At 37.9% G+C, this 134,131-nt stretch overlaps 3 protein-coding genes across 5 annotated transcripts; 2 read left to right on the forward strand and 1 right to left on the reverse strand.

Moving 5' to 3' along the window:
- Window positions 1-2,656: 2,656 nt before the first annotated feature.
- rasgrf2b (Ras protein-specific guanine nucleotide-releasing factor 2b) lies at window positions 2,657-69,909 on the forward strand. Of its 2 annotated transcripts, XM_053481685.1 has the most exons (28): window positions 2,657-2,962; window positions 21,420-21,526; window positions 24,096-24,243; window positions 34,603-34,692; window positions 35,310-35,563; window positions 35,722-35,801; window positions 38,645-38,838; window positions 39,761-39,870; window positions 40,030-40,148; window positions 43,017-43,177; window positions 44,441-44,507; window positions 45,159-45,295; window positions 45,719-45,801; window positions 46,119-46,367; window positions 48,893-48,985; window positions 49,942-50,339; window positions 52,365-52,490; window positions 53,675-53,764; window positions 54,538-54,644; window positions 61,932-62,044; window positions 62,685-62,745; window positions 64,709-64,812; window positions 65,130-65,214; window positions 65,320-65,517; window positions 65,645-65,724; window positions 67,722-67,839; window positions 67,926-67,994; window positions 68,273-69,909. In XM_053481685.1, exons 1-28 carry the CDS (start codon window positions 2,687-2,689, stop codon window positions 68,363-68,365), a joined length of 3,810 nt encoding a protein of 1,269 aa, XP_053337660.1. In that variant the 5' UTR covers window positions 2,657-2,686; the 3' UTR covers window positions 68,366-69,909. The 2 variants fall into 2 exon arrangements, with proteins under 2 accessions (XP_053337660.1, XP_053337661.1); XM_053481686.1 differs by lacking the exon at window positions 48,893-48,985.
- A 5,939-nt stretch (window positions 69,910-75,848) lies between these two features.
- ckmt2b (creatine kinase, mitochondrial 2b (sarcomeric)) lies at window positions 75,849-85,374 on the forward strand. Its single transcript, XM_053481292.1, has 10 exons — window positions 75,849-75,952; window positions 79,428-79,605; window positions 80,282-80,480; window positions 80,679-80,774; window positions 80,885-81,106; window positions 83,626-83,711; window positions 84,143-84,266; window positions 84,349-84,483; window positions 84,686-84,811; window positions 85,125-85,374. Exons 2-10 carry the CDS (start codon window positions 79,460-79,462, stop codon window positions 85,239-85,241), a joined length of 1,251 nt encoding a protein of 416 aa, XP_053337267.1. The 5' UTR covers window positions 75,849-75,952; window positions 79,428-79,459; the 3' UTR covers window positions 85,242-85,374.
- Window positions 85,375-91,140: 5,766 nt separating this feature from the next.
- On the reverse strand, window positions 91,141-95,395 carry otpb (orthopedia homeobox b). Of its 2 annotated transcripts, none has more exons than XM_053481390.1 (3): window positions 95,272-95,395; window positions 94,527-94,921; window positions 91,141-92,460 (listed from the first exon to the last, which is right to left on the reverse strand). In XM_053481390.1, exons 1-3 carry the CDS (start codon window positions 95,306-95,308, stop codon window positions 91,954-91,956), a joined length of 939 nt encoding a protein of 312 aa, XP_053337365.1. In that variant the 5' UTR covers window positions 95,309-95,395; the 3' UTR covers window positions 91,141-91,953. The 2 variants fall into 2 exon arrangements, with proteins under 2 accessions (XP_053337365.1, XP_053337364.1); XM_053481389.1 differs by having other exon boundaries at window positions 95,233-95,395.
- Between the last annotated feature and the right edge of the window lie 38,736 nt (window positions 95,396-134,131).

Genomic DNA, 134,131 nt, shown 5'->3' on the forward strand with positions numbered 1-134,131 from the left:
GTGTGATCCTGACCTGGCTGTCTGAACATTCATGTCTTTGTAAGGTTTTGCTTGTTCTCCTTGTGGGTTGTCTGGTTTCCTCTTAAAGAATGCATGTAGCTGAATTGACTACTCTAAATTTCTCCTAAATTTACCCATGCAGATTACCGTTTCCAAATTGCTCATAGTGTGTGAATGCGTGTGTGAATGTTAAATGGTGGTCCTACCACAGTCATAACAATGGGAATAAATACAATGGTCACTATTGGCCTCCATGGTCCCTAGGTGGATTACAGAGGTTCTTATATGAATGGAGATTTAATCCTATAATGTAATGTATCATTATGTAACTCCTACCGTGCCACTCACATGACCTGCGTGCTTAGAATAAAATAATAAACAAAATATTATAGTATTTAATCAAATGTTTATTTTTTATTTAATTATTTATTTTCAACTGTAACTTTACAAATACCATTTAAGAACGGCCAAACTGGATTCCAATGCGCTAAAAAGATTACAGCCCTAATTTATGTACAACAAAAAGTTTTAATTGTATCTATTTTAGACTGGGTGTACTGCTATTTTTAGCTGCATATTTTTTCCTGGCTTCCACAAAATCCATCTATCCAGGTAAAATAGATATATTGAGGGACTGAGGAACTATGTAATGTAAAACTTGGGCACATGTGGAACTATTCATAACGTCAGCTATTTTTACACTTGAGGCTAAAAGTGAGCCATATTTGAATACATTTTTCTGAACAGATCATGCTATGACCGTGAAGGCCAATTGTGACTACCATTGTATTTTTCCCCCTTTTTCCAGTCAACATTCATACACTAGAGGCAGTTTGGGGACGGCAGTTAGCTAAATCTGCATGTCTTTGGACTGTGGAAGGAAACCGGAGCGCCTGGAGGAAATCCACCAAGCACGGGGTGAACATGCAAATTCCACACACAGACCCCAAGGTCAGAATCGAACCCTTGATCCTTTGGGTGGAAGGTGACAGTGCTAGCCATTATGCCACCCTGCGGCCATTCTTACTTTTATCTTTCCTTATTTGCTGCAATCAGCTTATCATTTGCTGGTGTTCAGACATTTCTTTTTGAGATATATTTGAACACAGATTGAGTGCAATATCAGCCTTTTGATTTTGCTTGTACAGCAACATCGCCCCAAAATGTGTGAGGTCTGTTAGCTCACTATCCTGCTACAGAAATCCTCCTTCACTCTCATGACCCATCATTTCCAGTGCTAAAGCGTGATCAGCTCGAATAAGGTAAATGTCACATAAATCCTGATTTAATAGTCTTAAGTTGTACAAAAAAAACAGATCTTCATGTAATTTAGGGGCGGCACGGTTATTGGTTAATGGCGGTATTGGTTAATGGTTAGCACTGTCGCCTTCCACGTTTGGTGAGTTTCCTCTGGGTACACCGGTTTTCTCCCAGAGCCCAAAGACATGCAAATTAGACTAATTGGCATTCCCAAGTCATCCACATTGTGTGACTGATCCTTTGATTGGCGTTCCTACCATGGTCGTAAAATGGGAATAAATAAAATGGTAATCACCACTGGCCTCCACGGTCCCTAGTTGGACTACAGATGTTCCTAGATCAACCACTTATTGGCTTAGAGCGCCGTCACTCACTGCTTGATCTGCAAAAGGGAATCACAGTTCTGCGATTTTCAAAACAGAGGAGAGATGTTTATGGTGTGTATACAGTCAATTATTATATATTTTTTTTATATTGCCCTGGTAGCATGATTTTCTGATTATTTTCACAAGACTGCTGAATAGAGATGATTTAGCAGCATTGCTCATCAGCACATAAATAGAAAATAGATAAATATTACTTTATCAGCTGCTTTAAGCAATACATGTACAAAAATCTTTTCCCAAAAATACTAAATTATTTCTAGGCTCTTCTGGCAGTGCCACATTTAACCTAATACTATTGGTATTAGGGCACAGGGCAATTTTCAAAATTTTGGAAATCATGTTTTCTAAGCCATTCTATATTGCTAATTGAGTCTGATTTGCCATGGGCCCCCCTTTGTGCCCCCCTTGGGCCCCCCTTGGGCCCGCCCACTTCCAATATCCTAGAATCTTCGCTGATGGATGACTGGATTTAAATTAAATGGCAGAATTATAAGGATCAGGTGCGACGTTATGTTCTCAACAGTAATAATAAAAAATAACACATCAGCTTTAGGCTGCTGTTACCTCCAGCGCGAACGTAACTAAAGTCACAAGTGCGTTATCCCTGCGCGTCCCGAAGCTTACGCAAGGTCCCGCCCTCTGGTCTCTCAGCCAATCAGCGACGTCGCGCGTTCTCACAACCAGAGCGCGGATACAAGCTGTCTCTTTACTGAGCTGTCAAATCAGATTTAATCCGATCCTAAGCGCTGCGCTGTCTCTGCGTCTCTCCGCGCTGTAGCCTGCGTTTCTCACTCGATCTCTAAACACCTCCCAAAGTTGGGACATGGATCAGACGGCAAACTCCTTTGGATAAAGTCGCTTAACTTCGGATCAGAGAGAGAGAGAGAGAGACGCGCTCGGGCTTCTGCAAAGTTCTCCAGCGTGTGTCTGCAACGCACGCGCGCGCACACTTTAATAATAGTAATAGTAATAATAATAATAATAAACGACGGGTATGGTGCTGAAGAGCAGGTGAGATCGGAGCAGAACCGAGCCGGAAAATGCAGAAGAGCGTTCGCTACAATGAGGGACACGCTCTGTATCTCTCCGTGGTGGCGCGCAAAGAGGGCATCAAGCGCGGCTACCTCAGCAAGAAGACCACGGAGAACAGCAAATGGCACGAGAAGTTTTTCGCACTTCACCAGAATGTGCTCTTCTACTTCGACTCCGAGCAAAGCGCGCGACCCTCAGGCATTTACCTCCTGGAGGGCTGCACCTGTGAGCGAGTCCCGGCGCCGAAAGTGTCCACAGGGAGCAAGGAGACACTGGACAAACAGGTGAGCTTCCGAGGATCAGCGCTCAGCAATAGACGGCTTTCCATTTCCATCAGCTTTGCTGCTTCATTTCAATAAGAACAAGGCTGATTCTTGAAAGGTTGCTGCAAAACTTTTGTCTAGAACACAATGATGCTTTCCTATTGGGTGTTGCTGTAGCGTAGCCATTGGATACACAGTATTAGCTAAATAATGGATTTTATAGTATATTATTGCAATGCATTAACAACCATGTTTTTAAAAAAAATGTCTGCGCAAAGACAACTGCAATTATTCTCTACTTTGTGCAATACCTTATATGCACATACAAACACCCACTTACACATATACTGTACACTCACTGTTTACTCAGATATACACATATACAGTACAAGTTGACCGGGTCTTCTCGTTTAAAGCTTATAATTGTACTGTTGGCCCTACGTTAACATGCATATGACAATAAACTAAGCTAAACTAAAGTAAGGTTTAGGCCCTGGTAATCATAATCAGCTGGTGAGTTTGTTAGATCAGGGATACACTAAACTCCAAATAAACTCCAAGACTAAGGTTAGAAACCCATACACATTACCATTTTAGATCTAAATAGATCTGTATGCCAATGAGGCAGAACCGGTGTCCTGCTGGATAATAGATTCTCCCATAAAAGCGTTTGGATTCAGTGCCATCCTGTCAGCTCAGATCCATGGCCTCAGTGTGAACAGCAGCCTGTTGCATGGTGTCTTTCTATAGAATCATGCTTTACTAATGTATGCACATTTCTGTAGGCTGCAGTGTATACCATATAATGCTCACCCATTAGACTTATTCAGAAGATATGAAAAAATGTATTTAAACAATATCTGAACTATGTTATGCACATACAAATAATACAGAATTGTTTCTCCAGTCATCTATTATTTCAAGTGATTTCATTTAAAAGGGGCATTAAGGTCAAACTGGGACTTTTTGATTGTGCAGCATAACAGAACACAGTTATAAGAATAAAAACTTACTTATATATTCCCTTGCTAGACTAATACACTGTTTTACTAGTACTTTGATACCAACAAGGTATCCAAAGAAAGGTTTCTCAGTAAACCAGAGCCATGATTAGCTTACCTGCGTCGCATCTAAAAAAAACTCTGGCCTCCCAGGAACTCCTTAAATGTCCCAAGCTTGTGGAAATCATTTGGAGAAAAGCCATGGGATGTGGCAATAACAGATCCAACAGAGCGATGTGTCCTTCCGCAAGTTGCCGACAAGTTGTCTGTCGATGTTCAAGGATGAGGCGTTGAAGTCTTCTGTTAATGTCAATCAGTTTTATGCCTTTATTCATCAGAAATTTCATCCTAAGCCACAGTTTGACTTGAACGTCTTCATGATGTATAAAGATAAAGATAAGATGCTGATGAAGAAGCTTAAGTTTTGGCTTAGTTGTACATTCATTGGATAAAACCTGGACAAGGCCATGTCTGTATTACATGCTGAATACCCTGAGATGTATAGGCAACATCTTTTGATATCAAAGTTTGTATACCTCAGTGTATCAGTCTGTTGTCTAAGAGAGGCATCAGAGATGGAATATTCTTGAATCAAATCAGCCTCGTTTGTCTTTTATTATTTTCTGACTGTGCATCCTTTATGAAATGACAAACAGTATAATGACATAATGAGTGATGAGTCAGAGCAGCTTTTAGCATTGCGAGTATTGCGCAGAGAATTATAGAAATATAGTTGGCTTCTTGTTTTGAAATTTGTGCCTCTGCAGCTGCCTTCCTGTGCCAATTAGATGTGTTCATTGACGAGCCCTGGACGCGAGTGTGCCTGTTGAATAGTCTACCTGTGATCATTCAGAAATTTTAAAGGCATCGTCGTTAGTCCTATTTACACTGCAGATTTAGATTTGTTGAGATGCACTCCCTTTGATCTAACACAAAATGCATAAAAATGTTGCAATAAAAAAACGCCTAATATAAATATGTGAGAAATATGTGATCCTAACATCTGATCTGTTTCATGTAAAAAGGTTTTCCTTTCTGTAAAGTTTGGGCTTGCAAAGAAAATGAATCCAACTCCATGTAAACTGATATCATGTGGCCTAAAGGATATGAGAATGGCACCATGTTCAGTTCATAGAGTCTTGCAGTCGGGTCTGACTTCTCTCTACTGCATGAACACAGTTGCTCGTCGACTAGAATCCTCCACTTAATCACACACCCACGGACGCCTCCACTGCGTCGACACACACACACACACACACACACCAAAATAAATCTAGACTAGCCGATAGAGGATGCACACTGTTATCCGCACTGTTAGGGTGCTGCAGCTCTTGAGGAGATTACACAAGGGGAAGATAGTAAAAAAAATCATTAGCACAGTTGGTTACAGATAAACAGTTTGTGGAGTATAAGTGGTCTCAAGAAATGCTTTCTCAATGAAGGCACAAAAAAACAAAAACAAAAACATTCCGGTTGTGGTTCTGTTTGTGTGTCTTTTCTGAATTATAGCTATTGGTGTCTCTTTGCTCTTACTCAGTATTATAGATGATTAATTAATGACAAACACATTAGATGAGGAAATACTACAGATTTAGACACTCACATGTATAAAACTGCTAAAGTAGTTACAGATGGAAGTAATTAGGCACTGTGTATTGTTTAACAAATAGCTGTTGTGGGTCACCATTAGTTTGGGTTTGATGATTCACTGTAGCCTACACACACATAATCAGTTTTAATCACAGTTAATCAGTGTTTTAATCACCCAAACAGAACACTTCATGTCTGAGCCCATATAAAACACATTTCGTATGACTATAGATTTTATGATTATAAGAAAAATAGCTGTGAAAAAAACAACTATGAGTATATGCAGTGGGCATCTGCTACTCAGGCCCCCCTCACACTGTGACACAGACCATGAAGTTCCCACTGCATCCTAAAAATATCGAAGAACGTGGTGGGAACGGGGTCAAAGTGGAAAAATGTCCAACTTTCTAGTCACGTCCCTGTCAGGTTCTTAATGCTAAACCGAGTTATTATTATTACTTTAATAATAGTATTGTTATCAGATCTCACCCAATCAGGTGCTTATCATATGCTTACTATGTTGTCATGAAGTGGTGGCATGAGGAATCGGATCCAGTATTAATACAAAACGTGACATAGACACGCTGATCACCTGTATATGAACTTGATGTGATCCTCTACAATGTTGCATGGACCTACTGTACTATGGTCATAGCACAAGCCTGAAGAGGTCGTTGTGGGAACTCCATTGATGACGTAGTGACAGCTCAGCCAGAAACCCAGACACCTCTATGAGTTGTTAGTTATGCCATTAACTGCTTAATGCCATCGTTACTACAGTACGTCCTTGTTAAGTTCCTCCTGCATCTTGCTTCGACCATGTCCTCACCAGGCAAAAAAATAAATAAAAATGTGGCAGCTTCCTGTCAAGGGAGACAATGCAACATCTTTACTGGTTTCTACTGCATTCCTGTCAAGATGTACACATTTTATGGCATTCACCCAATTTTTTGCAGATGTAGTGGGAATGTAGCTTAGTGTGACTGGGGGTTAGACATGCAGCATAAAAATATACTAGAATTTTTAGCATAGCTTTTTTTTTCTCTCCAACATTTCATGTTATAAATGGACTTATTTGCAATTTGCAATAACATTCCTTTTTTAAAATTTTTGTTTTGTTTACTTTCTGAGATAGCAGAGAAGTAAGCCTGAAGGTCTATCATATTCATACAGTAATATTAATAGTGTTCTGGGGCAAAACAAGAAATATTAAGCTGAACTACCAAATGGGATTTGTAGAATAATAGCACCCCAGGCTGATAAAGGGGAAAAAACTAACTGAAAAACAATTATAGGAAATAGAGGAATTTATAGGAAATTATATAAAAGTGGAACCTACTGTATATTATGATTATAATGTAGATTTAATGCACATTTTTAAATGTATCATTTTTAAGTTCTCTTAATCCTTAACCAGGGCGGCACGGTGGCTAGCACTGTCCTCTCGCACCTCCAGGGTCTGGGTTCGATTCCTGTCTCGGGTCTGTGTGCATGTGCATGTTCTCCCCATGCTTTGTCAGTTTCCCCCCACAGTCCGAAGACATATTAGGAAGATTAGGACAATTAGCATTCCTAAATTGCCTGTACTGTGAGTGTGTGTGTGCCCTCTGATGTATTGGCACCCCATCCATTGGCACCGCTTCTCATCGTGTCCTAGGCTTCAAGCCTCCCGCCACCCTGTACAGGATAAAGCAGTATAGGTGATGAGTGAGTAAGTACTGTAAATATTAACCTGTTGAATTTAATAAAATGTACAAAGTTTCAAAGAATAATTGAGTAAAAAAGTGCTCGACTGTCCTTGTACATTTAAATGTTCAGTAAACAGAGAAAATGCACTGATCAGCTATAACATTCAGCATTAAATCCGGGGCAGCTCTAGCACCTCAGGGCATGACTACTCTGGGGTGTTCAGTGATGCCTGGCACCAGGACATGCTGTGGAAGGTGGGATGGGGTCTTTGTGGATCAGAGTTATTTGTCCAACACATCCCAAAGGTGTTTAATTGGATCAGGATCTAGGGACTTTAAAGGCAGGGTTAGTGGCTTTGGGCTCTTTGCCTGCAGGGCAGACTGTGATGGGTATTCTGGTGCCTTTCTATTGTGGCCAGTATTGACATATTTTGTGCTGCATTGGCTTTTCTGTAGGATTGGATGGCCTGTGGTGCCCATAGGCATGGGGGATCCTTGGGTGCCCATGATCCTGTCACCAGTTTACTGGTATATAGATGGTGGTCAATTGTGCTCATTTCACCTGCCAGCGGTGTTCATGTATATGTCATTATACATGTATAATCATTATAAACTAAACCAGTGCAAGGTTCATAATCCTTACTGAACAGGAAAAAATCAGAAAGTAATAAAAGAAATCCATGCCCTTTACTCAGTTTCAGTATTTCCATGTATAAAAAGTATGAAGTCAGGAATAAACCTCTTGACTACAAGTGCAATTTTTTAAATCACACTACCTGTAGAGTCCTTAATGCTCAGTAGACGTATCAGAGATAATTAAGGAACCAGGTTAGCTGGCAAGCCATCATCTTGATAAATGAGCAAATAAGCTGTGTATTAGAGGGGACTAAATGCTTCATAATCCATAAGAGGCTCAAATAATGAGTTAGGTAGAGAGACAGGACAAGAGGGGGATGGTACCATGATAGAATGTGTTTATTATGAAGCGAGCATGCTGATCATCACTGTGCGTTTTACTATCTTTAGCACCAAGGCTTAGTATCCTGTCATACAGTGAGCTGTAGTGCTCAGAACGAGAAAACAATACATATCAAGGCCATTTTTTTACTACATTAAGAGCTTCAAATGCTATAGCTTGTGCATGAGAAACAATTTGTTCTCACATTTTGGTCAGTTTTCATTTACAGTATAGTGATGCAATGATGCATCTTTGTCATGATTTATTGTCACTGTCATAATTTTTAAAGATAGCTGTGTAAGAAAGATTTCAGGACATACATTAATGTCTGTGTGCATGTCTTACATTTTTCCCAGCATATTTTAAGCAACTCCAGAGCACGATTTACTTATTTAGTTTTCTTATTTTAAGTACAGTGTGCACGTTTTAAGTATTTCATATGCATGTTTTTTGTATTTCAAGCACATGAACAAAAAAAAATAAATGATTTGACGATTTTGGGGTTCTGTGCTGTAGGACTATAGACCTCAATTCCGATACATTGGGATGTTAATCTAACTGTTGGTTTAAAAAAAAAAAAAGCCATTTGTACTTTATATTTAAAACTGGTTTTTCCATCACACTTCCTCTGGTGATGCTGAATCCTGAGTGGCTAGAATGGATAAGAGGGGAAATGTATGTTTTTAAATTGTTTCTTTGGGCACTTTCAGCCTATCACGGTAAAGCATTTATTCCAATTTCTTCACTTTAATCTACCTTATTTAATTTAATTTAGTTTAATATAAAAAAATGAGGGGGGGCTCAAGACTTATCACAGTACTCACTCACTCGCGGGCACCTGGAGCCTATCCCAGGATGCATAGGGCACGAGGCAGGGTACACCCTGGACAGGGTGCCAATCCATCGCAGGGGATGTTTTTCTGCAAAGGGACCAGGACGAGTGATCCGTGTAAAAGAAAGAATGTTATTGCATCTAGAGATTGTTGTGAATGAACATTTCAGAAGCTCAGTAGTTTCTGAAATACTCAAACGATGTCATCGTCATACAGTATATCTCCCTCATTATAATGTTTGATGATAACATTAATGTAAGACTGCACCGCTGCCACCTGCTTGTCCTCTGGATAAATTCCTGATAGCACAAGTGTTCCTAATAAACTGGCAAACAAGTGTGTATTTGCTTTTTACTCCATCACCCCACTGTGCATTTACATGATGATGGTTATTGCATTTCTGAGCACACAGCTGTTAAAGTGTGATGCATGTTTACATTTAAATATCTCTATATAATAAATAATATAATACTGAACCTGCAGTGTACCATGTTATTGCATTCTGAAAGCTCCAGCTAAAATGTTCTTGATGCCTACACTTTGCACTGTGGTGTATTAAAAACATTAGTAAGTCCACCCATCAAAATGGTTTATAAATATTCCAAGGCACACAGAATCCCTTTGGGTTAACTCTTGCATTTACAGCACATTTACAACATTTGGCAGTGATTTTTGGTCTTGGTCCAAAATATATTTTTATATTAGGTCAATATGAGTACTACTGTACTTAGCCAAAAAAAACAAAAATTACAGTATGTTAGAGAGGAGTTATAAGTTGTTTCTATAGCTTATATCATTTATGTACTCATTTAAGTGTGAAGATGTAGGATGGACAAATATTGACTTAGATGTGAGGACAGCCAGGAGGGGTTCATACCACCACCTGAGTACCAGGACAGTCTTCATACATGACTTGATAAAGTGGATCAAATCGAGGCCTGCAAGTGGCTCAAAGAGGTTGTGGTGCACAGTGGGGCTCGATAAGTGCTTTCAGGCAGGGTGCAAGGCTGTTTTTGGCTTTGCAGGCAACCTTAAGTAGAACTGTAGGACTTGATTGTGGTCTTAACACTTCTTCTGAATTATTGCTATTTGTGCTTGGGCTTATTTTAGTGTTGACTCTGCTTTTGGTCTAAATATGGTCTTGATCTAGCCAGAAAGACTGTAAAAATATTGTTGGTCTTTTCTTTATGCATGCATATTTTATAAAAAGTGATTCATTTTTCTAGAAGAGGGGTTGATCATTGGTCCCATGCACAAGTGAAATGAACTAATGTAGAAGAATTACAGTAACAACTCGCCTGGGAAAGGATTTGATTGTTTATTTTTTACTTAGTGTCACTTTCATTTGGACTCAAACCTCTAAACATTCCTAATGTCTTGATTTAATCTCGGCTATTCCTGGTTGTGGACATGTCTTGGATTTGACAATGACGAGCTTGACTACAGCCCTAAGCAGAACTGTTTTAAACCTGATGCAGGCAGCTGCAGGAAGACAGTGCATATAACACAGCAGTGGGGGCGATAAGGATCACTGGCATCATGACAGTGATGAGGTCATTTTGCTATTTAGTCATTTATACACCTGTTTTATGTTTGTTTCATTTGCTAATTCATGTCATGGAGAGTTACTGTATAGTCAGGGAGAGAGAGAGAGAGAGAGTAGAGTGTCCATAACACTGGTGTAATCTTAGTGAGAGATTAGTCCGGTCATGTGACAAGCCTAATCTCTTAGCATTAGTGCACTATACCTAGTGGTGTTGGGGCTTTATTTTGTGACACCTAGCTCATAATATAAAGCTTTACATGGGTTTAAAATAGACAAATATAATGAAGGCTGCTTTAGAGACAAACAAGACGTGCTTACTTATTTCATTCCATAAACATAGCTGTACACTATTCTGAGGAAATAATTCTGTGATATGATTGAATCAGTGATATGCTTCATTGGAATACATGATGCTGTTACCAAAAAACAAACGAACAAACTAACATACATTGATTGTTTGATTTTTTGATTGATTGATTTTTTGATTGTACCTTGAAATGTAACACAATATATATTTTTTTCTTAATCTCTTTTGTATGGGTGTGACCTGGATTTTCTCTCAGGCGTATCCATTCTTTCTCTATATCACCAGATATACTTTGACAAACAGTAAAATCCAATATTTGGCTGATTGAATTCATGTTCTAGACCTAGTTTAGACAAAGTGTAAAAAATTACAAATAGAGAAAAAACTATGGAGCGACACGGCAGTTTCACAGTGAGAGGGAAGGTCTAATCCTGGGTCTATTCCTAAACCGCAGCCATGACCAGTATAAGGTGCTTGAACAAACATACAGTATACAGTATATATATATATTATACCATATGGGTGATGATATCAAACCATTTTAATGTCTTTTAAAATAAAAAACAGAGAACAGAATTCTCACAGGCTTCTATAATAAATAACTTGCATTGCTATTAATGTGTTATCCCACATCAGCCTTTAAGTAAAAAGGAAGACCAATGATATACCATAACCGGTCGGATTTAGGACTTTTCATACTGTTCCACTAATGCTCTAAAGTTTAAACAGGACAGGAAGTCATGCATATTAGCGGAGAAAATTTAAAGTGTGCCGTGGTCATTTATGAAATTAAATAAATGAATTTCCAGCCTTTATTCATCACATATACATTACTGCATAGTGAATTCTTTTAATCCTTGCATATCCCAGCTTTTTTTTGTTATGAATGGTCAGCCATGATATAGCGCTCCTGGAGCAGACAGGGTTAAGGGCCTTGCTCAAGGGCCCAACAGCAGCAATCTGGAGCTTTTTAATATATATATATATATATATATATATATATATATATATATATATATATTTCACTTCATTGAGTCCTGAGATTTGTCTCTGTTTGGCATAATTTCCCTTTCAGAGTTTACGAAGCTGATTTCCTAACTGGTAGAAACTTGAATGGCATCAATTAACCTTTATTATTACAAAAACATTTACAAGGAACAAACCAGCATCCAGTTCTTACATTGAGAGAAAAAAATGTCACCAATAAATGCTAGAACAATAGTGTTTATAGTGTTTAATATTAAATAAACCTGAAACAAATTTGTTTTCCCTGTAATAAAAAGGCAGGTGAGGAAAACCCCAGTAACACTTGGGACCTTGTTGTTTTGATGGATGCAGTTTGGAAAACTTCCCAGCCATAATCTGACCTTTTTATCTGTACTACATTTCTTGCTATGGTCTGTTTTATTATTATTTTAATGACTTTGTTTCTATGGTAGATCGTGTTTTAAATAACTACAGTACGACTACAGGGCGGAAATAATGTGGATGAAAACTGTAGGGTTAGCAAGAGCCTAGTCCACTGGCATTGAAACTGTTATTGATTGCTTTCAATCTACAGTACGTGCAGTGTCTATAATAAAACAGTAACCTTTTCCTTGTTATCTTACCTTCGCTTGGTGAAGATCATAAACTCTGTACTGTAATGTAAAGCCTGAAATCAAATGTGTTGCATCATTCATCATTACGGGTGAACCTCTTAGTGAAATGGAGCGCATGCTACTAAATCCTTCTAAGCAACAATAGCCAAACATCTGGCACACTAAAGCTAACCGATCTCTCAATTTACTCACCCTAATACCCAGCTGCATTTATTCTCAGAGTGAAATCTGCACTGCTGCGGGCTTCCTTGTTACCTTCCTCATCTCAGCATGTTGTCAATTTGCACTACAGCTGGCACTCAGGCTGCAGTTGAGTTGCTCCATAGCTGTAGTGTTTATTGCTGTACCAATTGTCTTGATTAGAAACAGACATTGTTGTTCCTGGGAATAAAAGAGTGTATGAGTAAATGAACCCAAAGGCTCATGCTCAACTCTCACTGGTGCCATGATAGCTCTTCTGAGACATCTGCTAAAACTGAATATCATCTGCTTTTAAGTATTGATTATTTCAGATCATTTCTAGAGACCTCATCATGTTTTGGGCACTAGCTTTATAATGAGAAGTTTTTTTTCTAACTTTTAAAAATAATAAAGATTATAGTTGTAAACTGTAAAGGAAATGAATAAAAGGCAAAATGGTATCTTAGCAAATTAATAAAAGAAATGGTGTGCAATATATTGCATGTAAGACTATTTTAAAAATTTCTATAATGGTAGAAATTTATAGGTATTTATTCATTTTAAACTTAAATTGTCTTATTTTATTAGCAGACTGAACGGCTGTCAGGAAATAATGTGTTGAATGCGGCGTTTCTCATGAATGAACTGCGATTTCTCATGAATGAACGTGTGAAACTGATTGCCATTAACATACTTTAAACTTTTAGCCTCAGTAAGACTTTTAAATGGTACAAACATTGTAAAGAAGGCTGTACGTCTATGAACGGCACACTGCAGTCATTTCTTTGAACATTTAGCGAGTGAAATGCCTTACCCTTGAAAATGAACACATGATTTGTCGCCAACATGGACACCACTTGCATATTACAGGAACTTGACTGGCCATTACTGCCATATCTCTGGACTGTCCTGACTTTGCTTTAAACCATTACCTCTTGTTTGGGCCATTAAAGGAATTCCCCTGAAGCCAGCGAGGTTCAGTCGTAAAGCAGGCAGCGGATCATGCTTCTGGTGTGCTGAGAAAACTTTCTACCTTGATGGTATCCAAGCACTAGTGAAACCCTGTGATAAGTGCATTAGTGTAGCAGGGGATTCTATAGAGAAATAAAGAGTAATAACCGAGTTCAGTTATTCTACACAATCAAAAGTCCCTGTTTGACATGAACGCCTCCAGTATTTCTGATTTGCGCTATGTCAAGATAGATTTAATCCCAAACCGCACCATCTATGTGTATTTATCATCATCTTTCATAACTATACAGTACCCAGAATTTACATTTAGTCTTGTGTTTACGTCTGTCAGCATTGAGAATGTGCCGCATATAAAATTAGTGCAAATCCTTCAGACCATGAAACTCAATTCCCGATCATTGGCGTTATGTAAGTGCCCCTCTTTATCAGTGTTCACCGAGAAGAAAAACCAAGAGGAAAAGGGTCTTAAACGAAAAATGATGAGAACGTAAATTACAAAAGAAGCCAAGTAAAAGGGTGTTATTAAACACAGTCTGCGCTCTCAAGACCATGTTACCATGGAAATGGGTTTTGCTGACGGAGTTTGAAAATACATTCAACGTTTGTTAAGAAACATTATGCAAGAATTGCTCTCTCTCTTTCTCTCTCTCTCTCTCTCTCTCTCTCTTTCTCTCTCTCTCTAACTCTCTCACATAGACTTGGCAAATCTACAACTCTGATTACACGCTTGAATATGTGGAAGTGCGAGTAGTAGTGAGGTGGAACCCAGCAGGGACGGAAGGCATTGTTGATAAGGCGGTGTAATGATCGCCTGGTTAGTCTCTGAATTTGCTAAACATATAACGAAGATATGCATTAATCATTTCTGTGCGATTAGAGAATAAGAAAGCATTTATAAGTTAGGCCCATTGTCTGGTTCATCTTTCTATATAAAAAACAATATTTGACATTATTTGTATCACTTTAGAATCTTACATTAATAGAATTATTCTACAAATTGAAAAGCTGTTAAAACAACAACACCAACGCTATTTATCAGGTTGAGAATGATTCAATATGAAATCTGTTTACTGGGTACGGCGCACTGGCATATTGTTGCGACGTCAAGTGTGTTTATGTCTGAGAAATCAGGCTTGGTGGCTGTGGAAGAGAGCTGGATTTCCGAATGGAGTGAACATTCCATGGCATTTTTCCAGTTCAGGATTTTATGAGTTATAATGCAGTGGATTGCAGCACAAGCACACAGCATGAGTTGAAATGCAGCTGTCTGTCTGTCTGTAAGTTGGGGTTAGGTTAGGTAATATTTTTCCCACATTATTCTTATGCCGCTGATAAGACATTGGGATTATATTGGTTAAACATAATCATTTCATTTTTAAGCAATAGACATTCGTGATATATTGTAGATATTAAAGTTTAGCTCTCCCGTCTAATCTCACAAGGAGCCATCATGATATATTACTGTATGTAGCCGTTAAGAGTTTTTCGCCAATTCCAAAAACGTTTAAATGGTTTAAAGCAGCCAATCTGCTTATTCCATTATTTTTATTAAACTCCACCATTAGCACTTTTATTTAGCTGTGATTATTCAGGTCTAGTGTGCTATTCGTGTTATTACAGAATATGCTAGAAGAGTACGGATCTCCCCCCCACTCCTCCCCTACGCCGCCCTCACACACCATGATAGAAATGCTATCATCATGTCAGCAAGTAGTGACCAATACTTTGAGGATTTTATGTTCAAACCATCACAAACACAAAATTATTGGCACCTTTCAAGAAAAATTTACAAAGATTGAATGCAGTGAGAGTTTTCTTTTTCTTTTTTTTTGGTGAAGGGTAATTTTTGTTATTTTTATCATTTAAAGTATATCATATAAATCTCTGGTGCTCTGAATTCTTGATATCATAAATTATTACAAGAGCTTCTGGACCACTTGCAGCAAAACAGCCCCACAGCATAATTAATTTACAAGCACAGTGGCAACAGTAGCGTCATGCCTTCTGTGTTCTGGCTTGGCTTAATTTTATGATTATTATTATCATCATTATTATTATTTTTATTATAATTATTTGTTTTAAATGCAATATTAACTGCTTTTGTTGAGTGCAGTCTCATATTTGTAAAGCAGAGAAACTCTCTAGTATGTTTTAGTATATAGTCAGCAATTAAAAATGTTAATAATGAAATACTATTTATTCTTATTAATTAATAAGTTTCATTGTATATAATTATCTTTTGCCCATTAATATAAACTTTGCACATTATTTTGGGTGTTTGGGTATATATATATATATAAATTTGTAATATATCTGGGGCAATTCAGGGGAAAAATATGCATAGTCAAAAGCTCCATTTTAAATACCTTTCTAGCCAAAACTTTTCCAGTATTCGACATAAAGTCAATACTTGAATTCTTTTAAAACGTCTCAGTGTGATACAGTGTATAAAGTGTGGAGCAATATAAGAAATATAAAATAACTTTTATGTTCACAAAAAGCATTAATATGTCTGAAGAAAAATCAGTAAGAAGTGCTGTGTTGCCTTTCTGCAAGTTTCTGTAAATAACCGGCGTGATGGCCGTGCACCGAGGTGAATTTCAGCAAATGATGTAGAGAATCTGGTCAAAATCAATAAGATGATGCACAACATATTATAAGTAATGCTGTGTAGGATGGTCGACTAGCAAAAAAAAAAAAAAAAAGTTGTCAAAAATCTATGACTGCACAGTTTTCAGTGTGTATGCTAAGAGCGGTGACATAAAGCATTTTTAAATCTATTTGTTCCAGTGATGTATGTTTATTCCCTCCAGATATTTACTGTAGCTGCTACAAAGATCATTCGCTTTAAATCTAAATTTCCCAGGTGACAAGCCTCACTGTATCAGTATACATGTGTGTTACTGTTTATTACCAGCTCTTTTTTTTTTTTTTTTGAATAAAGTACTGTAGGCTGGGACAGTGAAGACAGTATTCATATTGTTAATAAAGAAAGAGCAGCTTTGTGTATGCAAAACAGCAACCCAGCAGGTTCAAGGTGCAGTATACAGAAAAGTCAACTGTATGTGTCCTCTTCCATAGAAACCGCTTTTGTTTTAGCTACACAAACTGGAAGTGAAAGTTGACTGATACATGACGCCAGTTACGTAGTACGCATGGCACCTGTTAACATTCATACTCTCAGGTCATGTGGTCATCATTAACTACAGATTGATAGAGCTACAGTGAATCAGCTAATAAAGTTTCATTAGGAATTATATTTCCTTTTTTAAAAAAAAAATATATATATACTGTATAATACAGACTCAAATGAGTCATATCCTGTTTTAGACACTTGAGGCTTGCAACACATTACCCTGTAGTAAGCTCCGATATGTAATGAGAGCAGTCTTGTCTTGACAGTTAAACCTACTGCGGCATTTAAACGGCACTTAAACACCATCTCTGCGCAGCCATCACATCCTTCTCTGGCCTCAAACAAACAGAAATGATCTAACTTGACAGAGATTAAAAGCCAAAACAGAGTATGCACGGAGGGAAATCCTGATGAGACAACAGATCAGAAGTCAGACACAAGAGGCACGAAGGCGTAGACATGGAGGCTGAATGGATTGAACAAAATGGGTTTATGATTACAACATATTCATTTAGGCTTATTTTTATTCACACTGTATGGATGTACTGTACACTATGATGTTGATCATATTCTATAGCAGGCTTGTAAAAACACATTCTCCATGGTGGAGATTCCCTAATAATAGACGGCGTATATTATCAGTCTTTCTTCGGGGCTGGTTGTTTCCAGGCAGCTGACCAGGATTTAGGAACCATCCAGCATGAGAGATTCCAAATAGATCTGTTGATGGTTATGTAAGATCTCTTATTCAGGTTTTGACTGTAGGGCAGCCTCTCTTTAATCGCCTGAATGTAAGGTCAAACACATTTCTGTAAACGAGTGTGAAGTATACTGTAAACTAGCAAATGCCTGCATACTGTATTTGCCATCCGTGTTATCCTTATATGGTAATACCCCTATATAAACATGGAATAGGTCACAGCTTGTTTTTATGCTTCAAGGTATTATTTAAGATCTAAAACCGTTTAAACCGTTACAAGTTTAAATACCACAGGACCACTGGGTTTACATACCGTCACTTGTACATAATAGAAAAAGAGAGGTATGGCTGTTATGGATTGGACCTGTCATGGATCAGAGCTGCTTTTTGACAAAAAAAAATTCTGGAAACTGTGTTTTTTTCTCTCTCTGTATCATTAGATAACATGGATATGTAATCCCACACAAGAGCATGCGTAATCTGGGCTCGCGTACAAATACTAGCCCTGACCTGTTTCCCACAGTGCTGAATATATTTTAGTCTAGAGAACAAAAGCACACAGTCACTCATACAGTTCCCTTGTGCTCTTTTTTGTTCCTGCTGAGCAAGTTGTGCACTTGTGGAAAAGATTTTGCTTATCTGAATTATACGAAGGATGTTACTACGGCAGAAAAGCTGAAAGATGGAGTGACTAACGGGTCATTTTTTCACTGAATACTTCAGCTGAACATAATTCAGGACAAGTGTATAACGGCAGAACTGCATGACACTACAAATGTGCATAAACTATTTTTTTATTTTAAATAAAAGTGTCATGTATTTATAATGGGGCTCATGCTGTAAAGTGGTGTCATCCGAAAATGCTGTAACCTCTCGCAGCCGGAGGTCTAGAGAGAGCTGATTGGCCAAGCTCTCTCAGAGGGGAGGGATGAGAGGTACTTAGTGCTCCCACATTAATCACGGCTCTACAGCCAATCAGGGTCGTCTTTAAACTCACGCACGCACGCGGAAGGAGCGGATAGTGCTGTCCTCTGAGTGTGGAAAAAGATGTCGTCGGCTGGCATCACATGGTTTGGAGGAAACACGTGATAGTCTTCGGCCCTCCCAACTGAGTGGTAGTAGTAGCTTAAATGTGGGAGCCCCCTAGTGACGGGGGAGGAATTGGACACGACTACATTAGGAAGAAAATCTGGAAAAAATCCCCCCCAAGAAAGGAATGTGTAAATGTACAGTGGGCTGGAAACACAAAATGATTTCTACACAGTGAAAGAAAAGCACATATGCAGAAGTGGATGGTATTTTGACTCACTTCTTTCATGGAGACAAGAAGGACAAGGACATCACACAGAGAAACTTCTGTTTTTAAATCTCAGCTGACATAATGCTATTTTTTTTTTTATCAACTAAAAAATCTTCCCAGAATAACATTAGAACACCTAGTGCACCATAGCCTGCTGTGCATGGGGCCCAGGAGGTAAAGAGGTAAAGAGCCCAAGGCTAAAAAACCTACTCCCCAGATCCCATCCTGATTAAGCACTCATGGGAATTTTCCCTAAAAAACAAGTCTGATCTCCAGAGGCCTCACCCTGCAACCCACAGCACCCAAAGGATCTGCTGCAAACATTCTAGTTCCAGACACACCCCCAGAGGGCCAGTAGAGCCACGCCTTCATGGGCCAGAGCCACCACACAAGAACCCAAAAGATGTTTTAATGTTAATGGATAAGTTACTCTGGGTGTCTGCTAAATGCTGAAAAACAAAACATTAAAGTATTTAATGGAAAAAAAAAATACGACTCGCTAACCGAAGATACCTGCCATATGTCTTGTTGGAGGGAGTTCTACAGTTTGGCAGCGTACACACTAAAACATCTTCACTACTTCGATTGTTTTTTTGTTCCTGGAACAGAAAGTCCTTTGTTTGATCATCTTAAACGCCGCTCTGGAGCATATTCAGCCAGGCACCCTAATATATAACAAGGTGCTAGTCCATTTATAGCTTAAGGAACAAATAAAAGCATTTTAAATATTAAACATGAAACTCTCTGTGCTTCATACCATTGGAAATTAGGTGAATGCATGCAAGAGATTTGCATATCCTTTATTTGTCTTAATGTTGAGGATTCTGAATTGAATGTGGACTACAATATGTCTTTGCAGGTTGTTAGTGCAAACACAACAGGTACTGTAGGCTTACACCATTCTCTCCCTCAGACCAGCATGACAATGGCTGATTCAGCTTTCGCTCTGTCATCCATCCACCTGCCTCTCAGCATCTCTATATATTTGCCTTGCAGATTGCGCTGATGATTGTCTTCGGATCTGTTATATAATGCACCACAGGCTCATTTGAATGAAAGAATTCAATATGAAATGCCCACTGTTGTGATATTTTGCACCTCAATTTTAATAATTACTTCAAGTCGGCAAGTTGTGAGTCCACGTTAATGTTTCTCATTAGGCTGAACCCATGCTTGACCTAATGTCTATGCGAAGTGGCGATTATTTTTAAAGCAATTTAACATTTAAAGTGAAATTAATAATGGCTACATGCTGGTTTACTTCTGCTTGGAGTTTTTACACTTGTGACTCATTTTCTGTTGCTGGAGATGGTGGTCCACATGAAAAGCCTAAATATTTCCTTTTCCTAAAAAACAGTTTATGCACAAATCTCACACTTGCTGCAGTGTATAATCTCACATGGATACGTAGATGTGTGAACTAAAATTTTGCAAAAAATTGCTTCGCCATACAAAGCATTTTCGAATTTCAAATCGAAACGAGCGAACTGAATGGCAGTTAAGTTGTGTGTTCGTTCGGGAGCTGTTCGAAACTCGTTTGCATCAGTGAAAAGCCTAGACAAGAGAGTTTAAATTTTTTTTTGCATTTTGTGTAAGATTTAGTGAAAATATAGCATCATAAGTCCCTAGAGTGTTAGCAAGGATGGCAGCAAGAAGAAAATGGAGCTGCTTTCAGTTTAGTTTTTAAAGTAGCCAGTGCCAAGAGGCATCATGAATTAAGGTTTAATGTCTATTTATTTCACAACGGTTTAATTGAAGCAAAAATTTGGAAATCGGTAATATTGCTAATATTTTCGGTTCCTGCAACGGATTATCTGCATTTACATTATTTCGTATGGGACAGTGCGTTTCACAATGCAATGTTTAGACATAAGAACCTGCCTACGAAACGGATTCAATTTGTTTGCCGAGGTACGACTGTAAATGTTTGTAACTGATGAAATCACGTATGTACTGTAAGTAGCGTGTGAAAAAATGTACTGTTAAATGATTTTTGTTCTTCTAACAGTAAAAAAGTTTGTCTAGGATTGCTGACCCTATGCATAATTTCTCCTACAACGTTTGCTAATGAATGAATCAGAAATCAAATATCATGTAATCAAGCAATATAAACCACTTGAAGAATTTATTTACTGCTGACCCAATTTTTTTGGGCAACTGGAATGGATGCTGGAAAAAAAAATGGCTTGCATTGATACTGCAGTCATGTAAGATTTGTGTACTGTATGTAGCATGGGAAGATCAAAGCAGATTCGTCAAGATGTTTATTAGCTTATATTATTTTATGCTGAGGTACCAGGGTGAAACTGAGTCATTGGTTGGGTGATAAACAGACTTTCAAGATTTGTAACATTTTTTTAAAATTGAAATTTAATTAAGATATTAAATCAAATATTTAATGCCCAAGTACAAATATGCCAAAAAATCTTAGGCATGATAATGAAATACACCACTAAAATCAGCTGCTACTGTAAGCTGCCATGATAATGTTAATAGAACAATGCTTCTACATCTGGCTTTGATTTGATTTTTGTTGAAGGTACTCCTCAATCTTCTAATAAAAGCAATATCAGCTCCTAATAGCAAAAAAAGTGCTATTGTTCCATTTGTTGTTTCAACTGCCAACTTTAATGGCACCCGCGTTGTGGTTGTGTGTCCTTTCACAGCACTATTTCCTCATTGTCTTCGGTCATGATGGCCAGAAACCTCTGGAGCTCCGTGCTGAAGAGGAAACTGAGTGCGACGAATGGGTGGAGACCATCCAACAAGCCAGGTATGTTAGTGCTATTGTGTGTTCTTAGATAAAACGTGGTTTGAATGACTGATGTTCACTGAGAGAAGTTTAGCAGGACAGCTCAAAGATGGGACAGCCAACCATGCTAGAGTAAGGATTGTAGCAGTGTAAATCATCTAGCAGCCATAGCTAGAACCCAATAATAAAAAGCACTGAGCTTGTCAGCCCTGTTTTTGCTTTTTTTCCTCTTAGACTCTTGAGAAAGTATTACTGCCAAAGTCATTAACTATAGAGAGTACATACTTTGTTATTGCAGGTGTCCCCCTTGGGCTGCTTGTGCATCATAGGGGGATATTTTTGTCGCTATGTTTTTTTTTTTTTTTTTTTTATTTGATCAGTCCCAAAGTGAAAGACAGGAGGCATGATTTGATGATGTCTACAAAGGAAACAAACACCATCTGCAATCTGAGGCACTCAGTCTTTGGCAGTCGACACTTCAAGCAGGCACTTTATATACAACTGAGGCTGTGGCATTTAGATTTGGCTTGCATCACTAGTGCGATCTGCTGGAATGAGACAGATTAATGGGTTACTTGAGAGCAGATGTGTCTTTGAGTATTGGGACTACGTATCTCTTGTGTTCTTCTGTCCCAGGAGCTTACAGTACTCAGTTTGCTCTGTTGAGCATTTTCCCTTTCAGTGCAGCTCCTATAATACACTGATCAGTCAAAACTTCAAACCCATTAACTTTAAATCTTCTACTGTAGGTTTTGGTTCCACTTGCTTCACCAAATGGGGCATGGTCTCTCAGTCTGCTATGGTGTCTGTCGCAGGCTGGCCTTTGCTCCACATGGGTATAGATGGGCCTGGGGTGACCATGATCATATCACCTGTTTCCTGGTATATATTGGATAATCAGTATTATTTAGTTTACCTACTGTAGCAGTGGTGTTAATTGTATGGCTGATGAGTGTACGTATGCAGTTGTCAAGTTAATGCACATGCACTAAAAAAAATTATTCGTTTTTATTGAGTTTTATTTATTTAATTATTTTGTTTATTCTAAGATGCTACAAAAAGAACTGGTTTACACCGTGACCATGCTGTGGATATCGCTAGGTTTTTGACTTCAGGCTGTTCAAATATTTCTGTCCAAGAAACAATCTCCACTTCCAGCTTCAGATTTTAAAGAACAACTCCTTCTTTTATTTATCACTTATCACTCCCATTTTCAAACACTGCAGTAGAAAGATGCATGACATTATTTATTGTCCAGTACAACCTATTTTATATTGCAATGTGTATTTTGGTCAGTTTTACAAGTCAACAATACATGACGGAGAAAGTGAGTGAGTGCTTTAGTGCCTGGATGCTAATGATGCCTGTATAAAGTGTGTTGCATTTGTCAGCAAAGTCTTTTGCTGTTCTTGGCCTCTTACACATCTTTGTATTCACTCTTTATGTGGTTAAATGTGATGTGATTATGAGCTGTACTCATGGGATGTGGTCATGGCTTTGTGTCTGTTTTATCATATAGAGTACGGTGTTATAATAATCTATCCAATACAGATAGATTGTAGTTATATTTATTTACTAATAGCTCTGGGTTTCAGTGAATGAATGAGTCAGGGGCAGTGTGAATTGAAAAAAAAAAACTGCACAGTAGGCTAAATAAAGATCACAGCTCTATTTCTCCATTTGGTGGCAGACTTCAGTTGATGATAAACGGGATGAAGGTGTTTACTCGACACTCAGTCTATAAGCACATTCAGGTTAACATAGTAAACCAGTAAGAAAACGATTTTAAAAAATGCAACCAAAAAAATGAATGAAGTTTGGAAACCATATGAGTAGATTTGAATATACAGTGTACTGTATATTAAACAAATGTATAGTTTTTTTCTGCTGAATTGAGATATACTGTAAAAATCCACATACTGTTCCATTAGTCCTTTCATTAGTGTGGGTTTGACATGACAGTGTGTTCTGACTGTGTGGGAATTAACTAAGCCCCACCCCCAGGTCGATACCACATCATGGTGGGGCACTTGTGCCAGCCAGATTTGGACTGTGTGACGACGATGGTCTTTTAAAATTCCTTCCTGTCAACGTGCATGGGATGATGCCAAAATAATCATAAGTTTATAACTTTAACATGTTCAATATGTCAGCTTATATGATTATAAGTTTTTGTCTGCAACAATGTAATTGGGTTGCACAATTGGATTGTATAACTGGCTTAAGGCCATCCTCCAGTGTTTATGTAAAAATATGCTAGTAACGGAACATGTTACTGTATAGTGATCCAAGTAATACAACTATACCAAATAATAATATGGATTAAATGCTGTTTTAAAACGAGTATTTAAAAAAAATTTAAATTCACTGCACTTGCTCATTAAAACCCAGTTTGTATGTTAGTTTAACAGAAACAACAGAATGAGTGGCATCATTACAGGTTAAAGATTCTACATAGACATTATAACTGTACAGTACAAGGCTCTGCCAAATACAAAATGTTTCTTTAAGGGACTTCAGTTGGATAATTGTAATAGTAACTCATCTAAATGATTAATACTGAGTAGCACTCTCTTTCTTGGCTTCCCAGTTATTCAGACATTATCATCGAGCGTGAAGTGCTCATGCAGAAATACATCCACCTGGTGCAGATTGTGGAAACGGAGAAGGTGGCAGCCAATCAGCTGCGTACCCAGCTGGAAGACCAGGACACAGAGATTGAGAGACTCAAAGCAGAGGTAGATATATTCTCAGTGACTCATTATAACATATGTTTTACATTCAGTGTGTGTTAATTTACAACTGGTATCATATGTTTTTACAGTTATGTTCTTGTTGTCTTCTTATTTTTTAAATTATTATTACACTTAATAGGATTAATGAGTTACTTAATTGGGACTTAGTGTTTTTGTGGACATAAAAAGGCGGTAAAAGATGTGGACAGAATATGCACAATTATTATTCTTATTATTCTTATTATTATTTTATTATTTATTTATTTTTAATAATGGTCCAGACCAATATTAATCCCATGATTTGTTTAATTATAGTCAGTCTGCTTCTCCTGGTAAAGGTTTTGTTATCAGTATAATTAAAGCCTCCATGAATTAATGAATGAAACAAATGGGACATGCTATGAGAATAAAACAATCCATGCTTGGGTGAAGTGTGTTATATTGTTAAATGTGATAGTTAATAAGTTACTGTATACTGTTGCTAACCACTACGCCCCCGTCCACTACCGCCCCCACGCTAACAATATTTAATATTTTATATACTGTATATACCAACATTATAAAAAGTGTAAAATTACTCACCCACTGCTCTTGAATTCATTTACACAAAAAAACAAGAAACTTTAAATCTCTCTGATGGAAAAGTAAAAGATATAGATTTACTGTATTTTGATTGACGACTTCTTTCAAAATATTAAAACAATCATCTCCTCTACCTCTTTCTACAGAGTAGATATTAAAAGCATGGTGCAATCACACAATGTAGCTATATATACAGTACATTGTAATCTACAGTAATATTTTGTCCAAATATGCAGTGCTATAAAAAAAAAAAAAACAGTCTTTTTTTCTTATTTTTTTTATTTGCTTGAATATGTTTAGAATACACATTATGGAAACCAGCTATTTGACTTTTTATTATTTACACATCCAAAAGTTGAATTTTGGCTTTGGGAACTAGGAACTCAACAGGTTGTGTGATTTTAGCTTAGAAGCGTGTAAATAATTTTCTCTTCTGCTGGAAATCTTGCTGAGATGTTGCAACTCCCATTATATTTAACAGGGAATTACTGTAGCCTTCCCAGTAAATTCGTTTAGTCACCATGGGGACAGAAATCTAGTGTCATTATTTGTATAGAACTAGTAACCTATTATTGCTCACTGCTGAGCAAATGTCAGTGCACAACTCTATATGCTACATCATGGAGTCAGTGTGTCTGTGTGAAATCATTCATCAGTTTTAAGCTGGTTGGTTAAATAAAACAAAAAAAAATTGTTCTACCTACATAAAATGTGTTCTATGCTCTAAAAACCTTTGTTACTATATGTATATTTGTAATGTTATTATTGCTACTGCGAGAGAATAAATAGCTAAGTGGCATGCACTTCATTTGTCACTCAGTTAGTACCTAGTTGGTACATATCTCTCCAGTGGAAAAGGAACAGTGTAGATGTTTTATTTAGGAGTCTATTGTGTTTCTAACCTCAGCCTGGATTTGAGCATCATTTCTGCCGCTGCCGCAGTGATTATCAGAGCCAGTTATGTCCCTGTGTGGCCTTCAAGGAATAGTAAAGAACTAGAATGACCACAAAGTACATTTTTTTAACACAGTGTTCAGAAAAACTGTGGAGAAAGAAAAGTAAGCCTGGAGCTCTGCTAAAAATTACACCTGCCTCCAGAGTTTTCCTCCGCACCAGTACACAGTGGGTTGTACTGTGGTTCCAAAATCAAGGATCAGGGAGGTCGCAGATGCTGCCAGGGAAGCCTTCCATCTCAGCAAGATCCTAAAGTCTCTTGATAGCCTCCAGTTCAACACACCTAACACCAATTGCTCCTGGACCTGCTGTGTCCCTTGCTTCCACCCCACATTGGATGCTCAACTATCTGGAGAGCTTCAAGCTTTTCAAGCCAGCTGCATGGGTATGGCTCAAGGATGAATGGGCTGTCTGACTCCTCCCCTTGCTATCAGGAGAACCTCAGCTTGGAACCCAGCAGCTGCTGCCAAGGACACAGCTGGAGTATCAAGAAGGTGGTCCTGCAGCACGTTGGTGAAGGCTTACCTGGCTTCTCTCTCTTTTCTCCTCTTCCCTAGTTCCTAATTGCTATTATAGAGGTTCCAGGGCTGTGAAACTGCACCATTATTCACACCGCTCCCTCCGTTTTCCCACCTCTCCCCTTGTGGCATGTCTCTCCACAAGTGGGAAGATTCTTTACCCATCAGAACTGGGGAAAAGTCTGGGCAGGTTTGTTTCCTACTGCAGACACTGCAAATAGGCTTTTATTTCTTTGCAGCGTTTCTGCACACCTTCAAAAAACTAACTACCAGAAATGCAACCCAAAAGGTGCCATTATTAGCTGGCTTGTTCAAGATTAAGATCATGCTTAGCGTAAAGGTGTGAGAGTGTGTGTATTTAAAGCTTTGCCTGCTATGCCACTTTCTTGCTCTGGCACATGGAAGTGCAGAAAATCACAGATAAGTCGACTTGTGGTGATAAGACACAGATGACAATCATGATGCATTACCTGCAAATTCAACCTTCCTCCTTAAACTTTACAGCTGTCGCCTACTCGTGTCCCTGTGCCCCACCTGTTTACTTAAAACTGGCGTAATGTTAGGTCTAAGGGCAGTAGTGAATTTTCATTAATAAATGAATGTATGACTTTAATAAATGAACCTGGAACGCAAATTTTACCCTCTTACAACAAAGATCTTGGGATGAGTCAGATATCAAAGACTAGCCAAAAGGTTTCTATACAGTTTTACTGAAATTCTCAATCCTAGCACAAGACCAGGTAAAGGATTTTATGTGTGAAAACTTTCCTTTTAAAAAAGTAACTTCAACAAAAATATACACCGTTTTCTTTTAAAGAATTTATAATAATAATAATGTGCAGAATGTGCCCTTAATCTTCTGTTGTACGTGTGTGAAACGTGACATTTTTTTCAAAGCTGGAACCAAAATGATGCATTATAGATGCTGTAGATATAGCAGATCAGACAGAAAATCTCCTTCATTCATGCGTAAAATAATTCTCTCTCTCTGGCTGTGAGGAGTGAAAAGTAGAAAAGACTTTTAAAGCCGATTGGTGACGAAGCTTTTTTATCATAAGTCAGCATGCAGTACATACTGTTTGTGTTTGTGGACGAGATATCAAGTGGTTTCTATACTTTAATACACATATACGTATCTGTTTATAGTGTGTAAAGCAATTACAGTTTTACTCTGCATCGTGGTAAACAACTTGTGTTCACTACAGTGTACATATTGTGGTTCAGTTCACTTAAAGCAACATAATGCTTAATGCATAATGCATCATTTGAACTAATGGAGTGTTTAGCGTCCTACTGCTGTGCACTGCTGGGCTTTTCCACAGTGCTGCATGCTGTGCTGGAGGATTTCTCTCAGAGGAAGGTGATCCAGGCATCTCATCGGAATTACACCTTTAGTTGCCCTCTAAAATGTGAGAATGTATTAACGGGCGTTGTACAGTACATTTTGACTCGAAAAAGTCAAACATTCTAACATTTCATTCTGTCACCTTTAGCTTTGATTACTGTACAAGTGAAGGCCAGTTTGTGTGTGAAAATGATTCCTCATGCTCCTAGTACCTCTTTTTTTCAAAATTTAAATCATATGCTGATGTGATACTCTGGCCATTCAGTACATTCAGGTCACGACCGGACTTCATATATATTGCCATATAATGTTGCTGACGTGACCATCTGAAGCAACCCCAGATCATAACACTGTCTCCAGAGGCTATGCATTGCTTCATGTGCTTTCTTTCTTTCCTGATGTACCCATCGCTCTGGAATAGGGCCAATCTAATAATAATATTATAATAGGTAGTGAAAATAGCTGGTAGCAGTAATGTGCAGAAGGAGTTTGTAGGAAGCATGGTGGTGCTTTTACATGATATACAGTACCAGATGTTTAATTAGAGTAAATTATGGCAAGGGTGTAAGAATTTAGTAAAAAGCATGTTGGTACTGTTTACAGCAGATTGCATATAGTCCTCTTCAACTGCTTATAAGGGTGATTGCCTGCGGAAAGAAACCTGTTCCTGTACCTGGCAGTTTTTCTGTATACAGTTCTATAGCGCCTGCCAGAAGGGAGAGAGTGAAAAAGGTTGTGTCCTGGGTGTAAGGGCTGTAAAAGATGATTAAGAAATGGGTTGATAGAAATGAATCATTAGAAATGTCAAATGGTGATTTATTAATCTACAAATGAATGCTATAAGAGATAAGATAAATATGTATCAATCCCGCTCAGACAAAAGCACAGACTAAAACATACACAATTACTCAGGGGAAAAAATACAATAAAATATAATAGACCAAGTGCACAAAATAACTATTTATATTTCGTTGTTTAAGAATACACGGCGAGATTTTCTTATGTCTGTGTTTAAGTTATTCTATTTTAGATTTATCTTCTACAGGTAAACTAGTTTGAGAGTTTGAGCTGGCAACACTGTTAGAGCTAGCCTTATGACTTTAGTATTTTTGTTCTGTGGTGTTGTTTGGAAGTGTCTGGTGGTTTATCTTAATTAGCTCTCTCGGGTGTCTAATCGAGAGCATCAAGGTGTGAATTGTGGTTAGGATATAAGATATATTGATGGTGTCTATAAATGTCTGTAACAGAATTTAGTTAGAAATGATTTAATGAGTTAGGTTTAGGAGAAGCAGACCCCCTGAACTCCAAACTACGTAGACTGCTTACATGTGTCTCATCATCAGAGGGACAACCCACGTTAGATGTTTGGAGATAAAGTCAGAGTGGTCAGATTGAGATGGTTTGAACATGTTCAGAGGAGAGATTGTGAATATATCGGTAGAAGGATGCTGAGGTTGGAACTACCAGGCAGGAGGTCTAGAGGAAGACCAAAGAGGAGATTTATGGATGCAGTGAGAGAGGACATGAAGTTAGTTGGTGTGAGAGAAGAGGATGCGGAGGGTTAGATGGAGGCAAATGATTCACTGTGGTGACCCCTGAAAGGGAACAGCCGAAAGACAAAGAAGAAGAAGACAGTTCAGTTACTGTTACCTCTTCAATCACCTTTCTCATCCTTGTTTTTACACATTTGGTCCCTTTCAGCCCCTAAAATGAAATTGAGTGATTGATGTGAATGAGTGATTGATCAGCATTTTTGTGCATATTTGGACAAACTTATACCCCTCTGAAATGATCAGAATGGAGGCTACCACATGAGTTGGTCTCAGTTCAGTCCAGTCTTTGTCGCTGTTTGCTTAAACCTGTGCATTGTGAATATAAAGCACTCCAGGTTTGCTTCGCCTCTTGCCATGTTATTTTAACCCTCTAGGCCTGGTGTGACATGCTGACAGATGACATGCTGTTGCACTGTAACACTTGGGGAAAAAACATGGACATCAATAGACACCGTGTTTGCCTGCTTTGACCCATTACTGCAATACATCAGTGCATCTGTTATATTGCCCCTGGCAAGCCTATAGTGTAAACAACTACAAGTAAATGGAGGAGCATTTGTTTCTGGATAAGATAAACAATGCATCAACAACGTGTTCAGTTTCACCTGCTTTTAATGAGCTGTTTTATACAGTATTTAATTCAGGCACCAATGCTTAAAGATGAATTGTGTATCAGATGTTACATTTAAGTCACCTGTATTACAGTGTTGGAAACTGATTAATTTAAGGAATTCTACAACCGTATATTTTTAAGCATGGAGTTATGGGTTGTCCTGGGTTAAGACTTGTTGAGATGTCCCTATATAATGTCATGCAATTTAACGTGCATAAAGTTTTTTATATTATGGAAATACCTTTTTCTGACCATATACCAATAATTACAGCTTTTTTATGCTCCAGTTTATAATACAGATATTTCACTCATAACAAAAAATAAATCTTGAAGTATTAATAACATCATGTGAAACATTATTTTTATGTTTGGCTCGTTTAAAAAGGACCATGTGTGAAACCCCCCAAAGAAATGAATATGCTGCTCAGTAATCGTCCCTACTGATGGCACCCCACTCATTCTCCTCCAAAACACCAACCTCCTCTCCAACAAGCTTCAGTCCTCCTGCCATCTCTTTTTCTCGCATTCATTTTCCATGATATGTAAAAGTTGTCCTCCCACACAGACAAGGGTGGAAATGTCCTGGACCTGGTCTTCACCTGCCAGCTCTTCACCTCAATGCTACCCCATACCACATCACTAATCATAACTTGGCATTCTTTACTATCACCTTCCCTTTCCTGCCTAACACCAATGATTTAGTACCTCCATCCCATTTGGTGAAATTGCTGCCCCTCACACCTTAGCCACAAACATCTTCCTGTTAGCCACCAACACCTACCTTCACCACCTTTATTTTCCTTACCCAGCTTCTCCACAAGTTTCTCACAAGCTACAGATCATCTTTTCTTCACCACCACTGCTGTTGACTTTGCCAACTTTTTTGATAGAAAGACTGAGAAAAATCTGCCAGAGCTCTACTCCTAACCCAACTCCTACTGTACCCCCTACACTACAGTACATGTTAAGGACGACTGCAATCCTATTATAATTCTATCATACTTCCTATCACAAAATTAACTCTGGGTATCTTAGTCATCAGTACTGACCAGTATCAGTTCACCCTTCTTGTTCTTATATCCATAAATGCACCATCTGCAATCAACATTGTCTCAAAAGAAACTGTCTATCACACTAAATAGCCATTACTGCAAGCTTAATGTTACCTGGTCAGTTAAACTTGTCATCAGTCCTTATTGTTCTTAACCTTTCAGCAGCATTCAACATTTACAGCGCTTTACCCTTTCCACATTGTGTTATGTTGCAGCTTTATTAAAAATTTTAATAAGTTCGTTATTTTCTTAAAATTCGACAAACAATACCCCATAATAACAACATGAAAGAACCTTTACCATGACCATCAAAATTGAGCTCAGATCCATCCTGTTTCCCCTGATCATACTTGAGATGCTTCTACAGCTTGATTGGAGTCCACCTGTGGTGAAATCAGTTGATTGGACTTAATTTAGAAAGGCACACACATGTCTATACAGTATAAGGTCCCACAGTTAACAGTGCAGGTCAGAGCACAAACCAAGTCATGAAGTCCAAGGAATTGTCTGTAGACCTCCGAGACAGGATTGTATTGAGACACAAATCTGGGGAAGGCTATAGAAACATTTCTGCAGCATTGAAGGTCCAGATGAGCACAGTGGCCTCCATCATCCATAAGTGGAAGAAGTTTGGAACCACCAGGACTCTTCTTAGAGTGGGCTGTCTGGCCAAACTGAGCGATCGGGGACAAAGGCCTTAGTCAGGGAGGTGACCAAGAACCTGATGTTCACTTTGAAAGAGGTCAAGCGTTTCTCTGTGAAGAGAGGAGGTATAGACAGGTGTGTGTCTTTTCAAATCATGTCCAATCAACTTCTTTCACGTGGTCATAATCAGGTGTTGTTTGTGGAATTTTGGGGAAAATAATGAATTTAATCTATTTTGGAATAAAGCTGTAACATAACAAAGTCTGGAAAAAGTGAAACGCTATGAATACTTTCCGGATGCACTGTAGTTTGCTTACTACCTTAAGATTCAGCCGACATTGAGGGGATGCTCTATGCAGTTTGGGCATTAGTGTCCTACAAAGCTCAGTGCCTTCTCAATCTCTTTTATTCTCTTTGTATACCCAGTCTCTTTGGGAGGTGATATCCGTACATGGTTTATTTACAGTATACTGCTGCTGTCCGGATGACACTCAGTTTCTTCTCTCCTTTCCTTCCTCAACCACATGTTTCTGCTCATATCTCAGCATGTCTGGGAGACATACAGTAGACTATCATAATGTATTACATCTAATTAACTGTAGGGTAATCCCAAAAACACTGCGATGCTGTTTATCCCAAAAGACTCATATCAGAGTCTTTTGATATCCAGAGACAACTCTGAGATCTCCTGATTGGTCACTGAACGTGACTTTGCAGTGTGAGAAAGGGACAAACAACTGTCCTTCTTGTCTCAAACTGTCACATTTATGCCAGTTTCTTCTTTACAAGATCATAAATATTTCTTCACACATCTAGACTGGGCTCATCCAACTTGCTCCTAGCAGATCTGCCTCTTCAAGCCATTCGACCAATCCAACTTATCCAGAAAACAGCTGCACCGCTTGTTTTCAACTTTTTGAAGTTCTCCCATTGCTGTGTTTCCTCCACTGGCTTCCTGTTGCTGCCCACATCAGATTTAAAATACCAGTAGTGCTTAACTACACAACCCAAAATGGACCAGCAACCACCTACCTTAAATCACTTATCACACTTGTGCATTGTGCATTACACTCCTCCGTTCCTCTAGCATTCTTTGGTTAGACCCGTCAGCTTTCAGGGTAAAAGAAAAGCATGAATCAACAGCATATATATAATATGCATGAGTTTTTTTTTTTTTTTGTCTAGCAATAATTATTATAAAAAAAAACAGGCAAAGCAAAGAGAAAAAAAGATATATATTAGATATTATATATTAGAGCTATATTATATATTAGAGATATACAAATTTCTACACAGAAATTACCATTTGTCACCTTCTGATAATACATGCTATTAAACACAATTTGCTTGATTAATTTCCCGAACATATATCTACTGTTCTTTATTCAGACGAGTTCATTCACTTTACCTCCTGCTTTAGCTACAAGCCATTATCTATAGGCGTGTTTGGCTAATATCCATGTAACACACTCATTGATGAAGACCTAAAGGGCATTTAAACCATAATTTGCATACAGATTATAGAGGTGGTAAAGGCACAGTGAGGTGGTGTTTCATACATGCTGCTGAGTGAAGAATGGAAATGAGAGGAAGTGAGATAGTTATCTATGGTGAGAGGATCCACACATCCTCTTTGTGACCCATATTTCTGACTGAACTAACTGAATATGTATTGGAATCCTTTGTGTTATCTGACTTTAAACCACTCTGAACAGACCATTATCAATAATAAAAATAGCATGATTAAAGGAACACTCCATTATTCTAGATATGTAGTGTTTCTGCAGCTGGATGATGACAAACACTCTCTTGAAATAAGTAATGCTAGAAGTCTAGGGTCTGTTATTGGTAAAGTGATTACATTGTAAATAGATTATTTATAATAATCATTATGTCTTCAAAATCTGTACAATATAAAATGGTTGTTTAAAATTTTACACTCTATAGTCATTAGGAGTGTGGATTTAATACTACTGTAAGCTTTCGATTCAACGTGTCTGCATTTTAAACACTACATTCATAATAAAAAAAGTATGTGCATAAGAACAGATTATATTATATATTATTATTATATTATAAAATACCTTTTCAAGTCCATATTTTCTACTCTGAAATCGTAACTTTAAAAAAAAAAAAAAAATCGCAACTCGGGAGAGGGCACAGGGGTTTAAAAACACAGTTTTACCAAGCCAAAATACTGCCTAATCATTTATATCATAAATCTAAAACACATTTTCAGGCACTTCTTGTCTTTGCGGCATCAAAAATCTTGCATCATATCATGATATCCTGAATTAGAATTTGAGCTGCATATAATATTACAGTTCAAAAGCTTGGGTCAAAAAACAAACAAACAGGTTTTCTGTTTTCCTTCACCGAAACTGATATAATGTTTTTTTTTTTGTAGTAATTGATCAGTGATAGTACTATGGCACAGGAAATAGCATTGCTGCTTCTATATAGTGGGGGAAATTAATTTTGAAACTTGTTTGTAATAGACACGAATGTATATCAAAGAGAAAATGATAGCATTTGTGAAAAGCCTGACAGACTGAAACTTGAACTTCTAAAACTTTTACTACACACACAGATCAGCTATAGCATTAAAATACAGAACATTACGATTGCCCTCCCATCCTTAAGGCACGACTCCACATGATCACTGGGGTATACTCTGGCGTCTGGCTCCAGGATCCATTAGTAGTGCATCCTTCGAGCGCTGTGGGTTCAAGGGTGGGGCCTCCATGGATCGAACTTGTTTGTCCGGTGCATTTTATGGACGCTCGGTCAGACTGAAACCTGGGGAATTTAGAGGCTGGGTAAACAACCTTAAACTCTATGCCTGCAAAAACTCTATGTCTGTTATTTTAAGTTCTGGAATAGTTCTTGCAAGAACAGTATTGTCAAGTGCATTTGCAAAACTCATCATTTGAAGTTATCAGCCTTAAATATCATCAATTAACATCAAATCTCAAAATTAACTGTTCAAAGGGGGTTATAGCATATTTTGGATGCCTTTATCAGCTGTGTGTGTGTGTGTGTTACTGGTTGTGACATTTACACAAAAACCTAATACTTGTTTGTCTGAATTTTCTTAAAGATTGTAGCCCTGAACAAAACCAAGGAGAGGATGCGTCCTTACCAAGTAACCCAAGAAGAAGATGATCCAGACATTAAAAAGATTAAAAAGGTATATGTATATATTTTTAAATAAATTATAAACTATTATAAACTATAAATGAATGCATAATTATAAAACAGTGATGCTATTTAATACAAAATTTACAAAAACAGCATAACTTTTGCCAACATTGATTTTAGCCTGACAATTTTAGCCTGTTTTGAGTGGCACTTAATTTGGAAAACAATATTGCAACATCACAGAATATAGGTAGCTCTTTATTAATATGTGTCCAGGGTATTGAAGGGTGCAACAGAAAAGTGTTTCCCCTTTCATCCATAGATTATGTGTTCAAATCCTGACAACGGCACAATCAGTCCATGGCCAGGAGTCCAACATACTGTAGCACAATGCTCTCTGGATAGAAGTAATGGCATACTTTTCCCCCTGTGTCACTCATACAGTAGTAACACTAGTCCATGTGCACATTTCTGAGCTTGGCTCATTGGGCAAGACCAAAACTAAAGGGCAAATTGGAGGAAAAACTTTTAACTTGACCACTGACTATTTAAATCTGGTCTGGTTCCTTCTAAATAGCATTTAACATGATGCTCATAATGCTGTTGGGGTTTTTGAGGTTTTATTTCCATTTTAATTGACCCATATTTACCCCTCCTCTACTGTAGGTCCAGAGTTTCATGCGAGGCTGGCTGTGTCGGAGGAAGTGGAAGATCATCGTTCAGGACTACATCTGCTCTCCTCATGCTGAGAGCATGAGGAAAAGAAACCAGATTGTTTTTAACATGGTGGAGGCTGAGACTGAGTATGTCCACCAGCTGTCCATCCTGGTAAACTGCTTCCTCAGGCCGCTCCGCATGGCTGCTAGCTCTAAAAAACCTCCTATTAGCCATGATGATGTCAGCAGCATCTTCCTCAACAGGTGTGTGAGAGGATGATGCTCTCAAGTGTCTCACATTTTCACATCTTTTTTGTTAGAAGAGGGATAATATAATGATCATTCACTGATCAGTTTTGTCCAAAACAATATACTTTAAATCAAAACTATATATTCTTTAAATATACTTTTTTTGTCTTTAGTGAAACCATTATGTTTTTGCACGAGATATTCCACCAAGGCTTGAAGGCGAGGATAGCAAATTGGCCCACCCTGGTTTTAGGTAAGCAACCTCCATTCAGCTTCTCTATTCAAAGCTTGATTGCTGCATTTTTTTTCTGTTATCCTCAGCAAAAGACGCATAGCGAGCTGTCAGGCAAGACGTCAAGGACGAGCCATCTCTATTGATGCACGGTGCCTTAGTTAAACACAGTCAGTGACGTCTGACTTCCCACTATCTCACCGTGTGCAGACACACGCACTCAAACAACAATGAAATCCTCACAAAAACGTTGTCTCATCATTCCAGCTCTGAAGGCCAAGATAAGCATTCTCCAAAACTGCCAATAAAACCTTGACTTGTTTTATGGCTTTCACATTCGGGTCCAGTCCTTTTTCGGTGAGGTGCATTCGGCATAAAAATCCTTTGTGAGGTTTGCGAAACAATTTTAGGTTGGTAAAGTGTTGCAGGAACTGCTTAAATAATGCTTGAGCAGTTAAGTTTTGTAAATGTTCTGACAATACATCTCTTGCAGCATTTTCAGTTTTGTAAAATGTAAAAAATGTTGGAACTGGCAAACTTTATTGAAGCTTCTATTTATTTCCTGATAGCTGGATAATGTGTTTTGCTTTACGTTTTTAAAACACATCCATTGTAGTCCTCCAGTCAACATTTACACAGTACTGGCAATTTTGGAACGCCAGTTAGGCTAATCTACATGTCGTTGGCCTGTGGGAGGAAACCGAAAAACCTGGAGGAAACCTCAGCATGCAAACTCAGACCCGAAGCAGGAATCGAACCCAGAAACTGGAGGTGCAAGGCGACAGTGCTAACCACGAAGCCACCATGCCACCATATATAAAAGCCTAACACACTATCCTGTTAGCAGGTCACCACAGCAATATACAGGATATATATATATATATATATATATATATATATATATATATATATATATATATACAGTGGTGTGAAAAACTATTTGCCCCCTTCCTGATTTCTTATTCTTTTGCATGTTTGTCTCACAAAATGTTTCCGATCATCAAACACATTTAACTAATAGTCAAAGATAACACAAGTAAACACAAAATGCAGTTTTTAAATGATGGTTTTTATTATTTAGGGAGAAAAAAAAATCCAAACCTACATGGCCCTGTGTGAAAACGTAATTGCCCCCTGAACCTAATAACTGGTTGGGCCACCCTTAGCAGCAATAACTGCAATCAAGTGTTTGCGATAACTTGCAACGAGTCTTTTACAGCGCTCTGGAGGAATTTTGGCCCACTCATCTTTGCAGAATTGTTGTAATTCAGCTTTATTTGAGGGTTTTCCAGCATGAACCGCCTTTTTAAGGTCATGCCACAACATCTTAATAGGATTCAGGTCAGGACTTTGACTAGGCCACTCCAAAGTCTTCATTTTGTTTTTCTTCAGCCATTCAGAGGTGGACTTGCTGGTGTGTTTTGGGTCATTGTCCTGCTGCAGCACCCAAGATCGCTTCAGCTTGAGTTGACGAACAGATGGCCGGACATTCTCCTTCAGGATTTTTTGGTAGACAGTAGAATTCATGGTTCCATCTATCACAGCAAGCCTTCCAGGTCCTGAAGCAGCAAGACAACCCCAGACCATCACGCTACCACCACCATATTTTACTGTTGGTATGATGTTCTTTTTCTGAAATGCTGTGTTACTTTTACGCCAGATGTAACGGGACAATCATTGGCAATCATTGAGATGTTTTTTTAGCAAAATTGAGACGAGCCTTAATGTTCTTTTGCTTAAAAGTGGTTTGCGCCTTGGAAATCTGCCATGCAGGCCGTTTTTGCCCAGTCTCTTTCTTATGGTGGAGTCGTAAACACTGACCTTAATTGAGGCAAGTGAGGCCTGCAGTTCTTTAGATGTTGTCCTGGGGTCTTTTGTGGCCTCTCGCATGGAGTTGTCTCTGCGCTCTTGGGGTAATTTTGGTCGGCCGGCCACTCCTGGGAAGGTTCACCACTGTTCCATGTTTTTGCCTATTGTGGATAATGGCTCTCACTGTGGTTCCCTGGAGTCCCAAAGCTTTAGAAATGGCTTTATAATCTTTACCAGACTGATAGATCTCAATTACTTTTGTTCTCATTTGTTCCTGATTTTTTTTTTGGATCTTGGCATGATGTCTAGCTTTTGAGGTGCTTTTGGTCTACTTCTCTGTGTCAGGTAGCTCCTATTTAAGTGATTTCTTGATTGAAACAGGTGTGGCAGTAATCAGGCCTGGGGGTGACTACAGAAATTGAACTCAGGTCTGATAAATCACAGTTAAGTTATTTTTTTAATAAGGGGGGCAATCACTTTTTCACACAGGGCCATGTAGATTTGGAGTTTTTTGTGTTCAATTATGTTATCTTTGACTAATAGTAAACGGTTTTTGATGAGCAGAAACATTTACGTGTGACAAACATGCAGGAAGGGGGCAAATAGTTTTTCACACCACTGTATATATATATATATATAATGTCCACTAGCTATTTCATTTTGTAATAAATATTTTTTTAAAATGTGTGTTAAGGAGAAAAGGTTTTACCATGATACATCTACTGTAGGGCATGGTATGATTGCTAAAGTATGTAGTGTTTGTATAGATGATGTTTAATACTGTAGATATGCACTAGCTATTTTATTGTGGCCAATGCTTGCAGGGGGAAAGTAGACACATAGGGATTAGTATAAAATGATCAAACACTTCTATGTCATCATCATGTGTCATGCCACAATCAGTGGACAGGCCGCACACGCCGTCCTTGGAGGAATCCGGATTTTTTTATTCAGTGCATATGATTGAGAAATATATAAAACATTTTAATCTAAGTGAGCCTGTCTCAGCGTTAAAGTGACTGACACTGTTCATCTTTTTTTTCTTTTTTGAATAGCTGATCTCTTCGACATTTTGCTGCCTATGCTGAACATCTACCAGGAGTTTGTACGGAACCACCAGTACAGCCTGCAGGTTTTGGCGAACTGTAAACAGAACAGGGATTTTGACAAGCTGCTAAAACAATACGAATCCAATGCTGCATGTGAAGGAAGGATGCTAGAAACCTTCCTCACATACCCTATGTTCCAGGTATGACCAACACTGACCGCATGCCATTTTATTTTCTATTTTAATGTATTTACATTTCTTTAATGTATTAACATATACAGACTGCTTGGAATCTCACCGCATGAGCATTGTTTTCAACATCTTATTCATGTGTCATAATGTTTAACATAACATCTGTTCAGTTAATTTTTGGCCGAGGTCATGCTAATGGGGGAGATGAATCACTCTGTAAAGTCTAACACATCCCAAATATTTTAAATTGAGTGAAAGTTGGGCCCCCACACCCTGTCTTACACAGTCGGAGCTGGTTATTCCCATGCTTAAAGATAACTATGTTACATAGGGGCCAGCTGACTTCATGTTATTGCCATATAACATTGCCGAGACTGGAGTAGTCCTGACCGACTGAGACAACTCCGGACATTTCGGATCCAGATTTGTGATGTGGATTTTTTTTATGATGTAACTTCCCCAGGTGTTTAAGTAATCTCTAATGAAGGTCATTCCTGATTTTTTTTTTAAACTGCATTTCTTGTGCGAAGTTGATGGGTCACCACTATCCTTCCGGTTTTTAATAATGCATTATACATTTCCTCCAGTAATAGTCATCAGTCCTTTGTTTGCTGGATTCATGCCCATAATTTGACCTTTTTTAAAACACCATAACATCTTTTACTTAAGATGCGTCTTGCGACACGGTTGTTTAATAAAATGAGAAGCTACAGCACTCACTGCATAAGCCACATTTAAAATAATTATTACCAGCTGAAACATATTAATCACTGCAGGCTCTTAAGTACTTCTTTATTTAATTCCAAACAGTGACTTCTTTTTTTTTTTTTTTTTTTTTTTTTGGACAGGCAGTGTATTAGTCATCCTTGTTGCTCTTTACAGCAACACTCATTTAAAACTGACTTATTCTTTTCAAATTGTTGTTCTACAGATTCCGCGCTATATTATAACTCTACATGAACTCTTGGCTCATACACCGCATGAGCATGTAGAGCGGAAGAGTCTGGAGTTTGCCAAGTCCAAGCTTGAAGAACTTTCCAGGTAATGTCTTACAGACATTGAAAATTCCCCATCCAGTCACTGGCATGAATGCCGAGGAGAAGCTGAGTTTTGAATCTTTTTATTGATAAGCTGTCTGTGTGAATCATGTTCACGGTCCGAAAGAATTTGGAATGGTAACACCTTTGTGTCTGTGTTCAGAGTGATGCATGATGAGGTGAGTGACACAGAGAACATCCGCAAGAACCTGGCTATCGAGCGCATGATTGTGGAAGGTTGCGACATCCTCCTCGACACGAGTCAGACGTTTGTGAGGCAAGGTGAGGACCGTTCACCACCGATACCCCACTGTAACCCAGCCTGACATACTTCACAGGCTCAGATAAATGCTAGTCCTGTACGGTATGTGTAAAGGTCCTGTGCAAGCTCGAAAAAATCTTCTGAAAATCTGGGAGTAAACATAAGCTTAAAAAGGTTCTCTGAACAGCTGTGTGTGATGAGTAGGAGTTACTCCTAGAAGTAAATCTTAAACATGAAATACATCAGATGCGTAGTTGCACAGTAAATCGATCAACCACACCCCGTTTGCAAAAACAGTAATAACAATGTAATTTACCGAAGATGTAAGCAAAAATGTAAGTTATTTTCACTTTCATCTACAACATTATAATTTAGCAACAAGAAAGCACCTGGGAGGATCAAAATCTGGTGATGCCAATTAATCAGGGTTTACGTATTGAATTTTTTTATACTGTATGTATTTATACAGAGTTCCTATGTACACATTCTGATCTTTAATGAATGTACCATTTATTTTTTGACTAATGAACAACTAATATGATTTTAATGAATATCACATATGAATGTTTTACAAATAAATGGTATAATATAGGCAGGATGGTGCTGAAGTGGTTAGCACTGTCGCCTTGCGCCTTCAGGGTCCGGGTTCGATTCCCGGCCAGGCTCGATTCCCGTCTCTGTGTGCATGGAGTTTGCATGCTCTCCCCGTGCTTGGTGGGTTTCCTCTGGCTTCTCCGGTTTCCTCCCACAGTCCAAAGACTGCTAATTGGTGTTCCCAAATTGCCTGTAGTGCGTGTGTGCTCTGCGATGGAACTGGCACCCTGTCCAGGGTGTATCCCGCCTCGTGCCCTAAGCCTCCTGGGATAGGCTCCAGGCCCCTCGCTTCCCTGAATACAGAATAAAGTGGTATAGATGATGAGTGAGTGAGTGAGTAAGTGAGTGGTATAATATACACTACTCACCCATTCAAGAGTAGCCTGAAGAACTGTTACACATTGGCCCCAATTTTACAGGTTCAGTTTATATTTTCTTATTATAATTAAAAAAAAATTCTCTCTTTTACTGTGAGTGCTCTGAAATAAATACTGACCATGATCACTCACCAGAACAGAACATTGTTTTGCAGGATTTCTCAAAGGTGGATGCAGTATTTTGAAATATGAGTTTGCATAATTCACACCAGAAGCCTGTCACGAAAGGGGCCTTTCAGGACAACCAATCACAACAACTCATCTCGCGCATCTCCATGGCTCCAAATATGCACTCGCTGGCTCTCTCACAAGCATATGGTCATGGTCCATCACCATTAGGATCATCCTCATCCATAAATCATTCTACAGCACATAATCACAGTCAGAGCAGACATGTTACTAATTATAAGTCAGATTCAGAACCAAGCCTGTGCTCGGGTAATGGTCGGTGCATGCTCTCAGAGCATGGCAAGCTTTTTCAGACCTTGTGAACTCATTTCATCTTCCTTTATCGTAACTCACTTACTGTGAGAGGACCACTGATCTGTTACCTTCCTGACCATTATTTTAGCAAGTGACAGTCTAAAGGCTCCACCATCACCCACAGCTGAGACCTCATCGACACAGTGACCTCTACTCCTCTTCAAACAAGGTCAAAAGACTGACAGATTATAATGACCGGCAAAGTAGTTTTTACTAGTATTTTGTTTTGTTTAAAATATAGTCATATAAATGTCATGCCTTGACACAGATCAGAGCATGCGGTCAAGGCCAGAGAGTGGCACACTCTCAGAGTGCTCTGTGGTGAGGGTAATCCACAAATTAAGGTCATTAAGGTTTATAGAGGGATTCAAAACATCCACAGTCGATATTAAGACATGATATTCCTGAAAGAGTTTTTGGAAATCAGGAACCCAGAATTAGAAACACATAAATATGCATAATTAATAACAGGTGCACTCATTATGAAAATAAGGATTGGGAGTCATGTCAAGCCCTGAGGTGGACTAGATGGGTGACAGGTACTGTTCATTGTAGTCAGAGTGGAATGTTTACACGCTATTTTCTTTTTTTTTTTTTTTTTTTCACTTTTGGTAATACCCAGACTTTAACATGCTTCATTGTTATGTCTGATTGAAAGACATCCAAAAGAGAAACATATTTTATGTCAGAAAGACCTGCAGGTTTCTGCACTATATAATGGAAACTGTCAAAATTTCACCAAGCGATCCCAAGCTGCCACACGATTGTGCTGTTGGAAAATATCATGGTTTTACTATTAGGTGTTATGTGTACTGTTCAGTGTTATGAGCTTGGTGTGAATTTCAAGGGATAGACAGGATTTTCCTGTTTCTGCTTTTAATACACCCACCCTTTAATTCATTCATTTTCAGCATATGTATGTATGTGACAGTTTAAAAACGATGACTTGGACGTTGACTGACGAGATGAATCCAGTTCCGTAGTTTGTCGCCGTCACGTAAACATTTCAGGCGAAAAGAAAGCGTAATGCTTGCTAGGTAAGGGATGTTAAGCTGAAACAGATGTGACAAAGTATTCTGAAAATTTTGCAGCAGCAAAAAAAAAAAAGCCTGAAAAGAAATCAAGGCAAGTCTGTCTAACATTATTACTTTGGATGATGAAACTAACTAGCCATCACTCATGATCACAGGTCCAACAAGCAGAGGTCCGAGCCTGGTCTGAGCCAGAGTGTTTTACGGATTGGAAAGGTTGATGTAAATCACTAAGGTTCCCTGATTAATAAAATACAACTTCATAGTAAAACAATTTGTTCTTTATAGGGCTTACACTCAAATGCAGAGGTCAGATTGTTTTCTCTGCTTTGTGTTTGACTGAGCATCCATTTTTCTTTATTTCCTCATCCTCTCTAACTCTCTCTCTCCTATTCTGTCTCAGGTTCTTTGATCCAGCTACCCTCGGTGGAGAGGGGGAAGCTCAGCAAGGTGCGACTAGGCTCTCTCTCCCTGAAGAAAGAAGGAGACAGGCAGTGCTTCCTGTTCACCAAGCATTTCCTCATCTGTACCCGTAGCTCAGGGGGCAAGCTGCACCTGCTCAAAGTGAGTCGAGCACACACGCATACTGTACACACACACACACACACACGCGCTCAGTGGGGCTCTCCTCTTTCATGTACAGGATCAATAGTTATGTAAACTTAAACAGCTGTCCAGATGGAAATGTGAAAGCATTCTGTCTGTCTGTTTGGGTTTATGTGAATGAAGGGTCAGTTATGAGATTATAAACCTTACTTAAGCGTTAAACAAGTCTGTCTAAAATGTAGCAGCATACTCGACTATTCTGATTCCCCTGTCAGTGATGGAAAACACATATGACAAGCCTCGCCATACATGTTTTTTTCTTTCTCCAGCCCACACTCTGTCTTTCTCTCTCTTTGAACAGCACACACAGCCTCTGCACACAGCACACTCCTTTTCTCCATTTCCAATTTAAATACCACGCAACTGGCAATTCTGCTGTTTCAGCTTAAGTCGTGAATTCTAAGATGTGATTATTACGACTGGAGGGAAAAGAGATGGCAGTTACAGTGTAGAAAAGAAATGTCTTCGGGCCTTTTTGGGGCAAAGCTCTTTTTAAATTGCTGGAACATTTACAATGATAAGCCCCGCTGACCTCTGAAGCAGTGATCGCACACAAGAGGTTGTTATTTGTTATGTTAGTTGTTCTGTAATTGTGCTTTTATGTGTTTCCCTGGTTTACATCCTGGAAACAAATGGTGGTTACACAGTCGGTTTTCATTGTGTTTTTCTTCACAGGACATTTTTAGATCTGTCAGAGTGTCAGTTTCACGTGATGTTGTAACAGCATAGAATTTGTTATTATATGTTTGTTTATTGTACATAGGAGCTAAGTTTAAACTATTTTCATTTTTGTTTACAAGAAAATAACAAAGTCATAAAAAACACATGATTGGGAAATTATATATATATATATGCCATATTTTTACGGTGTGGAGAAGCCCCAAAAAAGCGTACCACCCAGATTGTCTGCAAGAAGAATGGCTCTGACAATCCCTCTGACAATTGTGCAGGACTTGTATCTGTCATTCCCAGGATGAATTGATGCTGTACTGGCCGCAAAAGGAGGCCCTACACCTTACTAATGAATTATGTGGTCTAAAACCGGCGTTTCAGTTTCATTGTCCAACCCCAGTATATGCCATATATAAAAATTAAGAAATATTTTTACTAGTACGACTTTTTACCTGGAATACTGATTCTTACTGATCTAGCTCTACTGACAGCTGCATACATACATGTTGATAATAATACTATGTATATTTAATGCTGTAATCATTTCAGCAAGGTGGTGTGCTGTCGCTGATCGAGTGCACCCTCATTGAGGAGCCTGACGCCAATGATGAAGACTGTGAGTCCTCCTCTCGGTCCATTACCTCTGGTCCTCCTCAGACCCACATGCCTTGATGACACAAAGCTGCTAATGCATTCCATATTTTGTCACAGGTTAATTAACTGCCAAAAGCAGGTCTAAAGATGGAGCCCGAACTAGCTCTTGTAAATGTCATATGGATCAATGCCATCATCATGCAGATCCATTAGCTCATCTGAAGGTCGGGCTGGGATGCCCATCTGAATGCTTCATGCCCATCCAGTGATCCTCTTGTCATAGTTAATGAGAATAATCCCATAGGCTCCATTAGGTGGATGCCATAATTTGTCCAGTACGTTGGCAAAGATATGCAGATGGTTTTCATTTGGAGATTCATAAAGTAAAAGTTACTGAAATATAGATAAGATAAAGAGACTTTATTGTTATTGTATGACTACAAATAACAGTAAAATAAATCTTGATGCCTGAGTAGAGCATAAGCTTATGCTCTATGCCACAATGGCTTATTTGACCTAAATTAGTATACAAGCTTCAAATATGTATTAGTATAACATCTGCCTATATGAGAGATTCATGCAATTTATGTAATAAAGAATTTACACAAATGGCTTTAAAATGCAAAAATTCTTTGTTTGACTGAATGACTGATGTTGTGTTTTTGACTCCCAGCTAAGACCTCAGGCCAGGTGTTTGGCCATCTGGACTTTAAGATAGTGGTGGAACCTGCAGACGCCCCAGCATTTACAGTGGTGCTTCTGGCTCCATCACGGCAGGAGAAAGCAGCCTGGACCAGCGACATCAGCCAGGTAGAAAAGCTGATTGGAAAATTTGATACTTAACCAGTTATATTTGCTGGTCTGTTCAGCGCTTATGAACTTATATAAGGGTTAGACAATGTTTTAAAAGATATATTTTAAATAATCTATTTGTAAGATTTTAACAAAGTAACCTTTAGCTTTAGAAAGCCATAATGTCGATCAGTAAACTACTGTTTTCCCTGTGGACAAACCTGATCCTCAGAATAAAACGTAAAAGTATTATGTTCATTTGAACTGTAGAGAGATGACTTCTTAGAGAGATTTGATGAGCCCATCGGGTTCCACTATGTTGTTCTCTGCCACTGCGTAAATTTTATTAAACATCAAGTTATTTTTCCATGTCATGACTTCAATCCAGTGTAGTACAAAGTATAAAGTTTTAATTTTTTCTACATTTTGTTTGATGTGCAGTGTATTGATAACATTCGCTGTAATGGCCTGATGACCAGTGTGTTTGAAGAGAACTCCAAAGTCACTGTGCCGCACATGATAAAGTAAGGCACAATGTACACTTTCATTCCTGTACATGCTATATGTCTCTGTATTTGTGTATATGTCCGTACAGTACACGCTGCCTGCTTTTAGGCACCTGGCCTTTGTCGTGTTTCTGTATACTTACGTTTCGCCCATCATTATTTGTTGTGTGTGTGTTTTATGAATGTTGGTTGTTGGTAAAAATGTTTTTTGGGTGCCCCGCCCCCCCTGCTCATAAAAATTGTTTCCAGTCCAACACCACATTTCCCCCATTTCATTGCCTTTCCTAGTAGTGGCTTTGGCTCATAAGGCTGCTTTGCTGTATGATCCTCATCAGATCTGATGCGCGTCTCCATAAAGACGATGTTGACATTTGCTTCAGCAAGACGCTCAACTCCTGCAAGGTTCCCCAGATCCGATACGCCAGCGTGGAACGGCTGCTGGAGAGGCTGACAGACCTGCGCTTCCTTTCCATCGACTTCCTTAATACCTTCCTGCACACGTACCGCATCTTTACCTCTGCCGCTGTGGTCATGGACAAGCTGGCTGACATCTATAAGAAGCCCTTCACCTCCATCCCAGTCAGGTGATTTAGACTGACAGCAGCCTGGCTTGTGTAAGCAGAAGATCCAGACTGCTTTTGTAACTGGAGTTTAATTATAATTAAGAATAGGAAGTAAAAACATACTGATTGATTCAGATCAGTTATGGATCGAATGTATATTGTGATGTTGAAAACCTGAAACGCTAGGCTGGTACAGCTGGTATATCATATTAATAATATTGTACTGAATGTCAGGATGTTTGTTATTTGGCCATAGGCGTGATGTTCAAAAAACTTAGTTGGATAAAGCGATGTGTGTTGCCATGCAACGTACAGACTGACTGATAGCCTGTAGTAAGTGTAGTAACACATTTAATCTTTCAAACTACTGCTAGGATCAGACAGGCAGAATAATACACACAGTGAAATGTACCAATACTCTTACAGTGCAGTGAAAACAAGCATTTTTTTCTTTTTGCATATTAAGCACATCTTTGGTTCAGATCATCAAACTAATTTTAATACTGCACAAAGATAACCCAAGTAAATACAAAATGACGTTTTATAAGTGAGGTTTATTCATTTATTAGGGGAAAGTTGTCCAAACCTACAGTACTGGTTGCCCTAGGTTAGAAAAACTAATTGCCCATCCTAAAGAATATAAAGAAAGAAGCAATTGACAAGTATCAGAAAAGGTTACAAAGCCATTTCCAAGGCTTTGGGAGTCCATCAAACCACTGTGAAAGCCATTATCCACAAATGGAGAAAACTTGGAACAGTGGTGAACCTTCCCAGGAGTGGCCGGCCTATCAAAATCACTTCAAGAGCACAACGACGGCTCATCCAGGAGCTTATTAAAGAACCCAGAACAACATCTAAAGAATTTTAGGCCTCACTTGCCTCAGTTAAGGTCAGTGTTCATGATTCAACAATAACTACAAGACTGGGCTAAAATAGCATCCATGAAAGAGTTCCAAGATACAGTAAGAGCCAGTGCTGACCAAAAAGAACAAAAAGACTCGTTTCACATTGGCTAACAAACATCTTGAATATCCCTCAGACTTTTGGGCAAATATTCTGTGGATGGTGAGACAAAAGTTGAACTTTTTGAATGGTGCGGTCCCCTTTACATCTGGAGTAAAACTAATAACCAGTGTGATGTTCTGGGGTTGCTTTGCAACTTTAGGACCTGGATCAACATAATTGATGGAACCATGAATTCTGCACTCTACCAGAAAATCCTAAAGGAGAATGTCTGGCCATCAGTTCATGAGTTCAAGCTGAAATGCACTTGGGTTATGCAGCAGGACAAAAAACCCTTCAGTGTGGCTGAAATAAAACAATTCTGCAAAGAAGAGTGGGACAAAATTCCTCCACAGCAATGGAGAAAGACTGATTGGCAGAAAGTTCTCTTAATTATAATTATGAACTGTATTAGGTGATAGGACATTGTGGGCTGAGTAGTAGATTTCTAGTAGTATTTTAGTAGTAGATCTACAAATTTTTATATAAAAATGTGTTTCACATTAAAAAGATTTGCCTTAAGAAGTCACCTCCTGCACGAAATTAATTTAAATGCTGAGGTACCGCTGTAGGATAAGAGGTTACGTCAGGAAGGAAAAAACTGCCGTATAACCTGTGCCAAGTTGTGTGCGAATGGGATTGTCTGCTGTGGTGACGACGGCAACCAAAAGACAGACAGACAATAGACAATAAAAACTGTACTAGTTTAAAAAAAAAAAACCTTGAACCCCAAAGTGGATAAATAATTATATGTGAATTAATGCATTAAATTATAATACATTATATAAATATACAGTAATGTATTTAAATTGAGTGACAAATTGATCAAATTGAAACGTAAAAATAACTTAATAAAAGTTAAACAATGTTAATTAAGTGAATATTAAATTAAATTGCTACCAAAAAGTCAGTATATTATAATATTTTATTTGCTAAAACCCTAGAGGCTGAGACTTTTTTGTCAGTAATCTTATTAACAAAAGACTTAAAATTCTAAACTGACTTGAACTAAACAAAGAACTGAATCATTACTTTGTCTATGGTGTGCGATATAGTAGCACATAATTTGTACTACTGGCCTGACAGTTTCGATTATCATTTAAAGTCAAGTTCATGACATAAATAGATATAATCTCGCATAAATATAAGTATGATATTTTACACTATTTCTACGCCAACTTACATATTTAATCACTAACAAATATGAATAAATAAATCACTTGTGGCCTATAAATCAATTTACACATCATTACACATAGACCCATATATACATCTTTAAATTCTCAGAACCTTTGCCAGTCTTAACAATTTCTTATCATTACAAAGATGAGTAATTATGCAATATAAAATTCTTAGTTTATGATTTTTGCATGGTTGTACGGAGAACCAATAAAGGATATATAATTCTGCTAATTGCTGTAATTTGTATAAAATTATACTTGCATACTTTAAAGATGAATTGTTGGTATGCTATTGTCATCTGTTCAGTATTTGTTGCTATGTTTCATGTTCCTCATTGTGCTCCATAATCTGATGTCACACAGGATCCAGTATCCTTCATTTGATCGGTTGTCCATCACATCATTCTCTTCTGATTACAGCATCAAGATGAGGAAGCTAGTCATGGACCAATCAAAGTAACATATCATATAGCACCTCTTTCTCTCTCTCTCTCTCTCTCTCTCTCTCTCTCTCTCTCTCTCTCTCTATTATGGCTAAGGAAATTTCAGGATAGGAACAACAATCACTATTGGCCTCCATGATTCCCAAATGTATTCCCCTGTAGCTTACTCTTAATATTACAATATCCTATAACTTACAATACCAAATATAGATAGAAAAATGCTTATGATGATTCCAGCTGTAATCAAGTTAATAAGTTAATGTTTTTGATATTTGTGCACTTTAAACCTGGTACAGTGGTAATTGCGAAAGTTTGCGAGAACACTGATTGAGAAAGTTGTAAGGGCACAGCTGGAGATCAAAGCATACACGGACTCTCATGAAAGTTGCACAATATCATCATGTTTCACTTGAAACAAGAAATGTGCTCTGAAGACTATTAACAAATCAGCAATTGTCAATTATTGCTTCATATGCTAATTTACTCATCTTAGATAATCTTTTTCATATGGCCACTGGTTGCTTTTTCTCTCTAATCTGAAGCCTGCGCTTAGCATCATCTTATGGCCTATACTGTAACTCCAATCATGTGTGCTTGATTGCGATTTTATTACTTTCATAAAATAACCCCCAAAGTAAACTCCTTAGCAAGGGCATTTTTCTAACCAAAGCTAAATCACACAATCGATGATCATTTTTCACTAAAAGTGTTTTCACTTAATCTATCTCTGGAAGACAGTCTTCTTGTTTTTCACCCCCATAATCCTTATTTATTTAGTTTTACCCAGTCCTATTGTTTTTTGTTTTTTTTTAAATAACACATTGTGTCAACTCAACCGCACCTCATCCATCTTTCATCTTTGTTCTCTCTGTTCTCTAGTCGAAAGTGCATAAATGTTTCCCCTCTACTGGAAAATTTGTCAGGAAGTATACTCACATTCTCACATACAGTATGTTCTCCCAAACTCAGGTCCCTGGAGCTTTTCTTCGCCACCAACCAGAATAACCGCTCCAGCAGTACGGGCAGTGAGCATCCCAACGAGAGATCTCCACGCCTGTGCAGGAAGTTCTCTTCGCCTCCTCCTCTGTCCATCCCCTCACGCACCACCTCTCCTGTACGGGCCCGTAAGCTCTCCCTCAACTCTCCACTCAGCTCCAGGGTGGTCGCACTTGACCTGTCCAACCATATGTCCTCCTCGGCTGCCAGCAGCCCCACTTCGTCGAACCCCTGCACTTCGCCTCCTCCCTCTTGTATCAAGTCTCCTCAGGATCCTTCACCTGAGCAGAGTCCTGGCGCCAATGATGAGAGCACAGACACACCACGCATTGACGCACTGTCTGGAAAACTGCGTCGCAGCATCCGGAGGGGTACGATTGCCTCTTTGTTACTTGTTCAGTGGAAAGGATATGGTCAGATGATAGAAGGTCTGTATTTTAGGATAACCTCAAGTGAATAACACGCCTTATCAGATATTTACGAGAACCATCAGAATCGTTAATGGGTTCACCAGAAATATTGCTATAATAAACAAGTATTAGCTTCTATAAACTGGACGTTTCAATCCATAAAAGCACACAAGACGACGAAATGCATTTCTTGTAAATTACTGTATGTCAGCCAGTTGGTTATTTCTACTGATAAAGGATCTGTGTGAAATATACAGTATAACAGGAAGCTTATCATGCATTATATCATAATGTGTCTGGGATTTATTAAAGATCCCCAACCGCACCTCATTCTAGTGTACTTAATCTAATCTCACCTATGTTTCCAAGTAATTTCCTCCCATAAATGTGGAAACAATTTGTGGAAGCACTTCAGTAGTGGAAAATGATTATTATGTTTGTTGTTGCAGCACCATTAAATGGGTAAAGTACTATGGACTGGAAAGTTCTTGATGGAACCAAAACGGCCCCTTAGGGAACCAAGAATGATTTTTCTAAGAACCTTTTCTGGCACCTTTCTTTTCTTTAAAAGCGAAGGGTCCTCCCTTTAGCTAAAATATGATCTAAACATCTTCTCATCAGAGAAAGCGAAGCACTTTTGAAGCTACGAGTGATGCCAAGTTGCTAATTTAATGTTTTTCTTTTCCCTGAAGCTTGGTTCCTTTTATGTGATACGGAATCCTGCATCATTAATAGCTTTTTCTAAATGAACGTGTTCAGTCTTAAGGCCAAATCCTTAAAACAACATTTTCCTTTAGATATATCAACAGCTCCTTGTAAACCACAGGAGCGAGTAATGTCTAAGCGCTCTGCTTTCCTAATGCAAAACAGAATTTCCTGAGCTGTTTGGTTAACAAAGTACGCAGCATTAAGGCTTTTCTGTTGCCCGCTGGTTATAAAAGTTCAGTATGGTGTATCAGCCATTTGTCCTTTATTACACAAGTGGAAATTTCATGTCCTCTAGTTCTCAGCTTTTTCAGCATATTGATATGGCGTGGAGGCTGATAATTGTTCCCTGAGTTTGTTTTTCCTGACAGACGGGACCATTTCAACTCCTCATGCAGCCTCCCGTGGAGTTCCCAAACTCAGCCCAGCTTACAGCTTTCAATTTTTGCTTTACAAATCGCAATAATAGGCCTGTGATTCTGCTGTATCCTTTGTTTCTACTCGCCTACGAAAGGATGGCGGGTGTTATTGCACACCATTAGCACTAAGGCAAGGGTTTTGCACAACATCTGAGAATTCACAGGTGGTCTGGCTGATCTACAGTACAGTACCATCCTCATTTCCCGGTTCATGGAGTTTTTCTTAGCTGCCGAGAAACCATGCAATAATCTGTAGTTTCCTGTCAACTGTGTTCTGATTGTGTGTTTTGTTACCTGTGGAAATGGAAGTGGGAAAATTGGTTTTGTGCGTATCAGGGTGTGGAAAAGGATCCTGATGAACCAGTTTAGCGCAGTAAATGTCTTGAGTAAATCTTTAGTAGAGCTGGTTCAGTTTTTCCGGAAAAAAAAAAAGACTTTTCATACTTGATGTCTAGCTTTTTGTAGTGTGTGGTGAGATGTCACTGTAACAGCTTTATTTAAACACACTGAAGTATAAATGGTAGAGGGGCAATATCAAAAGAACTTCACATGGTCACACGCAGTACACAAGCCACAGGAGGCTCCTGTTTTAAGAGATTTTCATGAAAATTGTGCTATTGCAGTTTTAAACCATGATCTTCATTTCACATTGTTTTATTGTAAAAATCCAATTAACCTACAATTAACTCTGCGACTGTCACAAAGACAGTATGTTGACAAATTTATTACACAATGTAATTGGTTTGCAGTACTCTCTGTGTGTGTGTGTGTGTGTGTGTGTGTGTGTGTGTGTGTGTGTGTGTGTGTGTGTGTGTGTGTCATGCTATTATGAGAGTTTACAGAGGTTTCCTTTTGCCACCAGCTGTCCTGGAATCAGCATCAATGGATAAGTTCATCCCAGAGTCTCCACAAGGCAGTGAAGCTGGTGATCTCTCCCCCTGCAGATCCCCATCTACACCACGACACATGCGCTTCAGAGGTCCTGGAGGTACTCTAGCACTGCATTTTCTTTGTGTGTGGTCAAATATGTGAAGAAGTGCAGTCATTTGTCTAAAATACCATGAGTTTATAACAGGACGTGAGACAGTTTACAGTACAGTATGTGCAAGTGTCTATGGGACAACAGCAAGCTTGACATGTTGAAACTTTTTTGAGATTTTCTTGATTCTACAAAAATTTGTTATGATATATTACAGTGACAGGTCCAATTAGCTAACCCTTCTTCTATATCTCTCAGCCTATACTGTACCTGCATTTAGTTTTTGTTTGCCATGCAGGGATCTATGTTTCTTCTTGGTATTACCTGGGTCTTTAGCTTGTCTGGTTTCATTGGCCATTTTTCTGGAGCACTAAAATTACTTTTAAAAATTAAAAGCACTTTTTTATTTCAGTCACACTAAAATTACTGCTCAAAGTGACCCATCATTAATAAGTTCCGTTTAGTTACCAAGTACTGTATCAGGAACAGAATTACTGACCTTTCTGATATTAACTCATACCCTAGAAGGCCTGGCCCCTTCCTCATATCTACCAATATTGTTTATTATCTGGATTTTTGATGTTCAGTAGACAAAAAAATCATTAGTTTATGTTTTATTAAATGTATTTTAGATATTTATTCAATGTTTAATTTTTTTTTGCTATATGTATAGTAATATATTAATACAGTATTTATGATAATATAATGATAATGTTATTAATATTATATTAATATAATATACATCATACTATTTTTCTTTTCCTAAAGTGTCTGTACATTTTTTGTCTGACTCTGTATGAGTAACTCTGTTACTTCACTTATGCTTATCTAATAAAGCGTGATATTTTGCATGCACTTAATTTCCCCATTTGGCCTATAATATATTACATCATATGATGAAATGTTCACATCAAGCCATTTCCATAGGGTCACTTAGCTGTACAGAACACCTGCTAAACCTAGAGAAGAGAATTTCCCAAGATACCATTGATTCCGTAATTATGTACACAGTTGGCAATTACAACTGTGTTCATGACATAACTGAACAATGACAGTCTGATAAATTTTGCCACAGTCAAAGAGACTTTGTGTTGGTGTATTACCCCACTGACCTATTCCTCCAACATGTACCTTGTCTTCATTATGGCACTGGCATTTTTTTCTGTACCTATATGTATGTTTTCTCTCCATAGTGCCAGCAGCAGAGAACTCCCGTTGTTCAGTGTCTCCAGCCTCAGCTTTCGCTATCGCAACAGCCGCAGCTGGCCACAGCAGCCCTCCAGGTACACACACATCACCAGCAACAGCACAACAGCACAACAATACGTTATTTTTAAAACATGAAAGAGACCATAGGGGTAATTTTTATGTTGTTAAAAAAACTGTACATTTATTCACATAACAGTTTAAACTTTTAAGATTATTACTTGTCCAACTGACCAAAGATGATCCCAGTGGCACATATAAGGTCAATATGTTCAATGTGTTATTACATAATGTCATATTACATAACAAGGAAAAGAACAATAACAAGAAACACGAAACTATTGCTCTGTGCTGATTCTGCATTCTATAGTCTCTTGTATACTGAAGCAGCATGGGTTTGTTCCCCTTCAGCTGGGATGCTTAAAATAGTTTTACTATGCTATAATGGTGAATCAATTTTTGCAATTTTCAATAGAGAGCGGCAGCACAGTTGCTTAGTGGTTAGTGCTGTTGCTTTGTACCTCGAGGGTCTGGATTCGGTTCCAGCCTCTGGGTGTGTGTGTGCATAGAGTTTGCATGTTCTGATGGATGTACCCTGTCTCGTGCCCTATGGAGGATTCAAATCAGGATAAATCTGTATAAACGATAAGGTCACAAATCTTAACTTCCAAAAAATTCTTTCTTTAATGATGTGCACTTTTTATCTTGTGATGGAGCAAACAGTGGACTTGTACACTTAATTCTGTCCAGCTTAGTCCAGATTAATTCTACAGTTCAACATTTGAGCCTTCAAACTTGCAACTTATTAAACCTACAGTTTTAAAAAGTAACTAGTAACCTTTTTTTTCAGTCTTCAACAACTCGGAGAGAATGTGCGATAAAGATTTTATCATCCGAAGAGCAGCCACTAACCGTGTTCTGAACGTCCTGCGTCACTGGGTCTCCAAACACTCCCAGGTTTGCTTATTGTGATCAGTACACACACCTCTCTCTCTTTACCTCTCTCTAGTCCACACCTAAGAGAGCACTGTAATGATATCTGAGCTTTGTAGGGTAAAATCACAGTCTGATATCCAGGTTGCAACCTTTATGTCTACTGTATATGAAGCAGTAGGGACACTACAGCAACAGTGGAAGCAATTGTTTCACAACTTATCCTTATTATGAAAAGTTTTTGTAAACAAGACAAGATCAAGGGTTTTTAACTCTTTGATGATTTCTGTGTCACTAAAATCAACTGACATGGATTTAGAAAAATGGGAACATTGACAGCATAAAAATTTGACAGCACAGCATTCTTATGTAGTGTAGATAACATTTTTAATGTAACACCCAATTAAAATGTAGAATTAAGTCAGCTAAACCTAATACTATGCCTATGCTGATATTTTTGGTAAAGTGGATCTTAGGTGGAGTTCCAGCAGGGGTTTCAACTTTAAAAGGTTGTAAAAGTCCATTTGCATTAAAGGTTCCATATTTCACTTTTTATTTAATAAGTTAACACTGGTCTTCGGGGTCCCACAATGTGTGTATATTTATGCTTCAGCTAAATTACCTCTCAGAAATCCTTTTTTTTTCCAAACCTCAAGATCCTTTTATTTCATTCTTCTTCCAAATGTGCCGTTCTAAAGTCTGTGTAAATGAGCTACTGCTGAGCCACCATCTCTCCCATAAGAGAACAGCAGACAAGCCGGGGGAGGGGATCTTCTTATATGATGTCACAATAAAACAAACTAATTGGCTTGTTTAAACCCTGGCTAATGCAAAGAAATGGATTGTTATTATTGTTTTTCTCATGTTGTTTGTGTGTAAACGCACAATGGAGACCCATCCGAATGTCTAAAAATGATTTAACTGTGAATCTTGCATAATAGGCCCCCGATACAAGGGTCTATATAAGCGCCTATTGTGACTGAATGTTGGCAACATTAAATTTTTAACGCTTAACCACTAGTGATTAGTTCATGGCAATAATTAAGACACCAGGGATGGATTAGCATGTCCTGGACCCCCTGGGCAGCATCCTAATGACAAAGCCTTGCAAAATAAAATATGATGTGCTACTAGATTACACATCCATTATGAGTTTTTGAGTAATCTTGGCGATACAATGAAGGCAGTCTTGCCTTAGGCTTTTCTTCTCACAAATTAAGTACAGCTCTTCATCAGGCTTGGATTTAATGACCAGCAGTGACAGCATGTTAAATCCTCTTTGGCCCCTCTTAGTGCAGTGTTCATTTTTAATTTGCCCCTAATTTTCGTTAAATCAACTGAATTGAATTGAATTCAATGAAGTTTTATTTATATAGCAGATTTAACAATGCACATGGTCACAAAGCGGGTTTACAGAAAAAGCTAATTATTGATATAAATTAGAAAAAAAGTCATCGGGTTTGTTCTTGATGAGAAAACTGAGAGTGAGGGTGGCAAGGAAAAACTCCCTGAGATGATATTAGGTAGAAACATGAAGAGGAACCAGACTTGAAAGGGAACCCATCCTCATTTGGGTAATACTACATAATGTAACCATGAATCAATCCCTGCTATATATGTGTGCGATAAGGTTAAATATAATAGATTGAATATTATAATATATATTATAATATATAATGGAAAAGTTTTTTAAGGTCCACTTTCACTGATGGAGGCTCGGGTACAAAACTGGACGTGGTAATTTGAGTTCTACAACTATTATATGACTAGAGTCGCAAGAAAACACAGAAAAACTGCCAGCCCAGTCCAAGTCCATCTTTATGGTCACCAAACACCTTCCCAAACAGATAACATTGGTCCTCCTCAGCAGCAGCAGCCATGTAAAAGAACTCTAACCTGAAGTGGGGCACCAGGATGAGTCAGACAGGTCCAGAGGGTAGAGGGGGTCAGGATCACTCGTAGCATGGGAGTTTTTCTAACACCATTTAAAAACAGTAAGACCCCAAATGACTGCTTAGTGGTTACAAGTTTCCGCATACCAATAACATCTTACAGATTCATTTCAGATTTTGTGATTTCACATTCATTATATCATCTTCCAGTTAAACCTTGCAATCCTTTCTATCAGATCTATTGGCCATGGTTCCTGTACAGTATGCATGGCTGGTAATCCGTGTCTGATCCATCTCTGACTCTGAACAGTTCAGACATCAGTTTTCAATTTTAAAGACATATGCAAAGTAGGACGGTGGTCGGTGATGTCCCAGAAGTCCTCAGTTTCCCATTATCATGAAAAAAATTGCTTTGCAGTCAGCCATGTAATTTCATCCAGGCATGTCCAAGTCATACAGAATGTTACACTTTGACATTTGAAGTATGTTTATTCCCTCAAGTCCCTCTATCTTTCAGATTAATATAGATATTGGTGCTATTTTGCTCTCTTTAAAATAGTTTTGCTTTGCTATAAACACACGGACATACCCCAGGCTTTAAGCTGAGCTCAATTCCTTTAGTTTCTATACTACAGTATTATCGCAAACAAAACCAATCACCCTGTACAGTGCTTAATTAAACACCAGCAGGAAAGCATTTATTTCTTGATATTGTAGCTATGACAAAAGGACCAACATTCTAAGGATGAGCACATGACGTGTCAACGTGTAAATCAGTATTCAGTGCACTTCACCTCTGATAAGTACATATTCAATAAAAGCAGTAAAGGTCATTGTTTTATTGACTAAGCCACAAAAATCTAGCTATCTAAACTCTATTTTCCCCTGCGGACAAGTGATCATGCCTGTCTGTCTTTATTGGGTCTGTCCTTTGCTTTCTCGCTGAGGATATTATCTCATCACGTGTGTGCAGTCAGCGTGCTACCAAGTGATGAATGTGGATTGTCAATCTGTGCTCTTAAGCTTCCATACAGCTTACATGTAGAGAGAGTTGCAGTGTGGGTAAAAAAAAAAAAAGTCATTTTGCTTTCTTTTTAAACGAAAACAGAGAATTGTATCTGAGATTAAATCTTTGCTTTAACATTAAGTGTTTCTCGAATGCGACAATAAATTCCCTGCATTGCAATTGAATGGACTGTTAGCTAATGCTGTTTATCTTATTTTAAATCTTCTGAGTGGTTAATAGACTGAATAGGAAATTAGCCTTTTTGGATGGCACGAGTGCTTTATTTTGGGTTAGTTTTTTTTTTTTTTTTTGTGTATGTGTAGGGGTGTGTGTGTGTTGTTATCCTGGAGCCAGTCATCACCATCCAATTGATCTGTAATCTTCTTGGGCATTGCTTCCTCATAAACTTTGCGCTGCCTGCCACCCTGTCTCACATGTCTCCATCTGTGGGATATTAAAGCGCTAATGTTCACAGCTTTTACCGAGCCAAATCGCCCTTATGATCCTCTTTGGTAATTAGTGCCACACAAACGAGTAAACAGTCTCTTTTTGGTCAATTTGTTTTTTTTTTTTTCAAGCCCTCCAATCATTTTGGAGACACACTGCAGACTAATTGCATTGATCTGTTGTACCCTTTTGTTGAATTATGCCAAGGCGGGTGTGGTGAACTGATCTGGAGAACCCTTGTTAAAACTGACCTTTCCAGTGGAGTAGGTGAACGGTGCGGCTCAGAGTGAAGAGAGGGGGAGGAAAGAGACGTTTAAAGTGAGCGGGGCTTTAAAGAGCGTGTTGAAAGGTCTCCTCTAGATGGACTTGCAATTTTCTGAGCAAAAGCTCAGGTCAATTTAGTCTATTTCCCTGACACACATAAATTTGTCTTGGAAAGAGACAAAGCAGGCTTTTAATACTACCCACAAACCTATTAATCTAAAACCCTAGAAGGGAACCTCTTATGAGATAGCAGCAGTGGCCACACTGAGTAGTATCAGTCGTGCCTGTGCAGAGCTGTAATAAGGATAATTGTAGACCTGCAGTGGCAGAAAGTGACACAAGAGGCGAAGAGATCCACGCTATTAATTATCAACCGAGCCCATTTGCTGCTGATCGTGGCTGTCTTTCTGCGCAGTCGTCCCTTCAGTGCAGCTAAAGAGAGAGCGCTATAGTGTCATATAGGAGCCCGGTGAAATGAGACTTTTTTTTTTTTTTTAAACTGGATGTTTCTGTTGCTGAAGTTCGAATCAGTAGGGATTAACGTGGCAGGCAACCACTTATTGGTTTTCAAACTTAATGAATGACTGGATAATGCTGTGATTTTCTGGCTTACACCTCATCTCTCAGCCAGAGAAGGGGGATGCTGCATAGATGGCTTTACTTGGTAGTGAGTCCTCAAATCCTCATATACACCAGTCTATACACCAATCAGTTTTCCTTTAGGGTCCTGGGGTCTCGTGCCTTTCTGTCATGGTCAGGATTGCCTGTTTATCAGGATTTGCGCTTCATTGGCTTTTCTATGGGATCAGACTGGAGAGACAGGCCTTGAGTCCCCTATGGCATGCGTGTGTCTTGGGTACCCATGATCATGTTAAGAGTTTGCCAGTGTATAGTTGGTGTTCGTAGTGTTTTTAGGTTTAGGTGATATTGATGTTATGGCTGATCAGTGTACAGTTTTGCTTTGTTTATTTGTGATAATGTACACAGTCATGTTGATTTGACATTAGCCTCTAAAATGGGGGAAAGAACTCGGGAGTATTTGGGGATATGTAAGATGGAAGGTTCACTGAGTTGTGCAATAATAGTACCAGTGCCAAATAGTACCAGTACCAAATAGTCCAATAATGGCTAACTACATAGCACTTAATTACATAAACATATTATAAATATTTTTTTCCCTGTTTACTAGTTTGTTTAAAAGTTAAATTAATATTGAAAAGACATTTCATGTATTTTTTCACTTCACTGTACCAAAAACATAGCGAGACATGACTTCAAAACTGAGCTATGCATAGAACCGTGAATTTTGCATATTATAGACAGAAAAGCAGAGCAGTTCCCAGGAACAATGGAAATGAGGTGGGACTACACAGTGGATGGGTGCCAGTCTATGACAGGGCACCATGCACAACCACTTCCATATACTCAAACACAAAGCATAGAACAAAAACTCATAGACAACTCCTTCAGACACAAGGGAAAAACAAGTGAAACTCTGTATGGAACACACCGCTCAGCTCAGGATCGAACTTTAAGGGTGAATTCTTGTGTTGTTCACTGTGTTGTGTTTACACACTGTTCAGTTATTTAAAAAATATATACAGTTTATATTCAGTTTTCTCAGCACACAGTGGCCTTCATACATTGGAATGCACATGTTCCTAAACAGCTTCAAAGCTTTTTTTAGAGAACAAACAGCATCCCAAAGACCAAGAAGCTTCAGTGTCTTCACTGTAGATACCAAAATAGTGACAAATTATGACAATTACAGTTTGATTTTGTTGTTAGGCAGTATGGGCGATATGAAGTGCCAGTGACCCCTCAATAAGCCCCAAAATATATCACTAACAAATAGCAAATTATGGCAGTCCTCTGCTGCACACTCCAAACACTGATCTGTTCATAAAAGACTCTTGCATTGTTTATTTGTCATACCAAGCACGCAGGAACGCAATGCATAGAGTCTGCATCCAAGTGTGAACTGATTTATGGTTGCAATTCGAGTGACCTTTTGGTCAGGTCCTGGTCAATTATTTTGTGGATGTAAAAGTTGTCCCAGTGTAATTCATGTGACCATTCTGGCCAACTGGTGTACATCAATAATTTAACCGTAGAGCCATACGGCTGGGGGGTGTAATCTCTGATGACCATTTCCACAAACATAGAGAAGGATGGAAAGGCTTTAAAAAGGTTCATGTGACTCCACTCTGACGTTTCCACTTGAGGAAGGAAAGAGATGAATCCTAATTTTTTTGCACGTATAACTTGATGAGCAAGCTTAAAATATATTAGTGTCAATATTTTACATTTTTGCTATTGTCATCTGGCTATTTAACTGGAAAACATAAAAGAAAAACTGCTGTAGAGGCTCATGAGCATAGATTATGGTGGGGGTAGGAGGACTATAATAATAATGTTCACACTGCCAGCCAATGTGGTCCAAATCCAATCTTTTTGCTCATACAGCCGTGTGCAGAAGTTAGTAGAGCAAGGATGCCTTAAAAATAGGTATAAAGCACAGTAAACAAAAAAAATAATTAAACAAAGTCAGTATTCGGTATGACAATGCTTCTAGGACCCTTTAACGTCAGGTTACAATTTGTGCAGTTTTATAAGAAAAAAACCTACTTTTTATTGAGCATCCTGCAGAACCACGCACAGTTTTTCTGAGGACTTTGTATGCAAAATCCATTAGCTTCTATTTTTTCTCTCTAAAAAGTCACTTATATAATGTGCTGCTTTTTTAATTGTAATGACTCAATTATGATCCATTATAATTGAAAAAAAAATACACACATGGTGTCTGATCTTTTTAATTTTTACTTACATATGTAAACTAAGAAAAATGAGGCAACAAAACATCTTTTTATTCTATTTGGAATGGATTATTAGGTAACAACAATGAAAAATTATGTAGGTGTTATGGGTGTTCTAGTAACAGTGCATGTGCGAACGTGCAAATATTGCATCATATTGTGCACCGGTGTTTAAACAAATATTACACCTCTGCTTGACTGAAAGGAACTAAAAACCTGATGTTTTTTTTTTTTTTTTTTTTACGTTTCTTTTGAACACATCACATGACACAGTGCATATGGGTTGCATTAGATGCAATCTGGACTTATCAGATTTCAGTTCTTTAGTTTATTTAATCTTTAGTTTAGTTCTCATCACATTGTGGGTGTGGAAATGCTCTTACTATCACTATTACCTGTATCTGTGCAATGCTTCTTCACCAAGCATTTAAGTGTTTTCCAATCGTCATTCCAACCAGATTTTCCTCTACAAAGATGACGATGCTATCCTTCCAGATTTTTAATATTAAGTTGGACCTTATTCCACTCGCTCACTCATCCTCTATACCGCTTTATCCTGTACAGGGATGCAGGGGCCTGGAGCCTATTCCAGGAGACTTACAGTAGGCCACATGGTGAGAAACACCCTGGACAGGGTTTCACTCTATCGCAGGGCACACATACACCCTCACACACACACACACACTGCAGGCAGTTTGGGAACACCAATTAGTGTAATGTGCATGTCTGGACTGTGGGAGGAAACCGGAATATCCTGAGGAAACCCACCAAGCACAGGTGGAACATAAAAACTTCATGCACACATGGGCAGGCAGTGTGTTTTAACATTTTTATCTAGTAGGGTTTCTCTGAACAACGGTGAACAATCATCCTTGTGGTCATACAGGACTTTGAGCTGAACAGAGAGTTGAAGATGGGTGTGATGAGCCTTCTGGAAGAGGTGCTGAGAGATCCTGATCTGCTCCCTCAAGAGAGGAAAGCCACTGCAAACATATTGAAGTGGGTGCCTATGTGCTTGTCTATATAGTGTCTTTTGCATATTTTATTTTACAGATTATTAGTCACATTTTATTATGTTTATGTTTTGTTGTCTTTTAATCCATGCTTACACTTGTTGTATCACCTCTTTCTCTCTTTCTATCTGTCTAGACGACCATTATGCTATAAGTCACTTCAATCCGAAACTGTTTATGGGGTTTTCATTCAAACTTAAGGGTTAAGCCATTGTTCGGTCAGTGCTGTTTCCATCACCTGTGTCTTTTTTCTCTCTCACTGATACAGTAGTGCGCTGATCAATTCAAACACATGATACAGCTTGGTTACTTAATGCCTTAAGCCTACAGCATGTGAGTGTGGTTACCAAGCAACCACACCAGTCTGAATATAGTGCAGACTGACCCTTCTAACTCATATGTATATTGGATTGTGACACTGATCACTCCGCATGACGTCCAATTCGATTTTTTGACGGTCTTCGTGACCTTGGACACGCTGATCAAGCTCATTCATCAGGCATTGTTTAACCGTTCACACTGTATGAGTCATACACCATTGATACCACCACTATTAGTTGGAGCGGTTTAGTTAGGAGCGGTATTATCATACTGATAATAAACTGATTTTTTTTTTCTTTCCATAGTGCTCTTTCGCAAGATGATCAGGACGACGCTCAGCTGAAGATAGAAGACATTCTGCAAATGGTGAGCATTTATCTGCATTATTTAATGTGTTTTTGTTTTTAATTGGCTGTTAAAAATTAAATCCTATGAAAGTCAAAATAGCTTAACTCTCTAATTCTGAGAGAGAAGAACTGATGGAATAACCAAGCTTTTATTCATCCTGTGGTACACACTATGAAACAACATCAGGCTCGAGGACTGATTTAGAACCTGCAACAGCGTGTCTCACCAGGCAACAGGGCTGTACTTATGGCTGTAAACAGCGACACACAGCCTGTTGCTCTTGCTTTCTTCTGTCCTCAGAGCAAACACTGAGCTCTCCTTTGGGAAAGCTTACAGAAGCACTGTGCACTTATTCCCTCACTGTTCTATCATTTTGAAAGCAGTTTATTCACTACCACATTTCCCTGCCTTCTAGCTAAGCTCCCTTGTACATCTTAATAGCTGTGACTCTGTATATGTGGTACATGTGTGTTATGTAATCACATCAGTTACCACTACATGTTTATATTTTCCCAGAATTATGCAACAGTTTCCTTTTCTTACTCGTCCCAGAGTTATCAAAACAAAATGATTATCATTCATCATTCATATGGCATTAATGCAACACTGCGAAACACAGTGCACTTCTTAAAGCATTTATACGTGCTCACTGTGTCCTGGCTTTGGCAAACAAGGCTGGCTAATTACAAACCCAGAATGTATTGTTAAGACTGTGTGTGTGTGTGTGTGTGTGTGTGTGTGTGTGTGTGTGTGTGTGTGTGTGTGTGCGCGCATGCTTATGTGTTGCTTGCATTATATTCATCTGTTAATAAGAATTCTGTTATGCATAGCTTAGGAGAAACCCAGAGATGGATTATTATAGAAATGAAGATCTCCCAAAATTACCGTTAATTAAAAAAAAAAACATTAATATGTAAAAAAACTTTAAAAAGTCTTAATTTGTGCGAAATTGCATTTTACTAATCAAAAGCCCTTTAAAATAAATTGTCTAAAATTTTAATTGACATGGTCTTTCATACAGGTTATACTTTATGTTAATTTTAATTACATTCTTTTTTAAATAATTAAAGATAAATTTTATTCTGAATACACGTGTCATGTCACAGAAATTAGATAATACAGAATCACAAGCTGAGACAGGGGCATTTTTTTTTTTTTTACATGATGTCATTTGATAATTTATTGTTTTTTTTTCTGCTAAAATGTAAAATGTATTTCTCTATGTAATTCCCTGCTAGATTACTGCACTTAACCCAGCATTTTACTAGTGCTTGGATACCATCAATGCAAAAGGTTTTCCCAGTATGCCATGATTAGACTGCCTGCTTTACTGTACTTCTGAAACACTGGCCTTCCAGGAACTCCTTTAATGGCAAAAATGTAGAAATTTCTTGTAGCGAGGTCGGGACTATATGTGGGATGCGGCAGTAACTCCCAGCTGAGTTCCTGTATTCGGCAGTTCTTGTTCATGAATTGTTGTGTGAGTGGTGGCTCAGGCGGCTAAGGCTTCAAGGATTGTTGGATTAGTGATCTGAGGATCCAGGTTTGAGCCACGCTGTTGTTGGGTTGCCAGAGCCATCTCACCTGGGATCATCAGTCATGGATGTACAGCCTTCTTTAAAATGTTTTCACCATTCATATGTTTTACTTTGGCTAAGAGTCTTCTGTATATAACAATAGGTGTAGCACCTTCATTCACAACACATTTCATGATACATGCAGTATGGTTAACCTTAATCTTCATAAGGTTAAAGTTCACATGACTGGTACCTACCTGGTAGCCGATACGATATACATACTCTATACATATACATCAATTTGGTAGAAGGTAAATGTAACCAAGAAATGGTTTAAACTAGATTTGACATTCCATTAAAAAAAATTTTGGGACATGTACTTGGAACTCCGTACCTTAGGAAGGGCACGGGCCTTTTTTTAAGTAGATTTTGAAGTGTGTGTTTTGTTTTTTTTTCTTTTCCAGGCTGAATGCCCAAAGGCAGAGTGCTTTGAATCCCTGTCAGCGATGGAGATAGCTGAACAGATTACACTTCTCGACCACATAATTTTTCGAAGCATCCCTTATGAGTACGTATTATATAGTGTACATTTGGGCTGTCAGACATTTTGTATTAAGTTTAGGTGGGCAGCAATAGATAACTCTATCATTACTGGCAATGCACTATAAAATCAGCAACTTGGTTTGCAAGTCCCGAATTTCGGGTTGCCAGTTTGACCATTTTCATGCTCAAATGTATGTTAAGTAGAATAAACTGTACTGTACTTCCTCATTTAATGATGTAACAAATGACTAAATCAATACAGCTTAAAAGCATTCCTCTATAGACTTCTGTTTGTTCTGCTGTCTTTATTGCTGCCTACGACTTTCTTGTGCCTTCACTCAGGGAGTTTCTTGGTCAAGGCTGGATGAAGATGGACAAGAATGAAAGAACTCCTTACATCATGAAGACCAGTCAACATTTCAATGATGTGGGGCAATAAAACATTGGATTTTTAGTAAACATTTAATAAGCATTATTGTGTGTATTCTTATGCCATGTTGCTTTTTCTCACTGTGTGTGTGTGTGTGTATAGATGAGTAACCTGGTAGCCTCACAGATTATGAGCCACACGGATGTAGGCTCCAGGTCGAGCTCCATAGAGAAGTGGGTGGCCGTAGCTGATATTTGCCGCTGTCTCAACAATTACAACGGTGTCCTGGAGATCACCTCTGCCCTGAACCGTAGTGCCATCTACAGGCTGAAAAAAACCTGGGCTAAAATCAGCAAACAGGTCAGGGGCTGCTGGCGTTTCAACATTTTCAGTTTACAGATTACAGATTAAGTGTCGTTAATCCTGTGTCTGGCTGAGACGAGCTGGATTTACTTTGTGACTCCTTTTTTTTTGTCTCTGTGGACAGACGAGAGCACTCATGGAGAAACTCCAGAAGACGGTGTCATCAGAGGGACGATTTAAAAACCTGAGGGAAACCTTGAAAAAGTGAGATTCTGATAACATCCTCTGACGGATTGGACGGTGTCGATTTATTTTTAATAATAGCAGCTCTGATTATAGTGCCAGATGTAATTCTATCCCACGATTATGTTAATGCGCTTGTAGGAATATGTTAGCTGTTTCTATAGTAACAGTTTAAAAAGAGACTTGGATGGCAAATACTCCACATAATCTGATTACTATTACTAATACTACTATTACTACTGCCACAAAATAATAATAATAATAATAATAATAATAATAATAATAAAAAGGGTTACACTTTTTAGGCCTAATTTTCTCATTTTTATTTACCTATTATGTGTGTGTGTGTGTGTGTGTGTGTGTGTGTGTGTGTGTTTGTGTGTGTGCATGCAGTAAGGGGGTGTGGTTTATTCCAGTTGTTGTAGCAATGGCTGTGGCTGCATGGCTTTTATATCTCGCATATACATTAAGAGAAAAGTCACTGTCCTGCTTCTTATGTGTTTTTCTTGGGAGTCGTTAGTGCTAGCCCTATTTTATTAAAATTCTTTAGCTCTAAGGAGACCTGGCTGAAGGTTTTGATATAGATTTTGATATACAGTGGGGGGGGGGTTGCAAAGTTGAGGGAGTATTTGCCAGAGAGACTGAGATAGTGCTGATTCACTGCCTCTGCACTGTAGCATCCCAATTATTTTTTTAATGAAAATAATTCAGAGTGAGTTTGAGAAGGGAGTTAGAAGGGGTTACTAATTTTTGATCAACAATTTTTCAAAGCAGTAGAAATTTTTTTGCCATTCGACGTGACGTGACTTGTTTTCTGACCAATCCAAAAGTCTGGAGAGCAAGGGGGGTTCAGTGCAGGTCCCAGACGAATACTCATAAATTAAAAATGTTGCATTTTGTGCCAAGGTTCCATAGTGCTCCAGAGACTCAGCTGAACATTTTGATATAGGTTTTGTGGGGGTAAAAAACAGGAATTTTGGGGAAACCGTCGTTACGATTTTTTAGAAAGGTAATACAGTAGTACACGATTCCCAGTGGGGAAGCAGCCCAATCATTCCACCAGTATGACATGCATTAAATGCATGTGCTAAAAACATGCACGTGATCTGGGGGCTCCCGTTATATTACATTCTATTAATGTGCACGTTTCTGTTTCTTTGCAACCTGACCAGCTCCTTGTTTTTTTTGTTTTTTTCTCCAAGAGAATATGACTAAGGTTAAATTGCTAACTACTGCTTACTTGACTAGCTGGTATTACGCAACATAAAATACTGTATATTAAAAATGTGACAAATTTTTTTTTACTAATAAATGTACAGTACCAGTCAACAGTTTGGATTTATTTTCCACATTTTATAACACTACCGGATTTTTTCAAAACTAATAACACATATGCCATTGGGTAATTAAGTAGCGACAGCAGTCTGTTGTTATTTTAAGACGTGAAGGTCAGCTGTTCTGGAATAGTTCTTGCAAGAACAGTATTGTCAAGTCCATTAGCGAAACCCATCAAGCACCATGATGAAACTGGCTTGCAGCAATTCCAGAAGATCTTTCTAGTTAAGCAAGACCAAAACGTACCTCTGCTGCAGAGAAGTTAATTCAGAGTCACAAGCCTCAGAAGTCACCAATTAACAAGCAGCACCTTAGGGTAGAGCTAGTTATGAAGACTTTATAGAGCATAAGTAGCAGACACATCTCAATCTCAACTGTTCAAATAAGATTATTGCATATTTTGGATTCTTTCAGCATTATTTTACAATGTAGAAAAAAATAAAAATCAGAGGGTCCATGGGATTAGAAGGCGTGTCCATACTTTTGACTGGTAGCGTAATCACTATAAAATTGCAAAAGCATAAGGGAAATACAACACTTGAAAAGTAATGCACTTTATGGTGATCCCTCCGTCATCAGACTACCAGGTTGTTGATTCTTTTCTATAACCAGCATGCCTCATTGTGTTTGATTCCTTACATGTTTTTGCTACTCATTTTGCTATCTGTTATGTCGACCCACAGCGGTAATCCACCATGCGTCCCGTACCTGGGCATGTACCTTACAGACCTGGCGTTTATTGAAGAAGGAACTCCGAACTTTACTGAAGAGGGTCTGGTTAACTTCTCAAAGATGAGAATGGTAAACTAAAACCAGACTTTTCGTGTTAATACACTGGCTTCAGGGTTGTTTGTGGTTCCATAAATATTTGTACGATTTACCAACAGATATCTCATATTATCCGTGAGATCCGACAATTCCAGCAAACACCTTACAGAATCGAGCACCAGCCGAAGGTAAGTCAAGTCATGAGTAGATATTTGATCTGTTTTCATGCGCGATAAGGAACAGGTTTCACGGATTTGATTTGAGGCTTGACCGAATGCTCAAATACAGAACACTGGAATTTGGCTTGACTTTTTTAATTCAGCAATAAGTATGGAATAAATGTTTAGAATTCTGCCACAAATACACTCAATATTTCTGATATTCATGTATCATAGCGGTTTTTAAAAATCTCATGCTTAATATTGTTGTTCAGGCCAGTTTTATTTAAGGTTCTTTTTCTCATCAGGTCACACAGTACCTGCTGGATAAAGCCTTGATTATGGATGAAGACACACTGTACGACTTGTCTCTAAAGATAGAACCCAGGCTTCCTGCTTGAACCGCAGACTTGACATGAGACCTCCGACTATCAAACATGCTTCACGTTCGCAGGCTTTACTGATGCCATGATGCTTGCTATGGTCAAGCGTTCCCAGTGTGGAGAATCAGGAGTGAATAAAGAGCAGAAAGTCATAGTTTGAAGTTCGCTGAAGATAAATAAGGCATGAGCTAATTCCACTGCTACTAAGTTGGAAATCAAAGACCGAGAGGGTTCAGGTGAAAGCAGTGACCATGTGGTAAAGAGAACAGCGAAGAAATGGAAATGTAGCATGTACAGCAGCAGAACTCTATCGCGGTAGAGAGTGGTTCCAGTACTGTTCTCTCATAGCTCATGCTGGTAACTTTGTCCGTCTTTCGCCCTCGTCTCTCCAAGTCTGATGTCTCTGAGCCGCAGAGCAAATGAGGATCTGCTTGGTACTTCATTTGTTCGTCATTTTCCCCATCCCAGTACATTTATATCTATTTTGCCACAGGAGAGTTTAATGTCTGGGTTTGTCAGGGGAAGAAAGTGAAAATGTACAGTAGCTCTTTACAGGTTTCAGCAGGTCACAGATCACAGTCTATAGAGATGGTGCTTCAAAAAATTATATATGCTTTGTTTTGGATCCTCTTAAACAATATGCTGTAAAGATACATAAGTAGAATGTTTTACAAAATAAATGATTTACAAATCATGCGCATAACAATATATTTTATATATAAAACACAGTGTGTCTATAGATATATATTATAATATGTACTGTATATAAACACACATGTGAGTTAAAAATGATCTGCACATACATACATACATAATCTCCTTGCTTTGCAATTCGTATTCCCAAACAAGTGAAAGTCTGATGGATCAGGGTTATTAGGAGGATTCTTTAACACCTCAAAACAAAGTTTTTACAGAGTGTTGATAGCATAGGCAGAGGGGTTCAGACGTGCATCGTCAAGCAAGATCACACCCTTGGATATTAGTCATCAGCGTTTCATTCAAAGTTTAGGCTTCAGCTCTTCAATGCTCTAAGCATCTCTCTCTGTAACAAGCACTGTTGATTGTTGAACCTTTTTTCCTAATAATGTTCCAGTACTGGCCCTTGAGGATCCCTTGAGAAGCTGATGGTTGACTTTTGAACTTTTTTCTCAGTCGGTGATTGAGGATGTTTCCATTCCGTACTCTCCCATTTGCTCTCAGGCTCGTAGTGATAAATCCATGTCTTGTCACCAGGAATGATTCTCTTTAAGAAACTTTCACCTTCCTTAGAGTATTAGTCCAAATTTAGTTTTACACCCTCAGACCACAAAACATTATGCTCTTTTTTTTATGCAAATCATAAGTGCAAATCAATTTTTGCTTGCACTGCAATTACAAATAAACTGATATAATACATTCACGCCTGCACAGCAGTGATTTGGGAGCCAACAGTATAACTAACACATGTTCTAATATAACCAGTGCAGATAACTTTTGACTCAGCCTTGTGTGTGTATATATAAAATGTTTCTATAATATAAATAATATATAATAATTATTATTATTGAGTATGTATAAGGTGCCTTTTTGACATAGGTCATAAATGTTGATGTTTTCAAAACAGGTATTAAATGAGAGTACTTTTTAGTCACTATAGCAAATGGATATCAAGCATTGCTAACTGATGTCAGATTATGATTTTAGAATTTAGCTTTAAAGACTATTCATATCATAGAGTAAATTAAAAGGCTCAAAAAAATCCTAATAGGCATTTAATATGCTATGAGCCAGTCGATTATAGTCAATATAATCTGTTAGTCTACACAGTTCCCCCCAACCCCCAAACAATTGTAAAACCTCCTCTATCCTGTGCACCCAACTATAAGACTATAGCTGAGATGATATTATTTGGCCAGTGGGCAATTCATTTATAGTTCAGGAGTAGTAGTGTTAGTATCTACTACTACTACTACTAAAAAATTATAATATTAATAATCATGATAATAATAATAATAATAATAATAATAATAATAATAATATCTTGCCAGCAGAATTGAGGGGGCTGAGAAAAAGACGGTTATACTCAGTAATTGTACAAATACAAAAATCATCTTTATGGTTGGTGAACTTAGGATGATATTCAGTGAATACTTTTTTAAAATATCTTTGGGAGGGGCGAGATTGTAGCATTTTATTAAGCACAGGAATAATGCATAGGACATTTTGCACTCTGTTATAATTAGGGCTGAGTACATAATAAATGCAAACCTAAGGATAGCTGAGTCTGAAAATATTACAGTTCTAAATACAGAATGAACCCAGACCGGTTTTGTTAACGCCACCAGTTTTGGGGCAGCTGCTTGATTTCTTTCACTACATTACACTAAAAATGGTTGTGTCAGTCTTTTAATTGTTCTGCATGCAACAGATCTTGTTTGCATGCTTAAAAACTACATGAAATATGTTCTGTGTTGATGTTTCACAGGTGTATAGTCTTTCTTCAAACCTCAGAAGTTCAGTAGATGACTTTCCAGTGGACTGCACTTTTTTCACCCTTTATGCTCATGAAAGCTGGAAATTTCATATGCATATGCTGGCAGAGAGCTGTCAATCTGGCCATAAATATATTATCTACCACTGTGCTATACAAAGACAATATTATTTTTGTCTGACGCAATTTTATTCAGATTGATTTCTCTTGATTGAGCGTGTGGGTGTATACATTACAGACAAACAAGGCAGGTTATAGTAGTGTATGGGTTGCACATTCAGCAATGTAGCGTTGCTTAACTGAGTGGGTTATAGTAATATTTATTTCTTGACCTATTTATTTGACCTTTTCTGTATATACTATGTTGCACATGGGATAATGTCATGGTGGTTTTTATTCTACATATTATGTAATACTTGATTTGCAATTATTTTTCAAGCACTTATTGTGTGTTGTTCTACTTTGAAAAACCAGACAAAAGAAATGTAGCATATCTGATTAGATTTCAGTTATTTATCTTGCTTTTTGCTTTTTTCCCCCATTCCAACAAATGTCTGTAATGTGCATTTTGGCATTGCATAGTTGTGTGCTGCATGTTGGTGCATGTCTAAGCTGGACATGTATGTATAGCTTCAGCACTCCAGCTTCAGGCTTTCATTTGAAATAAAACTTCATGCTTGGAAGTCCTGTCTTGTCGTTGTCCTTGACTATAGGTAGCTACTGCCACCTAGCGGTTCAGTCCAACACAGCTGTATGCTGAAATAACACTTTCATTCATGCAACCTATACTGTACTATACTATACTATACTATACTATACTATACTATACTGTACTGTGCTTTACTATACTATACTGTACTATACTGTACTGTACTACACATATATAAAAATGGGCAAACATAATGATACCCAGTTTAAAGCAGGGTGTGTGCGAAGGTGCATGACTAAATAATTAACATGCTCCAGGTTAAGGTGAGATAGTCTTTCATTCACATTGCAATTTGAAGATTGCCATAAATCATAATGTTCCTTTTAATATAAACTATCCTGACCCAAATTCACCACTTTAAACATTTATAGGTTTAAAGGTTTATAAATTGTAAAGGTAATGTATCAAAATAAATCAAATAAAACCTAATTGACAACAGCTAAAAAAACAACAAGCAGAAGTCATTATCCCAATTTTCTAAAGTTTATGAGGTCACTCACTTACTCACTCGTCTATACCGCACTATCCTGTACAGGGTCACAAGGGGCCTGGAGCCTATCCCAGGAGAGGGGGGTCAGTCCATCACAGGGCACACACATATATACTGTACTCACATGCTCATTCACACATTACTGGCAATATAGGAACATCAATTAGCCTAATCTACAGGTCTTTGGACTGTGGGAGCAAAATGGAAATCACAAAAAAAAAACATCAAGCATTGGGGAGAACATGCAAACTCCACACACACAAGGCGGGAATCAAACCTTTGACCCTGGACGTAAAAACATTTGCCAAATCAATGATGCGAATCACAAATATTATTTCCAGACCGGATCGGTCGCGGCCCGTGTTAACAACGACCGCCACTGGTGCTGTTGACCTACAGGGTGGCGGTGGAAATTGGGCTACTGTTGGTCGAAAAAGGAGAGGAGGAAGGCATGTTCGAAAGCAGAGAGAGAAAAGGAAAGGCAAGAGTTTAGGAGTGATAGTAGGAACTTTGTATGTTGGGACTATGACAGGGAAGGCAAAAGAGTTGGTTGATATGATGCAGAGAAGGAAGGTGGATATACTGTGCATCCAGGAGACCAGGTGGAAAGGTGGCAAGGCTAGAAGCTTAGGATCAGGGTTTAAATTTTTTACCGTGGATAGGAAAAGATAGATAGGAGACAGGAGCTGTGGTGTTGTATGAGGAAGTCTGGAGTGGCAGAGAAGTATGTTAGAGTGGTGCAGGACATGTATGAGAGCTGTAAGACAGTGGTGAGATGTGCTGTAGGTGTGACAGAAGAGTTCAAGGTGGAGATGGATCTGCATCAAGGATCGGCTCTAAGCCCCTTTTTTCTTTTTGCTCTGGTGTTGGACAGGATGACAGATGAGGTTAGACAGGAGTCTCCATGGACTATGATGTTTGCAGATGACATTGTGCTTTGTAGCGAGAGCAGGGAACAGGTGGAAGAAAATTTGGAGAGGTGGAGGTATGCTCTGAAAAGCAGAGGAATGAAGGTTAGCTGCTGTAAGACGGAATACATGTGTGTAAAATGTGAGGAACCCAAGAGGAACGGTGAGGATACAGGGAGCAGAGGTAAAGAAGGTGCAGGACTTTAAGTACTTGGGGTCAACGGTCCAGAGCAACGGAGAGTGTGGAAAGGAGGTGAAGAGACGGGAACAGGCAGGTTGGAATGGGTGGAGAAACGTTTCAGGTGTGTTGTGCGATAAAAGAGTATCAGCAAGAATAAAAGGAAAGGTGTACAGTACAGCGGTGAGACCAGCGATGCTCTACGGCTTAGAGACAGTGGCGCTGAAGAAAAGACAGGAGGCAGAGTTGGAGGTAGCAGAGCTGAAGATGTTGAGGTTCTCCTCGGAAGTGACAATGATGGATAGGATCAAGAATGAGTTCATCAGAGGGACAACCCACGTTAGATGTTTTGGAGATGAAGTCAGAGAGGCCAGATTGAGGTGGTTTGGACATGTTCAGAGGAGAGATTGTGAATATATCGGTAGAAGGATGCTGAGGTTGGAACTGCCAGGCAGGAGGTCTAGGGGAAGACCAAAAAGGAGATTTATGGATGCAGTGAGGACATGAAGTTAGTTGGTGTGAGAGAAGAGAATGCAGAGGATAGGGTTAGATGGAGGCAGATGATTCGCTGTGGCAACCCCTGAAAGGGAACAGCCGAAAGACAAAGAAGAAGATGGCTTGCCATTTTTATTTTCAATTAAACCTGATTTTGAATTGACCTGATAAGGGTGGTCACAATAGAAGTACAGGCATATTAATTAAATTATTGATTAGAAACAGTTATTAAGTAAAAATATAATTATTCTATGAGTGAATCATTAGAAGATCCTTAATGCCGTAATATCCGTAATATTAAAATTTTATGGGAAAGAAAAAACAAGAAGTACAGTAAACATGTCAACAACTTCAAGCTTCATTCAAAATTCAGTCACCATTAAAGCATGTCAGTTAAATTTCCTGAACAGTGACAGTGTGATAAGAAATACTGTCTGGGTGTACACAGGTAGCAGCTACATGTAACTTGTATAGCTTAAAATATGGCCAGACAATATGGCCAGTTATTTGCGATTGTCTCTAACAGACCCCTGAGATTGCAGTATGTTAGTGGAGAGGTTAGCGCTGTTAGGACATTGTGTTCTTATCCTGTGTCAGTGACGTGGCATGTCCTGGACACTCTGAAACATTTTTTTCAGCTTTCCTTTTTTTTTTTTTTTATCTTTTTGTGCTCTGATATGATCCCAATGACCGCTATCAACCCTCTGCCGGCTATGCTAGTTTTAATGTAGGCCATAATTCACTGACAGGTTGACCTTTTTCTCTCTCACCCAGTCTCACTAATTTTCTCTTTCTCCAACTCATTTTGTTCATGTCTTTGTTTTGTACTGAAGGCGAAAGGAATTTGGAGGTTTTCTGGAGCTAGAAGCTTTTACACATTTATTATGTAGAACCTACAGTATGTTCCCAAGTTTCTATGTTACCAATCAGGTAACATACTGGCAAACTAACAAACATGAACACGGCAATTCCAACCAGCATTAAGAGTGAAAATAACACATTTGTGTACTGTGCTAATTGCTTGAGGTAGTAGACTATAAAATTCATGCTACAAATCATTCTTGATGTCCTCTCTGGGAACTAAAATTGGATTCCAGAGTAAAAACGATTTGGACGGAAATCAGCAAGATGACTGCCAAGGATCAATCATTTATTCATCTTCTGCAACTGCTTTATCCTGGTCAACGATGCGGTTGATCCAAAGCCTGTCTCTGCAAAACAGGTCTTGAGGTGGGAATACACCCAGAATGGGATGCCAGTCCATCTCAGGGCACCATGCACAGACACACACTCACACACTCATTCACAGCAGGATTTAATTAGGCATAGCCGATCTATCTACTAGCATGTTTTTAGGAGGTGCTAGTACCACCAAGAGTCAAGAATTGAAAACTTAATATGTGCAATATGATGCAAAGGTCAACAAAGAAAGCGAGGCCAAGAACGTACCTCCCTTTATTAATCAGGTGGCTGTAAAGTGCGATGCATGCCAGAAGGTTGTACTATCATCAATAGTGTTCCGTGTGGGCCTTACATTTCCTCAGCTATATCATCAGTAAGAGTGTGAGTAGTCCCAACTTATTATTAGTTTTTTCATCCTAAAACCTATTATGTGTAGCACAGTAATGTGATGGAGTTATGTAGTAAGCAGTGTGAAATAACTGGAATATGTTAAGTAGTTAGAAAAATTTTATATTTGAGCAAAAGGAACAATGATGATAAAAAGTTCCAAAAAAGAAGAAGCCCTGAACTTAATGCAGATTTGTAAACCATGCTGTACCTTATATGTACTCTTTCTCCAAATGAGTCCATGGCTATATTTAAACATTAAACCTGATCACATAGTGAGAGCTTTTTCTTTTTCTTAAATGAAATAATGTTCATTTAAAGATGAATTGAACTGTTTGATCTAGCTGTCGATATTATTGTTCCTCAAGACCTTTAGACCTTTTGGTTATGGAGACCTGTTGAAGAATATCTCAATATATCAGACTGTACTGGAAGCAGCAGCATGATATATGAGAGAGAGACAGACAGGGAAGATTTTCAGAGGCTGGAAAATAACCTTGTGAAGAGCTCCCTGTGTGTGTACGTGACTACGTGTATTTCCAGTATGTGTGAAAAACCATGAGGTTGTGACCGAGCTGAGAAGCAGAAAGCTCAAGGGCAGAGTGTCCTGACAGTAGGGAGGTCCGTAGGCCCTCACATGCTGTCAGTAGAAATAGGATTGGCTGCTGGGATGAGCTCTTATTGCCAGAGTGGCCCAGTGTAAGCTCACTAGCTGCCTGCTGGAGCTACCTACTGGACTGTGTGTGTGTGTGTGTGTGTGTGGGACCTTTCACCTCCTATCTAAAGGTGAGTAAAAAGAGAAAAATCAAACAACTTTCATAGCAGGCGAATGGATAGTGAATTTATTTCACTTTTTCTTTTTTTTTTGGTGAAATTTAGTATGACTTAAACTGTTACTGGGATTGGTAGGTTAAGGAGAATACACATATGTTCATGGTTCTTATTTTAATATTATTATGCATTTACATTAATTCAAAGATTAAATCTACTGATTCCTAACTGATGTCAAACAAACCTTACATTATTAAGGAAATAAAGTCTTTTAATGATTTTATTTATATATTATTTGAATTTTTATGGGTTTTTACTCTGCTTAAAATGTTTAAAGTAGAACACATTCTCTTTTAGAATTTATGATGCTCCTGATTTTTTACCCACAAAGTATCACATTTTTCTCAGAGCTGATTTCTTGTTCTGATTCAGCCGTAAACGTCGTAATGCTTTTGGGTAACATTACAGCTCATGCTCACACCAAAGCCTCTCTCTCCCTCTCGTGTCTGTTTGTAAGTCCCTCTGACCGATCTGGAATGTCACTGTAGATCATGTGGTCAGTTGAATTAAAGCCAGCAGGGACTTGGCAGTAATTCTAATTCTACACCTGTTGCTATAATACCGCCTTCCCTGCTCAGCTCAAATATAGGACACTACTTGTATTTAACCAGGATTGTTACCTATATTTCCTGCAGCAGATATAATAAATAATGTAATAATACATAGACATGACGGGATATCCTCACTTTAAAATTTTTTATTCTAAACTTTTGTAGTTAAATGTAAGTATACCTTGACTTTAATGACAAATCAAGGCTGTGTGAATGTCTTATGCAAGCTAAATGGTACAAGACACCCAGGCCTAGGATATTTATGGCCCTGGAGAATTTGCAACAGCATACAGTACTGTGCAAATGTTTTAAGGCACCCCTCATCTCTTTATATTTTGCCTCCAAAGAGCCAGACTTACTTGTATTTTTAAGGTAGTCTTGTGAAATAGTTTTTGGCTTTTACTTTCAGTCCAGTCCCTATACCTGACCAGTTTCAGAGGAATGTTTTATGTTCATTAGGCCACACAGTGAATTATGTATAATATAATTTAGTATAATATAATTATATTTAAAAAAATCTAATGCTAAACATAAACCAAAGAGAAACAGATGCAGATGATTGAAACAGATGGGAGGGGAAACAAGGTTGCTGCTGAGGTTGTTACATAAACAACCAAAAATTTTTAAGGCACTTTGCAGCATGTTACAGCAAAACATTTGTTCCCATTTATTTAATTTCATCTACATCATATGATTGAATTTATTTTAAAATGAAAAGTGACTTTTGAACAAAACTGTACATTATGATGACATGAAGTTAAAAGTAAGTTATGATACAGGAGTAGTTGATGCCCCAAAAATAACATAGAAAAAATGCCATTGTTTAAATAAAAAAATGGCTTGGCCTGTTTCCTCTGGGTACTCCGGTTTCCTCCCACAGTCCAAAGACATGTAGATTAGACTAATTGCCTTTCACAAATTGCCCATAGTGTGTGAATGAGTGTCTGTGTATGTGTGCGCCCTGTGATAGATTGGCACCTGTCCAGGGTGTACCCCACCTTGTGCTATAAGCCTTCTGTCATAGGCTCCAGGCCCCTTGCAACCCTGAATACAGGATAAAGCGGTAAAGACCCTGAGTGAGTGAGAGTGAATGAGTAAGTAAAAAAAGAAAGACGTAGGAAAGATGTAGGTTCCCCTTGTGCCACCAAAACAGCTCTGATCCTTTAAGGAATGGACTTCACAAGACCTCTAAAGGTGTGCTATTAGATTTGGCACCAAGACATTAGCAAAAGGTTCTTTTAAGTCCTTAAGTTGCAATTTGCAACATCTCACAGATGCTTGATTGGATTGAGACCGGATTATTTGGAGTTAACACCTTAACCTCTTTGCCATATTCCTTTAACATGTTCCTTAGTACTTGACTTGACCAATGGCAGTGTGTCAGGATAATTTTCAGGAATCCTTAAGGAATACTATCGCTATGAAGGTGTGTACTTGGTGTGCAACAATGCTGAGGTAGGTAGTACATGTCAGAGTAACAATCACATGAATGCCAGGGCTGACGGTTTCCCAGTAGAACCTTCCATTCATCCATTTCATGCAACCTACATGCATCAGTGAACCTTGTTATCAGCTTACTGGTTATTATTCTTTAGACCACTTTTGGTAGAGACTAACTACTGCAAACATGGAACATCCCACTAGACCTATTGTTTTGATGATGCTCTGACCCAGTCATCACAATTTGGCATTTGAAGCCAATTTTTTTCTTGCTTCCGATGCATCAACTTCTGTCCAATAATCCCCAGCCTTTCACAGGTGTCATAACAATAGAGTTTATTTTATTCATATGTTAGTTGTTACTATGACTGGTGGATATGGCAGTTGATACACTACCTAGCTTTGTAAAATGCCATTTTATGTAAGGTTTTTCTTTATCAATTTGCAAAAATCCTAACTAGGTTTACTGTATGAAAAAAATATATCAAACCAAGGCTTCTCAAATTTTGTGTAGTCAAGAACCCCTTTAAATTTCACAAGTTATTTTATGCACATAATCTATTTATTTAAAATAACATGTTCATTATTCAAACATATAAAATATTGTTCTGGCTTTTTATTGCAGCATAAAGCTTTTCATTCCTTAATGTTACCAAGATAAGATTAATATGGACTCTATTCTGTTGAGTGATTTGCATTTGAGAACATTCACTTAAACTGATCAGTCAAACAGATTAGCAATCTCATTAGGAAATGTAATAACTTGATGTACATAATGATGGATTGTGATTTCCATCAAACAAATGACCAACAAAAAGTTATCCCATCTGCCCTTGCTCCATAGTTCACTTTGAAAACCTCTGGTTTAAGCTGTACATTTCATTTAAAAAGCAACCCTCAGCAATCAGGTGCTTCACAACGATCCTCTGCTACATCTCGTGCTGACCTTTCCACAGGTTTGCGGATCTGGTTGGACACCTCTCTTAAACATTTCGATCCAATTACTCCCAGAGCAGCTCCGCTGGGTTAAGGTTGGCTGACTTGGCTGCCCATTTCATTACAGACAGCACTATCACCTTCCTCTCCAAAAATCTCTTGCACAGCTTTAAAAAAAAGACAATATGGCTTGGAATCATTGGCAGACAGTGTATATTACAGTTGCCATTCCAATTATCTAGCTACACTCCACAAAAAAGGTTAAATCTACTGTAGCATCCTAAAGGCTTTCTCAGTTTGTCCCTCTGTTTGGAAGGCTAAGACTAAGGAAGGCTAAGTTAAGACTGTTCCTGTATTAAGGAAATTAAACAGAAGCTTTAGGTAGCTTAAACACCTTCATTATTTGATGATTGATTTTGTTTAAAAGGAAAGGTCCATAAGAATGCTAAAGATTTTAAAAGATGGCTCTAGTACAAGGCATATATTTCTTAACATTCCCCCAGGTTAGAATTTACCAGACATCTGGGCAGTAAAGATGGCCAGCACCTTCACTCGAATGCTGTCCGGCCGTACCAAGGCTATGCTCATGGCTAGCGTGGGTGCTGGCACCCTGGCATCCGTCTATCTGATGAATGAATTTGGTGTCTCTGCTGCTGAGAGGACAAAGCTTTATCCACCCAGGTAAACAGTTTATACCTTGCATCTTTATTTATATATAAATATAAACTTTTTTTTTTTTTAATTAAGGGGGATGAAAAATCAAACTAAATCACTAAGATGCTAGAAATTTACACGATAACCCTTGGCGTATGATATTTCAGCTACTCCAAACCACATCTCACAAAGCTTAAAGTAAGATTAAAGGGGCTAGATTAAAATAGTTAAAGTAGTTTTATTGATGAATGCAATTGACATCTAATTATTTCATACAATTTCATTAAGGCTTCCTAAGACCACTGTGTGAAATGTTCAGCCTATATATGCATGGTGAACTTTGAAACACTTGGATTATGATGCAGTTATGGAAGTTATAGGTCAGGACAGTCACACTATGCTCCACTGTTCCTGCCAAACGTTCCACGCAGGGAAATATGATCTTAGTTCATAAGGCCTGAACCTACATGTGCTGTACTGCTCCACACACATGCTGTAGGCTACTAGAAAGAAACAGATACAAACTGTTTGTTTTTGGTTTGGGTGTTCTATTTAGACTACTGCTATGTAATTTAAATATTATGTGGGGGAAAAAAAAGGAAAAAATATTGTTTTGTATACAGCCGGTTGCTTTAAGATCCCTGTCATAAGCATGAATTAAAGTTATGAATTTCACTGTTAAATTTTGCACTATATTACATAGCGCTGATTACCCAGATCTGCGCAAGCACAACAACTGCATGGCATCTGCACTGACTCCTGCCATCTATGCACGACTGAGGGACAAGGTCACTCCCAGCAATTGGACGCTGGACCAGTGCATTCAGACTGGGGTGGACAATCCTGGGCATCCCTTTATCAAAACTGTAGGCATGGTGGCAGGTGACGAGGAGAGCTATGAGGTGTGTTATCTGTGAACTGCACGTTTGGTGTATTAGGTTTTGATGCTAGTTTTTTGGGGAAACAAGATTTTAAAAAATATACAATATTATAATTACTGTATTATTATAATTACATAAACTTACAGTATACAGTATAAGCTTAGCTGCTTGTTGTAAGCCTATTTTTGACCTATGTTAATAGATGGTGTCCCCCCTTAGGTATTTGCTGATATTTTTAACCCGGTTATCAAGGATAGGCACAATGGCTATGACCCCAAGACCATGAAGCACCCAACGGATCTTGATTGTTCAAAGGTAGAAGATACTCTTCTCTCAGTTTATAGGCTAAAAGGAACATTACTTCTATTCAACAATGTTCCAAACTGAATTCTGACTTTGATACACAATGTCATTGTCTGGTGCAGATCACCTCTGGGAAATTTGATGATAAATATGTGCTGTCATCCCGTGTGCGTACTGGCCGCAGTATCCGTGGCCTCAGTCTGCCCCCGGCGTGCACACGCTCTGAGAGACGTGAGGTGGAGCGAGTGGCTGTCCAAGCTTTGGCTGGACTAAAAGGAGATCTTGCAGGCAAATACTACAGTCTGACTGAGATGTCTGAAAAGGACCAGCAACAACTTATCGACGTAAGCTTGTTACAAGAGCCGTTGGATGTAGTATATACAGACATCCTTCCACATACTTCAACGACATAATAATAATAAGAAAAGCTTTCTGAACATGTCTGTTTATATTAATACAACCAGCAAGTTAATTGAAACGATGAACCCAAAGCCATTTTTTCTTTTAAATATTAATGTCTTTGATGAAGTTTTGCCTACTCCCTAACACAAACATTACTGCTCTTGTCACATGCTGGTTCATCTCAGGGGCACTTTCTTTTTGATAAGCCAGTGTCTCCTCTCCTCACTGCAGCTGGTATGGCCAGAGACTGGCCTGACGCTCGAGGCATTTGGTAAGGTGTAGGAATAGTGCTTAGTGGTTATTGTAGTCCGTAGAACATTTGCTAAAGAATTACAAGGTTATGATGAGAGATCAGAGAGCAGCTGGATATGAAATATTAATTAAGGAAAAACATGATGATATGTTTTATGGAATTAAATCAGTCAAAGAGTGGGGAGATGTGACCTGAGAAGATGAGGAGTTCCTGTTACCACCCTGAAGTTGAATACATTTGTGTAACAGTTTATCCCAAAATGCATTATTCCTTTTATCCAACAGCAATTTGCCAATGATTACGTTTTAATTTATTAAGGAATGATGTGTCATATTTATTCTTTATTTACAGTTGCAGAGTTACCTCCTCTGAGTTTTTGTGTAAAAACAAAATAAACATCATCTGATCATAGCGGGTCTCAGTATTAGGTAAAAAACTTTGGCCTTTTTTTATTTTACAAAAATGCATCCAAAATGTAAAAAAAAAAAAACACGAGCTTGTAGATCCACCTTTAGCAGCAATAACTTAAAGTAATTGTTTCCTGTATGTCTTTATCAGTCTTTCACATCATTGTGGAGAAATTATGGCCCATTTTTCTTTTTCGATGGCTTCATTTAATTGAGGTTTTTTCACTAATGCACAGCTCTATTAAGGTCCCACCACAGCATTTCAATTGAGTTGAGGTCTGGACTTTGACTAGACCATTTTAAAATATACAGTATATCCTTGATTTGTTCTTTCTTTTTCAGCCATGTTGAATTTTTGATGTGCTTTGGATTATTGTCATGTTGTTTTCCCATGACCCAATTTTGGCTATGGGTTTAGTTTAGGTTTTAGGACAGAAGGCCTTACATTTGTCTCTAGAATACTCTGATAATCAGAGAGTTCATGGTTGATTTTTATAACTTCAGTGTGCTCAGATCCTGCAAGGTGCTGGAGGTGTCTCTGCTGAAATACTGTTTGGTTTTAGCGAACATGGTGTTGGGCATCAAGGCCAAACAACTCCATTATGGTCTCATCTGTTCATAATACACTGTTCCAGAAGCATTGTGCTTTATTTGGATGCAGTTTTACAAACCCCAGTTGTGCATCCATGTTTTTTTTTTTTTTAGATCAAGAGGCTTTCTCCTAGCAACCCTTGCAAATAACCCGTACTTGTTCTAATTGTCTTTTTCTAATTGTGCTGTCATAAGCTTTCACATTTAACATTAAGGCCTGTAGGGTCTCATTTGCAGCTCTTGTTTTTGTGTGTGTGTGTGTGCTTGTTTTTCTTTGAGCATTGCACGGCTGACCTTGGGGGTGAATGTGCTGGGACGTCCAGTCCTGGGTGAGATTGCCAACTGTCTTAAATACTTTCCACTAGTGAATAATCTTTCTCACTGTAAAACATTGAACTACGTTTCCACATTTGCGGCAAAAATTGCTTATCTAAGACAATTGCTTATGTCTTTCCCTTTTGACATTGTGCTAATGCTCCAGACCAGCGAACTGCCAAAACTTCTGCTTTTATAGAGGTCTCCACACCTGCTGATGATCGATTAATCAAGAGCTGATGATTAGCAGCACCTGGCTGCAACTTCTCTTAAACGTCTCTTAAACTTCTCTTAAATTCTGTGAAAGCACTAAAGGTTACTTAGCCCACTTTTTTTTTTTTTGTCCTTCATTTTGGTCAAATATAAAAAAAAATTATACAATATGTTATATATTGTTAATACTAAGACTTGCTATGATCAGATGATTTTATTATTTTATTATGCTTTCAGATTTTTACACAAAACACATAGTATTAAAGGCTAAAAACTAACTTTATGTCCTCACTGTCTCTCTTTCGACATTAATTAAACAAAACAAATGCAGTTCCGTGTTACCAAAAGTCCTCTGTCCTGAAACTCAAATTCATAGTTTTACCTCTGACTGTCACACTGGAGACTCCTTTAAACGCTTACAGGAAACTATGTTTTATTTAAATATAAAACATCCACCATGCATACACCCTTGTCAGAAATTACATCAGATTAGGAAGAAAAAAAAAACATGTAAATACACACCATGAAGTTGGAACTAATGACTTAGATGCCTTTATAAGAAATTCATCAACTGTAGCTGTGCTACAATTGGGAAATGTTTAGCAGTTTCTTATAGCCTGCCTTTTTTTTTTTAGTTCAACCTCTTCCTCACCTTTGTTCCTAATCGGTCTGTTCATCCCAGGATCACTTCCTGTTTGACAAGCCTGTCTCACCCTTGCTGACTTGTGCAGGGATGGCTCGTGATTGGCCTGATGGCAGAGGAATCTGGTATGGTGCATGAGACTTGCACCACCAGACAGCATGCCAGTGTGTGTTATATTCTAGAAATGTACTGGTTCACTATCAGTATCATGGTTGGTATTGACCTTGACTCTGGATTGATCTTTGGAGTATCATTCAGTACTCAAAGCTCTGATATTAGTATCAGTAATGAAAATGGAGAAAATTATATTGAGCATGACTTTAAAATTACACTGTTGTGGTCCTGACAGATACGTAATAATACTTTATCAAACTCAATACGTAATAATTCTTTAGACATGTTTGACTAATATATAAATCTGATATATGGCACCCTAATAAGACAGTTTATGAACACTTTAAATGCATTTTGTTGCTAGACGAAACTCTAGGCTTGGAGTTTATACTAAGGTTTGGTTATTTGAAATTTTAAATCTGATAGATACATTATCTCCCAGGCACAACCATGAAAAAACTTTCTTAATCTGGATCAATGAAGAGGACCATACTCGTGTCATCTCCATGGAGAAGGGTGGCAACATGAAGAGAGTCTTTGAGAGATTCTGCAGAGGACTGAAAGAGGTATCTTTGAGCACAAAATAATCATGGTCATAGTTTTTAGTTGGAAGGTTATACGATTTTGCTTCGGATTATTGCCTTGTAGGTTGAGAGGCTGATTCAGGAAAGAGGCTGGGAATTCATGTGGAATGAGCACTTGGGCTACATCCTGACTTGCCCCTCCAACCTGGGCACTGGACTAAGAGCAGGAGTCCATGTGCGCCTCCCTCTTCTTAGCAAGGTACTGTGAGATGAATCATGCATGAATGGTTGCTAATGGAATTCAATGAAATGCATTGTTTGGATGGATGTGATTGTTAATTATTATAATCTGATTTTAAAATGAAAATAATCTCAACCTGACCATTATTAAAATAAATATTAGAATCAGTCAGTTGTGATTCTTTGACAATGTCATTCACTTTATGTCTTTTCCATCTCAGGACTCACGCTTCTCTAAGATTCTGGAAAACCTCAGGCTTCAGAAGCGCGGCACAGGCGGGGTTGACACTGCTGCCGTCGGTGATGTTTTTGACATATCTAACCTTGACCGTCTGGGCAAGTCTGAGGTAAATATCCTGTCTTAACAAGAAATCTTCACCCAACACCTTAATAAGATTGATCAGTTGGAATGGTAAATCCTCCGACTGGAAAACAGACTAAGTCTATTATACTGAGAGATGAGGGATAATCAGAGGACACACAGAGACAAACCCATTACGGTATAATGTGGTTGGATTCGTACCTCAGGATTCCTTGTGGAATTTAGTATTAGATGTAATCTTTGTGTGAAAAATCATCATATAACCACTGTGGTGTTTTCACGGCAGATACGCACATAAGAGGAGCTCATCTAATGCCTGAAGCTTTCCTTCTTTTCAGGTCGAGCTTGTTCAGTGTGTGATCGATGGGGTCAACTTTCTGATTGAATGTGAGAAGAGACTGGAGAAAGGCCAGGACATCAAAATCCCAGCACCCATTGCTCAGTTCAGGAAATGAGCATCTTCCATCTGAGTATGTCCAGTTGGGAGCTAGGCTGATGAGAAACCCACAGGCCGTGCCCTCTGCAATCTCCACTACTACTGCAGGTCTTACTGGAAATCTCGTTCCAATAAATCCTCCTAATAAAACAGCTCTGTGGGTTTGGTGGATTTTGTCTCGAGCCTTCGAACGGTAATGCAATGGGTAAAATGCTTTCAATGTGTAGTGGTCAAGTCCACAGGTTAAACATATCTGCGACATTACTATATATTTTTTGACACAATAGCACAAAATGCACAGGAAGAAAGAACACATGTTAATATATTACAGGAGTGAGTTATGCCTAACACTATTTTCTTTTGAGTATTTTTTCTCTGCTACACATCAAAGCTGCAATCTAATTCTGTCCTGCAGTACTTACATAAGATAAGTGCATTTTGGCTAGACAGCCAAAGAAGATTGAAATAGTGTCTACATCCTTACAAAAAAAGCTTCTTTAAAAGGAGTATGTGATACCCTGATAGTACCCTAATAGCAAAATAAATGATAATAACAAGTTAACTTATTGGTGGTTTAAAAGGTTCGGTCTGAGATCAAATGTGCAATACACTATGCTGTATACACATGGGCAATAGATTCTTTCCTTGCTATTTAATTCATCTGGATTCGATTACCCTATTTCCTATCATTTACACTGCACATTGTATCTAATACAGTGTGTTAATGAACAGTTATACCGGTCCACACACCATGACCTAGCCTGTCTTGTCTAATCAGCACAAAGCTAAGACTTTCTACTGGGCTGATTTCCTTTCCTGCAAGTGGATTAATGACGTGTGCCTCATAATACCATTACAACCCATGGCGGAGGGCGCATACTGTGGCATGGGGTGGAGGAAGAGTAGTATGTGTGTCCAAGCAGAAATCATTTCGCATTGAACTATGACCAGCCGTCCTTCTCTAATGCAACGCTAATCACAAATCAGTGCATTGTGGGGACTTCTCAACTAAGTGGTTACGACACTGTGTGCCATTTAGAGTGAGTATTAGCACACAGCCCAGAGACTTAATGTGAATCCAGAAGTATTTATAGGAGGCTATTTTGTGCCACTGTAGGGAGTGAATGAGGTTTTAGTAATCGTCACCAATTGACACTGTAAGTGAAGTAAATTTTCTTTTAATAATTCCAGGTTTGTATAAATATTTTAATACTAAATGTATTGCTTAATGTGATATATTCATATATGTGACAATAATATGTGTTAATTATCATATAAATAATAATATTTATATGATCATATCTTGGTGCATGGCAGAGTTATGCCCCGATATGATAATAGTATTATTAATATTATATTAATATAATGTACTTCATACTATTTTTCTTTTCCTGAAGCGTGCATACATTCTTTTGCCTGGCACAGACATGTATATAATGACCAAATCTAGGCTGCCCAAGGCTCACCCATACCTGCATGGACCAAATGCCAGCCCATCCAGTTGGTCCCACAGAAAAGCTAATGCAGCACAAATCAACCAAAAAAGCCCAGTGCACCACAGCCTGTCAATCACAGGGCCTGCTACTTTGGCCTACTAAGTCCAATAGGAAGTGAAGAACGAGATGCGCCAGACAAACAAGTTTGTCCAGTACCAGACACCACACACACCCTGCGGAGCCATGCCCCAATGGGCCAGAGACAAAACCCAGGTGGTTTAATGTTAACGTTTTTAATGTAATGACTATGAAATGTATTTAGAACACATGATTAGCAAGTGAACAAAAATGATTCAGACATCAAACATTAAACAAAACTGATATACTCCATTCCACACACAATTCCAGGGTGTGTATTAAATTATTCAGTTTTTTAAAAGATATTATAAACGACATTTCATTTAATGACCTCAATTATCAACAAGTCTTCATATTTCCTTACAGAATTGCATGTGAAAATCATATGTGAACAATTCCCACATTTCTGTATGTAGTTATGCCATGTTATTAAAATTATATTTTATTATTTCATCAATTTATCCCAAGTAGAACATTTTAATGTCCTCCCCCATATAATTACCTTTTTATCACTGCATTAATCAAATAATTTTCATTACATTTGCAAGCAATAATATATGCCTACCTGTTTTCCCACATTTTTTCCCAGATTTTATGTAGTAGATGGGGTTTTTTTATGTGATTTCCCACGACTGATTTGTTTTCTCTTTCAGGTTAGAGATGTAGGCCATGTGGTTTCAGTTTTCACATATGGTTTTCTCACATGATACACATACTGTACTGTATTATTCACATGTGTTTATCAATTAACTCATGTGCAATTTCTGTTTTTAAAATGCACCTTTATATATATATATATGTTTTGCACATGTGATCACATATGACTTAATCACATGTGAAATGTATGTTTTATTCTATGCAGATTATTAGGAATTAGTGAAAGTATAAGAAAGATTATGGAGAAGAGACTATACCATGCTACCTTTTTTTTACTCGGAAAAGTGGCATTATTTTGAAATTAATTAATAATACAGTATTAATATTAATATTTAATGTTATCATTCACACATTATTAGACTTTAAAAAGTTGAATCCACGAGAAAGTAAAACGCTGGTCTGTATACATAATGTAAAAGTAAGTGATAGTTTCCACACAAATAAATAATGAAATAAATCAGGTTGATGAGGATGCTTAATCAAACTTGCTGCAGCATGAAAGCCAACCAGCAGGTGGCAGTAAGTAAACATGAGTAAAACACTAATTCTCGATACACTTGCCATAGACAAACACACTTTCAAATATATTCAGTCTTAACAGGCGGGATTATTACCTAGATTTGATGTATATTATTCAGATTAACACACTGTGAAAAATCCATCATAAAATCCTGAAATACTACTTGACTGTGATTTCAATAACGAAATACAAGAACAGATAGAGTTTTTACTTTCAGGGTTTTATATTCTTCTGTGTGTTATTTTATATCTGTTTCATCGCAGGTGCAATTAAATGTAATGCATTTGTGCAGGATAATTGGGTATCAAAAACACCAGGGGATTACCAGATTATGATAGACAACCCACTCAGGTCCCAGACAGGGCCATCCTGCTGGTCACGGATGTGTGCACTGTTTGGATAGACATGAGATGGCACGCTTGTGGCTGTGACCTTCATGGTGGCTTGCTCCCCTCTCCGGCACTGATTTCTGATTTACCGCCGAGCTGTCGCTCCTGTCAGGGCCTGTGGGGTGCTTTCCATGCTCTGACAGTGGAAATCAAGGGCAAGTATAGGTGGCGAAGCAGGAAGGCTACAGCAAAGGGCATGGAAACATGTTTCAAAAGCAATGTCAGCTTTATCTGTTAAAAAAAAATGCTGTATTTTTTTTTTTTTTTTTTTTAGGATAGCTGCAGCAGGACTGTGTTGTGTATAGCTCTTCGTCAGTATCATCTAGTTTATGACTGGGACTGGGTTAACACCACAGCTACTTAGAATGCAAAGTTGCAGCCATAGAGTCATTTCTGCTTTAATTAGAGCACCAAAGGAAGGGACATTTTAGTACACTGCATGTTCTGACACTTGATTCAACTCATAATAGCCTTGGTAATTAGCTGATACACTGAATTATGTCTTAGAGCCAGAACAAAATCACATATGCCTGACTCAAAAGCGTATGTTTTTCTCCAACCCAATGCATCACTCAACAACCCCTATCTACTGACATCTAGCAATCATCTGATTATCATATGATGTTTACCATAAATTTAGCACAGTGCTGGAAATAAGGAATGTGCCTCTGTAGGGAACAGGCAAGCACAGGAGGTTGAGGGAGTCTGGGCCTCTCAGAGCAGATGCTGAGGCTGATGATGATCGATGTGTACGCGAAGCTTGTTCAGGGACCGGGGGAGCTTTCCACACACTCTGCCCATTCTGTTGTTTCAATGAGATCTTCTCCACTAATTCTCTGAGACAATTAACTGTATATGGAAAGTGAAAGACCATACCGAAACTGGCTACGTTTGATCTGTCTGTGTTTTTCCCTCCTGTAATTTTTAGTTAGTAACTACAGATTTTGAAGGCAAGAGATACTGCACATACCTAAAGATGACATATTCAAATAAACACCGATATAAAGTGTTTGGACCATCCCAAGTCACCAGAACTGCTTCCATGTGCATTGGCGTAGATTTTACAACTGTGCTAGAAGTAGGAACATGATTTTCCTAAACGTTACTCCACCAGCTGGTGCTTTGATGGTGGAGCGCAATAACGCATCAGTTTAGAATATGTGTCTATTTGGGTTGAAATATGGTGACTGGGATGTCCAGAGAAAAGAATTTACATTATTTTCATCTTCATCAAACCATTCAGTGGTCATCGAACCCTGTGGTTGGGGGCGGGGTCATCCTAAAAGAGACCACTCCCATCAGGATAGAAATGTTTCATATAGGATAAAGGTGATCAGTCAGAATAACTTTGTATTGATTTGCGGTGACCCTTTATTCTAAGAGGACAAGTGAACCCAAACCATGCCAGCAAAATGCTTCCTATTGTATAACAGAGCCACCAGATTTCCCATTAATTTGTCACCAGTCTGTATGTTTGTGTCACTGTGCATTATGTAGTATCTTCGTTCTATGCAAAAATATTTATATATGCATACATGCTTCCAAATACATATTATATATAAATACAAGCTTTATGTAATTTGTATATTAAATTTCGTTTGCCTATTTTACACAGGTTCCTAATTAAACTTTCATTGAGCTTTGTCATGTATACCGTTATAAAATAACACAACGCATTAAATTGCTTTTCATATTAAATCTTTTTTTCTCCACAAACTGTTATTACTACACTTGACCTAGCATGAACACATTGATTTGTCGATTTGTCAGTGAATGACAAGTCTCTTCTGACTGCCTGACTCTTTTTGTAAGTGCATTTACACACAAGCTGACCATTTATTGTGTCAGGTTGGTCAAAGCAGATATTTGTGGCCTGTAAGGCATCCCCAATGGCAACTGCTTCAAAGCACACAAAGGATGCAGGAGCAAAACATGTCTCTGATTACTCGCTAATTGGTTCCAATCCTACTCCATCCCATGTGGACAAAAAGGCATCTCTGTCAGTTGTCAATCACTAGATCTCAGGGTTCTCAGATTTTCCTATCTCACCCTCTGAGAGATGAGTGAGTGTGTGTACGTTTTTGTGTGTGTTTGTGTGTGTGTGTGTGTGAGAGAGAGAGAGAGAAAGAGAGAGAGAGAGAGATTCAGTAGATGCCTTTACACACAGCAATGTCTCCTGGTGCATCTTTTTTAATCCCAAAAATCTTTTTTTTTTTTTTTTTTTACAATCGGTATTAAATTTAATTATTTTATTTGTATTTTTATTTATTTAAAGCACTGAAAGCAGACTGTTTTATACAGATATTTAGATGCTAAATTTAAAGGATTTAAAGGATGAAAATTACCAGAGAATCGAATGATCTACTATATAGATTTAAGTCTCAGCCTTACAACGCAGCTAACAAGAACAATAATACGGTTCTTATTGGTAAAATTTAGATTAATTTTGGTTTTATTTTGGTTCCTGTCATGGTATTTCATGTATGATCTAATATTATAGTATTATATAGCACATGCCAACACATTTCCTGACAGCAAATATGAAAAGAAAGGACATCCTCCTATAGTCAGATTTAATGGTAAACCATTATAAACCTTCAACCAGCAAATAAGCGAAATATAATGTTATTTCTGTAGTGATTTGTGTTGGTTATGTTTGGTACCAATCATAACAGCATTTTTTTTAAATCGCTCAATCTTCGCATAGTTACATTTTCTTGGAATTCGCCCATATGCTCTTATATGCAAAGACGGACCATTCTCAATTTTGACGTTACTGAAAATGATTTTATTCACCCATTTACAATAAATTGATATAAACCTGCCCAGGTATGTTGCATTTGGTAGGATTAACGTTTAAGAAAAAACACATTTCAGTAATAAGCACATACAGTAAGTCAAAACATATCACAAACAGACCAGCAGGTAACAAGAATTAGTTTTATCTACACAAGTATCCTATTCAAGATCATTTTGCGTTAAGTAAATTTGCCTTGCTCTTTCTTGCCAATACATGCAGCTGAATCGGATTATTTGAGAATTTGCTCATTATACATCTTATTCGTTGCCTGTACAAAATTGAAAAGAAAAAAATCCACACGTGACCCATGCTTAAACCCAATCATGGCATGCAGTACACGTGGCTGCCTTGAACATATAGAAAAAAAATAACATTAATAAATTTTTCTCATCAGTGAAGTAAGCAAACAGCTCGCGCTGCTGTTCTTAGATAAATGATCAACAACAAGCATGATTCAAATAAATAAATAAATAAATAAATCATTGTCAATAAATAGGTTAGCAAATTGGATATTAATTGTTAAGGACATAAAATAAAAAAATATATAAACAAGTTAATAAATAAGAAATCATATCCAACACGTGAATTAAAGAATACCGTTTAAAATATGGACGCTATTACTACTGCGCATGTGCGACAAACATCGTCCGGGTGTTGTTGAGATTCCGCTTTTTTTCCTTTAAGGCTGCCAATTTGTAATTTCACAGTTACGAGCTCGGATCCTGAGTGGCTCTTGACCGTCCGTGAAAATACTCTTTTCTCTTTTAACGAGGACGCAAACGACGTTGTGATTAAGTGAAGCTCATGGAGACGGTGTGCTCGAGCGCTTTGCGGCGCAGGGAGGCGATGCTGCTGCCTCTCCACACGTCACTGTCCGGGGAGCTGCACAGCTGCGGCGAGCCGCTCGCGCTAGTCGGGCCGGAAAGCGAGGCGGGCACCATGCCGGGAAACGCGGGCTGGTACAGGTGCGACTGCAGACCCGAGCCGTTCGACGATAGACCGTTGGAAAGGCCCATGGAGTTGGGCGGCGGCGCACCTCCCAGGCTGCACTGCGACAACGACTGCGCCATGGACGGCTGGCGACCGAGCGACGGCGGCAGCTGCAGCTGAGAAACGCCGGCCATTCCCGCCGCGGCCCAGCGCCCGTCGTTGGCGTGGAAAGAGCACAACCCGTCGCCCATAGCGGCCGCTGGAAACTGCGGCAGACTGTGTGTGGGCAACAGCGTGCCAGGAGCGCGGAACACATTCGTCGTCTTCTTACGTTTCTTCCACTTGGCACGACGGTTCTGAAACCAAACCTGCACAGGAAAACCAAAAACAATGAATATAGCGGACCTTCAATACAGAAAAAACACCCTATATTAAAACAACATATCTTTTTATGAGTTAACCCGGACACCGGTAAACACGGTAATAATACAGTAGAACCAGTAAAGACTGAAATAATGAATTTAATACTGCAATATACTATTAGAACACGATGCAGGCTTTTTCAGTGTAACCATGTAAACCCCAACAGAACTTTTTATTTATCAGAACCGATTAGAGCTCTTTGGAAGCTTACAAATCCATAATGATCAAACAAACTCTTAAAGTAGGCTTTTTGGGTGTAATTTATATTGAGAATTAATTCAACACATTTAATTCGGTAAGTGCATTATAACAAATGGTTACATAGCTACTGTATATTTTATATCACACATTGCGCTCAATTGTAAGAAAACATTTTGGTAAAAAAAATATATAAATAATAATTGACTACAATACCTCGACTGAGAAAATTTGAAATTAAAAGATTATAGGCACACTTACAAGGAATTCATACTATTACATTTATTCCCATTATTTCACTTATTATTATTATTATTAATATTATTATTATTATTGGGTTTATTTCTGTGAACTTTAACTAAGCACTGGCTTAGGGGCGTTTTGCCTAAATGTCTTCAGTGTTTTTTTTTTTGGTTTTTTTAAATAACATAGTACCGAATCGCTGACAAATAATTAATTAGGGGTCACCAGCGATTTCAAAGCTTAGGTTTGTCACTGACAGAACGAAATCCTATTTCTTATACCATCATAAAGTGGCGAAGAATATTTTGCTGGTTGACTGGAATGAAGACGTTGTGCCTGATAGAGCAATTCCAGAGACAAATGGTTGGTTGGCCTAGGTGCTTTATCACCTGCGCCGAAAATAAATTCAGAAAATAGGCCTGCAATGTTTGGGCGTCTGAGCTTTTCTTCTTTTCTCTTTTGTGAAAAATAACCTTTGATGTTTGAACGAGGGAGCGATTCGGTTTGACTGATGATGATTATCGCGTTCAGTATAATTAATCGCAAGTAACATCATTTCGCGACTAATTAGCATCATTCTGACATTTCTTCAAACGGCCCACATCGTTATGGCTAATGTAAGATTTGTTATGATGCGCTATATTATGAAAATGTTTTTAAAGTCACTAAATATATTAAGAAATTATTGCGGAGATGTTAGAAGGTTAATCAGCTAAGAACAGAAAATATATGTACTCACACGACAGAAATTCACGCAGTAAACATTTTACAAAACTATAGAAATATTTATATTTATAATACGTTAAACTATATAAAAAATAACGACATAGAAAGTGGTCATTTGAACCCAAAGTGCATCATAATTCTCCTAAATAAAATTTCTCAGTCGATTTGCATTACTAACAATGCACACACACACACACACACACACACACACACACACACACAATAATAATAATAATTATAATAATAATAAATTCACGCAGACACGACCTGCACAACTGTGTTTTTAAAAAAAGGAAACCTCACTGAAAACTTACTAAAGGCTACGTCACTATTTGCTTTAACCCAGCATTAAAACAAACAATGACGTAGGTATAGGTGAGATGTTTTGTTTCATAAATACTTCTATATTCGTTTAAGATTTCATTTGAAATGAACGAAAATTAAAAAAATATATATAAAAAAGAACGTTTATAATACGTATTGTACAGTATTATTGATAGTGTTAAACATTCTAATAATTATACACATTGTTTTCTCTTTATAAAACGTCTACTGCCGGCGAAAAAAAAAAATTAAATATGAAGGCTAAAAAGGTAACTATGAACTCTCACAATGTTCTGTAGTTTCTTTTCATATAAGTCACGCATAATCATATTCAATTCAATTTGTCATATGAGAGTTGTTGTGTTACCTTATAATAATAATAATAATAATAATATCCCAATATTTATTATTATTATTATTATTATTATTATTATTATTATCTGGGGTTTTTTGTTGGTTAAAACGTGAAATTATTAGATTGCATTGGATCCATCAATGAGGCATTGTGGTTTTGTCTCACCTGAACCCGGGACTCTGTTAATCCGATTCTCAGCGCCAGTTCCTCTCTCATGAAGATATCAGGGTAGTGGGTTTTTGCGAAACTTCTCTCCAGCTCGTTAAGCTGCGCCGGTGTGAAGCGGGTCCTGTGGCGTTTCTGTTTCTGTTGATTCTGTTGTCCACCCGACTGACTCGAACCTTGTTGCTGTTGCTGTTTGTCTTGCTCCTTTGCGCCGACCTGCTGCATGCCGCTGGGGTTTGATCCACCATTGCTTATATCTTCCCCGGGGAGCAGCGTGGCGCCCTCGACCGCATCCGGGCCGGAACTCAGATCGCCCGGGTGTCCGCTGTCCGCCCCGAGTCTGCACTTTAAAGCCTCCCTGTGGCCCAGCAGCTCAGCAGCTGCATCCTTCATCCCTGCAATATCATCGCTTAAAATGAAGTTTTTCCATTGCACGAAAAACACAGTAAAACATTTAGGCATTTTTATCATCTATTATAAAAAACTATGGTCAGCACCGAAAATATTCCAAGCTGCATATCACACAAGACTAAGATGCGCCCTCAGTGCGCTCTATCAATATTTAGACAAGGTTGATCAAATAGGTTAGATGTAATTAATTCACTAGATAATGAATTAGCCTACAATATCGAGTTCAAAATTAGATTAAGCATTAAGGCTAAATCCGATCATAATTGTATAAATGGAAAGTTCCTCCATAGCTTACAGTGGAGCTGGAGACCGGAGTTGGGTGTCGGTAACTCACCGAGGCGAGTGTCCAAGAGGTCGGCGTGAGAGAGCATCGCGCACCGGTGCCGAAACTAGCCCTAAAACTTTTAACTTCCTTAAACAGCATAGAGTGGCCAAATGAAGAAAAATTCTCGGCGCGTTTAAAAAAAGGTGGCTGCGAGCATTATAATGTTCTTTAGAGAGACAGGGAGGCGCTTAATAGGTGCATGAGCGCGTGAGCTTCCACAGATGAGAGCCAATCAGAATTGAAGGCTGGAAATGTCGCCTCTGCGAGCGCACGCGCCCAACCAGCAGCATCCATAAAACAGCAGCGTCTGCAATTACTGTCTCCTTAATATCAGCCCTGATTTATAGTATCAGCCCCTTATTGTAGGCTAAAAATGAGCTCATAATCATGGCGCACAAACAGTTTGTAATAAATCTAGTTTTATTAGTGAAAAAATGCTAAATGCTAAATGTGCAAACGGCAAAATCAATGAAAGGCACCGAACGGAGAGGAATGGACGTTTGATGGAGTTACGAATAGTAGTCTAAGCTATTTTCGGAAAGGGGGTGAATCGCGTGCGTGAAAAGTGTACCCATATTTCCATTCGAAGAGACAAAAAAAACACAAGTGGTTTCTTTATGTTTTGTCAGTGTGGTGCTGCGTGTGTGTAAGCAGTTGCAGAGTGCAGCTTTATTTGAGGAGAATCCATCCATCACATGCGATTAATTCTCTGAGGCAGCTAACCACACATCCAAAGTACATTTCCAACTAGTCATTTTCAAGGCCATTAAGCACTTGAGGCATTTAGCGCCAAATTCGATATTTACTGTGGGATTAGTAGGTTATTAGGCTATGAATTGCTATAATACACTACCGTGTAGTTAAATACAATCCACATCTTGTGTAAACTATAAATGCGTTTCATTTTACAGCAGTTGCTTTGCAAGGTGTTGCATTATTTCGTAGCTATCATAATGTAGATGCGCTTTATGTCATCTATTTATTTCTAACTGAACGACACAATTTGAAAAATAATAAACCATTGCCAATATTATATATTCACAGTTCATAGTGCACGGTGGAAAGCTAGCATGAATTTTCACTTTAGCCACTTTTTTTTTTTTTACAGAAGGCCGTCTCCCGAATGATTACGGAGGGAAAAAAACTAAACGAGTCCAAAAGATTTCAGTTGTTATAACATGTATATATAAAGTCTGTCTCTCTGTATAAATATAGCGTTTGTGTTGCGGTATTATATTTACATACTATTGAGAAATTCAAAACGCAATTTGAGGTTTAGCAATAGCGATGGCAATTTTTGTACTTATTGCATGGTATCCTGCAGTGTGCAGATTTGTATATAGCCGACAATGTACATCATGTCTCCCCCTGCACGTGAGCCTGCAGGTTCTGAACGCGGGGCTCAGCCGTGGCTCTGTGCGCGCGCACTCAGTGCGTTTTAAGCTCCGGTTCCGGTGGACTCCACACAGCAAACAGCCGTGTCGTGTCGGGCAGGGATATTTTACAGCATGTAGCCCACAGGAGACGATCTATAGGTTAGTTTTTCCTTCTCTTTATTTCTGTTAGATTTTTTTTCTTCCTCACGCGTTTAACCTTACATCCAGTCAGAATTAAGAGACGCACGACACATGATTTTGACAATATTTAAGTTAAGATTAAATAAAAAATGAAAAAGGAAAACTAAATTTTAATTATATTAATATAAATACAATTCAAATACACATTTCTAAAGCATGCGTGTATTAATAGTGTGGAAGACCATCGAAAATTAAGCCATAATAATAATAATAATAATAATAATAATAATAATAATAAAAATAATAATAATAATAATAATTATTATTATTATTATTATTATTATTATACATGAAACACTGCGCTGTTCATTGCAAAAAATAAATAAACAGGAGAAATATATAACAATAAGGTCCCATGATTTAAAAATAAAGAACCCGGCAATAATAATAATAATAATAATAATACTAATAATGATAATAATACAATCACGCATATATTATTATTATTATTATTATTATTATTATTATTATTATCTACATTTCCAAGTGGTTAGGCTGTCGTTTGGACAATAGCTGTCCCAAAAAAAGGGTAACTTCCCCAAGCTCAAACGGATGTCTTCTCCTTCGTCCAGACAAGGTGCTGACCCCAGTCGCATTTCAAACCGTGATTAGACTCCGTGTGGACCCGATTACAACGTGAGTTATCCGGAAAGAATACAATTAAGGGTCTAAATAAAATAATCAGCATTGGACGGCGATTACCGTAATGAACCCGAGCTCTGGTGTGTCACGGAGCAACTCGCCTCCATTACGCTGGGTAATGAGACTTTAGGGGATGAACACGACAACTGTCCAAACGCACTCTATTAACGTCCGGTTTGATGGACACATGTTTATCATATTGTCCACTACACTTTATATCCATATATCTACTCCTTGATATCCTAGAAGCGTTTTACAAACGCCTAATTTCATCTAGGACTTGCACCAGTTTACCTTGGTGTTCATTTCTAATCACTGCTGGCAAGGCTGGGAAATGTGAATAGGGTTTATAGTATTTTTTTTCTTCATTTTTTCATGTCAATTTTTTATAGAGCCTTCTTCCAGACTTGATAATAAAACTTGAAATGATAAAATATAATGATGTACTAATAACACACATTATGAAAAGACATTAGCCCAAATTGGGCAAAGTTAAATAAAAAAAACACACACATTATATATAGTACTTTGCAAAATTGCCAATAGTATATTAAGATCTACCTTAATTTTATTATATTACAGAACGAACGAATAGTAGTGAACACAAACGCAGAACAGGCTACATCCTATATCTTTCATTCAAAAGAGGTGGATCAATGGCTTGAAAGAAAGGAGGACTTGGGTCAGTGGTCATTCTGAGTTGCGCTAAATTAAGAACATGTGCTGGGAATTATTAAATTCCAGCTTAATCACACCGCTAATGCAATTTAATGCATCAGCAAATTAGTACTGAAAATAATTAGTTTCACTGACCTTGTACATTGGAAAGCTACAGTGAACCAGAATGCATTTGAGTCAGACCAATCCTCTCGCGCAACCAAAATTGTTGTTCATTCAGCCATATCTTTCATGGGATAATAATAGGGTGGCAATAAAAGTAGTTTAACAATTGTTTGTTTACATCTTTTACTCTTTGGAAGTGAAACCCTAAAAAAAAACTCTAGGTCATTTCAGTTTCCTCCATATGGCGAGAAATATCAATATAGCAACAAAAATGACTTCTTCAGCTAAAACCAGAAAAGAAAGAAAACACTGTACATCGTCGTGCAAAATCATCATTCTAATTTAAACGCAAAAGCATTTAATGACTCGTTTATGATTTTTTAGTTTTAAACAACTATGCTGATTTAACTCTGTGACATTTCAGGAGGCGACTACCAGAAGCAAAAGTGCTCTATTTCAATGGTAAGTCATCCGCAATGATCTACAATAGCATCGTTTAGAAGTCATATGTGTAGTCCCGCGCGGTGATGAACAGCACATGGGTTGCACTGCTCAGTGATAGCACGATCAGTGTGTTTTCTCAAACCGTTAACTGATGCCATAAATCTAGCCATTTACGACTATTAAATGGACAGGCCGCGACATTTCAACTCCTTTCTGCTCCTTTCTGTCTATTTCTCTGCTGCTTGTCCACAAAATACACCGCTGGCCCTCCCAAGATTAATTGATCGTCAATTTAGCTCTAATTCGTACCAAGTCAGGTGGTAAATTGGCTGCTTTTACTTGATTGTTAGTGAAATTTGTGCAAGTTGCATTGACACATTTTGATTATTTATCAATTATGCCCAAACGAGCTAAATCTACTGAATAAATTCCAGCCTGATTGCTATAATAGAGTTTGAAAATATCGCTATTGATAATGATTCCGTGCTAATAGTCTCTTTCCGGCTTTGCTAGCTTGTCGGAATGACAGCAGAGAATTCATTTTTCATGGAGTCGGCTGGTGTGCGCGCGCGAGGCGGCATTAATCAGTTGCATTATGGGGGCTCATCCATAGCAATGTGTGTTCTTTGCTCAGAGAGCCTGAAATAGTTTGTCATATTTTGTGTCAATTACTTGGGATTTCAATGCGTTTCCATCAAGGCATCCTGTCACTGTTAGGTTATGCTAAGTTAAGTTCTCCAAATGGATGATGTCAAAGTTATGCTAGCTTCAAGCGCAGAGGAACTGATTAGGGCAGAATAACTTGGCGGTTAGAGACGTTGTTGTTGTTCAATCTTCAGTTTCTTATAATAAATCTCTGAAGGTAGGGGATAATGACCAAGCAAGGTGGACTAATTGTTTAATAAAAAGGAAGTGTGATGTAATCACAACAACAACAACAACAACAATAATAATAATAATAATAATAATAATTAGTTTAGCTTATTAGGTCAAACAACTTATAAGGAATGTAATTATATACAAAAGGAAGCATTTTATGCGCTAGTTTACATATAACGAGTAAAAATTTTTAAATAAATTTGAATCTCTCATCACACGTGGAATCTTGCTCTTTGCTTTATTGGATTTGAGATGCACTATAATGTGATGATAATGTAAATTATAGCAGAGAAAATGACAATAATAATATAGAATATGCTGAATAATACAATTTACCAATGCTGTCAAATGAAATGCTTTTAAGGCAGCTTCTGTTCTTATGCTTTATTTAATCATGTATTAATATTGTTCGATTAAATATATCTTATGTCAGATGTTTTAATATTATTCAAATTCCAAAAAACTATTAAAAACACACACATAAACAATCAAGGTCAAAATTAAAAAGTTTACCGATCTGATCAATTGAGTAATAAATCTTTCAATCCATCTATCCATATATCTATCGAAATATCCACTTGCCACTACCAAAAAGCTCCAATGTAAACCCTTTTTGCCCATGGATTAACACCTACAGTGTTAATATGCATCCAGCTGTGAGCAAGTAAATACTTTTACATTTGCTCTGTAGGTGTTAATTTAACATTGATGATGTTGCTTGGCTTCAGGACTATGCGAGTAATTTTAATTCGTAAGTTTTTGCGATATATTGAAAATATAAATAATGAAGGCCTTTACATGAATTACGAAAAACATCTTATCAGGTATCTGTTTATGTAAATCTACATCTAATACAACTCATTTTGTGTTTATTTGAAGAGACATATGTAGGCCTGTACACTGTAAGATTTATTGTCGTATTACAACATGATGCAAGGTCTTAAAATGTTCGACTGTAAAATACTTATTTCTTAACATGTTGCCACACATCACCTGTAGTGCATTGGAATTAATTTAAGATAGATTAACTCCAGGGAAGTCATTATACAGGTACACGTAGAGTCATTTTTAACTGAGCCAATTAAATAAAATCAGTATTGCACCAAAGAGATCCAACAGCAGTATATGTAAACTCCTGATTTATGCAATGAATAGGAGTTACATTTAAAACAAAATGACAAGTTAAAAATCATTCTTTGTGTAAATGCATGTCGGCAAATATACTTCTTCACCTATACGAGATGATGATAAATTACTATTGGCTTGGTGCTGTTTTTTGTGGTAACAATTCCACCGTTCTTGTTAGTGAAGCAATAATTTATGTAAAAAAATAAGATGATGAGACCTTGACATATTAGCAGGGTCTCATCACCTTAAACAATTTGAACTGAAACATGTTTCTGCAATATATTATAAGTAAATTATAAAATGATGTAATTTAATAATAAAATTGTAATAACTGAATAATGCAATGATAACAAAGAGGTTATGCGTTGCTATCATGATTGCCAGTTTAACTACTATTACTAGGTGGTATACAGTACTGGTCAGGTGGGATAATGACATATAAAGCTGAGGCTTCATTTCAAACGTAAAACCTTTTCGTGTCACACTTTTCCCCCTGACCGTTGATTTTTTAGCAATTTCCTTGTTTTCCAAACTAATAAGTGGCACCGTCGAGCAGTCGGAGGCTGCAGACACGCCGCGCGCCCTAATTGATATTGAGCGAGCCGTTCCTTGCGCGAGAGGGGCCGCTGCTGGATAATTTGCAGTTTAATCAGCGTCTGTAATGAGAGCCGCTGATTAGGGGCCCGTTTGAAAATAAAGGAGAGTTACAAGGAACGTCTGTCAGGGTCCGGTGATAATTCAGGACTAATTGTGGCGATTAGAGAGAACTGCATGACTGTGGCTTCCTCGAAAGCGATGAGAAACCGGAAGGGCGGCGGCGAGCTTTCATATGGACGATTCAATCGACTGCAAAGCTGACCTTAAACATTTTGGACAAATGAATGTCTGTTAACATACCAACCCTGGAACAGGATGCTGATATAGCTCTATAGAGTGTACTAGGATGTTCAGGGGGAGAATTCAGCTTAGCCTGTACTTGGGATTTCTCGAGGGGTAATAACAAAATGCAACATCCTAAATCTTGGTGCAAAGCAAAATTTCTTCATTGCTAATTATTACTCTATTTGGAATGGTACAGTTGTGTTATCCAATTCCAGTCCCTTTTAATAATGTTCCAAACTGTTGGACTGTTAATGCAGTTCACAAATCTACCCCAAATATTTTATATGTGTAATGTGTATATATTGCAAATGTAGCTAACTATAATGCAAATGCATTATTACTAATAATTACATATTCATATGCTATAATTAGAATGCAGTGTTTTAAGAAGAAAAGGCTAGATGAAATGGAAACGTGACCCAGACGGCAGCTTTGTGGTAGGGCACGTTGTTAACTCGATTCACCCAGGGTTGTCGATGAGCCAGTACAGACAGAGAGCCCCAGCCGCACGTCCATCTCCAAGCTATGGATCGGGTGGTCATGCAGAGATGGCCTGCTGAATAGCAATGCTAACATTAGTGAACAGTGCGTGTGTGCGTTTGACTATGGGCATAGCAATTAGTGATGTTCAGGAAAAAGGAGGCTAAATGCTGTGTTGGGAAGGGGGTAGGCCAGGGCATCAGCTGGTAAAGATGTGCTCTGTTAACACACACACACACACACACACGCACACATGCACATATGCACGCATGAACGAACAGAAGCACGCATGCACCTGTCTTTGTGAGGACCTTGCACCTTTTTATGTGGTTAATTAATGTATAAATACAATAATAATAAAACGTATTATTATTATTATTATTATTATTATAAAAAGCAGTTTTCAGTGAGGGGACTTTCCTAATGTCTTCATAATGTCATGAATGGCAGATATTCCTACACTTGTGTCATACACGCACACACACACACACACACACACACACACACACATCCACATGCACACAAGCATCTGTTCTATCTTTGTTGGGACCTTCCACAGATTTTCAAAATGCAGTTAATTAATACCAAAACACAACACCAACAATACTACTACTACTACAACTACTACTACTACTACTACTAATAATAATAATAATAATAATGTGGCCTTGCCTAATGTCCCCATAATGGCATGAATAACAGATATTCCTACAAGTGCAACCACTAAGACACGCACATACACATATACACACAAATAATATATATACCGATTTAAAAAAATATATATTGTGCACAAAGCAGTGTGTGTGTGTGTGTGTGTGAGAGAGAGAGAGAGTGAGAGAGAGAGAGAGTACGAGCGTGCATGCGTGTGTTCGACAATGTAAGGAAAGGAAAGCTCGACTATACACCACCCAATCCCTGGCTGTAACCTCTTTTAAGACGGCGCTTTCTTCGCCAGATTATCCCCATCTATCCCATGTCAATGAGTGTCTTGTAGAGAGAATGAGCGGGTAAACAGCACTGACAGAGTGGGGGGCTGCACTGATTACACACACAAATAGACGGCGAGGAGCGAGAGGCTCTCGGAGATGGCTCTTTCGCATTGTCACACATACAGCCTCCTCTCCACAGCCTCCTCCGGCCTGCTGTTTTCACATTGTCCCGCCATCAATCATTCCATTCTGGCCTGGATGCTCTGCAGAGTTCCTTAATATCCCGTCTTCATCTCTCTCTCTTTTCTTACTTGTGGTGTAAGGCGCCCCTTTCTGTAGGATGGGGCAAAACACACACCAGAACATGAAATGATTTAGAGAATCCAGTGAGGTATTATCGAGCCATACATCTATAAAAATGTGATCAATTTGTAAATACAAACAAAAAAGTCGATATTTTAGGGCACTCTTTCTTTTCTATTTTTTTCTTCTCTTATTTTCTCTAGTTCTATTTTCTAAGTCATTTGACTATACTATAAGTACTATTACCTCTCTCTCTCTCTCTCTCTCTCTCTCTCTCTGTGTGTGTGTGTGTGTGTGTGTAAGAGAGAGAGACCTTACCATACCCATTTGTACTTATCTGTAATTTGCTCATTTATGTTCAGAGTAAATAAATTTGTCTATGTTTAAATACATAGAGCTGAAATAATCTGTTCATAATACTTAAATAAATGTAATAATGAATTAATCAATTAACTAATCACTTATGTTAGGCAGTTAAAAGAGTAAGGAAAACAAATGATTTTTTTTAATTTTATGTGGGGATTTTTATTATTATTATTATTATTATTTTGCATGTAGAAATGTCAACTTGCTAAAGAAAATGTTAAAATATTATTCTTAGAAATAATGGCACCAAACTGTAGCCTTTGGTTTAGCTGGCATGGTACAAAAAGGGTGTTTATTTCATAGATATATCTAGAAACACGAATATAGTAGTATATATAATGTACTTATATAAAAATAGCACATAATTTAACTCTCAACTATGTGCATTATATATATATATATATATATATATATATATATATATATATATATATATATATATATAGGCCTATATATAATTTTAATGCATATATATATATATATATATATATATATATATATATATATATATATATATATATATATATATAAGAGCAACTAATAAACCTACAGTAATCTGCTTTAAAAATAAATCTCTGATTCATATTAAGAAGTCACAGGAGAGAGTGGAAACCAGTGACTACTGGTGGAGCTGCATGCAAAATGTCAACTTTCAAAACACACCCAATAATCTGGCTTTGTGTTTACATGAATTGTTGCCTACTGTGTCATCGCTTTGAAAGACTTGCGAATGGAGGGTCCAGTTAATCACTAATGAGCAATTAGTGTTGATGAAGGATTTCCTGTTACGCATTATTAGCATTGAGGCTACACCAATCTATTTCGCCTTATTATGTTATGATCATCACTGCTACCATACTGAGCTCATTATTCTTGTGTTCTAATAAAAGCACATACATACACTATGAATGCAAGAAAAAAAACTTAGCACTACTATTGATAGCATGTAATAATATTTACTGCTGGAAATCTGATACATATTTAGATTATTATTTGTGTGACATTAAAATCTCACTTAAACACCCGACCTTGTTGTCGATTAGATCTAGGCAATTATAGCTATTATAATAGGTGAGACGTCTAAGTTTATATCTTCTCTTGAATGTACACCTTTCCCATTATCTTCCTTGCGTTTATTTAAATAATAATAATAAAAAACGCACCCGCAATATCGCACTGCGCCATATAAACGATCTCTGTCGGCTATTTGATGACAGCCTCTCGAATAAAACGAAGAAATTTATTTGCAGTGGTGCAAGCAGCAGTGTGTTCTCCTTTCTGTGGTAATGGAGACATCATCACTGCGCCGAGAGGAGCCGAGCTGCGTGGATTTATGAGCGCGATTTATGAGCGCGTGCCTCTGTAAATCACACACACACACACTGAGCGTGCCTACTGCCCCAACCCAACCTCAATGTCCCTGTTAATATTTTTAAAGCAATAAATAGGACATATGTATAAATACACAAGAATTTAGTTCCAATGACTATTTAATTGCCTATTTGTTTTTCAAAACTTAATTTGTATATGTACAGTACTTATTTGCTTATATATATATACTGTGCAAATGTCTTGCTTTGCAAATGTCTGAAGCCACGTTATTTCTTCATATCAGATTACATTAACTTTATTAAATTAAATTAAGCAGATTACATTTATAAAATGAGAACAAATGTATTTCTGCAAACTTTTCATAATTTACATATTTGTTGTTTATGTAAGAGCCTCAGCAACCTTATTTCCCCTCTCGTCTGTTCCAAGCACTCAGCATTCAGCCTTACCAGTATCACCGGCCTGATCATCATCTAATCATCATCTGCACCTGTTTTTAACTAGTTCAAGCCTTAAATTGGATTATTTTTTTTTAATGCTTGAATGATTCGTAGGTCACTGTGTCTTAATGAACAAAAAAAATTCATCTGAATGGAATACCTGGTCAGGTAAAGGGACTAGACTGAAAATGAGAGACAAAACCTTGTCAAAAATGAGAGGCAAAAAAAAAGCCCTGTTAAAAATACAAGAAAGGCTGTTTCTTTGGAAGCAAAATATGAAGAAAAAAATGGGTGGCTCAGAACATTTACACAGTACTGTACATATAGGCTAAGTAGTTTTAGCTTCGGCAAGAAGACTATGACTTTAATAATTGAATGTAATCCATGTTCCTAATTTCCTCTAATGTCCATCAGTCTATAAAAAGCCTAACTTCCTAACAGCTTAACCCCCAATGGCCTATATTACTTCGACCTACTTTTCCCCATCTCACTCCAGTTATATCACATATGCAAAATCAAGTGGCTTTTAAAGAAGCATTAACAATATACTTGTAGATGTTACAATAAATGCATTAGGTCAATCAGTATTTCAAAGCCTTTTATGCAAATAACATGGCAAGTCCTAAAATCCCCACACAATGTTGGAGATATTAGACTTCAATCAGTTAACGGCGTATCATGTTTAGTTGAATTAAAAACGAATTGAGTTTGAATTTGCTATATCTGCCACAAATATTCCCAATTAGCCACGTAATTATGTGATAGTGCCTGCAATTACAGCACAAACGGGTGAATTTGGATCTGTAGGGAGACCTAATTGGCCCAAATTCGATGTTGTGCATATTTGCATAATGAGGAAATCGGTATAAAATTGTGTTCATTCATTTGTGAAGAATCCTATGAATTCTATGAATTTGTAGGCGTCCACCTATAAGGTCGAGCTGGGTTGGGGGTGTTGTCTGGGGGCGCAGTTTGTGTGTGTGTGTGTGTGTGTGTGTGTGTGTGTGTGTGGTCGGGTACTCTTCCTGCTAATAACTCTGCAGTTATTCTGGTGGTGACATACCTGTCCATTATTATTGGTCAGGACATAATTTAACCAGGTTCAGCTAACCCCAAACATCATTGTATGTTTCCAAAGCCTTCTAAGAATAAATACTGGGTTGACTCTGCATTACATTTCAAATCCTTTTCAATTTCCCAAAAATTTCTGTAAGAGTGTTGAGAAAGAGTTTTTGCTAGAAGCCAGATGCACTGCTATAAAGGCTTCTGCAGACATTTATAAATATTCTTTATCTGGTAAAGTGTCTCTGTCACACAGGCATATCATACTATATAGGCTACATACTACTGCTCAAAAGTTAGATCACTTTCTAACTCCATGATCGTTCCTGAGTTCTTATTTCTTTCTATATTGTAAAGCAGTGCTGAAGTTGTATAATATATAATAAACAATAATCTCCTTTGTACAGTTAATGTTGAGATGTATCTACTTATGATCTGTAAAGCGTTCATAATGGCTCTAATAAGAGGTGCTGTAAAAAAAATGGTGATTTTTGAGGTTGGTAACTAAATGACCTTTTCTGCAGCTGAGGTAAGTTTTGGTCTAGGATTGTCTTCATAAGAGCCAGTTTTATTATTTAATGTACTTGACAATACTGTTCTTGCAAGAACTATTCCAAAAAGCCTGACCTCCATGTCTTAAAATAACAAATGACTATAGTGACTGTTGTTACATAATTACCTAATTACATATGTGTAATTTCATAGTTTTAAAATCCCCAGTATTGTTGTAAAATGTAGAAAAAAATCACTAAACAAAAACAAAGAAATTTGCAAGTGATCCCAAACTCTTGATCAGTAGCGTATATATAGTACTAGTCAAAAGTTTGAACACAGGGATTTATTTTATTTATTTTCTACATTACAGAATAAATAGTTTATAGTTTTAAACAATGTAATAACACATATGGCATTAAGGTAATTCATAAAAACAACAACAACAGTCAGTTTGCAAAACTCTATTTTGCATTAGAAAAACCCATGAGGCACCAGGATGAAGACCATCACAGGAAAGCAAGGCCAAAACGTACCTCTGCTGCAAGTAAGTTCATTTAGAGTTCCCAGCCTCAAAAATCACCAATTAAAAGATCGGGTCATTACCACAGATCAGCTAAAAGCCATTATAAAGGTTTTACAGAGCATAAGTAGCAGACACAATTATATCACCTGTTCAAGGAAGATTATTGTATATATTTTGATGCCTTCAGCATAGTTTTACAATTTAAAAATAAATTAAAATGAGAAAACACCATGGAATTAGAAGGTGTGTCAAAACTTTTGACTGGTATTCTGTATTTAACATTGTTCCTACAGTTCATGTCATTTGTGTTAGCAATTTTAAGCAAATTTAAAACTTAAATTTTAAAATACAAGAAGTTTTAGACAAGTGCTCGCAGCGTCAAAGTTTTAAGCCATTTCAAACGAGTGCCAGTAGAATTCCCCACATGATGTAGGCAATCAATTTTTCAGTGAATTATATTTTTTCTGTAGTGGATAATTTCTATGTCATCGAAGTTACACCTTTCATTCGTACTGTAAAATAACTAATACCTAAAAAAGAATTTTATAGAACAAGTTATTAATTTATTGATAATTGAGATTAATGACATGTAATTTGAAATGCTGTGACACCATCTTGGAAAATGCTGAACTCAAACTGGTGTTCCTACCTGCACATGACACCAATTATACCATAATTAATACCATCAGTGTCTTATGTAATACCATCACATTAAAGATCAAGATTACTAGTTATTCAGTCAAAAATAATTAAATCACAGTCCCAATTTTCGAATAGAATTTGAAACCTAACTCAAAATGTAGACATTTTATTAGTGCCACATATTATAAGAATGATAAGGTGGTTTTTCAATGAATTAACATGGATTTGTGCCAGCTACACACACACACACACACACACACAGAGCGAGACAGAGCATATTTAGGAAGCTTTATTTGGGTCAACTTTTACAAGGACTCCAGTAAAAAAAAAAAAGCAAAAGCGTGTAATGTCCCCTGATTTTTATATGCCACAAACCTTCCTTATAATTGTAGCACATTGTGTATAATTGCAGGGGATTAAAAAGGAAAAAAAAAGAAAAATTATATATCATTACTACAAAGCTCATGGACTAAAACACAATGAAGCTGTAAATTCAACACCCTTTTGCTGTGTCAGTGAATTTTACAGTGATTTAACATTGGTAAGCTTTCTTGGTGACAGCTGTAGTTCCTGCCATAGGATGGACAGTCGTTTTTTATCCAATCTCTCTTTTTTGGTTATGATAAGAGACAAAGCACAAATTGTCGTGCAGGCCATTAATTGTGTTTTATGTGTATTTTTTCCTAGTATGATTGAAATTGATTTGAGGTCCATGCGATAAATCACTATTAGTCTGCACAAACAAAGCACAAGCCATTCTAATCAATTGAATAATACTGTGCCTCTTACACGGAGGACAAGGATGGATCAGGATGAAAAATGCAAAATATGTCATTCAGATATGTAACAGGCAACAATGTAGTGCATACTCATTCAACAGAGAGTCCATGTTGTGCCAATAAGCTGGCAATAGAATCCATACGGTATGTTTCAGAGCATTAGAATAATATCAGTAGTGATTTTGGAGGCTTGTTGTAAGACATTAACTTTCTGAATAATAGTTTTTACAAAATGTACAGCCACAAATTGTTGCATGTATCCCGTTATATATAAAATTCTAGCTTAATGTACAGTATAGAACTGATGTAAAAAATACAATGTCTTAAAAGCACAAACACTGAGAATATTCTTACACGTGTCTATTTTTTCAATATTCCCAAGCACTTCATTAACGAAGTTATGTTAATTTTTAATAATGTAGTCTTATTCAGAGAAAATTAACATCTGCCATACCTCCAAATGATCATTTATGAATAAAAATGAGAGATTATTATATGATAATGAAATGCATATTTACTGAAATATTCATTACTAGGGTGAACAAGACACCTACCAAAATTATGGTTTAAATAATTAAATGAGAGAATTGAAGCAAACGGGCAAAGAAGAAATTTGCACAAACACACAAGATTACTGAAGTAGATAGATGGAGCAGTACTCGAAAGCCAAAGGAATGTAGCACTGAGGATATCTGTACAACGCGATTTTTTTACGATCACTAACTGCAACAAATATGAACACACATCATACACACACATACACACGCACACACACAGGCCCTCAGTATGGCTGAAAAAAAGTGGGTATTTTACTTTGGGAGTTAATGGGAATAAAATACCTCAGTGGATGAGTGCAGATGTGTTTGATACAAATAGTCATTTTCCTATTTGCTGCCTCATTGAGCATGATGAATGATTGGAGTCAGAGAAGCGCCGTGATAAATGGCAGCACCTTGGCTCCATTGCATGCCCTATTGATTCTCCTTCTTTATTACCCCTACAACCCAGCTGGTTGCTTTGCTCTCTGCGCACACACACACACACTGCAACCCTGGGGAAGGGGTCCTTCCTCCAGAACGTTGCCTCCAACAGAGAGACGGTAGAAAAATAAGTTTTCTCATTAGCTGAAACCAGCAGTGAGCTCACATTGTTATTAGGAGCCTAATCTGAAGTGTACGAACTCTCATATGAAAATGATGGGAACTTATGCATATACCCTGCTGCAGAATGGTGTGTACAGTAAGAAATGAAATCAACAAATATGTGCAATCAGCAAAACCTATGGACGTTGTTGAAGTCTTTCTACGTAGGGTTCAGCCTCCACAAGATTGCTGTAGGAGGATATAATGAGGCTCTGCCACCCATTGAAATGTAATTACCTTGCACTTCTACACTCGGAGCCGGAAGGTGAGAAAAGATGAATAGGGAAAGTAAAAACCGCTGACCCTTCAAAGTTTAATTTACATTCAGCATTTCCTTGACCTTGTTCTGAGATTTGGAGAGGTAATAATTTAGGGCATTCTGTGATAATGATAAATGGTCTGTGTGTTCATGTTCATTGGTGCCAGTATATTGTCCACTGTGTACATATATGTTACTTATGATGGACAAAGCTATTATAAAGTGGGCCACTGGATCCACCATTAACATGAGATCGTCTGCCTTTACTTACACTACTTTCTTTTCTACAATAATAACAACAACAAAAATAATATTAACAGCAACAGCAATAATAATAATAATAATAATAATAATAATAATAATAGTAACAACACCAATAATAATAATAATAATAATTATTATTATTATTATTATTATTATTATTAATAATAACAACATAAAATAATATAACCTGTACCTAATGTCTGGCCTAATTTGCATAAATGCTTGTTATTGAAACTGCAAAATGAGCCCCACAAAATATATACATTTTTCTCATACGTTTATTGCTTCTGTTACAGACATTTTTCCGGAACTGCTTGGTCTGCTTAAAGTCCTGATCTATATCACAGTACAGCTGTTACAGATGGTTCAGAGTTAACAGCACTAGGTTAATGTAAAATAAATAAGTTAAAACCAACATGCTAATGTAGCTTATATTTAAAAATACAATCTTTTTTCCAATCCAAAAGATTGGAAAGTTGCAGCTGTGCTACTTCATGATAGCACAGTTGCATGTGCAGCATTTTAGCATGAAGAAATCACCACTGCAAAATTACACCCATAATCCCGTTTTAGGTCGTTTGTTGCTAAATATAATCTAAATTAGTTAAAAAAAAAAAAACCAACACAAGAGTCAAATAAAATGTGTTTATGAAAGCATTTGCTAAAATCCAGTACTTAAAAAAAATTGCTAGCTAACTAACCTGATTAGCTGGTATTAAAATGTTTTGCAGGGGGTGGCTGTTAGCTAGCTATGTTAATGTTAGCTTTTGCTAACATATAATATTCGTATAAATTGGTGGTATTTTTTTTATATTTACATAGTTATGCCCAGTTATATGGATTAGCTGTATAAACTAGCATGCTACGATAGCTAACTACTGTAGCTAGAAAACAACCTGCTAGGTCTCTTTATCAAAGTACTGATATATTAAGTTGGGATGAAAACAGTTTTATACAGTTTTTAGAATAAAAGTTCTTGTTCTTTTAATGATAATATATTAATCTTGATAATGTAAGTTTATACAGTACAAGGCGCAGCTCTTGTCCGTTATATGTCCTGATAAGATGCAATACATTATTTTGGATTTAAATTTGAGAAAACTGTAGAGCCATTTAGAATTCATCTACAGACATAATTTAAAGTTTTTGGCTCACTTGTGTGTTTTTTTTTTTTCTTTTTTTATTCAAGCCATGTTGTTTTGTTGGTGTCCTTCCTGAATGATTTTTCTCAGCACTGGATGTGTTCCACATTGGATATATTCCTGGGCGCTGGCTACATTAATATTCAGTCACATGTCCTCGCAACCCTGCAGCATCTCAGAGAGGATATTGTGGTTAAGGCTAATTTTCCCCACCATTCCCAGACTGGGAGAGGTGGGCAAAAGCAGCCTCTGTCAGTTCATTAGAAACTGACAGCCTTTCAGCTAACGTCCACCCCGAGAAGCGGTGTCTCTAATCAAAGTCGACATGCATACACACATACACACATGCGTTCACACATGCATCAGCAGCATTCCCCCCCACACCAATCCCACCACCACCCAACACACACAGAGAAAATTCGCTAATCAAAAAGTGTATTTCCTTGCAGTACTCTCTGGAGAAATCTGTTGGGAGAAAATTGGAATAATTTATTAGCTTACAAGTTTGGGTTGACAATTGGCCCACTGCTATTTATCTCTGTAATAGAGAATGTCTCCAATGTGGCAAAACTGACCAAATCAGATAGCTTTGATTAGAGAATGAAACTGGCAAGTTTGGACATCTTTTTGTCTCGGTGGGATGTATGCACAGCAATAACCAGACAAGTACACAAACTGATCTGACAAGTGACTCCACCAGATTTTAGGGTTTCACACATTAAATGTCCTTATGACCAAACCATTCTTGTAACCTATAAAAAATCCACAGGGTCATAAATAAGGTTATGATCATTATTTATCCCAGAATAATTCATTTAATTGCTCAAGTTTAGAATGCACTTGCACTGCACTGTTGTTTAGTGCAGGATTTCCTCTGAGTGTGTGTTTTCTGTTATGAAAAACTGTTTTGCATTTCAAATAAGTGCATTACTAATTAAGTGGCAGATTAATGGAATTTTTTCCTGGCATCAACCATAAAGATGGGTGAATATTTGGATCATTATTTAGCCTTTATTACTCGTTACCCTGATGGTATGTGTCACTCCAGGTTTGTCTGGCTAATTTATGTCTGATGCTACAGTGCCTGCGAGTTGTTAATGTTTATTTTTTCTCATTTGCATTGTGAGATGCATTTGATGGATTTAGAAATGGAATGACGTGAGATGGAAGTGAAAGTGGCAATGTGGAAGATTTTGAATGTTGACTGCAAGGAAGAAGATCAAAACACTTGGCCTTCTCGAGCTCTAATGTGTCTCATCCCACATGCTTGGACTGGTCACCAGATTTTATTTAAAAGATGAAAGAAAAGGAATATTCCCTCAGACTTGTTAAGTGGCTAAATCATTCTGAAAGCGCCTGTTAAGATTCGAACGTGCCCGTAAATTGCATTTTCACATTAAGATAATGAAAACAAGACCCTGCAAAATTAGATGTTTTTCCTGCATTGTAATGACATCCACGGTACAGTAGATTAGTACCACTAGTACCGCATCTGTACTCATATATATAAAAAAAAACTTAACAGCCATATGGTTTACCTGAGTCAAAGGTATTCAAGTAAAAATATTTTAAGGTCCAGCTACATAACATTTCCAGATAAGCAACTAACATAAGTGAATTATGACAGAGGTGATGCTTTTAACGTTTAAAATTTAAGAGCTAGTTATGGCTGTTTTTTTCTTTCCAGTGATGTTGTACATGTCTACTTTTATCACATGCCACAAGACTATTTCGAATTCTGCTGATTTATTTAAATCAAATCTGTTTGTGGAAGTGTGTGAAAACTATTGCCTTTCAGAACTAACATTTTTAGCCCTGTAGCTAGTTTTGGACTGATTAGCTACCTTCAGCTAAATGATTTACATAATGCTTGTGATTGGAAGTGCAAAAGGATTCGCGCTGATTTGTGCTTTAGTCATACATTTAACGTATTTTCTGCTTGAAGACATATCACAGTTGGTGATCCCTGACCAACATATTCAGTGTAAAGAGTCTATTTAATAGATGCATGTTCTGTGAATTTTATGGTAAACTCAATCTATGTCTATGTTTTCTCCAAGAACAAAATCCATTACGCATTGTAGAGCTCCTGTGCTGTAGGTTTGCTCATTTGGTCTCATAGATTTCACCTGACTGCTTTAAAAGTCCATTTGGACCGGTGCCTAAAATCACCTGCTCTAAGTCTCCAAAGAACCAGCACTCAGCCTAATTTGTATGCATTATCAATTAACAAACTTAATAGCCGGCAGATTGATTAGATCCTCAGTTAGAGAGGGCTAGAGCTGAAGCGAAACATGAAACATCATACACTCAGCTTCTCTCTGTCTCTCTCTCTGTCTTTCTCTCTCTCTCTCACACACACACACACACACACACACATTCACACACACTCACACACACACGCGCACACACGAATCCACTCCTCCTCCACATTTCCCTAATTAATGCATACATATGGTGGAGAATAGAGTGGAAACAAGGCACTGCTCAGATTTTAAATAAACCTTCACCATCTAATGAGTCGGGCCGCCATGGCTAGTTTATCACTAATTGTGCTTTCTGTTAATGAGAGATTGCTTTAATATGAGAGTGTATAATGCATTCACCTATAATAAAATCTTGAATATTTCCATCTATTAGAGTGACAGAGGTTGAGGAATCATGTATCTGATGATTGTACATTGAGGCAGTTTTTGAAGTGATTAAGCAGCAAATTTTGCTAACATAATTCTGATCGAAAATGTTTGTTCCGCATACACAAGTGTTGCAAAGATGAATTGTGTGAAGACAAAAAATCTGGTGCTTTGTAGACTTACGTATATAGTGGATTAAAGGTTTTTTTTGTGCTTTATCCTGTAGAAATAGGTTTATACAGCCTCTGAAGTGTATCTTCATCACATCATAAAGTGGGAAAGGCCATTTCTGGGTGTGTATGAGAATATCCGTAACTGACTGCATGACTGGCCAAGGACTCCAGCCCGCTGATTGACAGCCTTGTTCCCTACATCTATCAACGTCCGATCTGCAGCTGCCATCACATGGACATCATCATCACTCAGATTCTGGCTTGTGAAGGAAAAACAACAGCAAAACTGAGCGGTAAATGACTTGTACACTATATTTGCCACAACAACACATTACAGCTTATCGTATTTACAGTAACATACTGAGATTTACAGTCTTAACCCCTTAAGAGATCTTTTTAACCCTGCACTTTTGTATTACTGACATTTTATATAATAAGGAGGCCCAAATCTGTAAAAACTCCATTGTGTGTTATAGACAATCGGAAACAAGGGCCTCTCCACTAAGTAAAGTTCGGTTCCATAGGTTCCTCTCTCTATAACTCCAAGCACAGTATCAATGACCTACCATATAAGCGGAAGGCTGTTCCATGAACATTAAAATGCAAACGTGCACATATTTCCTAGCATTAAATTTTATGACGCATTGAAACTACTGTCTCTCAAGTAGTAAATCCTAATGGGCTTCTGTGATATTTTGACTCTGCAAAGATATCATTCGATGTCATTGTTTCATACAAACAATCAGGTACAAAACGACAAGAGCTCCGTCTTTCTAAATCACCTCTTACACACATGTGCTGGCACACACACACACACAAACCGAGCAGGGCAACATATGCGGTTCAGTCGCTGTCGCCGCATTTTTGTCATCTCGCACTGAAATGTATTTCACTGTCTGCCCCTTAATTTTGATTTATTGTCCATGCACAAATTAGAAAAATATGCTTTAAATTTCAGTTCCATGGCCATGCAGTGCCTGGTGCCTAGGGACCAGGTGATGTTTAACATGTCTGAAATACATATTGGATTAGTGCGCTTTGTTTCTCCCCAACAGCAGGTGTTTCATCACCGCTGATGGCTGAACTTAAATATGTTAGGACAGCAACCCCCCTAAGAAATAAGCTCCTGTGCTAGAGCATAGCATAAAGCCTGGAAAAAAAGTCCCCCATCAGCTCTAAATATATAACTTGCGAACAGATCATGAGTTTGAAAACCGTTAACTGACCTAAACTGAAAAGCTATCACACTGATGTGTTTGTGACAAACATCATTCTATCGTGTGTCAATTGAAACATGCTTCGTGTTTTGTTCTTTAATGCTGTTATCCCCTGAATGTTGATGGACGTCCCTGAGTGTTCGAAGAGCACCATGACAATCATGAAAAACTGACCATTTGGCAAGCATCAAATTTCTGAGTCTGGACTCTTGTTTCTTTTCCACTCATCATAAGGCATTTAGCGGAGCAAACGTTTCCAAGGTCATACAGCAGGCGTTAACAAGCTAATCAGAACTGTGATAGACACTGTGTGTTTTACCGCTACACAAGCTTTGATTAAAAGTAATGGATCTCAACAAATAGCTAGCTAGGCTTGGTTGCGTTTGTGTAAGAGACTCAACTGAGCTGTCATGGTGGTGGTGGTGGTACATTTGAACAAGTCAGTAAGAGGTCATTTAACAGATTTCTAATTTATGGATTTTATACAAGTGAACTTTTTTTTTGGTGTTTTTCAAAATGATAATTTACCACTTTTAGTTTTAGTGCCCAGGTAAAATACAGTTTGTGCAGTAGATGTTGACAGGTTACACATGACATTAGACAAAAAATGAGCAATATAAGATATGAATAGTTCCCGGAAAGGAGCCACAAATAAATGTGTGTGTGTGTGTGTGTGTGTGTGCACGCACACACACAAAAGATGAGTATGGCACAATTTCACAACATACTGTACTTGATTGATGGAAAATATGTCAACAAGTACAGCTTTAATGGAGTATTGAAATAATACAGCGGTTTATGTCGTGCCTTTGCCGGCTAAATGTTGCTGAATACGTTCCCATGCTATCATTAGAGATCGTCTACGCATTATTTATCTGAGTGACATGAAGTAAATTGTGTTTAATAAATTACCTTAATGGACACCACTTTTTCTCAACACAATGTTTCCTCCTGTTAAGCCCAGTATTCATTTTTCACAAGCAGGATCTTTGGTCATGTGAGCTTTATTCATGATATCACTACTGGCATAGCTAACAAACAAGATACTAATTCTCAGAAATTTGTCTAGTACGGGTAATCATTTTTGTATGTTAAAAAAAAAAAATATATATATATATATATATATATATATATATATATATATATATATATATATATATATATATATATATATTTTTTTTTTTAATATTACTTTGGTTATGTAACCAGGTTGTCTTTAACAACAATCATAACAAATGGAAATCTGCATGATATTCACTGGATGACTCATTAGCTGATAATTTGATTGCCATTTCAAGCCCCGATGCCTTGTTTCTCCTGGTTCTTTGGTCATTAATTAAATATTGAGGGAAATTGGTCAAAGGGGTTGAAGTGGCATTTCTCAATTGGAAAACAAATGCAATAAGAAATACAATAGAACTGATTATGCATGCTAAATCTCTAGAGGTTTGCTGATTTGAGCAAACAAGAAACAATATTTCGGCATCATGTCTTGTCAGGTGGTTTGTTATCTACATTACACGCTGTACGGTCTTAGCGGATGTGTGAGTATGTGTGAAACTGGTCAAGGGCAGGTCAAGTTATCTGTGCTAAGGCAGATTTTTAACCCAGTTGTCACTATTGTGTGCCAAAGTGGACAAAGGCCTGTCATTTGCCCTCACCCTAAATCAATCCTAATCCCCATCTGTGGCTCTTGTTTGCACATTAATCCTGCCACAATTAGATGACAAAGGGCAGTGTTTTTTAGATGATAGCCTGCAGCTCTGTACTTGAAGACCTAATCAGAAAGATAAACTCTGCTGTATTTCAATTTGGAAGAGCGCTGTTCCGCAAAGAAGCGCCTGGCACGGCGATAAATAAAAATGCCTATTTACTCCATGGACACCTTACTGCTCTCTACCAGCCCCCTAATCACCGTGCGCATTGACCAAAGACCTTAAATCTTAAATCACTGCGCACTAAAGCTAATGATTAGTGTTGCTATTGAACGTTAGAATCAAACCTTTCTCAATGGTAGATCAGGATTACAAGTGCAATTGGTCTGAGGAATTTAATTATCACCTACTCTCGATTCAAGTAAAAGGCTTAAACAATAGAAGTTTCCATTCACATGGAAGTGCATGTTTTTTTTACATGTCTGTGTGAGTTAGATGTGATCATACAGTGAGGTTATATTCTGACATTGCATATGTATTAAACAAGTAAACAGGTGACACGGTTGAAACAATATGTGATCGTATGTAAAATATAAAACACATGATCTACTTGCAAAAGAAAAATAGCATTAAGTGAGGTATACTGTAGTGAAAGATTAAAACTTAGCAGCCCTTGTGTTTTGACCTGTTAATTAAAAAATAAAAAATAACTCGAATAACTGAATAAAAACAGCAAAACTAATGTCTCATCATATAATAGTAATTATGTTCATTTAAAAAATAGGCTTTATATTTAAAAAGACCACATGTGAGAAGTGACATGCAATGTATAAAATTCGCATAAGATGTTCATGCAGATTTTCTGGAAGGGGAAAACAATGTGTAATGACCTCTGATTTATTATTTCTTGAGTATCAGAAAAGTAACTAAACAGTTCCTTTCTTTGTCAGTGGGTTGGTACCCCCCTGTTTTGTACCTTTAATGTGGAAATTCTATAATCTTAAAATGATCATCAATGTACATCAGTGGATACATACATTTTACAATTATACATTTTATATAGGAATGTAAATACAATGAAGTATTATTTAGACTATTAATATTATATGTGCACAATGGGTCATGAGACAGATATGAATCATTGAGCACACTACTTGTTTTTTTTTTTTTTACTTGCCACAAAGGTTCACATAGCATCTGGTTCACACCTCATAAGGTGTACATAAAAAAATGAGAGGAGGATAGTCACTTTCATGTTGATAAAAGTGACTATATGTTGAGCATATCAGTGGTCAGATAAGAAGCTTGTGAGATAAATAAAGACCTTCAGACATGATGAATTTACTCAATCATCCTTTGTAACTGCGTAGACAGTGTTGCAATGGTTAAATTTCAGCTACTAGTTGGTTTACATTTTTGGAAATAGAACCATTAGATTACCTTCCTGTTTGGGCCATGCCCACTTTTGGTTGAAATGCGGTGCCTGTTAGGCTTTAAGTTACTGATTAGATGGTTGAAGGTTCGAGCCCCAGCTCTGCTAGGTTTTTGCTGTTGGGCCCCTTAAGCAAGGCCCTTAACCCTGTTTGCTCCAGGCGCATTGTATAATGGCTGACCCTGCAAACTGGGATATGCGAAGAATAAAAGAATTTCAGTGCAGTAATGCATATGTGACAAATAAAGGCTTAACTTAGCTTGGCTTAAATCACTGTGACTGAATTATGGACTCCACAAGCCCTCCGAAGGTGTGCTCTGGTATCTGGCACTAACAAATTGCCAGCAGATTGCAGATTACAAGGTCTGTAAGTTGTAAGCCTCCATGGATCAGAGTTGTTTGTCCAGCACATCTCACAAATGCTTGATTGGGTTGAAATCTGGGGGATTTGGAGGCCAAGTCAATACATTCAACTTGTTATCATGTTCCTCAAACCATTCCTAAACAGTTTTTGCAGTGTGGCAGCACCCATATTCCTGCTGAAAGAGGCCACTGCCATTAGGGAACACTGCTGTCATGAAGGGGTGAACAATTTTTAAGCTGCAACAATTTTTATATACAGTAGTTAATACATGTCAAAGTAACTTCCACATAATGTCAGGACCCAAGGTTTCCCAGCAGAACATTGCCCAGAGCATCACACTCCCTCCACAGGCTTTCCTTCTACCCATAGTGCATCCTGGTGCCATGTCTTCCCCAGGTAAGAGACTCACACATACAGTACACACACACACATCCAGCCGTCCATTTGATGTTAAAGAAAATGTGATTAATTAAACCTGGCCACCGTCTTTTATTGCTCCATGGTCCAGTTTTAATGCTTAAATGCTCATTGTAGGCACTTTCGATGGAGGACAGGTGTCAGCATGGGCACTCTGACCAGCCTGCAGCTATACACCTGCGTACACAGCATGGGAACTCTGACCCCATATCCAGCAAGCTGCGAAGCAGTGTGTCTTCTGACACCTTTCTATCCAAGCCAGCACTAGTTTTTTAGCAGTTTGTGCTACAGTAGCTCTTATGTGAGATTAGACCAGAAGGGCTAGCCTTTATTCCGACTGTCATCAATGAGCCTTGGACAGTCATGACCCAGTTGCCTGTTCATTGGTTGCCTTGCCTTGGACCAATTTTAGTAGGTACAGTACCAGTCACACCATACTGGGAACACCTCTCAAGACCTGTTGTTTTTGAAATGTTCTGATCCAGTCACCTAGACAAAAGTCCCTTGTCAAAGTCACTCGGATCCTTACACCCGTCTTTTTTTCCTGATTTCAACACATCAACTTTGATTGCTAAATGTTCACTTGCTGCCTAATATTTCCCACTACTTGACAGGTGCCATTGCGATGAGTTAGTCACCTGTCAGTGGTTGTAATGTTATGGCTGAGATATTAAAGGTACAAGAAGGTGCCATCATCCCAGAGATAATTTTTCTGAGAGCATCCATCATACCTGAGATAGATTGAAGTGTTCCCTTGTTGTATAAATTGTGTGTTCTCGTTCCCAATAGCAACAGGCGGAATTCTAACTGTTTAAGACTTTTTCCGCAATTGTACATGTATAGGTCACTGTCATGGTGATCTCGCACCGAACACCTGGTCTGCTAAGTCCTCATTATCGGCGCACCAATATACTTTCGGATAAAACCACGATCGTTATTCATCAGACAGCAACTGCTTTAAGAGTGCCTCGATTAAAGACCTGTCACTTTTAATTAGCGCTTGGAAGAATGAGTGGCGCTGCGGGGGAGTGCGGGCTAAACAAAGGAAACTTTCTAAACACCAACTCGAAGAACATGGAGTGCATGGTCCCAGAGAGAGCCTTCAGTCTCCTGAGGTGCCTAAAGAATTAGCTTTTAGAGGGCAAGAGGGAGAGGGCGGCATGAGGGTGGGGGCGAATTGGGGGACAGAGAGAAAAAGGACAGACGGTGTTAATGTCTTTTTCCCCTTGGAACAGAAGCGAGACCCTGTGAGAAGCGCGGCGATGACACGCGCATCTAAATTTAAATTTAAATAGTCCCTGAACGGCGCCCTGCAGCTCGGACCCGCGTAATTGATTGAGGCTTGCAATTGGAGGAGAACTGCCACGTTCGAAATAAAACCATGACATCGGCCTAGTTTTTACGATAGGTACGTTTATTATTATTATGATTATTATTATTAGTAATAATAATAATAATAATAATAATAATAATAATAGCAATACTGCTTTCGAGGGAGCACGTGCGCATCTAAATAAATTCCCAATATAGTGCATGGAATAATCTCTAATGAAATACTAGCTAATGACAAGCCTCATTTTTCACCGGGCAACTCTGAGTGTTGAAAGATGATTTGTTTCTGTTACGCATTAGTAATCTTAATGGGTAAACAGTGCATTGATGATTATCCTTAATGAAATCAAAGAAAGGTGGGCTAAATGTAGTCTGTATTTAAATCCTCACCCTTGGGTAAACGTTCTTTAATAGACTTCGTTTATTTTCCTCAATGCTATTACCAGACGTCTATGCAAATACTAATGTATGCTTCGACAAATAGGTTATGCTTTTTTCCCCTTGTATATTCTAAAAAAGCAACCTGCACAATCACATGATTCACCACAGTTAGGCATGAGGTAAATGGACACTTTCTCTGCACACTTGACATGTACATGGTACTCTGTCCTTATTCTCCTCCTAATTGGCTGTCAATAAACATTTATTCAGAGGCAAAACAAAGCTGAAAGGAAACAGAAAAGCAATGGACTGTTGGAAAAGCGGAGCCATCTTCCAGAGGCAGAGAGGCAAGTGTTAAGCAAAGATCTCATTTAAAGTGGCTCCGCCATAGGAGAGAGAGGCACTTAGCGCAGCCGCCTTTATTAGCCTATTGCGAGATGTGTATTTGGGGCCTTTATTAAGACTGTGGATCTGAAAACCAGCTTGAAAAGCCTGTTTCAATTTATCAGCAGAGTGTTTTTTGAATAAACCAATGCAGTGCTCTTTCTTCTGCTCTTTCATCGCACTCTCCACTGAAAAGAGTGACTTGTTCTTGGAGCACTCCCCCTATAGATGGAAGACCTTTGCCTCTTACTTTCCGTCATACTTTCATCCCCGCACACTCACCTCCCTTTTTATCAGCATTCAAATAGGAAATAGAATTAGGCTGTTCCAGGCTTCTTACCTTGGTGCTGGGGGGCTTTTAAGTGCCACCCTTCTTAGCAGAATGACTTGAAATAATGAGGAGTTTTTCTTTTTTTCATTAGATGCGGGCCCACTGGCAGTCACAGTCTCAGCTAGATTTAAAAAGGCCTTTAGACGAAAAGACATCCTCTTTACCGCTCTCTACATTTGCCTAGCAGCACATTGTTCTTTTTTCCATTAATTACAGCCAAACATAAAAAAAAATCCCGCGGCCAAAAGGGAAGGAGTTGCGACGTCTGTGAGTCAGAGCGCTGCACCTGCAGTGGAGTGTTTATGCCCAAACTCAAGGAGTCAGAGTCAATAGACACTATCAAAACAGCAGCATTCACCAGGAGCGCGACCAGCACAATAGGGTCATGTTTGATCATCGGCTAACAAAAGGCTCACTTCCTGATCAAGAGAAAGCTTCTACAATTCCGGGTACAAGAGCAGACCTTTTGCTCAAAAGATGAACCAATTTGGCCATTGATTTGATTTCGGTTTTGGCTGTGTTAGTTGTGGGTATAGTTTTGAAACTAAAATATTTCGCATCAAAAAATTGAGAAGAATATTAGAATAATGGAAGAAGAGCAGGAGAACTATAAATTGTGTTTCGTTAGCTATATTGCAAACCTATCAGACCTGAATGCTTAAAAATGCAATCCCAAGACTGCATTCTTACAGAAATACTTTCTGTTCCCTTATGTTGTATTTTATTCTCTACCTAAAAGCTGAGCCAATAGTGCTGTTGCTTTTCCTCCCCCAATGAGGGACAGCTTTGTCTTCTTGTGTCTGTGCATCTCCACGAAGCTGTCTGTCTAAGGACTCTCCCATCCTTACTTCCCACAGTCAATTATGTGATAAATTACTCTAACGAACTGAACACAGATCAGCCCAATTAAGCCTGTAAGTAGTACATGGACTCTCCCTTGGAGTTGTCCACGCCACCACGAGTGATTTAGAGTGTTTATTTGTAACACTAGCTTAGTAGCCTAGAACTGGCTCGGGAAGGTTGAAGTATATGCAGCCTATACTGAGGTTTCACATGCTTCACACATCATTTTAAAAAATTCATAGACAAAGACATGTAAATAGGCATTCATTTTATGTCTGTCTGTCTCCAGGCTGCTTTTTTCCCCCCCTCCATGATTCAAAGTGAATTTTTGAATGGATTAAGCTGAGAAAAAGAGAGACAGACTGATTGAGAATGAACGTTTCGAAGGCACCAGGCACATGAATAGAAGAAATAGAAGAAGATGGCAGGCTATTTGAATATTGATGCACCCATACGTTTCTCCTATTTCCATTAATCTCATGCTCATCAGGGGTAAACAGAAGGAGCCACTGCTGCTCTATTCCGCACACGCCTGTCACAGTGCAAAAGCTAGTATGTTACTGTGCACGTGTGTGAGTGCACATCCATCCTACTGTCAATCGTAGGACCAAGCCCAGAACCCAGTGCATTAAAACAGAGTGCTTTTCCCTGTCAGCCTGGACAGGTGCTTCCGTAGTTGAGACAGACTCCATTCCCTCTCCCTGAAGCACTAGATAGCCTCCTCTCGCCTTGGACGCTGACACAGGCACAGTGACGTGGCCAAATTAACAGGCCTATCATGTCACCCTTTCAGGGGTCCCACCAAGAGAGCAGGAAATCAAGTTGTCACGCCAGGCCAGTGAGACTGCTCATCTCCTCTCTGCTTCTCTGTAATAGCATGTGCCAGAAACGAGATGCATTGCAGTGCCCAGTTTACTGTGAGATGCATTCTGATGTCTCATTACTGCTTCTTGCTGACAGATTGTGATTGCGAATTGGGGCCTCCATGCTGATCACTCGGAGGGTTTCAGTTCATGTGATTGAAGCCACCATGTTGAAGGTTCGGCTTTGACCTCGTGTAAGATTGTTACCAAGAACCAGGCACACTTTTGTACTTTCAAACATAATTGCTTTTTAAATCACATTCCTTGTTTGAAATTTGTCATTTAGAGTTTACACAGAAAAGTCTGACTTCTTCTAGGATGGTTGAAACGGTATGAAATACAGACAACTTTTGAATTGACTCTAAATCAGAGCTGATCCACGATTCAGAGTGGATTAAGCTGAGAGAAACAGAGAGATTAATGCTGAACATTTGAAAGGCATCAGGCACTTTTTGATGCTCACCAAACTCTCCAGTTAAGATCATAAATATTGTGGAGAACAGAAAAAGTTCCATCAGTTTAACTTGTGTCTGTCTAATCTAACGGCCTCTTCCTGAGATGGATGGATCTGGATTGACTCCTGATTCATTGCTTTCAAATTAAATTTTATGAATGCATAAAAGTTATAGTTTCTGCCAAGGCCTGGGATAATGCACATAAAACTGCAACTAACTAGGGTGTAATAGTTGCCATAAACCAATGACAGTGAATCATATTTTTTCTTTTTAAGTATGCATGATATCTAAATAGCATCCATGCTTCATGTAAAGACATTTTTTTTTCTGTCCAACATTGTATGCTGAGACTCTTGATACTGTTTTATATAAAATTTTTGGATTTATTTGGTTTACACTTATACTATTCTCTGTCCATGTTATCATCGCTGTATTTAGATTGCCTGGGTCATTTCTGGCATAACGGCATGGATAAAAAATGAATAAATAAATAAATAAATAAAAAGCATTTCATTGGACACAACAGCTTAGCATGTTTATACTGAACAACCCATAAACCATCTCGCTCTTGCCTACAAGAGCGTCTCTCTTCTTGGTTAAGGCGCACAGTCATAAAAGTGTAATGACAGTGCAACCTTGAGCTACTTTTATCATGTCAGACTGTCCATCACCAATGACGTTAGCGACAGCTCCATCCAGATTCCTCTGCACTGATTTATTATTGGCAAAATAAACTTTTTACTTTGTTCAGTCCTGTGTCCCTAAGAGATCCTCTCCCTCTACTCAACAGTGCTGGTTGTTGTTATTATTCCGCGGAAGGTTTCGGGCTGGTTTTGAGGGCGTAGTGAGTGCTGAGGGGTTTTGAACAGAGGGTAAGATGTCTTCCCTGAGCTGCAGGTGATGGATGGGAGCTGGGCTCGGCTGACAGATGATCTAACAGGTGTTCATAACCAGTTTATAAGAGCCTTTATTTATGACAGGCCACAGCCAAGCTGCTGCAGAGCAACCTCGCCAGCTGCAGCCGAAGGCACCTCAGGGGCCAGATGCAGCACTAGCCACCGTCAAACTCTGTCCGGAATCATAATTAGCCAATGATTTGTCGGGGGAGGTTACATGGGCACCAAATGAAGAGGAGGGAGGGGATTGGAGGCATGCTGTCTGCTAATAATGAGAGGACACTGCTAGTCACTGCAACAGATTGCGACTTCTTCAGACAATGAACTAATGCTACTGGGTTTAGGACACTAAGTGCATATTGTCTACTGGCATATGAACCATTAATTAAAATGTAAAGGGGCGTGTGTGCGTTCTTCCCTAGACACTGAGGACTTGTATTTAAAATCCTTCTCCTTGAAAAGATCATAAGTTCCTATAAGCTCTTGTGATAATGTTGTATTTTTCAGGTCTAAATCTCAATGCACCACCACTCTAGCATTCCCCCGCATTTTTCCACACAAAGCCACAGGTCCTGCATGGGTATATTCATGTTGCCATAATGCAGGCGCTGGAAAATGGATGACCGTGCCTCTGGCGGTGACGTGTTTGTTCTCCTATAAAGCATTGCCTGGAGGTGTGGGTGCAGAGGGGAGAGGGTGTCATGGGTGTGATAAATGGCCGCTCGGTAACATCTTCACTCCTGACCTCCCACACGTTTGAATAAGCAGCACATTACAGAGGACCTACCTCATGCACATGAACTGGAAGCCATTCACATTTGGAAGACTCCAAGAGCATTGTGGGTAATTGAGATGCCAGAGAAGTCAACATAGAGCTTCTTGCAGAAAAATACCTTTTGTCTCTAACCACTACTGTATGACTTGACTTTAGTTTTGGTACTGTGTGAGAGCATCTTCAAAGCAGTCTATACCAAATAACACTGTTGGAGTGGGTGTCATCATTTTAATATAAAGAGTGTAAAACTCTTTCATTTTGCAGATGTATTTGCCAATGCATAGATGTAGACTTAAAGTGTTTCTTGGTTTTAAAACAAAAGCAATAACATCAACTGTGCAGTAAATCAGGTGTTGTTCTTGCTGAACAGGGTATATGCCTAGGAAGCTCTCTTGTAAATTGTCTTGGCCTTGTTGCCATTATAAAGACATTGGCGATGGCAGAAGCACCACATTAGCAGATCTTCAGCCCTCACCATGTGAACCACTAGTACTGCAAATATAAGAATAACAGCTTAAAAAATTAAGTTATTAGTTTATATTAAAACCAAAAATCTTGTAAATTTAATTAAATTTAAAATGCAAATTCATTTTTGCATGGCTTGAAAAATGCCAGTTGAGCTTTTTGAATACATGGCCAGAACCAGCAACAACATTTTACCGCCTAACAGAAATGTCATCATTGATATACCTGTAAAGCTAAAAAAAGTGAAGCAAAAGCTGATGTGCATATTTTCCAAATAACTCAACAATACCACATTGCTTTTTTTCTATCTTTATATATATTTCTCATATATTCCTTAATAAACTTCTTTTTTTTAATTTTTAAATATGATTAATTTAAATGTTTTTGGTTCCCAATGTTAGTTACCAGTTGATTTCAGTCTCCAAGTTTAGAAAAAGAAAGAATATCTTAAAGCTTTTTTAGCAGGTTGTTGCAATTCTTTTAAAAACTAGTGATTCATATTAAATGAGCACACACTGTAGTGAGAAATATTCTATGTAAAATTATGCTGACTTTATGTTAAAGGAGCTCGTAAGAAGTTCTTTGCAAAACAAATTGTATTTTGCCTACTTATTTAGAAAAAATTCTATTATCTTAAAAATTAAAGGCACATCACTATTTAACATGGTACTTTGTTGAGGATTTTTTATAGTGAACTGGTTTCATATTGAAGAATAATAGGGCTTCTATAATAATAGAGTTTTAACCACTAACAAATGTTATGTTTTGTCTAGTTCTGTTAAATTACTGAACTGAAATTTGATTGTTTCATATTATATACCTGAACACAAAAAATTGACTAGTTTTCATATTCATGAAAAGAAATTTAACATACAGTAATTAATATGAAATTGTAGGTAGCTGTGAAAGCAGCAGCTTTTCTCAATCTAGCATAAAATGGCAGGCTTGTATTCTAATTATTATACTAATACTTTATACTAATATATAATTATATATATATAGTAATATTACTATATTAATGTTACTAGTATACTAATATATACTAATATTATATAATAATATTTTTTACAAAAAAAAAATATATATATAAACTAATTATTAACATAATTATCTTAAAATTAGTCTTAATACTGGTTTGTCCAACTTGTATGATATATATATACTAATATTATATAATAATAATAATAAAAAAAAATATTAATAATAATAATAATAAAAAAAATATATATATATATATATATATATATATATATATATATATATATATATATATATAAACTAATTATTAACATAATTATCTTAAAATTAGTCTTAATACTGGTTTGTCCAACTTGTATGATGAAAATAACCTAATAACCTTGTAAAATCAGTCCAGCTAATTTTTTTTAAAAAAAAAAAAAAAAAAAATATATATATATATATATATATATATATATATATATACTAATTATTATTTATCTTAAAATTAGTCTTAATACTGGTCATTTATAATGACATTTTTATATCATAAAAGTGATTTTATTTCAGGCTTGACACATTGTACCCAAAACACACAAGGACACAGATTAGGACAGAATATCAAAACACCACAAATCCTATAATTACCAGCTATTAGTGTGAGGGTGACAAAACCTGCCAGTCTATTATCGCAGCTGACTTAAAGGCCATTTAGGATGGGCCACCACCTCGTTGTCAATCGCAGCCATTCAGCAGTGCCCCAGGGGGTTAGACAGGGAGCAGACCCAGACCTGCTGGGGAAGATGGAGTGTTGGGGTAACCGCCCCCGTGCCGTCCTCGACGGGCCTGGAGGAGCGTGTTCAGCGCCGCGTATCTCAGCAACAGCGTATTGAGGGTGAACAGGGACACATGGGCCTATTGAAGGCAGTAACAAGTGCCAAGCAGGGCCCTGACCCGCACCACCCCTCTCCAGTGTCTCAGCCCTCCCTGCAGCCCTGGGAAAGCCACGTGTCTGAATCGGAGCCATCTGCCTCAATTTGCCTAACATATTTGGCCACAATGGCCGGCCAGTTATCCATGACAAAGGGCCACAATAGGCTGTCCTCAGACACACAGTGAGGCTGGAGAATGCGGCATGGTCCCATTCGCCTGTACACCAACTGGACAGTGGCTCATGTTCGACGATTAGCACACTCTACCCGTCGCCAGCAGCTCAGCACGGTCTCAGGGGATATGGGTAATTACCATCAACAGAAGAAAGGGAGTTTATCAGCAGACTCTTAAACCCCCCTCTCTCTTCAGCCTTAATCAGGAGTAAATGAGTAATATACTCAAGGGTCCTTTCTTCTGACTCTGCTTTTTTGTAATTCGGTATGTGTCAAAAGCATACATTACAGATAACAAGGGATATGTTGTGTGGACGACAGCTATTCGAGGATTAATGAAAGAGGGCTTAGAAAAATGCTACAAAAGGATTATAGTTTAACAAGTAAAGACAGAGGAAAAGCCCCAGAAATCTGAAAACTTGAAGGAGTCGCCAGGTTATGTCATATTCAAAACGTTTTTAAAAATTAACCAAAATGAAATTCAATTGAACTAAGTCAGTTAGTTTAAAAAGTTATGTTTTATAAGTTATGTCTCTATGAGGGGTTGTGATTATTAAGTTGAATATTTCTCTATTGGCGAATGATGCACAAGCATGCTGCTTGAATAAATATCAAACACTTTTCATTTAAAGTACATTCTGTATTATATAATGTTCCTTACATGTAAATGACAGGATAAAAGTAGTACCATGCTTGAGTTGGTTAATGAGTAAAACAGACAGTGAGTTGTAAGAATATACGCCATATGTAGTTAAGTGACAGGATTTATTTAACTAATTTACTGCGCAGATGCGAGGCTAACATCGAGATTGAAACCCCTTTTTCTTCCACTTTACTTGACGTTGTTTAATTTACAGGTTTACCCAAAAGATTTACAGGTTTTTTATTCTGAATGTTTATTAATATTAAATTATGTTTTTTTTATATAAAAAATGCAAACATTAGAAATATCATCACATAAGCTCTTGCTCACATCATAGTTTGTAATGCTATTTTGAGACCAGTAAAAGTGTCAATTAATGGGTACAGTTGTCAATAGAGGAGTTATTACATGGATTACACCATGTAAGTATATTGATTAAGAGATTATGGGTATGTTTTCCTTTTTTTTTTTTTTTTTTTTACTTTATAGAGCTTTCCGTCAGCACAAACAACACACTAGGCACTATACTGTTGTGCGTAACTGCCAGTAATAAGCTGTCTTCTGTTCGCCACATATCATGTCCAAAGGTTAAAACCAAGTAATTACTGTCATTTTCATGCTTTGTGATAAAAATCATAACACAGTTCCCTCAGGTGGTGTCACTCTTCACTCTTGTCACTTGAACAGTGACCAGCCATCGAGGAGGGCGGCCCATTCAGCCGAGCTCTCTTTTGACATGGAGTCCTCAATTAAAGTGTGCTGAAGCAGACACAATCCTATTAGTGAGCAGCGAGTGAGAAAAGAGGGCTGGCCCCTTCATTTGTGCTGCCAGAATGATTATCCTCGAGTTGGTAAATTGCACTGAGGCCCCACATGGATTATCGTAAACAGCGTACAGAGTGAATGTGGCGCTGACCACAAGCCATCAGATTCTTTTCAATTTTATTTTGATGATATTAATTGAAGATGTACTTCAGTAAATTTCCAAACCATGGAAATTATCAGTGCTGTGATAGTACTGATGGCGTTGAACACAATTAAATGTTACGGTTATCATACAAAATAGTGTCTCAGTATAGCTAGTTAACCTGTAATAGACCTTCATCTAATTCATCTGCCCAATATCAACATTGCCACAAAAATTACAGTAATGCTGGTAATTATAAAGCCATTAACACGTTCGCTTTTTTTTTCTTCTTTTTTTTTTTACCAAAGCACTGAGCAGTGCTGCCTCTTAGTGGTCAAATCCACTGCCCACTCAGTGTGTAAAGTGTGAAAATGATACGCCATGCATCATGTATATGATTTCGGATATTCTCAGCAACAGTTACAGACAAACATGCATATACTTGGTATTTGTCTGCTCATGGATTACATCGGTGCTAAGTCCAATTTTTACTCATTTTAAGATTTTCATGTAGATGTTCAGTGCAATCATTTTTAAAATGATCGCTTGCCATAGCTTTTGAACAGGGAAATGAATGTAAATAGCAGCAAAACAGTGCTTATGAACATCTATTACATGCTGGCTTATCTCCATCCGTCTCTGTTTTTTTTTTCTGAAAGATTGCTGTTTAATAAATTAATGCAGCCATGTTTGTTTATGCTAAAGCCCTGTTCTGCACTGGGAGTAAATTCGAGTGTTATTTAAAGCCAAGTACTTTTGTCAAGCTGTTGCAAATGGAATGATGGATGGCACTCAGGGCCTGTGCAAGTGAATGCATTGCTTCCTATTTAACCTTAACATCCTCGTTGCTAATGGTTTGTCTGAGTCAGATTTTAAAAAGACATAGTGCTGCTCCATTGAAATCAAAATTAAAAATCCACCATACCATATTTCTCCAAGCAGGGAAATACATTATGTGCTGCTAATGTATTGGCATAAAGCAAAGTAACATCCCATCAAGTGCTTCAATTTGGGCTTTTTTCCCATTCATGCTGTTTTATTGCTATGGGCAATTTGTACCACTCAGCAAGACAGTGTCAACTGAATCAAGATTAATTTACATGCAAAGGAACACTTAGCGAAGCGGCTTGATAAGCAAACACATTGTCTCGATTGCTGAGCTGGAAAAAAAGGCTTGGGAGAGTGGGACAAAATTAAGGAGCATCAAATGTGATTGCTCAAGGTAGTTAACAGACCAAAATGGCAAGATTTTTACCAAGCGGAAGAGTAAAAAATTGATATAAAATTTAATATGGTACTGAAATTGGTGTAAAATGTGTGATCATTTTAAAACATATTTTAAGAAATACAATAACTATTACATTTTCAATTATTAAAAACAGTTTTGAAACAACTGTGGATAAAATTTTTATTGTGTTACACCAAAATTACATCATCCATTAATCATGTACATAAATATCATAAATCAGGCATGTAATTTATAATTTGGTTTAAAAAAAGTGTTTGTGTTTGTGTGTATATATAGAGAGAGTTAGCAACAAAAAAAAAAAAAAATACACACTTTAGAAAAATATAAACTTTAAAAAATATTATTGTTATGCATATATATATATGGTAAATAATAATAATAAAGATAACAATAATATATATATATATATATATATATATATATATATATATATATATAATATTATATTGTTATTATTATTATTATTATTATTATTATTATTATTTACCATATTTAATACTTAATAAATATATAGTATTATATACTATTTTTCTTTTTCTGAAGTGTGTATATATACCCACTCACTGTATCTCTTGACAGTCAATGATGGCCTGAATACTGACATTACAGGAAACATAATACTACACACACTGTGTGTATATTTTGGGCCCCTATATATAGTGGCAAGTTGGATTAAAAATTTTTTTTTTTACTTTTTAGAACTATACTGTACTTCTTTTTTCAAAACTATGGAATAACGCATATGACATTGTATAATTAAGTAACAGCAACAACAGCAGTCGGTCGTAATTACAAGACATAAAGGTCAACTCTTCTGGTGTAGTTTTTGCAAGAACAGTATTGTCAAGTGCATATGCAAAACCCATCAAGCACCATGATGAAACTGGCTCTCATGAAGACCTTCCCAGGAAAGCAAGACCAAAACTTACCTCTGCTGCAGAGGAGAAGTTCATTTAGAGTCACCAGCATCAAACATCACCAATTTAGATCACAGAGCTTTACAGAGCATAAGAGCACTATATATATATATATATATATATATATATATATATATATATATATATATATATATATATATATATATATATGGAGAAGAAAGAAAGAAAGACATACAGTTATTACTTTTACAGAACTGAGACACCAGAGGGGAATACTTTTAGGATGTGCTTTACTGTTGTGCTTGAGAGGTAAGACATGTGTCTTGTGCTCACTGGCCCCCGTAAACACACTGTAACTGAGCCGTGGAAGTGGTGAGGGAAGCGAGACACTGTGGGATTCACTTGAACATGTGGTGCATTTGCCAGCCTCGAATCCCCTGTCAAAGACTGAATGCAGACTGACAGGAGAATATGATGCCACGGTGCCAGGAGGCCTGCCTCTATTTACAAATATTTCACATAAACAAATTTTCAAATAGCTTTATTCTGAGTAGCCTTTCTGCTCTATTAGACATAACACACAGCTGCCACAAGCACTCAGACACATCATCAACAACCACTGGAGAGAGAAGATAGAGAAGCAAAAAATAAAACACAACAGCAATGTGGAAAAAGTGTCCTCAGAGAGTTTTGCCACTTTTGTGGCCAAAGTGCGCTTTGGCTCTTTCTAAGCGAAGCAAATATGACTGTGAAATATATCTTATTCTTCGACATGAAAGCCACAAAGCTTTGATGCACCAGAGAGACAATATGTCCATTTTACTTACCAGTTTCCAGATCAAAAAAAAAATAATTCCCTTTTTCTCCCAACCAAAAAAAAAAAAAAAAAACGAAAAAAAAAAAAAATTAAGCATTAATTATGTGCACACTAGCATGCTATAATAAAAAATCTATGCTCATACTGGAGATTCGCCACTCTCCTCTGTGCACTAAGGCCCGTCATTAGACAGCTGTTGTGCCGTCTGACCTTCATTATATTTCGCTGACATCTACAAACGTGACAGCGTAATGGGTCTTGCTCATCATGCCACCAGACATTAGCTCCCGTAATCAAGCAATTATCAATTTCACACTAATAACTCGCCATAATGCAAACTCTCGGCCTCGTAAATAAGGTCATTTGCACGTCTCGTTTGCTTAGTTTGTTTGTCCTTTTTAAGGCCAGATCTGCTTCATTCCACAGTGTTTGTTTAAAAATTAGCAAATGTTACGATGGCTTTCTTTCCAGCTCCATGGCCTGATAAGCAGTGCAATTCTACAGTAAGATGAGAGGTCAGTATTATCCATGATGCACCTCTATTATTTCATTTCAAGCTACACTTGGGGCTTGATTTCAGCTGTTATTGCAATGTAGGGTTTTGATTATTGCATTTAATAATACTCTTATGTAGTGAACTTGCTTTTATTAATCTGATCAGACAGCGCATCCTTTTTCAAACAATAGAAAGCGTATGAACTTGTGGCTGCTTTTTTTTTTTTTCTTTTTTTTTGTCAGTGAATGCAAACGATCAGTAATCGTTCAGGGCTGGTTGATTCCACACTGCTTGCCCAATCCCTGTCCCCACACTCGCTCCGCTAACACCATCGATTCTTGCCCAGAGAATCGGATTTCTTTCGCTAATGTACAGCCGGCCAATTAAGGAATTGAGTAATTGTGATTGCACTGCTTCAAGATCAATTTTGTTGGAATGTGAGATAAATAACAACCTCGGAATGAAGCAGCAAAGAAAGAAAACAGATTTTTAATCTTTTTCATTTTGCCTGGTAAAGATTTTTCATGGCTGCTTCCTACCACAGTTGGGGTCAGTTAGCATTACACAAATGGCAACATGCTAACTGGCTTCCGCAAGTTTTTATCTATTGTTGCTCATATTAGCATTTCTGAATAACGAGTTTCGTCAATATCTGCTGTAATGTGAGGAACTAGAGCAAAATTCCACAAAAGGACGGTTTTGAT

This window comes from Clarias gariepinus, chromosome 21 (assembly GCF_024256425.1).
Source record: "Clarias gariepinus isolate MV-2021 ecotype Netherlands chromosome 21, CGAR_prim_01v2, whole genome shotgun sequence".
NCBI classification, from domain to species: Eukaryota; Metazoa; Chordata; class Actinopteri; order Siluriformes; family Clariidae; genus Clarias; species Clarias gariepinus.

Coding starts and splice junctions, on each gene's coding strand:
- rasgrf2b (XM_053481685.1), top strand. CDS start 2,687: ATGCAGAAGAGCGTTCGCTACAATGAGGGACACGCTCTGTATCTCTCC. Junction 45,296..45,718: donor GGACCAGCGACATCAGCCAG/GTAGAAAAGCTG, acceptor TTTGATGTGCAG/TGTATTGATAACATTCGCTG. Junction 52,491..53,674: donor GCGCTTCAGAGGTCCTGGAG/GTACTCTAGCAC, acceptor TTCTCTCCATAG/TGCCAGCAGCAGAGAACTCC.
- otpb (XM_053481389.1), bottom strand. CDS start 95,308: ATGCTCTCTCACGCCGACCTCTTGGACACTCGCCTCGGTGAGTTACCG. Junction 94,922..95,232: donor CTCCGGTCTCCAGCTCCACT/GTAAGCTATGGA, acceptor ATGATATTGCAG/GGATGAAGGATGCAGCTGCT. Junction 92,461..94,526: donor TAACAGAGTCCCGGGTTCAG/GTGAGACAAAAC, acceptor TTTCCTGTGCAG/GTTTGGTTTCAGAACCGTCG.
- ckmt2b (XM_053481292.1), top strand. CDS start 79,460: ATGGCCAGCACCTTCACTCGAATGCTGTCCGGCCGTACCAAGGCTATG. Junction 80,481..80,678: donor GTGACGAGGAGAGCTATGAG/GTGTGTTATCTG, acceptor GTCCCCCCTTAG/GTATTTGCTGATATTTTTAA. Junction 80,775..80,884: donor CGGATCTTGATTGTTCAAAG/GTAGAAGATACT, acceptor TGTCTGGTGCAG/ATCACCTCTGGGAAATTTGA.